We start from the raw sequence: 144179 nt of genomic DNA, 5'->3' as shown, positions 1-144179 counted from the left end.
GAAGAGGTAATTAAGAGGTTAAATGAAATCGCGGCATTTGATGAATATGCAAAGAAGTCAGAGTCACGCGGATTGTTTAATGCCTTCAACCCGCTGAGGGGAGCGCATCTCAGCGTTCCGATATTTCGTAGACGATGTTATGTGCATATATAATAATCATTTTCGTTATCCAACACCTTAAATTAGGTCGAGGGGAGGGGAAGGTATGAAATTGTTTTCGAAAAATCAATTTTTGCACGCCGTTTTGGCTGTAATTCTCTCAAATGGAAACTAATCAATTTACTTAATTACGTGCCCACGTTTATCAGCTTTCAAAAAATGCATTAACGACCCGTGTGGCACGCACGGTTCGCGCGCAGTAAAATAAAAACCGAAAGACGGTTCCCGGAAAAGCGCGATTTCGGCCATTTTGTCGTCCTAGCGACGACACGTGGCGGAACACATTTTACATTTGGGGGGATTTCAGGGGGATACCGGGGGTTTATATGTGTGTACTCCTGGCGGTCACCATCCGTTCATATAAATTCCGTAGGGATGAGTCGCTGGGGTAAGAAACAGCGGTGGAATAGTCACGGAAAGTACCCAAAAAGTAGACTTATATGAAAAATTTTATTTTTTGGGGGGTGTATGTGGGTTTATCGGGGGTTTATAGGTTTGTACATCCAGGGGTCATCAATCGTCCACATCCATTCCGTAGCGATGAGTGGTAAGGATTGGAAAAGCGGCGGAATTGTGACGAAAAGTACCCGAAAAGGCTACTGATATACAAATTTTAATTTTTTAGGGGGTTTCGGGGGGTTTAAAGATGACGATGTTATATGGTCACATCCATTTACTATCATATCTAAGAGAAGTTGCCCCTATGACATCCATATTTCGAGAGTAATACAATAAAAAGTAAATCTCTCCCCGGAAAAAATAGTACTGCCCGCCATTTTTATTTTTTTACGGTTATAAATATTGAATCATTTATTAAATATTTATGTTTTCTGAAATATAATGCATAGCTGTATGTAACTACAAAGTTTGAAAGAAATCGGTTGGGTTAAAATTGACAAAATCTTGTGTTAATCTTATGGAAATCGTAGTTTTCGGTGATTTTCGGAATATTTTAATTTTTTTCTGAGTAACCAAGGACGACGAAAGAAAATTGCTACCTAAATTTCGTAGATGATGTTATAAACATATATAATAATCATTTTCGTTGTCCAACTCACAAAATTAGGCCGACGGTAGTGGAAATTACGGAATATTTTCCGGAAAATCAATTTTTGGACGCCATTTTGAAAGCATTTAAACATGAAAATTATCTTCAAAAATGACATAAGTAGGTGGAAATATTTATTGGCTTTCATAATATACAATAACGGCCCGAGTGACGGAAATGTATCGCCTGTATAAAGATAAAGAGTAAACGGACTCCCGGGAAAAAATGGGAAGTGTCCGCCATTTTTAATTTTTTGCTGGTTTATCGATAGCAAAATTGTAAAAATGTTTAAATTTAAAAAAAAATGCACTCTTTTATGTGTATACTAAGTCTTAACGAAATCAGTCGTGGAAAACTGGACAAAATCTTGTGTTAATCTTTTGGAAATTGTACTTTTTGGCGATTCTCGGCATTATTTAATTTTTTCTCGGCAACCAATGGTGACAAAAAGAAATTGTTGCCTATGTTAAATTACTAATCATATAAGCATATATAATAATGATTTTCGTTGTGCAACACACAAAATTAGGTCGATGGCAGCGAAAAGTATGAAGATGTTTCGGAAAAATCATTTTTTAGACGCCATTTTTGCGGCGTTAGACTTAAAATATAACTAAAAAAAATACACAGGTACGTGATAGCATTTATTGGCTTTCTAAATTGACAACAACAACCTGTGTATCACGCACGATTCGCGCGCAGTAAATTAAAAACCGGAAGACTCCCCGAAAAAAGCCCGATTTCGGCCATTTTGTCGTCCTAGCGACGACTAGTGGAAGAAACTTCCGGTTTTCGGATTTTTCCTCCGAATCATTTTGGATTCCCCACACGCGTGCCAAATTTCAGCACTCCAGCACTTCTAGAAGTGGTCGGTAATTTCTATCAATCAGTCAGTCAGTCACCACAAGGGCTGTATATAGGTGGGACACACCGCGCTGCGCGCGCTCGTTAGGGGGCTACGCCCCCTAAAACCTCCCGCATCCGGCTTCGCCGGCTGCCCCCGCCGGACGGCTCCGCCGTCCCACCCGGGGCTCCTCGGAACGGCTTCGCCGTTCCTCGTCGGGGGTCGGCTTCGCCGCCCAGATATTGAGGCAGCCCTCCGACAGAGACCCGCTAGTTCCTCGGAACGGCTTCGCCGTTCATCGTGTAAGGGCGGCTTCGCCGCCCAAGGGTTACCCGTGTCCCCCCGAGGCGTCGACTCCTGGGAATGGCATCGCCCTTCCTCGTGACGGGGCGGCTTCGCCGCCCAAGGTTTACCGGTGTCCCCCCCGAGCCGTGGCCTCCTCGGAACGGCTGCGCCGTTCCTCGCCTGTGGGCGGCTTCGCCGCCCAGGGGTTACCGCTACCCTCCCCCCTCGTATGGCACCCGTTAGGCTGCTCCACGTGTCGGGGCGGATTCGCCGCCCGAGGGTTCTCGGAGTTTTTCCGCGCCTCCGACTCCTCGGAGTGCGTCCGTCGTTCCTGGAGCGGAAGGAGCTTCGCCGCCAGCGTTTTCACTCCTCACCAAGCAATGCGTACTACCGGCTATCCCCTATCGTTTACGAAGGCTGCCTGGGGATAATGTTGCAGAATGTAGACGCATGCCTGCCGTAATAGTGGCATTTCAGCTTATGACGATGTTTTTAAGGCGGTCCTGGGGGTTTCCAGGGGTTTAAGTGAGTGAATTGACTACGTTCACAATCATCCTTAGGAATTCCTTAGCGATGAGTCATAGGAGAACGGAATTACTGCTAAAACATGCAAAAACAACAAAGGATCATGCTATTTACGGAGAAAAATAATTTTTTAGCTGGCCTTCCAGGGAGCCACGTGAAATTTCGAGGGCTTTTCCTGCATAACATTTGTTTGACGACCTACAATAAAAATTCCAGCGCTCTAGCTTTAGGGGAACAATGAATTTTCACCTATTACTCACATATACATTACAAATTCAATGTTCTCCACATAGCGGTGTGAAGGCGCTGTAATAAGGCATTACTCACGCGAATTTCGTGGCCGTACCTTATGGGGAAGTGGTTTTAAAAAATCGCGTTTAGGTGTCCATGCGCCAACACTAACGAAATTACTCTACTATTTCGTTAAGAAATGTACGTTTAAAGATTTGAAGTTTTATTGCGGATGTTTAAATGGATATGGATAATTGAACATGACATGTAAATATAGCCGACACAATTCCCATTTCGAATCAATAGAAACGATGCAACTGGGATGAATGGTACACGAAATATGCGACTTATTAGGTAATTTTTATTTTTTTGGAGGGGTCACAGGGGGTTTTCGGGGGACTTAAAGTGCTTGTCCCGTATAACGCGGCATCGTTTACCTTCGATAAAAATTTCGGCTCTTTAGCTGTAGCGCAAGCATGGTTTTTCGACGGTGTCGTCCGTTAAAATTAAATATTCTGCGTTCATCGGGTAGCGGCACGTAGGGGCACGAGATAAACGTCACTCACGTTTATTTAATGTCCGTACGTCGTCGGGAAGTGGCAAAAAAAAATTCAGAAAAATTTTAAATCGTGTATTGAGGGAATGCAAACTTCACGGCGGATGTGTTGTAAATTACCAAACGTTGTAGGAGTCGCGATTTCAATGGAAAATCGATAATCGTTAATTTCTCGATATATGTTCGACTTATGGAAAATTAAAGGTAGCCAAAATTGAGTAAAAAATCTAGTATCTTGCATTTAAAGTAATTTGTCCTACGATTATTGCAAATAGATAAAAAAAATTCCGAAGTTCGGCCCATAAGAAAAGCATTGGGAATTTTTAAAAGTTAAAAAAATACTTTATATCAAAATATTGCATAGGCTACCACACTAAAAAATCAACCAAAAAATCTTGTATCTCATACGTTAAGGAATTATTCCTACAACGATTTAAAGTTGGTTTAAAAAAATCCAAAGATAGGTCTTTAAGAAAAGCATTGGAATTTTAAAAAAATTATAAAAAATACTTATTATCAAAATATGGCATACTTTTACACATAAAAAAATCGGCCAAAAAATCTAGTTTCCGTCAGTGAAATTTCATGTTCATGTGAAATTTGCAAGTAGGCAATGAATGGAAAACGTTTTAGTCCCATAAGGCTCCAATTTTAATTCTGATCGGGTTGTATAAATTATAGACACATCGGGTTGTAAATAATATAGATGATACCTCTAGAATAAGGCAGACTGTTCCTTCTGAGTAAACGAGAAGAGGGCATATCAGCATAGATATCGTTATTACGAAGTTCACGGGACCGAAAAACCGGAGGTTCGTAATAACGAAGTTCGTAGGAACGTTTCTTTTCAGAATCGTCGAAAAAAATAGAATATTATGAACGCGATTAAATAACGCGGAAATATATATAAACAGGAAAATTCGTATCAGCTTTTCAACAGAAGAATGCGGCATGACGCAAACGAGGGTTGATATCTTCCCGAATACATTAAGTCCGATGTACGAACTAGATGCGTTCCAAGACCTTGTTCCTAGGTTGATAAACTACACTCCGGCCGCCGAGAGTTGTCCAATAACAGACAAAATGGTCTAGGTCTGGGTAGGGGGCAAGGCTGCAAGGTAAGAAAGAGAAATGCTTACAAAGGGTTCTTTGAAGAAAAGAACCGGAAGGGACGACGAGCGTGAAGGACCTAGAGGAACAATCACTTGTTTTTGTGATTCGAAGAATGGGCTTATTTTGGTGGATCAGGCTTATTTCGGTGCTCCTTAATGCATTTGACGACGTTGTATGACTAGGCGAGGGTGTGAGGTGCGTTTGGGGGACATCGATTGGCTTTAAATCGTGCTGGCGCAGGATTATCCGCCCCTCCTATTGTGCCGTAATCTGACAACTCTCGCCAGCCGGACTGTATGCAAGTTATCGAGGAGTACGGTTATCCTTCAGAATGCAATACTACATTACACGTATGCGCTAACTCACGATTGTGACGAACTGATCTAGTGGAGCGTGAAATGCATCCGGAGCCGATAAAATAGCTCCCCGCGGTGACGAAGAACGGGCGAAACGCTGAACAGTTCCTAAATTCACACCGGATTCAATGATACCTTGTTCAGAATGTGATCACAGTGAGAGTTTCCCAGCGCCACACCGCGTAGTATCGGCCAAATTGAAAGGCGCCAAATTCTAAATTTGAAAATTTTGAATGCTCGTATCTCTGAAAATTCGTAAATCGAATGTGCATAGGAAGAGGACTGACTGCACATCCAATTTACGAACGGTTATGAGTGGGTCACCATGATTTCACAGGAATGAAGCTTGTTACATGACGTTGCGTGTATGGTGAATAAAGAACCATAATTGACGCTCTTAGGCACAGTACACGAGAAGAACTTAAACGTGGCGCGATTATTAAAACTTAAGTGTAGTGAATATCCACCTAAATGCCGTGACTTGTGCGTAGAGCTTCGTAATAAAGTTCATATTGTAACCGCCGGGACCGGGACTGAGATTCGTAAATTCGTAAAAACGAAAATTTCGTAATAACGTTTCTTTTACTATAGCTTGGATAGGCCTTGCCGTCGGGACCAACGATTTGCTTCATAATAACGAGAACTTCGGAACAACGTTGTTCGTATTAACAAGAGTCTACTGTATATACTTGGGCTGTTTAACTCTGTAAGACACAGAAAAAGGAAGGCTATCCTGTGACTCTAACAAGAGGAATTATCACTGCGTCATTCTAAAGACGACGGTGAGAAAGATAATTATTTGTTTTTATTTAAACCTGACGAAAACCAATCCATAATTTGCATTACTGAATATTTTCTGTTACTAAGTAATTATAATATGCAAATGTAGAGCTCTTTGCTGATAGTTACTCTTAGCCTTGTAAATTTTGCAAATTTTTCCTGATTATAGTTGAACCATCCCCCCTGACATCTTCAGAGGACAGCAATGACAAATGTAATGGGTCCAAATGTTTTTGAGGAAGAGCAGAGAACATTGCCACCAGTTCTTCATACAGCCCTACAGTATAGCGGGCTCAAAGAGACCTTATCACTATGAGAATTGTTGCAGTTTCTGATAAATGCTGAGTGAAGGACAGGGAAGCTGTTTATATTTTGATAGCAATTGATGAAGCATTTCATCAGAATAATGATGAGTTTTTCATAAATCGTTCATCTACCTGTCACGGCTGCGAAAATTTAAGGAAAGAGTACGTAGCAATCCTATGCAGAGCATTCGCTAAAGAGGAGCTGGATGCATGCATTCTATGTGTACCAAGAGGCAATTTGACTTAAAAATGGCCCATGCATGTGATTCAACATGGCTATTTTGCCTATGCATGAAGATCCAAGTATGATTTCTGAACTAGAAAACCCAAGTAACCTCCACACACAGCATTTCGTTGCCAAAGGACGTCCGCTGCGCGTCCGGCGCGTCCTCTCACTGTCCGAGGATTTTCAGGGCAGCCTGGGGCAGCCAGAGGACGGCCGGCTCCCGTCCTTGCCATACGTCCGCACCACGGTTCGATCTCGGACGTCCAGCGGGCGTCCATCAATGTCCCGTTTGAACGAAGATTTTAAACAGTACACTGGCAAATTCATATGCAGCGATAAAATTGTATCACATACGCCCAAATTTCCTAAAAACTCGATCGATCCATCCCACAGCCAAACTTGCTCCACTGTGATAATTTTTATGCTACCAGCTAATTAATCTTTAAATGATGTCAAATAATGAAAAAAGCAATATAGCCTGTTAAAACAGTTGGGAGGATTTTAACCAAAATAGAGATTCATTGACATATTTGCATGTTATGTACGCAAATTTTTCAGTTTAATATTGGAGCACATCATCAATAAATCTCTATTATTATATATATGCATTTTTAATCAGTCAGTCTTTAAACTTAATTAAACCAGATATTTGAGTGACTATCAACAATACCATGGCTCAATTTCACTTATTTTCAGATTGTTTCAGGTATTAACATAACTGCACATATGTGGCTTATGAGATATCTTAGCCAAATCCTAAATTATGCATTATCCTCTGACAGAGATCCGCTAGATCCTCGGAACGGCTTCGCCATTCATCGTTGAAGGGCGGCTTCGCCGCCCAAGGTTTACCGGTGTCCCCCCGAGCCGTCGACTCCTCGGAACGGCTGCGCCGTTCATCGCCTGTGGGCGGCTTCGCCGCCCAGGGGTTATCGTCGCCCTCCCCCCTCGTAAGGCACCCGTTCGGCTGCGTCACGTGTCGGGGCGGATTCGCCGCCCGAGGGTTCTCGGAGTTTTTCCGCGCCTCTGACTCCTCGGAGTGCGTCCGTCGTTCCTGGAGCGGGGGGAGCTTCGCCGCCAGCGTTTTCTCTCCTCACCAAGCAATGCGTACTACCGGCTATCCCCAATCGTTTACGAAGGCTGCCGGGGGATAATGTTGCAGAATGTAGACGCATGCTAGCCGTGATTGTGGCATTTTAACTTATGACGATGTTTTAAGGCGGTCCTGGGGGTTTCCAGGGGTTCATTTAAGTGTACTGACTACGGTCACAATCATCCTAAGGAATTCCTTAGCGATGAGTCATAGGAGAACGGAATTACTGCTAAAATATGCGAAAACAACAAAGAAACATCCTATTTACGGAGAAAAATAATTTTTTCGCTTGTCTTCTAGGGAGCCACGTGAAATTTCGAGGGGTTTTCCTGCATAACATTTGTTGTCCTACCTGCAATAAAAATTCCAGCGCTCTGGCTTTAGGGGAACAATGAATTTTGCCCTATTACTCACATATTTATTTATTTATTAAATTATTCAAACACAGCCATAATGGCCTTTACATTGAATACAAAACAAAATCTGCAGCTTTAACAAATATAAACTATAAAAAAACTATAAAAAGGATATAAAAAAGAAAAAAAAGGGATTCAGTAGATGGGTTTTCGAAGTTGCCTCTTGAATAATCTTATGGGCATTGAAAGATCCAGGGTAGGGTGAGTACTCGAAATGGAATTGAAGGAGGTAGGGAGTCTGTAAAAAAGTGATCTCTGAGAGAGAGAAAGACGGAATTTAGGTTGGTGTAGTAGGTGGTTTTTACGGACGGAGCGGGTGGTAATGTGGAGTGAAAAGAAAGGCAGCATATCTGAGGATCGGAACTTGCCATTTAAGGCATTGTAAATGAAGGAAATAGCGTGGAAATTCCTTCGGGAGGATAGTGGGACCAATGATAGGGCAGACATTACTTCAGAGCGAGAAGAATTACGGAGGTGAGGTACACGGTGTCGTACTATTGAAATAAAGAAATTAACTGGGCGTTCAAGAATTTTAAGGTTGGAGGGGCTGGCAGTGGAGTAAATAACGGAGCAGTACTCGAGGATTGGGAGAACGCAACCGGTGAAAATAGCTCTCATGGCGATTGGATCGGTAACAGAAGTGAGTCGATAAAGAACACCCACGACTGACATGGCCTTGGTTTTCATTTTATTTAGGTGCGGAAGAAAAGTTAGTTTGGGGTCGAAAGTAACACCCAGGTCATTGATGGTGGACTCTATCGGAACAATTTCATTAAAAATAGTATATTTATGAGGATTGAGGGTGCGTTTTAAAGAAAAGGGTATGTATTTTGATTTGCTTGTATTAATTTTGAGTTGCCACTGAAGGCACCAGGCCTCGAGGGAATGAAGGGAAGACTGCAAAGACTGAGAGTCAGAAGTATTCTCAACTCTTTTGAATATTTTACAGTCATCTGCAAAGAGGAGAATTCCACATGCGTTAGAAAGTGCACAGCTCGTAATATCGTCAATGAAGAGGGAAAAGAGAAGAGGTCCGAGAACACTGCCTTGGGGGACGCCTGAAAGGATGGGGGTGCTTGGAGAAGACGCTCCGTCAAGAACAACTCGCTGAGTGCGGTCGGTTAGGAAATTCGATAATATAGATAGGAAAGAGCCGTGGATATTGTAGCGTTAAGACAGTTTGTGGATAAGAAGGGTGTGATTGACGGAGTCGAAGGCTTTAGCAAAGTCAATGTAGCAAACGTCTAGCTGAGAAGAGGCTTCGAAAGCAGCGGTGATATGCTGATGTAGGATAGATAGGTTCGTAACAGTGGAGCTAGCAGGAAGGAAGCCATGCTGCTGGGGTGAGATGTAAGCGATAGTAAATGCTAGAAGTCGGTCATGAATAACACGTTCGAATAAAATAGAAAGAATAGGGAGGATAGACACTGGACGATAGTTACTTACATCATCTTTTTTGCCGGATTTTAAAATGGGAGTAACAAGTGCTGTTTTCCAAGCTGAAGGAAATGATCCCGCTGAAAAGAATCGGTTGAATAATTTACAGAGGGGGATGTGGAGAGTATCAGCTGTTCGGTGCAGAAAGAGTGATCCGAGGCCGTCGGCTCCAGTGGCTTTGTTGGGAGGCAAAGATTTAAGGAGGCGTAGAGTCTCCTCAGGCGTAACAGAGATCATAGTAAGTGAGTGAGAGCAAACCGGATAAAGTGTTGGAAGTTCGAATTGCGGAGTGGGAGGGGTGAAGTTTGAGGAAAAGTATTTGTTGAAAGCCGAAGGTCGCTCAACCCCCGAGAAAGACTCTTGGCCTGATTTAACGATGGTTGTTATTCGGGTTGATTCCCGTTTCGAGTTAAATAATGACCAGAATCGTTTAGGATTAGATGCCATGTCATCTGTAATTGATTTGATGCTATTGCTATAATCGCGGCGTAAGAGATTCCGTGACACTCTACGAAGGGAAGAAAATGAGGCATATGTGTGGGGATTGGGAAAAGACTTCCAAAGCTTCCAAGCAGCTCTTTTGTTTTGAAGAACTCGGGAGGTTTCAGCTGTGAGCCACATGGGTCTCTTCTTCGATGTCCCTCGGGAGGGAACCAAGTCATTGGTGACACCGTGTACAAAGTCATAAAACACTTCCATAGCGTCATCCGGGGACCCGCTCTCCAGGAGACCCCAGGGCAGGAGGGAGAGGGTGTAGTTGATGGCTTCCCAGTCTTCCCATTCTTCCAAGATTTCACTGACCGCGCTGGTGGTGAAGTTTGGGCAGAAGTGCGGTGGGGGAGGGACATGGGCAATGAGAACTCGAGCGAGGAGTGGTCGGAGTTGAAAATATTCCTGCATGTGGTGGGAGAGTTTACAATGAATGAGGAAAGGATGAGATCCAAGGTTGCCAAATTTCTGGTGGGGAAAGGGTTACACTGGAAAAGGCCCATGCCGTCTAAGAAATTATCTATAAAAAACGTGCCATTGTTGTCGGCACTGATGCCGCTGGTCTGAGAATTCCATGTGATCGGGAGGTTAAAATCCCCAAGTAGGATCAGGTCGCCAAGGGTGTGAACGCGGAGGACCGACTCAAGGCATGCCTCTAACACTGATACATCACTTGATGGGGGACGATAGAAGCAGCCAATGAAGAGTTTTTTCTTCCGGATTCCAAAACCATCACCAAGCCGAATTTCTACCCACACTATTTCACACTCAGTTTCGAGATCGAAACGTCGAGTGGCCGGGATGGTGGGGTTAATCGCCAAAAGTACACCTCCACCACGAGAGCTCCGATCACGTCGAAATAACTGATGACTGTGTGATAATTCCAATTCAATATCGCCCACTCTACCGCTGAGCCAGGTTTCACACAGGGCTATCACGTCAAAATAGCAGAGGTCGGAATAGTGGGAGGAAAGTATGGAGAGTTTGTTCTGAAGACTCCGAACGTTCTGGTAATATAATTGAAGATCAGGGCCAGGGTTGAGGCTAACGTCCCCGGCTAAGAGAACAAGCAGGGCGAGTAGGTTCCACACAGAGAATGACTTACTCGGGGCAGCCCGACGGGAGCGTCGTCGTCTGGGCGGGCGGCCCAGCGGCTGCCGGCGTAGTTGGAGATGGCGGAAGTTGAAGCCACATGCGTAGAAAGCGTTGAAATGAAAATCACCATATCTGACACAGTTGTTGGAACATCCATTCGTTTCGGAAAAATGCGGGAATGGGCTGCGTACACAAGACGACACACACACTGAGAGCACCACAACAGAGAGAATTACCACTGAAAACACCGCTGTTATATTAGACCTAGGAGTACGTGGGTGGATACCGGCGGCCATCTTGGCCACATATAGATTACAAATTCTGAGTTCTCCACATAGCGGTGCATAGGCGCTGTAATAAGGCATTACTCAAGCGAATTTCGTGGCCGTACCTTATGAGGAAGTGGTTTTAAAAAATCGCGTTTAGGTGTCCATGCGCCAACACTAACGAAATTACTCTACTATTTCGTTAAGAAATGTACATTTAAAGATTTGAAGTTTTATTGCGGATGTTTAAATGGATATGGATAATTGAACATGACATGTAAATATAGCCGACACAATTCCCATTCCGAATCAATAGAAACGATGCAACTGGGATGAATGGTACACGAAATATGCGACTTATTAGGTAATTTTTATTTTTTTGGAGGGGTCACAGGGGGTTTTCGGGGGACTTAAAGTGCTTGTCCCGTATAACGCGGCATCGTTTACCTTCGATAAAAATTTCGGCTCTTTAGCTGTAGTGCAAGCATGGTTTTTCGACGGTGTCACCCGTTAAAATTAAATATTCTGCGTTCATCGGGTAGCGGCACGTAGGGGCACGAGATAGACGTCACTCACGTTTATTTGGTGTCCGTACGTCGTCGGGGAGTGGCAAAAAAAAATTCCGAAAAATTTAAAATCGTGTGTTGAGGGAATGCAAACTTCACGGCGGATGTGTTGTAAATTACCAAACGTTGTAGGAGTCGCAATTTCAATGGAAATACATAATCGTTAATTACTCGAAGTTCGTTGAACTTATGGATATGAAAAGATAGCCAAAAAATTAAAAAAAAATCTAGTATCTTGCATTAACCCATTGGCTTAAAGAGACGGCGATTCGCCGGCCTACGGGACTTTGCCGTGAACTAAAGAGCCGGCGATTCGCCGGTTGAATGCTGCGCTGTCTTTCAACACGCCTAATTAATTAACGGAATAAAATATTTGGATGAAATCTTTACATTTGTATCACGAAAACATTGTTCTTTAGGTCAAATGCATTTGCAGCTATCATTTTACAGTGAATTTACTCTTTACCTCGAAATGTATAACTACCATTTTTTAGGGGTGCGTCTTTCCACCAGTTATCTTTACTTACAGATGAAGGCCCACCCGTTGCCTTTCATAGGCACTTATTATTCACTGTTTATGCAATTGTTTTCAAAGTGATTACCTTTAGTATTTATCGGAGGCGATTTTTTGACTGTCTATTGATCTCTGCTGACGATAAGAAGGACGCATAAACGAGACGACTTCGTTTTCGTGGAATTAGACGCGCCCATTGAAATGACTGACATTTTTCTTCGTGCGTTTATGACAAGACTGACTGACGGCTGTAATGATATTACTTTGTAATGTCTAGTTATCAATTTCACGATTCACTTAGTATTATTGCCTTGCAAGTGAGCAGTTCATTTCGGATTATGAACCTCTCTTTCTCCCGCAGATGGCCGCAGAGGCCCGTTTCCCTTTCAAAATCACCTATCGGTTTACTATCAATGCTGACGTAGTGTTGTGTTTCACTTCCACTACAGGTGCCTAACCTGATCCTTATACAGGTGTTTTATTTCTTTATACTTTGCTCACAATTGTGTTTTGATATCGGATTCATGTCTCTGGCAATATAATACGCAGTTATTTGAGAACCTTCTTTTCTAGGTTGAAAATTGGTGAGAAGCAATTACTTTGTTATCGTTCGCTTTTTCTATCAATTTGCTTCTTACTTAGACATTTGTTGCTCACGTTACATTATCAGAACTAATCACATTGTAAGACATTCTTCTTTTCTCAACGGCTATATAAACCCTGGGTTTGGCATTTAGATGGTCAGTTCGGAAGCACGTAAGGCTTTATTTCGTCGGTATTTGTGCTCCTTGCGAAAATGGCAAGCAGAAAAATGGATTACTGTGAGAGTACCGATATCGAGAATGCTCTTTTTGAGAGTAATAGTATGAGTAGTGGTGATGAAGATTCGTCCGATGAGCGGGAGAGCACCAATGAAACCGCGGACTGTGAGACAGGTAGCGAGGACTCTAGTGAAGAAGAGTATAACCAGTAAAGAAAAAAAGTATTGGAAGACAGCTGAATGTGGAATACATGTAATAACCTCTTGAAAAAGTTTAGTTTTTGTGGTGCACCTGGCATGAACTCGAGAGTGCTTCGGCATTTACCGGAAAATGCCAATGAACCCGATTTTTTTACGCTTTTTTGCAACCTGACTTTTGGGAGTTGATCTGCCAAGAGACTAACAGATTTGCTGAAACTTTTTTGAATGCAGCGATGAATCGCAGAAGTAGTTTGATGGGCGGATGGTTTCCAACCACTGCTGAAGAATTATGAGTATATTTTGCATTGCGTGTTTTGATGGCACAGGTAAAGAAAAATAAAATTCAAAAGTATTGGAGTCTGCGAGCGGTCACTGAAACTCCTTTCTTCGGTAAAGAAATGCCCTATCGACGCTTTCTATTGCTGTATAAATTTTTGCGTTTCACTGATAATTCAACTCTCGATGAAAATGACAGGCTAAGAAAGATTTCCCCCATCAGTCAATACGTGAACAAAATATTTCAGTCTATATATAGCCCTTCACAAAATCATGCTGTCGATGAAAGCCTTATGAAGTTTCGCGGCAGACATAGTTTTAGAAGTATAATCCCAAAAAGAGAGATAGATTTGGGATAAAGTTTTACAACATTTGTGAAAGTTCCTCAGGATATTGTCTCCAGTTTGAAATATAGTGAAAGTCGGTGGGAGTGTGAGCAGTGCTGTGTTGCTCTTCAAATACCCGAATGCATCAAGGATTTTCATACCAAAAAACCATGAAGATATCGAAATTTACCTTAAATCGTATTAGTTTATATTATTGTTCAGAGTACCTACCAACCAGAAAAATACATTTAACATTAAATACGCATAAAAACAAAGTATGATGGCAACTTTCACTCAAGGAACTGATAAGTCAAAATTTTTTTACAGATTTCCTGAAATGAATTCAACGTTTGATTGTTTCCATATCAGTAAATTGATCACTGTTAAAAAGAAATATATATAAAAACACACATATCACTATTACTTTTTCCAATTTTACCTTCGAAATTTCACTTTGTTGCATTATTACAACAATTGTTGTAAAAAGTTGCAATTTTGCTATTGTTAATAATGTCGCTTTGTTAATTCAAAATTCTTGTAACAAAAAATTAAATAACGTTCAAAATTATTTCATTGTCGTTAAGTGAAATTTTCAAGTAAATAGCAACATTATATGCGTAGATAAAAAATATTATTCATTTAAAGAATTTGGCTGAAATAAATCGTAATCCTCGGTAAGGGAAACGCTCAAAAAATACTAAGCCAATGGGTTAAATGAAATTGGTCCTACAATTATTGCAAATTGGTCAAAAAAATTCCCAAAATGATTCCATAAGAAAAGCATTGAAAATTTGAAAAAGTTAAAAAAAATACTTTAAATCAAAATATGGCAAAGAAAAGCACACTAAAAAATCAACCAAAAATCTAGTATCTTAAACGTTAAGGACATATTCCTACAACCATTCCAAGTTGGTTTTAAAAAAATCCAAAGATAGGCCCATAAGAAAAGCATTGGAAATTTAAAAAAATTATAAAAAATACTTATAATCATAATATGGCAAAATGTTTCACATCAAAAAATTGGCCAAAAAATCTAGTTTCCGTCAGTGAAATTTCATGTTCCCGTAACATTTGCAAGTAGGCAATGAACGGAAAAAGTTTTAGTCCCTTAAGGCTCCAATGTTAATTTGGATCGATATATCTCAAAAATCGATCGACTTTTTCGAGTTTTCGGACTTTTCCCCCCAATGAATATTTTTTGTCCACCACCAGTAAAAATTTCGTCTTCCCAGCACGTCCGGAAGTGGTGTGAAAATTCACCGAAAATTCATCTGTTTGGCTAGATACTGTTCACCAGATTTTTTTTTATTTGTATGCCAACAGGAAAAAAGTTGAAAATAATTATTTTTTCATTTCAGCAAACAGCTATCATTAACTAATGATTTAATCCCAATGTTTTAGCATAGGTGAGGTAATTTCAATGAATTTATACCTGATAAGGAGGACATTGAAAAAGTTCAATAAATTCTCATGGTGCGTTTATTACGGTAAAATCAAACCAATTCTAACGTTTGAAAGGAGTGACGGAGGGGGTTGGAGGCCGGGAAATTCGTTTTAGCATACTCGAGCGTTTTAAGGGCAGAGTAGCCATTTTCGGCACCAGTATCCATACAATTCTGTCCCTGTGGTGGGCACCTTAATCGCTAGAATACTATTATAAATAAAGAGGGGTGTTATGGAGGGCCAGAGCATAGTGACAAATGGCAAAAATCGTATATTTTAAATCACATTTTTCGCGATGTTCCACCACCTAAAAGGTTTATTTTTTCAATACGCCAGCCGAAAGGTATTAAAAAACACCTCCAGAAAACGTTTTTTCTTTTTGGCCCTCTCAAACATATATTAATAAAACATGCGTTAGAAATTTTCAAATCAACGCCATATCTTCTTGTCTCGCTGAAAGTTCTTGAAAACAATTTGAAATCAGCTCCATTAAATAAGGTTTCAAATGCCACAAACCGCATTTAAAAATATGCCTTCTTGACCGAGATATTAAAAAAAGAGTGAACGTCGTATTTTCGATCTAGCCGGCCCTGGTGGGCCTCTAGCGGGCTGGAAATGTGGGGAGGTTTGTCCTATTTGATCCCAAATTGCATACCCCAAGTACGGGAAAAATCCGGGAGGGGGGACTTTTCACCCTCTTTATCCGGCTGTGCCCTTTGCTTCCAACTTTCCTCAAATTACTTGTTTGTAGTGCATTAGACATCGAAGACTTCTGGAGAAAGTCTACGGAGGAATATATCCATCATTTTCGAAGGAATAAAAAAATATGTTACCAACGGCAATTTCATTTGATGACTCTAGGTTTTTCACGTTGCGAGATTTTATGTATTATATTGTGAACTCAGCTTGATTACCATTAATACGCCTCATAGCTTTAACTCTTCCTTTGTTTTCCATGTTTAATGCTTACGTATGTTACAGCTTATGCGGATTCACATTTCGAACGAAGAAATATTTTTAATGTTTTAGTAGAAAAATAAATAACGAAGCGGAACGGGGAAAAATCATATTTAATTCATAGGAGGACGCTATACATGAATAATTTCAAGTTGAGAATAAGTTCACCTTTTACTTTTTAAACTATTATAAAGAAAGTAAGCTGTGTATAAAAGTCGACGCTGCTCATAAGAGGAGCATTTTAAAACTTTTCTGGTGCTAAATAAGCGAATGGCATCAGAGGCTGAGTTGATAACTATTAATTCTAGCTTATTCTACAAGTAAGCAGGAGATATTTTCTTGCAACCGGATAATCAAGTAAAGGCCCGGGACAGAATTCACTCGAAATTACTACAACACCTTGCACAAATCTTATAATACCACATTAAGCTTTCACTTACTCCAATCGCCCGATAAACAATATTTTCTACTTGCATGATTCTGAATTTTCACCAGGAACAGATATTTTGAACGGCTCTTTTTACTGAACAGGAACAAAGTGAACGGTTCATCAAATTGAACTGTTAAACCCACCTCTACTCCAGAGGTTAATTAAAGTAAGCAACGTCCTACCCCCAAAAGAACGCCTTCGTGCAGAGAAATTTATTTCTCAATTGTCCCTCTCTCAATACTTTTCAAACCCTATGGTTAGTTTGGATGGGTGAGGGTAGAGCCGACCCTGGACGTTGCCAAAGGCGTGAGCATTTCATTATTGAGGATAGGTGGGCAAGTTTCTTTCCCGAGTGAGCTCGCATCATGTGGATATTTGTTGGGCAGCCGAAAGCCTTGAACCCGCGACCCTTCTTTCAATGCCCAAACGCACTGCACAACAGAAAGTCATGCTTCCTCAACAGCCAAATCTCATCGAATTTTCGCATTCTTTTCCACCTTGATTATGATGCATTACGGAAGTAGAAAATGACACATAATGCAATATTTTGGTAATCGTTTCTCCAAATTTCCTTCCCACTCTTTTCCGTCGTTCTCTGCACGAAGCTATGACGAGAGCCCATCGCTCCCGATGGATCATTCCTTTTACCCAATTGACGAATTGCTTGTAAAAAGCTGAAACTATCACCTTAAAATTTTCAGGTCATGCAGAATAGACACTTGCCAACTTTTGCAAGTATCGAATCTGAAAGTTTATCCCCAAAATTTGCTCTGATTTTTGTATGAGGTACAAGCAAATGTAGACAAAGATCTATTCTTTATACCGTGAACATTTCAAGAAGTTAACGTACGTTTTGAAATAGTAATTGGTGTCCGAAAATGCAAACTGGACTGATGGAGATGGTGTGATGCGTCCCCTTAGCATCAGTCGGGAAGAGGCGCGGGAGAGGTTCCCTCGCCGCGCACGCTGCGTGACACCTGCTCCCCCCTTCTCAGCACCCAGGGTGTTCTCGGAGACATGAACCCCGCCACGCTTTACGTATAGGGAATGGGTGACAAGGGCGGCGTAGCTATGGGAGGGGGGGAGTTTAGAACTCGACTCGAATTCTCCGTGTGGTGTGCTCTTCCATCCAATGCATCCCCTCCTAACAAAGCCGAGTCCTAGTTACGTCGCTGGGTGACAAATGTCTGATATACCTTGGACGAGAAAAACTATTTTACTACATTTGTCGGCAGGAAATAGGGTAGTTTCCTTCATCAAAGAAAACGAAAGGCATTGATTGCGATTCGTTACCCACCATTTGTGTATCCATAATATAGAAATTATTTGATTTTAGAAATCCCAGTTTAGACGAATGTTAACGGTCAATTTCAACCTCATTTGAAAAAGGCCAGATTGGCGCCCATGCGATGCCACTCCACGTGACATTACAGGGACCTAGTTTCTAAACGAGTAGATAGGAGTTTTACATCGTCTAATTTTTCCAATGCATGCATGAGGCACAGAGCTCAGGGAAACATGTCTTATTAATCACCTATTAAAATTGCCTAAGGCCGGAAAGTTTCCTTCGTTTGATAGGGTATTAATAATCCTCATTTAAGCCAAGCGCTACCTGCTAGTAGGTTACTCTACGCTACCGCCATGCTCGTCAGCAAGCAGCCTGCATCGTAGCGGCGTTCATAGCCTTGTACCCAGGTGGCCTCAAACAGCAGCAGCCAGACGTCACACTGGCTTTTTCCAGCATTCATACTTAGCCGTCGCGTTTTCGCGCACTAGAAATTTTTCACTTTTCATTCAATCGCGAAAAATAGATATCGTCATTCAAAAATCTAAAAGCGTGAAATATGTACTTCAGGAGTAATAATCTTTCGATTTAGGCAATAAAAAATAATAGGAAATCACCCTATTTAACAGGCATTATTTCATTCGAGATGGCAATCCATTCGATATCCTCCCACCCACGCCCACCTCCCCCAGGACATTGTCTTGTGCCAACTCACGAAAAGACGGAATCTTCTCCAGTTCCATCTTCCGAGGCGAAACTTCTTCTCGCTACAGCGGAGTTGAAACCTTAATCCAAGAGCTTTGTTGCCTTGAAAGAAGGTGAGCAGTGATGCAGGCCGGTGGAAATGGACAAGAGTCGATGCATGGCTTTATTTAGCTTTGATAATTTTCCACTCTGTCAGAGCGGTAGAAAAGTCCGTATTTGCGACGTCTTAAGATCCTCAGGGTTATTTTCGCCCTTTTTTGTACTTTATCTCACTCCCCACGAGGTTAGCAATTACAGGGTGAGATCCAACTATGTTTAAATAAATTAATATATAAAATGTTCTCTCGGTCTTATGATTAAAATAACGTCCCTTTGTTTCTTGAAATATAACTCTTAAAAAAATCATTATGAGCCATAGCCATTTTCTCAACATCGTCATTGTTAGAGATAAATGTTCATCAAATGACTTGTCCGACGACAAAATCATTGTAAAAACAAATGCAGGTAATGTATTATCCTTTAATTTGCGTGTAGAGCAATTTTTCCATAATAATAGATTTGAAATTCGGCAGGTCGCACGTAGAATGAAGCTCAAAAAAGCAAATAATTCAATAGTTTCCATAGGGCGTCAGAAATCCGTGACTCGGAAGATAAACCCGACCTCTGAAATGATCTTTTACGGCTCGAATTAGGTGTTCATTTTTTTCCCTTAATTGGTGAGAGTAATTATTAGCAGATTTTATAGGTTATATGCCCTGCCTAAATTATTTATTTTCAAGACGACATAACAAATTTCATGGGAATATGCGACCCACTTAGCTCGTGAATGAAAACTAAAAACTCTTGACTCGACGCAAAGCTTTTGAGCAGGCCGCTCATCAGGGCGCGCGCGCGGAGAGTGGGGGCGGAGGCAGGGCGGGGTGCGAGGGGGGTGAGCGGGGGCAGGGGTGGGAGCGGGGGCAGCGGGCACAGAGACGATGAGCCGGCTGCTGGGGTACGGCCTGCCGGGCGCCTTGCTGCTCCTGTTCGGCGCCAAGTGGGCCTGGGCGGCGACAGGCGAGGCCCGAGGGCCGCGGAAGCGTCGCTGCGGCCCGCCTTGTCCCGCCGAGGGCCTGGCCAAGGTGTGCGCGGGTGCGGCGGGTGCGGCCGCCTCGCTTGCCGACGGCTGGGAGCCCGACGCCGCCATAGCCGCCACGCTGCACCTCCTCTTCGCGCTCTCGGGGCTGGCAGACGCAGCGGCGGCGCGGGTGCCGGCGGTGCGACCCGCCGCGCGCCTCGCCTTTCCGCTGGCCTTCGCGGCCGAGGGCGGACTGCTGCCGCTCTTGACCGCGCCGCCGCTCCTCGGGGCCGCGCTCCAGCTCGCCTCGGTGGCCGCGTGGTGCTGCGCCGCGGCCGTCGTGGGACATGCAGCGCGGCCCGCCGCACTCGCCGCTCCCCGCGCCCTCGCCGCACTCGTTCACGGCTCCTGGCTGGTGCACGTGGCGTTGGTGGCGAGCGGCGCGGCGCCGCCGATGCCGCACCCGTGGGCCGCGTGCGCGTTCGCGTGGCACGTGGGTGCCGCGCTCGCCGCGCTCGTGATCCTCGCAGCGGGCCGCCGCTGGTGCTCGAGCGCACCGCCAGCACCACCCGAGTTCGACGCACCGCAACCCGCGCCCTGCCCCTTCTGCGACGGCGTGGGGGGACACCACCACGGGCCGTGTTGAACTGCTCTTGTTGTCTTGTAGTTGGCGTCCGTGTGGACGCCGCTGTAATGTTGGCCGCCCTTCGTGAACAAAGATTTGTACGCATTTGCAGTGTGGCTTTGATTCCGCTCCCCTCGTCCCCTTGGCGACGCATCGATCGTGCAGGGCGGCTAGACGCCAAGTCACGCCCATGCACTGTGAAGGGGGGGTGGGGCGGGGTGCAGAGGTCAGTGGGGCGAGGCCTCCGGTGCGTACGCCCGCCCTACAAGGTGCTGCCCCCCCAATCTCCCCCGTTGGAGTGATCTTGAAATTGACACGGAAATGGGGAATAAACGCATAGGTCCGTCAATTCACGAATATTGATTGTTCATATTAATACAGTCTGAATTAATTTTCCTATTGTTTGGAGATGAATCGATGTGAATTTTGAAATGCTTGAGTGGTTAATGCCGTTTTCGTCGTGGACAGTACGGATTTCCCTGCTTTTCCGTCGTCTGCAATGCGTTTATTCCCCATTCCCAGAGATACTCCTCATCATTGAACTTGGGCCAGATCATGCCAAAATATTCCACGTACGGACGCAGAAGTCAAACATACTGCTCTCCAATTTTATTACTTGGGATAATGTGGATTAAACGAGGAGTAGGTATAAATTTCTCTTTGGGTATTGCTGTGATAAACGGCTAACTGAACTCAATTGCCACAAAATCGTTACAGAAAATGCGTTCAGCAGAATTATTTGATTTTATTGTGATAAAATTTCATAATCACAGATGGAAGCTTAAAATATTTTCCATGCCGAATGCATCTGCCACCTGTTTGTTTTTCAAAGGGTTAAATATTTGCTTTAAATTGTTCTTTTGTGGCTTTTGTCTCTAGGGCTCAAAATAAATGTTTCTGTCCATTACAGCAAGGCATCTACAATGCCCTCCTCGATTTGTTGTGTTCCATCAATTATCAACAGAGACTGTGTCTATTCATTTTTTGTATAGCGCTGTAAAATAATTCCATCCGGTGGAAAATACTCCAAAGTGTAACTGGAGCTTAGAGTCCGTTCATAATTTCACCTCTTCAGAGTTTCTTTATTCGATATTTAGGATTGTAGCCAATGGAAACAAATGAACCACGCCCATCAGGAATAACTTTGAAATGCCATTTCAGAGAACGGGTTTAGCATAGGCCCTGACGCATTTTCCTAAGCGAATGATTCATTTAGTTAAAGCGGGCGGCGGGTCCAGCCACTGCTTCATCTCACCCACATCCCATCGGGTGTTCAGTGAACAGGACAGCTGGGGAATTGCCGAAAGTTTAGTTATCACTGGAAATATGTTATTAGTAATGGAATTTCCGGTTGTATGGGCACTTAAAATATAAAGAGAAAAATGAGCAAGGTGCTCTATGAAATTTCCCTAGTGGTGCTACATTTTACGTATCCGTGATCAAGGGAATTAAGGACAAACTTTTCCAAACACTTATCATTCTTAATGGCTGTGAACGGGGGCGCAGCTAGGAATTGAGGCTGGGGGGGGGGGGGTTTGGTGCAAGTAATACCGGGGAGTGAGGGGGTATAGTATACCCATCAGGATAAGAGGTAAGTGCGAGTTTAATAAATTGCGGAATTTTAAAGATAAATAACAAATATTTCTCGGGTTTGCATCCAGGTTAAAGCTTTTATGCAAGCCGACGTTTCGGAAGACGACTTGTCTTCCATCCTCAAGGCTGTGTTACTTTATCGAAGTTCAAGTGTGAAATTGAACTTCGATAAAGTAACACAGCCTTGAGGATGGAAGACAAGTCGTCTTCCGAAACGTCGGCTTGCATAAAAGCTTTAACCTGGATGCAAACCCGAGAAATATTTGTCAGAAGTATTCACCAGGAAAAACTTAAATCGTTTATTAAAGATAAATGGTTCAAAATGGTGAGTTTTACGGCTTTCTGAGGGATATTTTATTCATCCTTATACCATTCTATTAGTAATATCAATCCAATTAAGTAAAATGGGTTAAACTTAAAAATTTCTGTGAGCTCTGGGGGGGGGGGGTTTATCCCCCAAAACCTACCCCTCGCTGCGCCACTGGCAGCGGATATAAATCAATGGCATATTGAATGCATATGTTAGTGGAAGGGTTATTTATTGGAACTATATTATATAAGAACACAACATTGGAGCGTCATCTGAGGAATTGCGTTTTGATTTTGACGTCCTGATCTGCCCTCGAATAAATTTTAATGCATTAGTCACAAAATGCTTGATTGTGAACATGATTTGGCCACCACCTGCGTTACTCGCCACACTAAAATATTTCATTATAAAATTTTGACCCGATAAATTATTGCATAACTCAATTGGAGCCTGTATTTAAGAAGATCACGTTATTCCACCATAGCTAAATTTGTTCTTTTCAATTTATGCCAAGAATAATATTGAAAAGCATAGTTTGGGTCTGACTTGGCCTTTATGGTAAAAATATTCATACTTTTATGGTGCAAAGACGACAATCATAACTTCTCTCTCAACAACTGCAAACCAAGCGATTCATATTTTGGCGCAATTTTAATGAAGTAATTACGATTGGAACAGTGGCATAAATTGTAGTATCGACTTTATAATCATGGAACCTTTTGGTGCGTTGTTTCATTTTTAAAAATCTTTTTCGGAGGATGTCAGCATCATAGCCATACGAAACTTCTTCATCTTCACCAAAAAAATTCCAGTCTGCGTCGGATAATATAATTCTGTCGGATCTTATAATGTATTTTATTCTGAAATTTTAAATGAAAGTGAGGCTCTGAGCGCTGCAAAACCTTCAGGTGCCGATTTCACACCTCTGCTCTTTGATAGTTTTCAACTGATTAACATTCGAAAATGGAAAAAAAATCTAGACTTTACATTGGTTATTCATAATTGGTTTTGCAATCCGTGTTTTTCCTATGAAATTATACTGACTCCAACTGTGAGACTGAAAAACTGTGATTCATTTCCTGTATCCCAAAAATCTTCTCCATGATTTTAGCATTTGCGGTTGCGGAGCCATCACAGAGAGTAACCGGGTAATTGGAGTTGAATAAGGGAGCTGAGACAGGCCAACCATAATGCGCAGATCGATGGAAAGCAAACCTTTTGCCTCATCTTCATTCTTCCGCAAGCGTTTGAATACAAGTATGCTTTTTAGAAGCTATGCTATTATTGAAAAGAGGGTGATATTTATGAAGCTACTATTGGTGAGGAAACCTATTATTTGGTTCGCGATACGGCCGAAGTTATCATTGTTTATCGCGGTTTTGGCATGAATATAGCAAAAAACGTTTCACCTGTTTTGGTTTTGTCGGGCTAGGAGAACAATGCTCAAGTATGGAGCGATGCAGACGAAGTTCCTTGATAGGTTGTTTTCACCGAAATTATTTTGTGCGTTTACAGTTTCACCTGTACGAGGAGTATTTATGTCTCCGAGTGCATTTCATATCGAAGATTCGCATTATTACATCTTATCGGAGAGTAAATTGAAAAATAATAACTTACCATTTATTGAATGCCATCATCAAAATTGCAATTGACATACCATTTCTAGAATATGCAATTCCGGATCATGGCTTGTAATTATTATAAGCAAAGAGACTTAAAAAACGATTTGCGCCGTCGTTGGAATCGTAATTATTGCATTAAAATTGCGCCAAAATTCTATCTTTCCAAACGGATTATAACTTGAGCAATAGCTAAGGCTGAGCCATTAATGCTTATTACGAAAAATTTTCAACACTGTATAAGAATACAATGATGTCTGAGTACTCATTCACGTACCGCTGCGAACTCCAAACTCTTCCGCTCTGATATTAATTCATCCAGCACGCAGATTAATTCATCCAGACTCCACCTCATGATAACTTTAGATCTAATCCAAGGTAACCGTTGTTCCTAGCAATAACTCTATTCTCAGTCGTTTTCGTTTCTCTTACTCCGTTGCGTTTGATTGACATTTTCGAATTTTGCGGCGCCCGGTTCTGTAGAGTGGTTGACTTGCCTCATGCTTACAGAGACGAGTCGCGAGGGGGTAGTATCACCAAAACCCATCACCAAAACTTTTTCGCGAAAAGTTTTCCCTGGACCTCTCTTCTCGTGCACCTCATGAGTTGCGCTGCGCATGCGCAATTTGAAATAACCAGCTGAAAACGATGTGGTAAACGGGCTTCTCGGGTGACTATGTGAACAGCGTGACGTCAGTGGGGCGGGGTAATGTTGGCACTAACTGCCAAAATGATTGAGTCTATAAAAGGGCGTGCGTTGTGTTTGTTATCGGGAGGGAGCACGTGGTGCAATGTCTAAAGCATTAATCACACGATCTTTTTTTCCGTCCCTCAGAATGACTACTCCAGCGATAGGTTTTCAGGGACCAAAAGAATGATCGCCCGAGCCCTTACTTTCTGAATCTGAATGGTCATTCCCGATGCCTCTTTTTATATCGCTTAATCCATCACTTTCCGTATTTACAACCGTCGCTCAACTAAGCGCTATGCGTAGCGCTACAATCGCAATTGGCGCTCGTTCGTTTTGATTTGCTGAAGCGATGGAAAAAGGGATGGGATTTCCATCAACGCGGAATGCCAACGCGGAAAATGTTCGCATCAAACGGTCATTATTTCCGCCATCATTGGAGCGATCGCGGGAGACGAAGGGATGGAAGGAACGATGGTGCGATTAGGGAGCATGAGCGAGAGGAGTGGAGGAGCGGAGGTGCCGTGTTGCGGCGCTCCCTTGCCGCCCCCCAACGCCGCTCCACGCCCACCCCACCGTATTCTTTAAAGGGAACCTCTTCACCTTGATTTTGAGGTTGAGCGGCTCATTTATTGCTTCATGAAGAAAACCTCAATGGGGAGGAGGTGAACTTTTTCGCCGAGAATGTTCCGCAGAGCAGTGCATATTTGCTAATGCTAATGATTTGCTATTGGAAACATTTTTGAGCGATTTACGATTGATATCACTCCAAATGATATGGGCTCTAATGGATATGCCCACCTTACGTGAGTACTGAAAAGTGGACCTAATAGAAAAAAACGAGATTAACATCAAAATAAAAACCATGGACAAGGTTCTTTAGTCCTTGAAAAACCTAATAAGCTCAAATTGATAATGCTCTTATTAGAGTTAATTTACTCATTCTAAAAAGCGATTTCTCTCAAGCTGTACAGCAAATCATAGGAGTTAGCTGGCACAGTGGAAACGACTCAAAATTATGATGCAAGAAAATCATTGCATTTGCAATTCTAATGTTTTAAATTTTTATTTCAAAAAATGTATTTAGAAAAACATTAAAAGAAATACGAATTACAATGTTTTACTTATGCTACTAAGCGTACTGAAAATTTCTAATTTCTACCACAAAAAGTGAATTGATAACACAGGTCTGTGACATCAAAATTGTTTCAAATTTAATAAGCGATTTTTATAGTGTTTTCAACGCTGATTTCAGGAAAAATAATGAAAAAGTTCAATCACGCAGTTATTTCACAAATTGCTGATCTAGTTTTAGCTTTTTTTTTCGATATTTATACATATATCAGCACTCCAGTGAGTTTGAATTTCGGTTTTTAGGATCTCCGTAAACTTTTATTTAGATATACGTAAATTAAAGAGTAATCAGGAGAAACCAGCCGTATTTTCATGTCAGCATTTGTCCTTGCCGTACTCACTGACTCACTGCGCCCCACACAATGGCTACCAGAGAATGTATAAACTCGCCAGATAGCTTCTGCTACATTTGTGGTAACTATACCGTTAAAATGCAGCCAAGAAATGTTTGTGATTTTGTTGAAAAAGTATATTTCGCCTATTTTGGTATAAAGTTAGGTGATCAAGGTAAGTCTTGGGCCACACACAAAGTTTGCTCAGTGTGTGTTGAAGAACTGAGGCAATAGTTTCGAGGTAAAAAGCAGTCCTTACGTTTTGGAATACCAATAGTTTGGAGGGAGCCCAGAAATCATAGTGATGACTGCTGTTTTTGTACTTGGGATGTACGAGGTTTCAATTTGAGAAACAAAAAGTATATTTCTCACCATAAAATTCAATTAGCCATTCGCCCTGTTCCTCATGGACCTGAAGTACCTATACCCTCGCCTCTAGATTCTTTGGATGATATACATGATGATCACGAGCCATAGGCTCAGCAACGATATAGTGAAGAAGAAAATGATTGCTACGATCCTGGCACAACCGATCCCATTCCATTCTCACAATCTAAACTGAACGATTTAGTTAGAGACGTAGGCTTTTCTAAAGAATAAGCAGAGATTTAAGAATCTAGATTGAAATATAAACATATGTTGGCTCCGGGTACATCCTTTTCTTGGTATCGATCTAGGGGAAAAGAGTTTGTATCTTTCTCCTCTCAAAAAGATGACCTGGTGTTTTGCAGTGATGTTCCTGGATTTATGACGCGTTTCAAATAGATTATGCTCCTGATGAGTGGAGACTATTTATTGATTCTTCAAAAAGAAGCCTTAAAGCAGTACTTCTACTCAATGGCAAAAGGTATGCTTCTATACCAGTTAGACACTCGGTTCACTTAAAAGAATGTTACGAAAACTTTGAAGTGGTTTTAAGCAAACTCTGCTATTCAGACCACAAATTGACACTGTGGTGATTTAAAAGTGATTTCAATGCTTCTTGGCCAACAAAGTGGCTATACAAAGTTCCCTCGCTTTCTCTGTGAATGGGAGACTTTCTCGATGAATGACAGTAGAGACAGAAAGCAATAATACATATAAAAGGTTGGCCCTTGGAGAAAAAGGTTACAGGTAGGGGTTAAAAAGGTTGAGAGGAAAGCCTTGAGGATCTCAAAAAGGTGTTACTTCCACCACTTCACATTAAGTTGGGGCTGATGAAACAATTTGTTAAGGCATTGACAAAAGAAGGGAAGTGCTTGAGATATCTTTGTGGACAGTTTCTTGGTTTATCCGAGGTAAGGGTAAAGGAAGGTATCTTTGTCGGACCAGACATTAGAACACTAATGACAGATCCCAACTTTGTGGCCAAAATGGAAAAAAGGAAAGGCAGTATCAAAATCTTTTAAATTAGTTGTTACTGGTTTCCTGGGAAACAAAAGGGATCCAAACTACAAGACAATTGTCGCAGACATGCTCGACAACTTTAAAAAGGTTGGCTGTAACATGAGCATTAAAGTTCTTTTCTCAACTCACAACTTGGTCATGTAAGTGAAGAGCTGGGTGAAAGATTCCATCAAGTCATCAAAGAAATAGAAAGAAGATATCAAGGAAGATGGTACGTCAACATGACAGCGAACTACAGCTGGATGATAAAAATAGATGATCCTCAACGAGTCCACAACCGGACAAGCAGTAAGAGAAGCTTCGACAGAAAGCGAAAGCGTTATTATATGGACTTAAGAGAAATGGAAGTGTACTGGAAATGCAGTTTATAAAATGATATATAAATAAACTAAAATTTTATAACGTTGGAGAAAATGTGAAAAATTGCTTACATTTTGTCACAATACGCAAACATACTCCGTACTTTGTGAGAAAACCTGACGTGATAGGGAAAAATGGATTGCATTTTTGAAATCAGCGCTGGAAAGTACATAAAAATCAGTTATTAAATTTCAAACAATTTTCAAAAAATATTTTTTTGCAGACCTGTGTAATGATTGAAATGTTCTGTTAAAATTTCAAGATGCTGTAAAATATTATCCCAACGTGAAGACGTAATGAAAATTGGTATTAGCGCTTAAATCAACATTCAAATTCTACGAACGATAGTTAAAAAATAAACATTGATTACATTACGCAAAAAGAGCGAACTTAGGTCATGCAAAAAACTAATTTAAAAACTTAGGCTATTTTCTTAACAACTTCTCCGCGTATTAAACTAAAAATGAAATTATTATTGTAAGCCTTGCATGCTTTGGCGATGATCTCCCGGGCAGAAAATTTTTGGCAGAAATAAAAGTTGATGCGAAACAAATAAACCAATGTCTGTGATTTTAACTTCAAATTTCGACCACTATGTGCATATGCGTTACCGACAGCGCTTTTAAAATTTCTTGAAATAAGTTTTGGAAGAGCGTAAATAGAGGAGTTTTTCTTAGCAGCAATCCTTAGCGCGAATACAATCGTGATAGGTTTATTCTTAAGGGTATGCTTTTTTAAGAGTTCTCTCCCTCATTGTAAGAAACATTGTATCTATTCATGGAGGATTTATTGAGAAAATATCGTTCAAAGTGGAGTTACCGCGTCAACGATCGTACCTATTTTTATAAAAGCCGATCATCAAAATGTAAATGTGAGGATGAATGTCTGAGGAAACGTATAAATAGATTTCCTCTCATTTAGAGTGTAATTAGTGAGAAGCGATTGAGTGGCTGCCGAGATAAAACACTTCAAACTCAGCAATCCCGACGTTTTGCTTGGACCTGAGGATATTGAAGGAGATATAAACAGTTTAAATTGCACCGCAGGGCCGGACTGGGACCTCTATAAGGGCGCTGCCTTCAACTTAAGGAAGGGCGCAATCCGAGGGTAGGGCTGTAGGATATTGTTTTGAAATTCAAAAAGTGAGTAATTGGCTTCCACTTTAGATGGATATTTTCTAAATATTGCATATTTAATACTTTCAAAGATATTTATTATTAATGTTACAAATTACACTACTGCCACTATTTACGATGCTTGAATAATGGAAAAGATAAAACTTGTGAGCAAGATTAAGGTTATAAATGGGTTTTATTTATGTATAAATTTATTCAATCCAAATCATACATGAAACAAGAGACGTATTCAACTGTTTTATGAAATAAAATTAATGCAAAATAAAAATTATCTTTGTACAAATACAAAATAGCCTCTGAAAACTGAAGTTATCACTAATTATTATGAAGGCCACTTTTTTGGAGTCCACTTTTATTATCAGAAGGAAAGTAGGCGCTTCATTTCCTTGCTTTGGAAACAGAGTTCATCCATAATTTTTTCATTGGTTATCTTTGTGACTAATTCTCGTTCCTACTGCATCAAGAGGAGAACTTCCAAATTCTCATTGCTCAATGCTCATGGATGAACAAATTCTCGATTTTATGAGCTTCAGCTTTGAAAATGCACGTTCGCAGATCACTTGGGTCATCGGTATTGTTAAAAGGAACTTGTAAGCCTTATGGAGTTGCGTATACATTAATGAATACATGTTGTACTGATAAAGTATCTTGTATGCTCATTTAACGCAGGCATTTGTTGTTTCTATTACACCAAATTGTTTCTTCATCTTCATCTTCTGATTTAGAACTTAAACTCACGTCAATGTCACTGGAGTCCTCCTGAAAGTGATCTTGTAAATCACATTGAAGCTCTGCCATTGCTCAATAAAAGATTCCAGTACTTCCTGGAGCTTGCCTTTGACAATGTTGGGGATCACAGAGCATATTTTTCCAATGCATTTCCTGGTATTCGCTTTGTTCCTAACTCAGAGAATCTTACAGGATCAAAGAATGAAAGATCTTGATAAACTCGATTTTATTTAGAAAACCTTGCTTCCATACTGGCATTAAATTGGTCAGCAAATACATAAAACACATTAACTTTAAAACTCTCTTCACTGCTGAATGGAGTTTCTACGACCTCATCACTTGTTTCATCTGACATTGTTTTCCGTTTCTTCTGTCTTCTGGCTGGTAATTCACTCTCTATGCTGATGTTGTTGGAATATTGATCCAAAATTGGATTTTCTTCGATTTTATTCATCAGACTTTTTGACATGAACTCGACAAAGTTTTTTGCAGCATGGACGCAATGCCTGAAAACTCTTCTCTTACTCTTTTGAGACTGTCTTGAGCTGATGAAATCAAATTCCAAGCCTGTGCATAATCTAAATTTTTTGTTTGAAGATAGTCTGACATAGGCGTTGTTGATTTGAAAATAATCAAGAACATCATAGCAGTTAGGATTGTTTCAAACGACAAAAACTTTTGAAGAAGACTGTTTGCTTCATTTCTTGTTTTAGAACTGAATTCTTGGGCATTTGCCACGATAGAAAGAGAAATGATCAACTCTATGTACACTGTTTTATGTAGTTTTCCTTCATCTTCCGCCAATTTCATCCAGTTATGGAAATAGCCAAAGACCTTGGAAGTGGCGTCACTCTTTGATCTCCAATTAGTTGCGCCAATAGCACCCAACCTATAACTTGCATGTTGCTCCAAATAAATATCTAGTCTCTTGTGAGATTCCCTTACAAACACTTGAATTTACTGCAGTCAACCAAAAAACGAAATCGAAGCCGTCACAACTTGTGATGTGTCTACCATAACCAAGTTTAAAGAATGGGAATAACACCATACATGAATGTGGTGTGGGGTCTGCTCTTGCAGCCGGGCTGAAACGCCCTTATATTGACCACTCATGTTTGCAGCTCCATCAAATGAGTTGGCAATACAGTTGTTGATGTCAAGTCCTGCTTCCCTTATTACTTCGGTAAATGTCTTGAATAAACTTTCTCCTGTTGACGACGACTGCACGCTCTGCAAGCCAATTATTATTTATTCTACTTCTGTCCTCAACACGTATCGTAAAACAATGGCACATTGGTCGAAACCAGAGATATCTGTAGTTGAGTCCATTAAAACAGAGTAGGTATTTTTGTATGCTAGTGTTAGGTTTTGAATTGACAGGAGCACCTTTTGAAAATACGTACCTTTTCCTTGCGGGCGCAGGAACGCATTTTTCAAAGGGTGCACCGGCCCACGGGCCAAGGAGAATACGGCTTTTCCCGAACGAATGAGTTCGGGAACGGCGATTTTATTTTTGGATTGAATTTTGCTAGGTTATTCTAATAAATTCCTTGTTATAATTAAATTTTATATCTATAGTACAAACAAATATACATGTAGGCGAGAAACGACGGGGATCACCACGTAGCGTATTTAAAGTAAGTTGCGAGCGCAGTAAGGGCAATAGCACGAGGCGCCTTCCTCAGCCCATCCAATTCAGCATTCCCAATCGAGAAATGGACGTGTAACAGTAGTCCATGCATTGGGTTTCTTCTCTTTGCAGACTCAAATGCAACGTTAAAATGTAAATCAAATGCAGGCGTATAACATATTTAAATGTATGTTTCTTAAGTAAAATGTTTTACTATCGCCTGCTTGCATTGTGAATGGGGTGAACATAAAGCTTTAGGATAAAGTAAAGTATCTGGGAGTTACATCGAATTTTTATTTAATAAACATGACTGTAAGCAGTGGCCGAGACGTGAAGGAAAGAGGCGCATTATGGAAAGATCCAAAGAGAAGGACTGAAATTGACTCGGGGAGTTTTTAAAAACAAATTCGCGGAGACTGAAAAAATAAAAAAAGTCGACTATTCGGTCCGCTTCAGTAGAGGAGGAACATTTCATTGAAAATAATAGTTAGCAGTGAAACGTAAGTAGTTTAAAATTTAATTTAATCATTTGAATAAAAAAAGTCTCATGAAAATCCTAAAATAATTTTGTTAAACATTATTAATGATAAAGTCAATCAACAGAGGAACTTTGTGTCAACATTTTTTCTGAGAGAAAACACACAAGATATGACCAAGAAAATAATTTATATTTGAAAAAAAACAATACCACATAAAACTTTTTATGAACCATAATAAATTAATATAAATATATAAAACATAAGAAACATAACGAATAAATTTACCAGCCCACTACCAGTTTTCATCGGATTCCCAGCCGTCAATGTCTTAATCACGAGTTGTCTCCTCCAGTAAAAGTAAGTTTGAAATATTTCTTTCAACATTTCCACGTACACATCTAATGATATAAGAGGATTTGAAGTAAGGAGGAGCCTTAGGAAAAGATCTCCCATTTCAGCTAACAAGCGCAAAAGTTTTCGCGTGTGGTAAAGTCAATAGGAATACGTTAAACAATACACGTACCAACCTGAGCAAGGATTCTCAAGAAGAAATTAATGCATGTCTGCTGGGAAATGTATATCCTTCTCTAACCAGCATCGAAATTATATTTCAAACCTGTCGCTAGTTCTCTTGCGTTATTTCCATTTCTGAAAATACCTATTGAAAAAGTATTTGCTCATGACGTTCTTCCAAATTTCCTTTGACTTCACGTATTTACCCAAGTTCAATTTATGATAAAGATATTTAAGGGCCAATTTACGTTTTGAAGACAACGAATTTCCCCTTCCATTAACAATAACGTCATCTATTTCTTTGCGGGTCACTTTCATCCGCTCCATTGTTTTACAACCGAAAAATCATCAGTCTTATTCATCGGACAAGGAAATTGAAATTACAATAAAATTCCCTGGATAATACACACATAGTCAATGTAATATTTTACGTGGAAAATGTGCATTTTTATCGTTCCGACATATCCTTCACTATAGTGTAGTTCGGCCTCAACGCTGAAATTTCACGCTGCAGGGAAAATAAACCTTGTTTCTTTGCTTCCGTGGCATAAGCAGTGAGATCCTTTCGCACACACAAAGATAAACTGACTAATTCGCTCGGTAAAATCGTGAAAGGTTTTTCAGCAAATTGGGAAGAAACATTTGTGGAAAACCACATGCGAGCTACTTCGTAGAATTCGTTTGCGCGGATGTCGAAAAGAAGCGATCCTCAAAAGTGAAAAACCCCTTCATAGACCGAGGCATTAAAGCAATAAGCGGTATTTCTACAAACGGACGGCTATGTATAGACTAGAGAACTTCTTAAACGCTGGGTAGGAATCATAACACGGAGGTTGTGTTCACGGTCATAATAGGGATGAACGTGGTCGACGGGGTAGTGGCAGCCACCGCTTCTCCCGTACCCTTTCCAGTGTTTGAGCTGAAGGGAGCAATAAAAGGCCTAGGAGAGTACGGCTAGGAAAATATGCGAGTGCATAGTGGCTAGAATTGGGGTTTCCAATAATTAGAATATATTTATTTGCAGCTGCCCGCTTCTCGAGACAAGCTTCTGACTTGCCGGCGCAATCGTTGAGTCCAATATATGTTTTGTGAAGGAAATCGTCGTGAGCCCATTGAAAAATTGGATCAATAAGATATGGAATATGACTAATATGGAATTTTAAATGTACGCAAATGTAAAGTAACTGTGATTTCGTCTCACTTTTAGCTAACTATCTCTGACTATAACTATGTCTGCACAAATGTTCGCATCCAACCAACGCGTCGGGCGGTTGGACATTCACACACATAACTTGATAGGAGAGGCGGGGTGGCTAATAGGGTGGTTTCCTATTATTTTTTTATTGCTTAAATCGAAAGATTATTACTCCTGGAGTACGTATTTCACACTTTTAGATTGTTAAATGACGGTATCTATTTTTTTTGATTAAATGAAAAGTGAAAATTTTCAAGCGCGCGAAAACGCAACGGCTAAGTATGAATGCTGGGAAAACTCCGTGTGACGTCATTCTGGTTCCCGCTGCCGCCAGTGAGGTGACCTTGGGGAAAGGGTTTGAGCGTTGATACTACACAGGATGCTAGCAGGTAGCAGAGTACCCTGATAGATGGTAGCGCTTAGCTTAAATAAGGATTATTAATACCTTATCAAACGAAGAAATCTTTCCGACCTTAGCCAGTTTTAATAGGCGATTAATAAGACATGTTTCCCTGAGCTCTGTGCCTCACGCATGCATTGGTAATCTTAGACGATGTAAAACTCCTATCTACTCGTGTAGAAACTAGGTCCCTGTGACGTAACGTGGAGTGGCACCTCATGGGCGCCAATCTGGCCTTTTTCAAATGAGGATAAAATTGACCATTGCCATTCGTCTAAACCGGTATTTCTAGAACCAAATAATTTGTATATTATGAATACACTAATGGTGGGTAATGAATAGCAATAAATGCATTTCGTTTTCTTTGATGAAGGAAGCCACCCTATTGGTGCAGGATTTTTCATTTGAGAATTATAGTTGACGCTTTCTTTATAATGTGGTGCAAAACACTTGGTGAAGCAAAGTGAAGTACAGTTTTCCTGTACACTATTTAAATAACACGTGAAAAATAGAACATTTTAGTTGTTTGATAAAAAGTAATAATAATTATCATTAGAATTAACACTTTCACTACAACGGATTTTAAAAATGTTAATTTTTACCATGGAATGACTTAAATTTAGGATTTGTAAAACATAATGCAACAGTAGCAAACAGATTCAGTCAATTTTTTTTAGATCATCTTATATTAAATTGACAGGCGTCTCTTGCTTTAAAAAAGGCGTAGAAATAAAATTATTTCAGTATATTGGTCACTATAATTAGAAAGTTATTAGCTATTCTATAATTAGAAAATATAATAGTTTTTTCCAAATTTAAAAATAAAAAAATCAATTTGGCCAGTTTTTTTCGATTTCAGTCCACTGTGCGGCGTTGGTTAATATTATCCGATTTTGAAAGAAAAATTGAATTGGAGGCCCTGATATAAGTTCACAACTTTGCCCGCATAGGGTGAATTTGATCCCGAAAAAAAGCTATTTTTCGGTCCATTCTAGTGTAGAGGGCACTTGAAGTGCAGACACTGTCCGTTGGATGGGACGTTAAGCTGCGGCTGCCCGTGGAAACCATTCCAAGTGAGCCATTGCTCCCGGAGTGCGGTACTTGATTTGTCCTCAGGGCAGGTGCCTTCATGCAGTGGCACACCATTTGGCATCGCTCCCCATGGCACACGCATCTCTTTGAGAACTCCTATCTGACCCATCTCATTTCATGCTATAACGTATTTAATAATAAAACGTTATTGTACTTTTCCACACGAATTTAATTAATACGACCGGTTTCGTCGCAGAGGCGACATCATCAGGTACAGAATCCGTTATAATAACAGTTATTTTCTTCTTGTTTATCTGGTTGCTATTACGTTGGTAGGGGAGGGTTGCGTTGGGGTTGGAGCGTCACTCAGCTTCAGGGGAATCTCCAAGAGCGGGGAATAGTTTACAAAAATATTTTCATTTGCTAAAATTCCATTAAAAAAACGGGGAATTAGAAAAATCGCATTTTGCGAAACATCTATGGGAGAGTGACCACAGGAGCAATTTTGTTCCGGAAATTCTCCACCTTGAGGGAAAGGGAAGAAGGATGGACTGCTTGGAGGAGTTGGAGATAAGGAAGCATATAAAAAATGGAATTTTAGCAAATGAAAATATTTTTGTAAACTATTCCCCGCTCTTGGAGATTCCCCTGAAGCTGAGTGACGCTCCAACCCCAACGCAACCCTCCCCTACCAACGTAATAGCAACCAGATAAACAAGAAGAAAATAACTGTTATTATAACGGATTCTGTACCTAATGATGTCGCCTCTGCGACGAAACCGGTCGTATTAATTAAATTCGTGTGGAAAAGTACAATAACGTTTTATTATTAAGAATGGATTTTCACAAAGTAAATCCAGAAACAATCAAGTCTATAACGTATTGCTAGTTTAAAAAGTAAGAAATTGTATAAGTTATAAGCAAGGAATCGTCTGGAAAACTTCAGGATAATGGGATCGGGTTGGTGTGGTGGCTAGAGTGTTGGCTTCCCACCCGGTGGATTCAGGTTCAAATCCCGGCAGTGGCAGAGAATTTTCAGAGATTGCCCGATCCCTACTTGAGTGTTGTGTGGAGGACATTTCAAGCGCAACACTCCGTCCGTCGGATGGGATGTTAAGCCGTTGTCCCCTTGGCGCCTTTCGTTGAGAGCAGGCCAATGCCGACGCCAGGTTTCTCTCCACCCTTCCTTCCATACTCAGGGCGCAAATGACCTCAGATGTAAGTCGCCTCCTCCAAATACCATACCATACCAATTGCAGGATAAGTGGAGCAGGTCCTTGGTTACATTTGCATGTCACACACATTTCACTTCCGTATTTTCTCAGTTGAAAAAATATTTATATTCAAGGTACAGGGGCACGTGGAGAAAAGCCTACTCTCTCTACCCTGAAAGTTTCATGATGATGACTTCCGTTTTAAAGTCATGAGACGCGAGAAAAAGAGGCTCGAGAAAGAGGAAGGTACGACTTTTCGATAGGGAGTGACGAGTTGTCTGAATTCAGACGCCGGGTTTCCCTCCACCCTCACTGCCATTTCTTATCTCATTGTAAAATCGCCCATAGCTGTCTGTCACCTCCCTCCGACCAGACCTTGGGCGGCTTTTTCCCTCCGATTCCACTCGGCCACTCAGAGGGGAAATTTCAATTTCAGAGATTCCCAACGTATCCCGGTGAAATCAGTATTCCTGTCGCGGACTCAGGAGATGAACTCAATTTATGCCTCGAATTAATGCTCACTGAGGCGTGGGTGGTCTCACGAATGTATGCACCATTCACGCCGTGAAAACCTACAGTGATAGTACGTACTTTCTCCGCCTCTCTCTCACCTCGCGCTGGCAACCTCCGAGTGAACTCACCTCACCGAGCCGAGAGTTTATATTCATCTCTCAGCAATGCAGTCCAAGAAAGTGTGAGGAGAAATCTACTAATTAACAATTCTCTAAGGGCAGGGGCGCAGCCAAAAAGCCCAAGGCTAGGGGGGTTTTAGGCGCAACGAATACTTTGGGATGTAGGGGTATTGCATACCCGCCAGGGTAAGTGGGAGTTGCGAGGGACCTCCTCCAGAAAATTTTAAGGTTAATGGTTCAAAATGGCGAGTTTTACGGAGTTTCTGAGGGATATTTGATTAATCCTAATGTGATGACCGGAATTTGAGCGCAAGATATTTGCGGCAAATTCGGTTACGAAAGTGTTTACTCCCTCGCTAGCAGGTGACTATGCGCGCGAAGCGAGGCGGAAGGGGAGGATGACTCGAGGCTAAGAAAGCGAAAGGCGAAATACGGCACACAAAAATACTCTTGGAGAGGACGGGAAGATGCAACACCATGGAGTTGTCGTAACAAACACTCCACTTCCTAGAGCCCCATATAGTCCTATAGGTCAACTGGGGGGGGAGGATAGGACCTAGGGGGCCAAGATTTTGAATATAAAAACTCTCAAAATCTGAAGGAAGGCAGTTGGTGTTTGGGGAGTGACAACCGGGGTGTGTATCACGAGGGGTCGTCACTTGGTGCAGCAGAGATCGCCCGTCTACTCCGTGCCGTATTGAGATACCCTGTCGGTAACCAGTACTTTCCCGGCATCCCGCGAACATCCAAGGGAAAAGCGAGAGTATCAGCCTTGCCGAACGCCCGACGTCTATCCGCCTCTTCGCGACCTCCGCCTGTTCAAGCCGGTACGCTTCTCGGGAGACCCAAAGGTAAAGTGCCTTTTCCTATCTATAAAAACTACAGCTTGAATCAATTCATTGCTTACGGCACCCTAAGGCAAGGACCCACACGGCGAAGCCGAGTTCGATCCCCGTCGCACAACAGAGCACGGGGCGGACGCTACAAATGGTGGCAGCGGTGTCGATAATTGAAATGCCCGCATGGGGCGTATTCATTTTTTTTTTGAGAGATTGAGGAATTAAAATTTTTTTTCGCTCTTTGAGGCAATCAAAATTTTTACTCAGGAAAGATGTTGTTCGGTCATTCCCATTCCGGGATTGATATTTCGCCTCCGAGTGAGAAGATTACTCTCAAATGCCAGGGCACTGTAAGACCTGAATGGTTTCACTTACAGGAGCCAGAAGCGTGATTTGCATACAAGCTGTACTTTCGGGTCTCTCGTTTCGTGTCCCCATGTTTTTCTTCTTCGTGTAAAAAATTTGTGTTTTCCGATTTGTAAATATACCTTAGCCAGGTAGTTTCGTGGCTCTTTGTCAAAATTTTGCTGTGTGGTCGCTACGGTGGCATCACGAAGAATTGTGGCCCCGCGGGAAGTCATTTAAAAGTAAGCCGTGCCACACAATCCATTTAAAAATGCCGGATCCTCCCACCGTTCCGCCCACCATGGCTCCTGCCAATGTATCCGGGTTTTTATACGCGGTAGAAGTATTTTCAGGGGAGGACGACGAGATAGCCGTCGAGGAATTTTTGACAACTCTTGAAACCGCGGCCACTTTGGGCCAATGGAGTCCTAACCATAGAGTAATGGTATTGAAATTACGTATCAAGGGCAAGGCAAGGCTATTTGTGAATACGCTCGCGCCCGAAGTAGGAAGTAATTGGGAGGCCTTGAAAAACGCGCTAAGGGAAAGATTCTCCGCACGGGAAAACGCAGGGGCTAGGTTGAGGAAATTACTGGACTGCCGACAGGGTCGCGAAACGGTGAGAGAATACGCGGAGCGAATCCGAGCTCTGGGCGAAACTCCGCAAGATTCAGTGACCGACCCGGAGGAACGCCGATGGCGGGCCAAAGTGCGGGAGGAGACGATGTTACAACAATTTTTACAGGGGCTGAGGGAAGGGATCCGGAGATTCGTGTTAATCCGGGAGCCGTCCACTTTTCAAGAGGCAGTGCGCCTCGCGAAAATGGAGGAACAAAATGACGAGCAAGGCAGAAATAGACTATGTTTAGTGGCCGGTCCCACCACGCCATCGGGTGACCGCAATAATCACCCCCCATCACCGCCGCCCTTTTTACCCGCGCCATCACGGCCAATGTGCTACCAGTGTCGACAATACGGGCACTTCGCAAGGGATTGCGTAATAAACCCCATGCGCTGCTTTAATTGCAACGAGATGGGGCATGTGAGGCGCGAGTGTCGAGCAAATAGATTTTCCACTCGGAACTATGCACTGCCTCGGGCGGGAAGCCCTCCTCCCCCCGTCCGATCGCGAGCCCCTCCCCCCAATGCTAACCTTACGGGAGGGACGAAGACGGCGTTCAACCCACGAAGAAACGCTCCGGCGGAGAGAGGACGACGCCCCACCCACCCAAACGGACTTCCCTCCGGGCACCAGTCCCGCCGCGCGGAGGGGACTCGGCGATGGTGAAAGGAAAGCGGGAGAGATTGGCGCCGTCAACCCGCCGAGCAGACACAACGGGTTATGCCGTGTCCGTCGAGGTGGGAGGCAGCCGCGCGACCCTTCTCATCGACACGGGAGCCACGCTGTCCCTCCTCAGAGAAGAAGTCCCCCGCCCCAACCACCCCCTTCACCCCCCCTTGACACAACTTTGCGGAGTCACTGGCCATCACCTAGCCATAACGGGGACGGTGACTCTCCCGGTGAGGTTAGGAAAAGGCACGTTTTTCCATGAATTTCAGGTAGTGGGGTCGGACTTAAGATTACCCGCCGACGGCATTTTAGGATTGGATCTCCTTCGGACAATGGAAGCGAGTCTAAATCTAAAAACAGAAGTGTTGAGAGTGGGTAATGAAGACTTCCCTTTGGAAGCGGTTGTCTTTGGCCGGGACACGGGGGTTCTAGCGCGGGAGGAAGAGAGAGGGAGACGAGAGAAAGGGGAAAATCCTCAGATGGTTAGACTGAAAGAGCGCACGCGGATTTCCCCGCGCAGTGAGGTGGTCACTATGGGGATCCTCGGGAAGAACGGAGGGCAGGGCGAGCAGACATTATTAATGGAACCGGTCGAAGTTCCTATCCATGGGATCATGGTCGGAAGAGGAATTGTGCGCCGATTGGAGGGAAATCAAATCCCGGTGAAATTAATTAATGTCTCGAATGAGGAATTGGAAATTCCCGTAAATATGGTGGTGGGAAACATTACGCGGGAATTTAAAATTCCGGAGGCCGCTCATAAGGAGTTTAGTCGGAGGGAGAATAGCCTTCCCTGTGAATTAGAGACTAAGTGTTTGCAACTACCAGGGGAGGAAGGAAAGAGGTTGCGGGAAGTATTGTTAGAGTATAGCGACATTTTTCACAGGGAAGGGAAACCACTGGGTAAAACGTCGCGAGTGCGCCACGAAATCCACACCGGAAACCATGCCCCCATATTTCGACGACCGTATCGGGTTCCACAGACGCAGCGGGAGACAATGCGCACTCACATCACAGACATGCTCGCACAGGGAATTATTCAGGATTCTACATCCCCCTGGAGTGCGCCGGTGGTGCTAGTCGCGAAAAAATCAGAGAACGGAGAGGAGAAGCTCCGTTTCTGCACAGACTTTCGCGCACTCAATCAGATTACCCGGAGAGACGAATACCCCTTGCCAAATATTCAAGAGACGCTGGACCAACTAGGAGGAGCGAAATATTTTTCCACACTAGATATGGCCAGTGGTTATTGGCAAATAGAAGTTGAGCCAAGAGATAGGGAAAAAACTGCTTTCTCGACCCCCGAGGGGCATTATGAATATCTCAGAATGCCCTTCGGGCTGGCTAATAGTCCAAGCACCTTCCAAAGACTGATGGATTCCGTCCTATCAGGGCTTAAAGGAAGCAAGTGTCTCGTATACCTTGATGATATAATTGTTCATGGTCGAGACACAGGGGAGCATTTGGCTAACCTAAGGGAAGTGTTTGAACGATTGCGGGCCTCGGGTTTGGCGTTACAGCCCGCCAAATGCAAATTTTTGGAAAATTCGGTGAAATATTTGGGGCATATTATTTCATCGAAGGGGGTGGAGCCAGATCCCAATAAAATTAGGGCAATCAGTAATTTTCCCCCTCCACATAATCTACGGACACTCAGAGGATTTTTGGGCTTAGTTGGATATTACCGCCGATTTATTCCGAAGTTCGCCCAAATAGCTAAACCTCTGACGGAACTCACTAAGAAGGGTGTGAAATTTGAATGGACTCAGAAAGCCGTTGCCTCTTTCGCAACATTGAGAGACTTTTTATGTAATGAGCCGGTACTTCGGTACCCAGATTTCAAGAAACCTTTCATACTATACACGGATGCTTCCGGGGAAGCCTTGGGGGCCGTCTTAGCCCAGAAGGATGCCAGTGGGGAGTACGTAGTCGCTTACGCTAGTCGGCAATTAAATAAAGCGGAGCGTAATTACAGCGCTACAGAGAGGGAATGCCTGGGGGTAGTATGGGCGGTAAGGTATATGAGGTGTTACGTGTACGGGAGGGCCTTTACAGTTGTTACGGATCATAGGCCTTTGAAATGGTTATTTTCGCTAAAAGATTCATCGTCACGGTTGACTCGGTGGTCTCTTCTCCTAAGCGAATATGATTTCGAAGTACAACATAGGCCCGGGAAAGTACACCAAAATGCCGACGTTTTGTCTCGTAACCCGGTGGCGGTTATTCAAACACCTTTCGAGCCTGTATGGGATAGACAATTAATACGAGACGAGCAGGCAAGGGATCAATGGTGTGGGAAGGTGTTGGAGCAAATAGAAAAATCCGGGGGAAAAAGTGATTTTTATACCGATCAAGAGGGGATCTTATATCGGAAAGGGAGAAGGGGCGAAGAGCAGTTGGTTGCTCCCAAGAGCATGCGGGAGAGGGTGCTTAGAGCGTTTCATGACTCACCGTGGGCGGGCCATATGGGAATAAAACGCACCCTGGGGACCATTGGGGCCAAATTTTGGTGGCCAAAGATGATAAGTGATGTGATCACCTATTGCACGCATTGCCATTCGTGTCAATTGCGTAAAGACCCGCAGAAACAAAACAGGGCGCCATTACAGTCTTTACCAGAGGTGACTGGCCCCCTGCAGAGGGCAGCAATGGACATCGTGGGACCACTACCAATGACGGATAGAGGGAACCGATACATCCTTACCTTCCAGGACGCCTTTACCAAGTACCCGGAAGCGATAGCCATTCCCGATCAAAAAGCGGAAACGGTAGCTAAGGTATTTGTGGAGTCAATCATTACTCGTCACGGCGTCCCGCGACAATTATTGACGGACCGTGGGGCAAACTTCACCTCCCAACTCATGAGAGAAGTGTGTAAGCTCTTAGGGGTAAAAAAAATTGCAGACAACTGCTTACCATCCCTCCGGAAATGGGCTGATTGAGCGAAGCCATAGGACGTTAATGGACATTTTGTCTCACTTTGTTGACAAATATCAACGAAGTTGGGATACTTGGGTACAGTTCGCCATGTTAGCATATAGGAGCTCCCGACACTCCGTTACCCGCGAAACCCCCTACTTCCTTATGCACGGGCGGCATATTGAACTACCGTTCGACGATATTACATCACCAGCCTCCATTAATTACGCTACGGATAGCAATTACGCAGCCGAACTCCAAGCGCGCTTGAAACTCTCGTTCCAAGCCGTTGCGGAAAGACTAAAAGTCGGACATGCGGCACAGGCGAAGGAGTATAACAAACGTGCTACGGAAGTGTCGTTCCAACAGGGGGACTGGGTGTTCGTGCGAAAAGACGCTACACGGCCAGGGACAACTAGAAAGTTAGATAAACATTGGGAAGGGCCATATGAAATCTTAGAGCAAACCAGTCCGGTGAACTATAGAATTAAAAGTGTACAAGGGCATAAAGGCGCTCAAATAGTGCATGTGAATCGTTTAAAACAGTGCAAACTAAGTGATGCCCCTCGTGCCCCCGCCTCCCCTCCCCTACCAGCCGAAGAAAAAGTGAAAGGACGACGACGGAGGAGGCAAGAGCCCTCCCCTCCCCTCCCGCCATATTGTGTCGTCCCAGGTGTCGAGTGGGACACGGGTCCCCCTTCAAGACCTTCCCCTCCCTCACTACCCACCCTCTCTCCCCCGCCACATCGGTACCCCCTCCGCAGCCGAGGACCGGTCGAGCTGACGAGGGAAGTGTAAACAAAAAGGGGTGACGAAACGCGGGATGACCGCGCGGAACTAATGGTGAAAGATTTTCGGTTGTTTTCGTGTGGGATTTAAACGGTTTTCAGGTGGATAATAAGTCGTGGGCAACTCCAATTCATTCTTTTTTTTATTATTTTTATTTTTTTGGATATATACATATATATATACATATACATTTTTTTTCCCTCCTCCCAATTATGCATACAAGAGACACATAAATTGGGACAATATTGGTTTCTAAAAGGTTGCTGGCTCCCGCCGCTCATCCAGGGTGGGGTGATCGAGGTAGAAGGGCAGCCGCTGTACTTCCGAAGGGCTGCAGGGCCGCAGTAGGACCTTCAGGTCGGGGTCGTCCGATAGGGCATTGATCGAAAAGATGTGGTGTCGCTGAAAACAACCAACCAGCAGAGCGTGCATTTGATAAAGTTGCAGGCGACTATTGTCAATTCCACGTACGCTCTGGCACGAAGAAATGAACTAATCGTCGCGAAGATTAGTAACGTTACTTCGCGGTTGGCCGCAGAGCTGACAAAACGGTACAATGTACTAATCCCCCACCCCAGAGCATTGTTTTACAGAACCAAGTCCACCAATCGGTGGGTATACAGCGTCCCGCGGAGGAGCCACTTCCTACAGAGATGCCCCGGGAGAGAGGAAGCCTTGAACGTCACAGAAGACTTTCTCAGCGGCACCGGGGTGGTGGAGCTGCGACCCGGATGTTCCGGCTACAGCGAGGGACAGGTGCTGACCCCTTTCTTCCACCGGAGCTCAGCCCTCACCACCCGACGGAGGGATATCTACATGCCGGAGATGAAGGACATCTTGCAAGGCCCACTACAGCACTATGTCAACAACCCATCGGCAGAGAAACAACAGAGACTGGAGAACCTCGTCCACCAGTCTCGTCGCATCTTCGGGAGCCAGGGAGGTATTCCGGTGGAGCAGGTCCACGAGATGCTCCAGGAAGCAGAGGCCCTAGAAGAACCGTCATGGGTACCATCTGTGCACACCATCTCCTACCTTGGCCTGATCCTTACGGCAGGAGCCGCCATATGCGCAACGGGGGTCGCGATCTTCCGCCGGTTCCGGAAGCGGTCGATTCAACCCCCGCCTACACCATCGGCACCAGAGGAGATGGAGATGCTACGAGCTCCACAGTAACAAAAAGAAATTTTTGTACAAAAACTTTACAAGCATTGTATTATAAGAATAAAGAGGAAATGGCGGTTAACTGGAGGGTGGGACACTCACGAGAAGCACACACAAAAAAAAAAAAAAAAAAATGGTTTAAAATGTGAGCAGTCTCGTGATAGAGACGGCTCAATTTAGAGACAGCGGGGAGCGGTGTGATGACCGGAATTTGAGCGCAAGATATTTGCGGCAAATTCGGTTACGAAAGTGTTTACTCCCTCGCTAGCAGGTGACTATGCGCGCGAAGCGAGGCGGAAGGGGAGGATGACTCGAGGCTAAGAAAGCGAAAGGCGAAATACGGCACACAAAAATACTCTTGGAGAGGACGGGAAGATGCAACACCATGGAGTTGTCGTAACAAACACTCCACTTCCTAGAGCCCCATATAGTCCTATAGGTCAACTGGGGGGGGAGGATAGGACCTAGGGGGCCAAGATTTTGAATATAAAAACTCTCAAAATCTGAAGGAAGGCAGTTGGTGTTTGGGGAGTGACAACCGGGGTGTGTATCACGAGGGGTCGTCACTTGGTGCAGCAGAGATCGCCCGTCTACTCCGTGCCGTATTGAGATACCCTGTCGGTAACCAGTACTTTCCCGGCATCCCGCGAACATCCAAGGGAAAAGCGAGAGTATCAGCCTTGCCGAACGCCCGACGTCTATCCGCCTCTTCGCGACCTCCGCCTGTTCAAGCCGGTACGCTTCTCGGGAGACCCAAAGGTAAAGTGCCTTTTCCTATCTATAAAAACTACAGCTTGAATCAATTCATTGCTTACGGCACCCTAAGGCAAGGACCCACACGGCGAAGCCGAGTTCGATCCCCGTCGCACAACAGAGCACGGGGCGGACGCTACACTAACACTTTTCTATAAGTAATACTAATCCATTAAGTGAAATGGATTAAACTTAAATATTTCTCTGAGCTCTGGGAGGGGGGAGGGGTTTATCCCCCAAACCCCCCCTCGCTGCGCCACTGCTTAAGAGGACGCATCACTACTATTCTATTACTATTACAACTATTCACCGTTTTTCGTGATGAATCCCTCGTCCTTTTCAAACTATGCTTTCATCCTGAAATTTTCTGGGTATGCCCTTTTGTAAACATTTGCCTGCTGCACAAATTTGAAAAATTTACATCGGTATTTTCTCAGCGATTAAAAATTATATTTGAGGTCTAGGCTTATGCACAAAGGTTAAGAAAAGACTTCGCTGTTACACAAAATAAAATATATTTACGACCGGTTTCGATACAGCGTATCATCATCTGGCAATTACAAGTATCAGTACATCGAATTTATACCCTTGAAGGCGTTAGAGGGGCGGTGGAGTGGAGGTGGAGAAAGGGGGGGGGAATGGGGGAGGGGGTAAGGGAAGGGAAGGTAGGTTTGGGAAGTACGTCGCTGATGGGTCACTGCACGGGGTAGCCGAGGGTTGGTGTATGATGACGAAATACGGGGAGGGGTGTTATGGAGTGGTGAGTGGCATCCGTAATGGTTTCTCAGAAAAAACATTGAAAAGTGGTGAATGGTGAGAATACAATTGCTCGTTAACTAATGTTATGTTGGGTGAAAGTCATTATTAAATTTCCAACTGCTTGAGTGCGTCAAGCCTTGGGCCGTTGTTTTCTTTATGTAGGATTATCGGTTCGAAATCGCTTGTGTGGTTGGAATCCAAGAGGTGTTTGGCAAAGTGTGAGGTTTCTTTGTTGTTAATAAAACATGAACGATGTTCCTTGGCCCGAATGTTGAAATTCCGTCCAGTTTTCCCTATGTAACAGGAATTGCAGTCATTGCATCGGAGTTTATATACTCCGCTGTGTTCTCCGGCACTAATTTTGTCCTTGGCACTGCCCAACAGTGTTTCCAGTGTATTTCTACTGTAGAGGGCAGCCTTCACTTGATCTTTTGGGAGTAATTTTCCGGTTCTGTTGGATATACGACAGAGATAGGGGATTCTACGCCATTTCGTGGCATCATCTTTCCCCCTATCTGTGTAAATAAGGTTGAGTGCGAGTCGTTTTTGTTTTTGGTGGTACAGTTTGTCAATTAGAACTTCGGAGTACCCATTATTGGATGCAATTAGTTTGATTGTGTTTAGCTCCTTCATCCTGTTGTAATTCGAAAATGGAATCATACATAGTCTGTGAAGCATACAATGTATTGCTGATAGTTTGTGAGAGAAGTGGTGTCGTGAATTGTGGTGTATTATTTGGTCAGTGTAACAATTTTTTCTGAAAATCGAGAATTCACATTTTTGGTTTACATTTTGAATGGTTAAATCTAAGTAATTCAACCTTCCTTCACATTCAACTTCACTAGTGATTTTGATGTTTTTGTCCAAAGAATTTAAAAATGACACGAAGTTGTCTAACTGTCTTAGTGAGCCGGTCCGCACACAGAAAATGTCGTCGACGTATCGATACCACCGAAAAATGTTTTTCACAAGGGTGCTATTAGAATTGAAAACACATTCTTCGTAGTTGTCCATATATGTGTCAGCAAGGAGTGGAGACAGCGAGGATCCCATGGCGAGGCCGTCAGGTTGTTCATATATCGTATTGTTGAATCTAGGCTTATGTTGAAATAGGCAATTCTAGCACTGAACATTTCAAGGTGAAAATGTGGTTTTAAACACATAACTCGTTGCGAGAAAGGTAAAATACATCAGGCTTAAAAGGGAGTGATTCATCTATTCAACCTATTGAAAAATGTATCCTTATTATAGTGACGAGCAAGGCCTTGGAAAAGAAGTTTGAAATGAAGAGGCAATACGATGCCTGAGAGCACGTGGGGAGCTGCTGGGAGAAGCTTGGACAGCACCGCCCGATAGCACCAAATGGTTCCCGTGAAGCCACACCCAAAAATAATCCTCGCGATGTGTGGCAGCTCAGGGAAAAGAACTGAACCTCCTTCCCTGAATGTGTGCATGGGCGTACCTAGCCAGGAGCTGGGGGGCAGCTCCCCGCCCCCCCCCCAAATCGCAAAAGTCTTTCAGCAAAATCAGCACTGAATTGAAACGAAAGTATTCAACAATTCATCAAATATTCAACAAATTTCTTTAAACCATCGAAAAATGATATGTATTAGTATAAGATATGTAACTAAAATAAAACTATTTTTCAAATAAATAATCTCATAAAATTATAAAGCGCTGTTATAATTTTCTTAAAATTTTGGTTTCATTCACCTTTTCCATGATAAAATGTCACAACTTGGCTTGTCCCCCCTAGACCATGGCATGACCCCCCCCGAGACCTTGGCTTGCCCCCCTCCTAGTTATGATCCTGGGTACGCCCTTGAATGTGTGATTATTCATCCTATTTTGATATTTATAATATTTTGAAGCCTGCCGCGTGAACGGCGGTGAAATATTCATGAATATACATGAGGAAAGTTTCCCCTGGACCGGGAATCGAAATGGACATGGCAACAGTACTAATTGTTCTCCCAAGGCTCATGGTACTAGATTGGGTTTCTTCTATGTATACAGGAATTATTTCTCAGAATAGTATTTTAAGCAGAACTTTTTTCTCATGGCAATTTATGTAGATAAGAGATTTCCGCGGTGTGCGTTGAACTTGTTTATTTGCGGTCGAAGGCTTCTGTCGCGATAACAGCAGTTTCTTCGACCTGAGCTTCCTCTTCGACCCGAAGACGGTGGCAGTAGTGGCAGCGCAGCTGATGCCATCGCCACAGCAACCTACGCGGAAGTAAGCGGAAACGAAGGTCAATTCATGTAGATTTTGATATTGATTAAGTGAATCTACCAAATGGCTAGAGTGAAAATGTCCGAATACGGAAAAATCTTAATACCAAGCTGGAAAAAAAATTAATGTCTCCGAAAGAGATTTTTTGATTAACTTGGAGGAGGAAAGAAGATGCTAGCTCGCTGTCGGATGGGCTAAGAGTACCCGCGGCTTCTTCTGGGCTGAGCTCTACCCTCACCAATCAAACTCCGTGTAGATGCACTGGGTGAGTGAGCACTAGGCGCGATGTGATACTATTTGGCTGACTTTGGACTCGGAACGCACTGCAAGGCTGTATCACCGTCGAGATGGGAGCATTTCATCGTCCACTTGAGAGTGACCTCACGGCCCCGGCCAACAAGGCCCGCCACTGTTCGCTGACCCCCCCCTCCCCTCCCTCGACCCCTCGTAACCCCACTCCACACTCCAGCCCATCCGCGTCCCTCCGTCCTGCGCTCGCCATTCAAAAGCAATCGCGCTGGCCGCATGGGGCGTCGGAAACTACAGCGAGAGGCGTGTTGTGCATTGGGAGGCTCAACTCATTCGGTGTACATCGGGCAAAGCGCGCTTCCCAGCGTGGTGCTATTTGAGACGCCATCGAATATTACAATCGAGTGATAGGAGGAATAGAATAGGAGCGGTGGCAGGGGGTGGCCCACCCCTAATAATTGAAAGCACCCCTTCCGCACCAGATGACATTGGCGCCGAGCAGCAGTCGCCGGGAAGCCCTCAGCGGCGCACATGGTGTCAGGCTGAGCTAACTGCGTCATGGAGTACGCCACGAGGTATGTAGAATCCAGGGCGCGGGGAAGGTCTCATAGAGAGAAAGGAGTTCCGTTGTGCGTATCATGCGTATCGAGGACAAGCAAAGTTTGTCTTCAATTCAGCGTATTGAATTAGTGCTCAAGTATGTGCTTCGTATGGATGCAATGTGCTCGTTGAAATAATTAATAGCAAATGGGTGTATAAAAAGGGTATTTTATTCACACTTTTACTGTGAAAATGGGTGCGATATTGATGCGGTTCGTGAGTGCGACACGCGGGAGCGGACGTATGGCTTGAACTTCGATGGAGTGGCAGTGGAAGAGACAGTCGCGGGCAGAGGGCATATACCTTTGGGGGAGTGGGGAGAAGGGGGGGAAAGGTAAATCTGAAGTTAAATAATTGTATATAAGGACACTCAGTGGTATTTTACATTGGATATGAATAAGAAATTTGAAATATTATTAAAGATAAACTAGTCTAAGTGCATCTTTAATAATACAAAATACTATACTGTACTATAAGTAATACTAGTGCATGCACAGTACTATTAGATGGAAAGTAAGCACTATGATAGTTCTGTGCGGCCAGCGATCGACAGTTGAAACGCTAAAAAGTTTCATCATTTGTGGAAGCACGGGGACGGCCCTGAAATGCGAACACAGGCATCAGCACTCAATGTGCGATTGCATCAGTTCTCGGAGTAAAGTCCGGTGTTTTATAGTTTTATTTGCAGCCAGAAGCTTAACATTTCTAAATAGAGTACTTTGTTACTCGACCCTTTTTATTAATATCAATTTTTTAATCGGTTATTCAAGAAAAATTTGCTATCTCAGCATACCTATCGAATATCATATTTTGGTGGAGGCGTATCGTATTGAAAGCGTTTGAGGTCTGCTGTCGTCTGCACCCACGCCGCACCCCACGCACGAGGAGGGACGCGCAAATGCCGTGACGCGATTTTTTAATGAGAATTTTGACAATTAGTCATCTCGGACCGCGTCAAAATTTGATAAAAACGCCATCTTCCACGCTCAACGAAACATTTGCAATAATATGTCGATATCTGGCACTTTAATACCTACTCACTTGAAAGTGTATTTAGCATGGACGTACCCAGCGAGGGGTGGGAGGGGTCAGCTTCCCCTCCTTGAAGCATAAATCGCAAAAGTTTTTAAGGAAAATAATGTTTTTTTCAAGCAAATAATTTTAAAAATTAATAAAGAGCTGTTTAAGCTTCCTTAAAATGTTGATTTCATTCACCTTTTCCATGCTTAAATCTTACATACACCTTCAAAAAACATGGCTTACCCCCCCTGGTTTTGATCCTGGGTACGCCCTTGGTATTTAGTTATATATTTAATGTCTTGTTTTGACTTTTTGTGAAGGTCCAAGTAGTCGAAAGCAGTGGCTCAACCGGAAGTAAAAGGGTTGTGTAATTTTGAGCAAATCTCAAGATTTGTCTGAAAAACATTTCCTCGTGTATTCAGTCAAAACACGAAGATCTGTCCATTTTGGTGTAATACAGACTACTTGCGATGATAGTATGTATCTAGGAAAAGATCTTTAATTCAGCAACGGCAGCTCCAAAATCTTTAGCATTATCGTTTTTCCCTCTCCTAGCTGATTGGGTGAAAAGTACACGCAGAAAGCTCAAAGAAAGCAGAGGACAGTACTTTATTTTTATAATCCTGTTATGAATCATTTTGAAAATAACGCAGGTTTCCCAGAAAATGCTTCCCTTGGGCAGCAGTAAATAAACTCACCTTTTCTGCTCCCATATCGTAGGAGGCGCAGTCACCATTTATGTGCACCACCTGTGAAAAATGAAGCACCAACGTGGCTGCGAGACCAAGATTTAAGGCCGATATTTTTGTCCAAATGCAAAACAATGGTTTTTTTCCAAGAAATACGTGTTAAATATCTTGAAAGCCGGTAATTATTTCCATATTGAGTGCGAGTATCGCCATATATCGCAAATTGAATTTCAGGAAAGCATGAAGTTCGATGCTGTTTTCTGGTTTCACCAAAATGCGCATCAGTCCTCCCACAGAAAACGCATCAAAAAAAGCATCGTTCCGCATTCGGCGAAGTGCAGTATCGATTAGGACGGCGTGGATATCGATTAGGATTAGGATGGCGAGCACTGTAATCTGCGTTCGAGGAAGTTCCAATGAGGGAATTTCAATTATGAATAGAATTTTCATGTTCGCGGAAAGCTTAAATAAATGGCCAGCAAATAATTTTCTGATCTTTTCCATCCTCTTCACGCAAAAAACATGTAATCTAACTGCACCCTCTTTTCCATCCCAGGAGAATCGATATTATTTTGAGAATTTTGACTTTTAATTAAGGAATTTAATATTTAATAAAGAAAAATAGGCCGAGAATACTTATATTGGAAAAAAACTATTCTCTGAAAAGCTCTCAATTTATTTAAAACATGTCTCCTTTTAATAACTTATTTATAGAAAAGCTTAGGTAGACACTTTCTCAAAGATCAACTGAAGATTAGCACTTAGAAATTTTCCTATCATAATATTCTAATACCAAAAAAAATGAAAATGTGACTTCTGTGACCATTTATTAAAATACCTCTAAGACTAGTAATTTTGAGAAACAAATGGGGATTGATTTTAAATTCCTGTTGATCTAGTCACCGAATTTGTGCTCTATGAGAACGATGTGAACATAAGATAAATCATAGAAAACAAACTCCAAACATATAGATTCAGGTCATGAGGTTGAGGTTCACCTCTTAAATTCTCATTTGGACAGATACAGGGTGTGTCCTGAAAGTAGTAGGACTGAGTCGAGAACAAAAAATGTATTTCTCATATAGGTACATCGCTTCAAAAATCTTCAAAGTAGCTCCCTTGGGCATCGACACAGCGCTGCCAGCGAGTTTTCCACGCAGCATACGCTTCCTGGAAGGCTGACTCCGGGATGTCCTTTACAGCACGCGTCACGGCCTTTTGGAGAGCTTCCACCGACCCGTGGTGACGCCCTTTCAGGGGGGTCTTGAGCTTGGGGAAGAGACAGAAGTCAGGGGGGACGATATCCGGGCTGTAGGGTGGGATGCCACGCCGTGTTTCGCCAGGTAGTCAACGACAATGAACGCAGTGTGGGCCGGCGCATTGTCATGATGAAGGATCCACGAAGCGGCGATGGCTGGTCGGACGCCGAAGATGCGTTTTCGCAGTCTTTCCAGTACTTGCACGTAAAAAGCTGCATTAACGGTTTGCCCTGGTGGCACAAATTCACTGTGGATGACACCTTTCGAATCGAAGAAGCACATGAGCATGGATTTTTGCTTCGATTTGGACATTTTTTGGGTTTCGGCGATGTCGCTGTGTGCCATTCTGCACTTTGCCGCTTCGTTTCTGGGTCGTATTCAAACGTTGAGCGGTTGATCTGCTCATGGCACTATTCCCGTAAGCTGCCTTGATGAGTTCATGGGTCTCCTTGCCGCTTTTCTCGAGTTTAACGCAGAATTTCACTGCGTAACGCTGCTCCACTAAACTTTCCATGACGCACTGAGACGAGGTCACTTGACAGAGGTGTGGAAGAAATACGATTCACACTCCGCAAAAGCTCAGAGCCGACTGCCGCGCGTTTGTAGCGCTTTGTTAGAGTCCCTTCCACCACCTGCAACCCAGAAAACTCCCGTCTGACCGTCCGCGTGTGTGAGAAAAAATCAGTCCTACTACTTTCAGGACACACCCTGTACTTCCTCAGACGTGGTCTCCCAGAACGCATATATCAATGGACACGGTTTCCGAATAGAACTACCGCTTCGCCGAACAAGGGATGATGCTGTGAATTAGGCGATTTCCACGGAAGGAATGCTAATGATGGACTATTTTCTAGAAAATAGGTATCTCAGAAACGAAGATTTATGCATATCATCCTGAGATGGGCCCCATGCGAAGCATTTATCGTATAGTATTAACGTTGACCAAGTAAACGTCGAAACATAGAATACAATTAAAGTTTTTTTTAGATACTTGCCGACACTGGTGGTTGACAAAGGGAGGAATCGATTTGGCTTGTTGGCTAGAGTACTGTCTTCGCTCCCGGTAGGCCCGGATTCAAGTCTCTACAGTGGAGTTTTCAGGGGTTGTCCGATCCTTGCTTGAGCCCTCTGTCTGTCAGCTGGGACGCTTGGCTGTACCCGGAATGCCTCCTCAGAGAAAGATAATGAGGGAGACAATTTGCTGGCAATTATATGCGCTATAGTTTTGAATTTAGAAACTATATAGTTATAGTTCATAGATACCCTGGTAAAAATCGAACGCTTGCCTGAGCGTAGATGTAGCGTCAACGGAGAGTTCCACACGTTCCGAGTGGCTTCATTGACTCCCGGTTCACTCTCCGAGATTCCTGAACCCCAAACACGCTTCCCTAACTCCTACGGAGCGCACGGAGAGTACCTCTCAGCTCCGTTGACGCTTCCTGTATCTTACGTTGGTCGTCTTGCATTGTTGCTATGAAGTTTTGCTTAAAATAAATAAACATTGATTCGGGCCGGAACGACAAAAGAGAGAATATTGCATTGAATTCAGTGTGTTATTTAACTCTTTTATTTTAATTAAGTTATTACAACTCCCCTAAGAAACCTTAAGTATATACTAGAAGAATGTATTCTTTACAGAACATAAAGGCATTCATATCTTTCCTTGTACATTATAGCTTTCGATCTAATCTTTCCTTCGCCGAGATCCGCCGTATTCATTAACCGCATGATTGAAGGTACACCTTGGCAGTGAAATACTGCACTGACTCTGCATACAATAGTATGCAAACTGCAGAAGAGGACAGGAATTGGGCTATTTCCCTCTTAGTTGGTGTCTTTGGGGAGGAAGACGCAAAAAAGATGAAGGTGTACCCATGGAAAAAAGGATTGATTCCATTCTCTTTGACCTTCTTGACAATTGCCAAAGGTATTTAAATATCCGTGAAATTAACCTCAACTTCAACATATGATATTTTGTTCACTTAGTTCTCAATATTCTCCAATCATATGAAACTGCCAATACATATGATGAAATTTAAATTACCAGCTATGTACAGGGAGAGACTCATTAAGATGGGCAAACATGCAGAGAATGATGTAGCTCTGGATCAGAAAGTGAAGAAGTTGCCCAGTAATTTGTCCGATCGCTTACTTGACCTCAGCGGTCCAAGAGGTATGGCAATGACTTCAGCCATTAAACAGCAGGACCAAGGATATAGCAATGGGTCTAAGCAGAGGTAAATTGTTACTTCTTTCCTTTTTCTGTCGTATAATGGGAGTCCTGCCCCGTATCTTATTTCAATATTCTAAATAGCTTGTTCTTTCTTAAATTAGCAGTGGAGATCCTAACAGAGGCAAGGAGCTCCATGTATTTATTGACGTGGGAATAGATGCATTTGAGAATATTACAGAAATTCCTGAAAATGCAGGTTTGATGGAACCGTATGTACAGTTTTTTTCCATGTGAATTTAAATGTTCATCTACATCTACATCTATATAATACCCCGCAAGCCGCCTAAAAGGCGTGTGGCAGGGGGTGTTAGGACACCAGCCGTTTACAGCTAAAAAAATGAAGTACTCTAACGAGGTTGGTACTAGTGTTTATTAAAGTCCTTTATGGTTCGGGGGAAAACGAATTCCCATATCTCTCCGATCGGCAAAACATCTCTCTTAATTTATCGCTTCTATCGGACCTGGAAATATAGTGTTGCTCTAATATTATGTTCTCTGTGTTGCTCTTAACACTAGAAGGACGGCAGGGGTCATTTGACCCATTTTCAGAATTCAAATTTATTTTTCTCTTATTAAAATATTTTTTTAAATTTTGAAACTTTTTGACTTTGTTCATTTTGGTCTATATTTTGATAAATTAGTGAAAATTCAACTATAATGTTTTGTTTTAAATTTTTATGACGTGTTATACCTAGAAGGACGGCTAGGGGTCATTTGACCCACAACTGGTTTTCGCGCTACTTTCTTGCGCGTGGGCACTTTAGTGCCATGTATATCATATAATCAGCAAGATGCTAGTGTGGTAGATAATTTTCTTCATTTTGAATCTGGAAGTACCCGGTTCAATGCCAGTTTTGTCCCAAGGGCTCCTATCTGTATTCGAAAACCTAGGCATAGCGACTTGTTGTGCAAAATCTTTCGTTATTTTTTGGGCAGCAAAGTAAAATAAAACCTTTTCAATCCTTGAGATGCGTAAATTCATGTAATTATGATATTTTAATTTTGTTTTATTTATTGTTCAATGATTATTGTATAACCCACACCCGAAAATCGTCACGTATCCCAAGCATTGTTTTCCGTCGTCCAAGATTCAGAGCTCTTAGAGACATTATTTTCAATATCGACTCATCAGGTTTACGAATAACTTTCATATTTCTTGCCTGACGGCACTGTCACTTGACCTAGCCCCTTTGCCGTGTGTCCAGCATTAGTGCCGCCTGACCCAGTCGGGGTTTGGGGCGGGTTGACTGCTCGCTGCGTCCTGGGGAAAAATCCAGTCTCTTTTTGAGAGAGCGGAGGAATTGGGTGGACTGTAAAATTCTACTGTAAATCCTACCCTTGGAATCCGCACGTAGGTCGAAGAAGAAGCATTACTGCAAGTTTCTGGAAGATACAAATAAGGATACGGTTGGCGGTTGAGTCCCTGCCTTTCGAACGGCAATTACAGTTACTTCTGAAAATGTTGTCCTTTAGTATGAATTTCTAATGCTCTCCAGCTCTCTATCCCTCCAATGCAACTAGAGAAGATTCTACCATAATGCGCTTTCGTTTGTAGATTTTTACGCATGCATATCAGTAGCGAGTTGAGGAAGAAAGTAAGAAGTCGAAAAATATATCAAGAGAAGAGAATCGTCGCGAATCAAATAGCTGTAGGGAATATTGAAGATCAGTCTGGAAGTGAATCGTTAACATCAGTTCAAGGACATTCTGACCAATCCATCAACATCTGCGTGTGATGGAAGCAACGAAGTTCAAGATAGTGAATCCGATGGCGACTTTGGCGTGATAGCAAATGCACAGCTCTATCCAACAAAATGCAACTGTCCATTTATGACGTAAATTCCAAATAAACCAGACAAATTTGGAATCAAGTACTGGGTTTTGACAGATGTGAAATGAAAATACAGCCTAAACGAATTACCATATTGTGGCAAAGATGATGATTGGCCATCAAATCAAGCGTTGGGGAAATAAATAGTTACTAAAGTGACCGTAACATACAAGAATTCAGAAATAAATGTAACTTTTAACAACTATTTTCCATCCATCCTGCTGGGAGGGAGTCATAAAAAAATGGAAAACTTCTCTTGCATGGACGATCTGAAAAAAACAGGCGTGACGCACAAATATCCATGAACCCTAAAATAGCCATGTAATCCATTCAACGCGAGTGTTCAAAAATACCTTATGCCATACTCTTTCGTAGAATCAGGCAAACTAGAACAATAATGTACTTTCAATCAGCAGCATGATCTCAGACGACACTATTTCCGAAACGAATAAAAGAATACCAGAGACCATCCCATTCCATAATAAAAACAAAGCGGGAGTAGATATGATGGATAGTATGTATCAATTTATTTACACGTCTCCAAATCCAACAGCCATATCTCCACTGGCACAAAAAAGAAAAAGGTGCCAAATACCATCAAATTGAATCATTGCACCAATTTCCTTTCCATTTTCCAAATTCCTTTTCATGTGCAAATGGCTGGTGTCCTAACACCCCCTGCCACACGCTTTTAAGCGGCTTGCGGGTTAGTGTGTAGATTTAGATGTAGATGAATAAATCATCCAATGAACGCATTCAGCGCAAAAAAATATTTTGTGGAAAGAGCGCTGAAAAATATGTCTGTCTGAGATTTACAACAAAGTAATAAGTTTTAAAAATTTTAATTTGTAAACCCAGTACCCCTATTTTTTAAACATGTAACACAACCTTTGTATTGAGTGTATGTATTTTCATTATATGATTTGCAATCGACTACTACATACGGTTTAATTCATGATTCTTTAAAATAATTGTTATTAACTTTTGACGACGGAAATAATATTTAATAACGTTAAATAGTGTTTTTAATGAACTGATTCAACAATTAATACGATTAAACTGAATATTAGTGGAAAATTAGGCGTTTTATTCCAAAATACATTTTAGGGGTCAAATGACCCCTAGCCGTCCTTCTAGGTAGCGCGAAACTCCCGTCCTCCTAGTGTTAAAGATATCCATTCTCAATTGTTCAAGCAATCTAAGCCTAGCGCGCAGCCTCCGAGTCTCCAATGGCTCCCAGCCTAATTCGCTTAACATCTGGGTAACGCTGTCTGTACGCCCGTAGCAGTTTTTGACGAAACGCGCAGCCTTCCTTTGAATTTTATTCAGTTCGCGGATTAAGTCTTTCTGCACCGGATCCCATACGCTCGCTGCATATTCAAGGTGCGGAGGTGTTGTAAATATAGTCTGGTGTATATAGAAAACATGTTATGTAATGTAATAATGTGTGCATAATGTAATGTTGTAATAAATATATTTATTCTGTTTTGATGAGCTAAATGGATATCTTTGAATTGGAAATAATTTAATTCTCCTATTGTATTGGCATATGTATTTAATTTAAGGCCGAACGTAAAAAACTTAAGCTCCAGATTTGCATCCAATTTTTCATATTTTACTTCAATATGAAGAGTAAAACTCGTGTAATCAGGTCAGTATTTTACCATTGAATCTTGCCATCTGCAGATGTGATATACGTAGGTTATTCATTGCACAATCCAGGTAAAGGTTTTTTTATTTGGATTAGGTATTTGGAGTATACATTTCATCCATTCCTTTACCTTATTTGCCCCAATACAGTTGTCCAGGTATGAAGTTATATTTGTGTTGTGCTGGGGCACCACCATTTCCTTTATTGGACTTGTTTGATATTATAATCATTGTCTTGAGATTATGGAAGATTTGAACTGCAAAAACCTTGCTTTCACTGGTAATTCGGTTTTATTTTACAGAAATTTTCATTCGCTATGAGGCCAGGGTATTTTAAAAATATTTTATTAAAATAGAATTAAACTCATATTTGCCTTAAAATTGTCTATTTCCTTAGCACCCTACCTGTAAGGGAAGCAGTAAGGGATAAAAGGTTGATCATTACGTCACGTGTTAGTAATTTTCTTTACATTAATGGCCAATACTTCATGTTAAAAACAAGTTTAAGTTTCAGTTTGACAGAAAAGTGCATATTATTGATGAATGAACGATTTACCTTTATGCTTACTTTTATATTTTGATACTATGCCTTCTCTTTAAGCATTTATGTTTTTGTTTTGCCTTTTATTCGTTTTAGGCCCTCTTATACTTGAATATTTGTTTCATTGTGTTTCGATTTATTTTTTATAAAGACTGCTACACATGCGAGTGCATGACAAAAACTCCGCCTACGCTCCCTCGGCTTCATTCACTCTTCAATCGTCCCCTCTACTCCCCCAGCACTCCCCGCTCACTTCCCATTTACACTGGCTATACTTTCCATCTACTCCCACGCGGGAGTCAAACTAACGTTCCATCGACGCTCCGCTAATGCTCCATCTACGCTACGCTAACCCTCCAGGCGGACGCTTCGTTTACTCTTCGATGTTCCACTTTACGCTTCCCTGACTCTTCATTTTCTCTCCATTGGCGCTTGAAGAACGCTTCATTCACGCTCCGGTCGACTCTTCGTTGACGCTCCCCTTACGCTATATTTTCGCCAGGGTACCGAGTTACATTGAAAAAAAAACGGTAAAATATGTTTTGCTATTTTTTAAATGTCACGAAATTTTGGGTGGAAAATCAGATTCGGATTCATCGGCTGAATAACGATAGAAAGGAGTATGATCACTTCCAATCGTGATAATAAAAGTGGACTGTATACTGTTTAAATCAAAGTCGAGCCGGGCCGATGGCATACCACTCACCGCTGCTGTTGTTCCCGTCGGGGGCGCGACATGGCTCCTTCCCCTGGGGTTGCTCATACGCTTGCGAAGTTCACTGGACGACTGCCTATTCACTCCCATTCTCGGAGTGACAAACCAAAAACAAAACCAAAACGAAAACCCGACAATTCGTGGTATCGCCAACAGGTGGCGAGGCTCGACTTTTTCTGGGAAATTCACAACCAAACATTCCCCCGCCCTTGGAACAACGTTCCAAAGCAAAAAAAACAAAAGTAATTATCAATTAAATTAATATCGAATAGATAAACAATCATATATTACTTCACCTCTCGAATGTGATCATATAGTCCAACTTTAACTAAACCAACCTCAACTTTGGGTAAGGAGAGGGAAGGACAAAACAAAAAGGAAAGGATTGCTTATTCTTCACTCCAAGGGGGCCATCAAGGAGACTTAATAGGAATGGGTAGCCCTCGGAAAGGTTCACAAATACGAAACACTAAATTATCAACTAAAGAACTAAACCTAACATTACAAAAAAAACAAAACGAAATCCTGACCTCAAACGTTAATTACCCGATAGAGGTAATGGACACAAATCTTTTACTGACCGTTTAAACACTCCCTGCTCGGTTTTAACCTCAGCAACCCTAACCAAGCCATCTGTCCCCAAGAAGCAACGGTTTATTCGGCCAAGTCTCCACCTACATGGGCTACGATTCGGTTCCTTCAATATAACTAAGTCACCCTCCTTGATATTGCCACTTTTTGAGGTCCATTTTCCTCTCCGCTGCAGAGTCATTAAGTACTCATTTTGCCATCGCTTCCAGAATGTCCCTACTACTTGTTGCAGCAAACTCCATCGTCTCCCCAATCCACTATTACCATGCTCCAGTTCTTCAGGAAGTGCGTAAATTGGTTCTTGTAGGAGAAAGTGGCCAGGAGTTAAAGCCTCAAAATCGTTAGGACCCGAACTAACCGGAGTAATAGGCCTTGCGTTTAATACAGCTTCTACCTGTACTAACACCGTGTAAAATTCTTCATACGTCAGCACTTGACCGCCGAGTGATGCTCTCAAATGCCTTTTCACCGATTTTACCCCGGCTTCCCATAGTCCTCCCATATGAGGACTGCCCGGTGGTATGAATTTCCATGTGATTCCTCTTCCACCCAGATATCGTTCGGCTCTGTCATTGAAGTCAGTTGATGACGTTACTTTCCTCCAAGTCGCCATCCTTCTCTGTGCCCCTACAAAATTAGTACCATTATCACTATGGATTTCTGTCACAGCGCCTCTACGAGCGATAAACCGCTTTAGCGCGGCTAAGAAGCAGTCTGTGCTTAAATCCGAAACAAGCTCTAAATGTATTGCCTTTGTTGCAAAGCAGACGAACAAGCAAATATATCCATTTAATATCTTAGAATTTCGGATTTTAGCCATTTTTAGAGCAAATGGCCCGCCATAGTCAACACCCGATATGCTGAATGCATTCATTTTTTTCAATCTAGAGGGCGGTAGATTGCCCATGAACTGCTCTTTCGGTTTGGGGTTTGCACGAAAACATTTAATGCAGTGCAATATTCTTCGACGAACAACGTCTCTAGCATTAATGATCCAAAATTTCGACTGGATAAGGCAGTGCAAATGAAGTGACCCAGGGTGTAGGTAGGTCTCATGATAATAATCGATAATCAAAGCCGTTAAATGATGAGAACTTGGAAGCAACATTGGATGCTTCTGGCGGAATGCAATTTTGGCATGCTTCAATCTGCCTCCAACCCTTAAGACACCTTCCTCATCGATGAATGGGTTCAATTTTCTTAAGCGACTTGGCACTTCTTCTTTCCGTAATAAATCTAATTCCTTTTGAAACTCAATTCGCTGCACTAAGATTACCAACCGCACCTCAGCCTGGTCCAACTCTCCAGTAGTGAGATAACCAATATGTTTCTCGTTAGGGTGCTTACAATTATGAATGAATCGCAGCAAATATGCTGCTATCCTCTTCAGTCGTGAAAATGAGGAAAACATCAACAACCAAGTCAGCGTGTTTTCCTCTAGTGCCGTATGGAGATTAATTGTTCGAGCTTCCACTTCAAGGGCATCACGATCCGTTCGGCGAGATAGGCTGGGAGCCCTCGGCCATGCCTCCGATTGTTCACTTAGCCATAACGGGCCCGTCACCCAACCTGCGTCCTCGATCAATTGACGAGGAAGGGCTCCTCTCGATGCTATGTCACTAGGGTTAGAGTCTGATGGAACATACCGAAATTTGTTCGGAGATAATTTCTCTTGCACCATAGTGACTCTGTTTGCGATAAATGATTTCCAGCGGTGAGGAGATGACTTGATCCACTGAAGAGCAACCATTGAATCACTCCATACGACAACATCAGAAATTACGCAGTGAGGGAGCAATATATCTCTTGCGTAATCAATAAGGTTAGTAGCCAAAACCACACCTAATAATTCTAATCGAGGTAATGATATCCGCTTGATCGGTGCCACCTTAGACTTAGCTATCAGTAATGACGTGGCAACCGTCTGGTCGCAATTCACAATTCGTAAATAAACCACCGCCGCATATCCCCTCTCCGAACTATCCGCAAAGGCGTGCAACTGAAGGTCGATTGCCGAGTCTACTTTCAAGCAACGACGTAATTCAAATTTCGAAATGAGTGGTAACTCAAGTCGGAATTGTTTCCATTTGACAACCACTTCTTCAGGAGGAGTGTCATCCCACTCAAGTCCGCAATGCCAAAGGTGCTGGATGAGCCATTTTCCATAAAATGTGACAGGGCTAATAAATCCAAGTGGATCAAATAAGCGAGCGACTTCCGACAATATGGTTCTTTTCGTGATGACACCAAATCCAGCCTCAAACTTATACGAAAATTTATCCTTCCTAGGATTCCATGCCATACCCAAAATTTCAGCGGCAGGTTGGTTTTCATGCTGAAAAGTAAAACACTCTGGCTTCAGAATGCAAAATTCTGAGGGTACATTCTCTAGCAGTTCCAACTGGTTACTCAACCATTTGCGCAACTCAAATCCTCCACGATCTAAAAGCTTCTTTAATTGGCTCTGCAATACTAATGCTTCGTCAATGGTTCGAACTGAAGAAACTATGTCGTCCATGTAAGTATTTTCTCGAAGTATTCGAGATGCAAGTGGAAATTCTGCGCCTTCATCGCATACCAACTGATGAAGTGTCCGAATTGCCAAAAATGGAGCTGATTTCATTCCATAAGTCACAGTGGTCAAGCAGTATTCTTGGAGCTCTTCCTCGGGACTAAATCTCCAAAATATTCGTTGCATATCATAATCGGCCGGGTGTAGCTTAATATTTCTATACATCTGGCGTATATCAGCGATCACCACAACCTCATGCAATCGAAAGCGCATCAAAATGTCGATTAGACCCACTTGTAATTTGGGACCCTTATGCAACACATCATTCAATGATATGCCATTAGTGGTTTTCATAGAACAATCAAAAACCACTCTAAATCGCGATAATTCCGCCTTTGAACGATAAATGCAATGGTGCGGAATGTAATAAGATGTTCTCAATGGGGCACTCGTTGCCACAATCATATGGCCTTGCTCAAAATAATCCTTCATAAATTCGTTATACTTAGAGCGTAAAGCGGAGTTTTTGGTTAATCTGCGTTCTAGCATATAGAACCTTTGCAGCGCGGAACCATGGCTTTGCCCCAATTCAAGGGTAGATGAGATAAAAGGTAAACGAACAACATACTGTTTTAATTCACGAGAGATATTGTTCTTATAATGCTGCTCGCAAGCATCATCTTCTAGACTACACTGATATCTCTTAGGAGGTTCCTCAGACTCCCAGAACTTTCGCAGTAAACCTTCAATATTATCACCAAGTGTTGAGCAGAACACTCGGATTTGATTTGCTTTATTTTCAATTTTCCCCATTAGGCAATGACCAAAAACAGTTGGCAAAATATCTGGTGTCCCTGGAGGACCAATTATCGGCGCGTTAACTACCACGCGCGCAAACCATTCTGCCCCCAATAATACATCTATTTCTTCCTCATCGTAATAGCTCGGGTCCGCAAGTTTCAACCCCTTTATATGAGGCCATGATCTATTAAAGACCGATAATTTTGGGCATTGAGCAATATGAGGAACCACCATAGCTTTGACTTCCAATTTAAACGTGCTATCAGACAAAGGCTTCATTTTCAAACTGACAATTCCAGACGATATCACAGAGTTATTATTTCCGAACCCAAAAATAGGAGTTCTAATTTTATTGGAATTCAACCGTAGCTTTCGAACGCAAGATTCCGTGATAAAGGTTCCCTGACTTGCAGTGTCAAGCAAGAGTTTAATTACGCGGCCATTGCCATCAATATCCAATACGATCGCCCTGGCAGTCGCAAGCATCACGACAGACCCCAACCGATGAGTGCACGTTTGGAAAGAAGACACCTCTCGAACTGGATTTTCTTTCGTCTCATCTGGGTCTGCGCTCACTAATTGAGGGTTTTGCTGCTTCTGCTCTACCGCAGTATTATCTTTATCTAATTTCGAACATGAACCCTCACGATTGGCAAAACAAATTAATTCATTGTGAGGCAATTTACACTTAGGGCATGGCATTTTGAATTCACAATCTTTTAAATAATGGTCTTGGCTGAAGCAAACTAAACAACAGCCTTTAGCCTTAACTAATCTTAGCCGAGATCCCACTGACAATTTCAAAAACTTCCTGCATTTTTCCAAAGAATGCGGCAACGAACAATTTGGGCACGATTTCTGGACCCTTTGTCTATCAGTATTAACAACCATACTAGTAGACTTTCTTAAAGATTGCATTGGCTTGTGGGGCCTTTTATTCAGACCAGTATCTGAATGAAACGATGAGGCTGCTTCCAGAATCTTGGCTTCCTCACTTAAAAAATCAAAAAATGTTTGCAGGGAAGGCTCACCAACGTTGAGCGCTACCTTTTCCCACCGCTCCCGTAACACGGAAATGAGTTTGCGGCGCAACATAAAAAGCATTGGGACCGACCAACTTTCGACATGATGCCCCACCGCGCTTAACGCACCAACATACTCAGTAATTAATGTGCAAAATTTGCGAATAGCTTGACCTTCCCGGGTGATCGGGTTGATATCGAACAAAGCCTCCAGATAGGCATTAGTCAACCTGTTTGAGTCCATATAGCGCGCTTTCAAACTCTCCCACGCGACCGAGTAATTCGCCGAGGACACAGGTAAAGACGAAACATACGAATGAGCTTCCCCCTTAAGAATAGATTTGAGATACAAAAATTTCTGCACGTCACTCAAGGACGGGTTTTCATGAACCGCAGATAGGTATACATCATAAAATGACTGCCATTGCATTAAATCGCCATTAAACGCGACTAAATCGAGCTTAGGAAGAGCTACGGTATGAGTTGAATTACTTTCCCCGGTCGCAAGATGGCCCGTTGACCTTAAGTGTGGCTCTATATCTGGGAAATATGTCAAAAGAATTGCCTTAGTATTAAAAAACATAGCCTCGAACTCCTCCGTAGACTTACGCAATTCCTTGTCCTTTTCGACGGGAGGGGACTGTTTCGCGTACAACGAGGCTAATTTCAAAATACCCTCATTGAATTCCTCCAAAAGACTATCCACGTGGTCCGTCATAGCTCGTAATAAATTCCTCTTTTTTACATCACTCGAATTCTTTTCGAAATCTTTAGCGACATTATCAATACGACCCATCTTCGCTAAGAGAGATGCAATACGAAACTCTACATCGTCGATCGCTGGCATTTTCAACGTTCCCTAATAAAACCAACCAAAAAAGGGAAAACCAAAAGTATTCTAACACCAACACTGATTCTACAACGACAAATCCGGCCCGAAGGACCATATGATCACTTCCGAACGTGATTATTTAAATGTGGACTGTAAATTGTTTAAATCAAAGTCGAGCCGGGCCGATGGCATACCACTCACCGCTGCTGTTGTTCCCGTCGGGGGCGCGACATGGCTCCTTCCCCTGGGGTTGCTCATACGCTTGCGAAGTTCACTGGACGACTGCCTATTCACTCCCATTCTCGGAGTGACAAACCTTAGACCATATAAGAACTAGACCCGCCATTCCCCACCCCTACCCATGTCTCGCCGTGTGGCCAACATTCCCCTCCGCTCCCTTCCTTCCCCACCCACTTTTAAAGGGGCGTGACGTCACGGTTGGGACGCTCATCGTCGTAGCGCATGGCTACGAATGGGGATTCACTGTATCACTGGGGTATTTTGACCATTTTCTTCGCGATTTTTCAATTAAAAGTACTAATATTTATTGCGTTATGTACGAGAAGTATTCTCTCAGCCATGGTTGGATTGAAGAACTTACAATTAATGAACAGTGGCCTTTTTCGGCATTGGCAGCGACGAAAAATTATTGTGGCAGTAAAATGAAGACAAAGCCCTTTGTAAACTTCCGCAGATTTTTTTCTTGTCTCGTTAGCGATCTAGCATCATTCGGAACATTGTTATAAAAACATGAAATCTTGCACAAAAGTTGTAAACGGGGGGAATTTTTGAGAGGAAAAGGGTAATGGTGTAAAGAATTTGCCGGTCGTCCACGAAGTAACGCGGTAACGCCTTCGCATATAGTAATTTTTAAACGGTCAATTATGCGAAGCAAATTGAAATGCGCGCTAGCGCTACTAAAAAGGGATGTCAACAAATCAGCATTCATATTATTAAGGTAAGTAATTTAGTTATTTCATGAATGCATAATTTTTTAAAGCTCTCGTGTTATTTATATTTTGCGATGGTGGAAAAAGGTCTAGCGCCGACTTTGCAAGTGACACCTACGATTTACGTACGCTACGGAAAATCTGGGAATACATAATACTTATTAACAAATTTATAATTAAAAAGGAAGAGAGGATTGGATTAAAATAATTTTAAATATAAATTTTCTTTATAACAATCAAATATATTAAATATATTGAATAACTTCATTAGCATTTTAGCTCTATAAATTAGCATAGCACTTAGCATAGCACTATTGAATATTTTCATGTAATGTTGTACGTATGTACTTACAGAGTTTTCAATTTAATTTTTTTAAACAATTTACGACATAATTTAATTTTTTATATTCTTGTCACAATACTTAAGAAACGAGGATGCGGATTCAACGATCATCTAAGAAATAAATCTCATTTTATTAAAAAATCCAGAAGCGATTACTCTGTCAAATGTGTGAAATGTAACGGATAATTTTCTATTTTTCACGGCAGTATAATATTTCGAAGCACTTGGAGACGCAAGAGCATAAAAGATATTTAAATACTGCTGCATCTTCCTCCAAAATACAGACATTTTTAGTAAAAACAATTTATGGAGACGAAGAAAAGAAACTAGCATTAGGATGTCTTTCCATGCTATTTTTCATAGTCATTCTGGTCATTCCTTCAGATCAAAGGCATGAGTACATCACAAGTTATCAGATCGGTTTTGCAGCGCACATGATACATAACGCCGTTCAAACAGCTGCTGTTTTTTTGCCCGCAGATATGAAAAATATTGTCCCTAAAATATATTTCTATTTTTACATTACACTGTGCGTCTTCAAATGCTGAAAGAATTTTGTGAAACTGCGGAAGTCGCATGTATAAGAAAATGCTTGGTTACTGTAAAACGCGCTAGTTACCTCTTTCGTCAGCTGTAGATAGAATTTTTAAATTATACCACACCATGAATTCCTACTTTCAATATCAGGCTTAATGCCCTACAGTTGTAGAAGATAGTTTTGAAAAATAATCCTCAAATTTAGCTAGAGTTTAAAAACAATCAATCACCTTTTTTTAAAATGCTATTGAAGTTATTGAGGGTGGTAAAATTTTGGTAATCTAGTGAATGAAGTTTAAAATATCTGAATCAAGTCAGAAAGTCAAAGCGGTCGGCTAAAATCTCTATGACCTTTGACCCCCATTACGACTTTCGGAGGTCAAAATAAATCGTTGTACGGATGAATGAACTGCGTAACCGACTTTGGCACCCTTCAAAACCTATGGTTTGACACGTTGGTTGTCATGATGGCCAGACATTTAACTCTATGACCTTTGAGACCTCGGTGGTCAAAAAAATCAACAATACGGATCTATTGACTGAAAAATCGACTTTGGCACCCTTCAAAACATATGGTTCGAAACCTGGGTGTCACGATGGCCGGACGTTTACCTCTATGGTCTTTGACCTCCGTATTAACCTTGGAGGTCGATTATTGAATAATACGGGTATTTGGACAATACCAATGACTTGGGTGCCCTATAAAATCCATGGATCGACACCTTTGTCGGTATGCTACTCTTTTTGCCACCCTTTATGACCTTGACGGTGACCTTACTGGGTCAACGGTTAAATTTTCGTAAATAAAAGTGTTATTTTCGGGTTTCTCTGGTCCAAAAACCTAAGAATTGACATCTTGGTCAATGAAATTCAGACTTTTTCTATCTCGGCTTTTTAAACATTTAAACCCCATAGGGCAAATTCAAATTTGGACCCACATTGTGAGGTCAAAAGATCAAAATTGTAAAATATTGCTTACACTCAAAAAATCTTAGGCCCTCTCCCCATAAGTGTGCCAATTTTCATGAATATTGCTCCATGCAAAGTTATTAAAATTACATTCTTAATAAATGTGTTTAATGCGATCGCTTCGTTTTGATTTATTTAGCTTTTTGCGCAGAGTCAAGGCTATAAAATGCCTTAGTTCATCGTAAAAATATGTTTATTAAGTGTATAATCATTTTGCGTGCCCAATATCGTCACTTTTCAGCGACTTTGCAGCGTATGAGCGTTAAAATATCTCGAGCGCGCATACGGAATATCGTCTGCAGTCCCAACCGTGACGTCACGATCCCTCATCCCACTCACTTCCCCGCCGTGCGATGTTGGCCACAGCGTTCCACCCGAACGGCAGGTCTACTTACTTAAATGGTCTAAGTGACAAACCTTAGACCATATAAGAACTAGACCCGCCATTCCCCACCCCTACCCATGTCTCGCCGTGTGGCCAACATCTCCCCTCCGCTCCCTTCCTTCCCCTCCCACTTTTAAAGCGGCGTGACGTCACGGTTGGGACGCTCATCGTCGTAGCGCATGGCTACGAATGGGGATTCACTGTATCGCTGCGGTATTTTGGCCATTTTCTTCGCGATTTTTCAATTAAAAGTACTAATATTTATTGCGTTATGTACGAGAAGTATTCTCTCAGCCATGGTTGGATTGGTGAACTTACAATTAATGAACAGTGGCATTTTTCGGCATTGGCAGCGACGAAAAAATATTGTGGCAGTAAAATGAAGACAAAGCCCTTTGTAAACTTCCGCAGATTTTTTTCTTATCTCGTTAGCGATCTAGCATCATTCGGAACATCGTTATAAAAACATGAAATCTTGTACAAAAGTTGTAAACGGGAGGAATTTTAGAGAGGAAAAGGGTCATGGTGTAAAGCCGGTCGTCCACGAAGTAACGCGGCAACGCCTTCGCATATAGTAATTTTTAAACGGTCAATTATGCGATGCAAAATGAGCTGCGCGCTAGCGCTACTAAAAAGGGATGTCAACAAATCAGCATTCATATTATTCAGGTAAGTAATTTAGTTATTTCATAAATGCATAATTTTTTACTTACTGTTAGCAGACAGCTCTCGTGTTATATATATTTTGCGATGGTGGAAAAAGGTCTAGCGCCGGCTTTGCAAGTGACACCTACGATTTACGTACGCTACGGAAAATTCTGGGAATAAATAATACCTACTAACATATTTATAATTAGAAAGAAAGAGAGGATTGGATTAAAATAATTTTAAAAATAAATGTGCTTTATAACAATCAATTATATTTAATATATTGAATAACTTATTAAATATTTTTATGTAATTTTGTACGTATGTACTTACAGAGTTTTCAATTAAATTTTTTTAAACAATTTACGACATAATTTAATTTTTTATATTCTTGTCACAATACGTAAGAAAAGAGGATGTGGATTCAAAGATCATCTAAGAAGTGAATCTCATTTTATTAAAAAAATCCAGACGCGATTACTCTGTGAAATTTGTTAAGAATGTGTGAAATGTAACGGATAAATTTCTATTTTTCACGGCAGTATGATATTTCGAAGCACTTGGAGACGCAAGACCATAAAAGATATTTAAATACTGCTCTATCTTCCTCCAAAATACAGAAATTTTAAGTAAAAACAATTTATGAAAACGAAGAAAAGAAACTAGCATTAGCAGAAGGATGTATTTCCATTCTATTTTTTATAGTCATTCCTTCAGATCTAAGGTCTGTACATCACAAGTTATCAAATCGGTTTTGCAGCGCACATGATACATAAGGCCGTTCAAACAGCTGCTGTTTTGTTGCCCGCAGATGTGGAAAATATTGTCATTAAAATATATTTCTATTTCTACATTACACTGTGCGTCTTCAAATGCTGAACGAATTTTGTGAAACTGCGGAAGTCGCATGTACAAGAAAATACTTGGTTACTGTAAAACGCGCTAGTTACCTCTGTCGACAGCTTTAGATAGAATTTTCAAATTATACCACACCATAAATTCCTACTTTCTATATCAGGCTTAATGGCCTAGAATTGTAGAGGAGAGTTTTGAAAAAGAATCCTCAAATTTAGCTAGAGTTTAAAAACAAACAATCATCTTTTTTAAAATGCTATTGAAGTTATTGAGGGAGATAAAATTTTGGTAATCGAAGTAGCGAATGAAGTTTAAAATATCTGAATCAAAAGCGGCCAGAAAGTCAAAGCGGTCGGCTAAAATCTCTATGACCTTTGACCCCCATTATGACTTTCGGAGGTCAAAATAAATTGTTGTACGGATGAATGAACTGCGTAACCGACTTTGGCACCCTTCAAAACCTATGGTTTGACACGTTGGTTGTCATGATGGCCAGACATTTAACTCTATGACCTTTGACCCCCATTGAGACCTCGGTGGTCAACAAATCAGCAGTACGGATCTATTAATTGAAAAATCGTCTTTGGCACCCTTGAAAACACATGGTTCGAAACCTGGGTGTCACGATGGCCGGACGTTTACCTCTATGGCCTTTGACCTCCGTATTAACCTTGGAGGTCAATTAGTGAATAATACGGGTATTTGGACAATACCAATGACTTGGGTGCCCTATAAAATCCATGGATCGACACCTTTGTTAGTATGCTATTCTTTTTGCCACCCTTATGACCTTGACGGTGACCTTACTGGGTCAAAGGTTGAATTTTCGTAAATTAAAGTGTTTTTTTCGGGTTTCTTAAGTCCGAAAACCCAAGAATTGACATTTTTGGTCAATGAAATTTAAACATTTTTCAATCTCAATTTTTTACATTAAAACCACATAAGGCAAATTAAAATTTTTGGTTTGGACCCACATTGTGAGGTCAAAAGGTCAAAATTGTAAAAATGTTGCTTAAACTCAACAAAACTTAGGACCTTTCCCCATAAGTGTGCCAATTTTCATGAATATTGCTCGATGCAAAGTTACTAAAATTACGGGTCAAAAATGACACACGACCGTTGGGACTGTCTTAATATTCATTTTCTAGGAATGTCACCGTTAGGTTAATCTACTATTAATAAGTAATATTTCTAAAATAATTTTGCATTTTTATGGACCCCTCCCTTCATCCTTTGTGAGATATCGTGGGATTTTGCTCCACGCCTTCTTTTTAATCTCACGTAGGATTTTTCAAAATGCGTATTTTTAGTGTAAATACGTTAATCTAGGCTTCATTGTGCTGGGCTTATAAATAAAACGATTTGTTTAATTATTTTTATTGAAGATAACCGAGATCGCAATAAACTGGTTTTTGCGGAAAAAATTACGTGATACTTGCCAGGACCCCTTCTTTTTACCTAGAGGGGGTGAAGCCATGGTCTAGGGGGAGGAAAGCCATGGTCCTGGGGGGGAAGCCATGTTCTAGGAGGGGGGGTAAGCCAAGTTGAGACATTTTACCATGGAAAAGATGAATGAAACCAACATTATAAGAACATTATTACAGCGCTTTATTAGTATATGAGATCATTTCCTTGAAAAAATAGTTTTATTTCAGTTACTTAACTTATACTAATACATATCATTTTTCGTTGGTTTGAAGAAAAATTTGTTGAATACTTTCGTTTCAATTCAGTACTGATTTTACTTAAAGACTTTTGCGATTTTTGCTTCTAGGGAGACAGCTGCTCCCCCTGGCCTTCGCTGGGTACGCCCATGTTTACATATGACATTCTTAATCAATTTATTTAATACGATCGCTTCTCGCTTTATCTTGATTTATTTAGCTTTTTGCGCACAGTCAAGGCTATAAAATGCCTTAGTTCATCGTAAAAATATATTTATTAAGTGTATAATCATTTTTCGTGCCCAATATCGTCACTTTTCAGCGACTTTGCAGCGAATGAGCGTTAAAATATCTCAAGCGCGCATACGGAATATCGTCTGCAGTCCCAACCGTGACGTCACGCTCCCTCATCCCACTCACTTCCCCGCCGTGCGATGTTGGCCACAGCGTTCCGCCCGAATGGCAGGTCTACTTACTTAAATGGTCTAAGTGACAAACCAAAAACAAAACCAAAACGAAAACCCGACAATTCGTGGTATCGCCAACAGGTGGCGAGGCTCGACTTTTTCTGGGAAATTCACAACCAAACAGAGTAGAAATTAAAACTTTCGACCTATTACACTATTTTGAGCACATGTTCCCTGGACTAATTATACAGCATATAGCCATGTTCCCTACTGGCTGCGAAAGCAGAGTAACTTTGGAAAGTATCTCATTAAACTCATCAATGCATAGTGGTGCCTTCAAAAACAATATCAAGCAGTAGGGTAGTTTCCTTCATCAAAGAAAACGAAATGCATTGATTGTGATTCGTTACCCACCATTAGTGTATTCATAATATACTAATTATTTGGTTTTAGAAATCCCGGTTTAGACGAATTTTAACGGTCAATTTTAGCCTCATTTGAAAAAGACCAGATTGGCGCCCATGCGATTCCACTCCACGTGACATCACAGGGACCTAGTTTCTAAACGAGAGGATAGGAGTTTTACATCGTCTGGGATTACCAATGCATGCATGAGGCACAGAGCTCAGGGAAACATCTCTTAATAATCACTTATTAAAATTGTCTAAGGTCGCAAAGTTTTCTTCGTTTGATAAGGTAGTAATAATCCATATTTAAGCCAAGCGCTAATTGCTAGCAGGGTACTATGCTACCTGCTAGCAGCCTGCGTCGCATCAGCGCTCAGAGCCTCGCCTCAAGGTCAACTCACAGGGTGGCAGCGGGAACCAGAAATACGTCACACTGACTTTTCCCATCATTCCTACTTAGCCGTCGCGTTTTCGCGTTCTTGAAAATTTTCACTTTTCGTTTAATGGCGAAAAATAGATATCGTTATTCGAAAATCTTAGAGCGTGAAATGCGTACTCCAGGAGTAATAATCTTTCAATTTAGGCAATTAGAAAATAATAGGAAACCACCCTATTGAAACCATCGCATTTGTACATCATGTTTGATGTCTATTCACGTAATAAAACTGTCGATGAATTGTCCATTGCATCGTTAATGACATTATTTCAACCTTTATAGATGAATATAGAAACTTAAATAACACCCTATCTATAAAATAAAGACAACTTTGGCGACATTGAGAAGAATATTAAATAGGCAATAATAGCATTAGACGCACAAAAAGTTAAAATAGTCGTTTTTTAGGCAGTAACCAACTGCCTTAATTACGCTATCAATGATCCTGACAGATTTATATCACAATAATAATAGTATCCTGATGAGAAGAACAGAGGCGTATTTTACTCTGGCCGAGGGAAGAGTCACGTGACTCCACTGCTTGACGGCAATCGCGAAACAGTTTTAGTGCTGGGACCAATTCTTTGCATCGGCAATGCTTCTAATTTGAACCCACAATCACGTGGTCAAACGCCATGCCCTTTAGACTGCTATGCATGTGCGCATGCGCCCACTCCCCTGGGGGACATTTTAAGGGTGAGAATCGCTAAATGGGGGAGGATCTCCAATCCTCAGCTCACCTCGCACCGGCTGCCGCAGCCCATGGCGCTCACCTCATCAGTGCAAATGCTACCCTTTGGTGTGGGTGGGTGGGGGGCGAGGCAGCATTGGGAGGGAGAGTGGGGCGGATGCGGGGGGCGGTGGAGGGGGTGGGCGAGCAGGGGTCGAAGCAGTGGCGCATGCAGATCCTCATTTCAGGGGTTCCGCCCTAATATTCCCCCTTCACGACTCTACCAAATAATACAACGCTCAAATGCTCAATGGGACTTTGGATGGGGCGTGAATTGGACATTGGAAGCTATAATTTTATTTCTTAAACGTTGATCAGGATATTCAGGCCTCGAGAGGGATTGGGGTGAATTATGTTTTGAAATTGAGAGATTTGTTCGCACTGATTCGCACAGGGAAGGGCGGCGTGCCGTGGGGAGCAAGTTTTGCGATTAGCATACTCATGTGTACATTCTCTGGAATGTTTTGCTGTGAAGGTTGATGTCTCGCAAGGTGAAGTTAGAGTACGGGAGTTAATGTTTCGGAAAAGAAGAAGTTAGTTCGGATATACGAGGACGGAGCTCAGCCCGGACAAACGGTGAGCCATATGGGTGAATTCCTAACATTAAAGGTAGGAGCCCAGATCATTTCCCCGAGCCACCTCGAACTACGAGACCTTACGTTTGGAGGTACCCGAGGGATTTACCCGGAATTTGAAAGTGAGGCCTTTCGATCAGGAGCCAAGCGCTCTTCCAAACATGAATTAATATGTAAACATATGGCAACAGAGTGAAGATGTCGAGCCATCAGAGCCAGATCATCAGTTTGAGGCTTGGAGAAGCGTGCGTGATGCCCTCATGTTGTCTCATTGAGGCATACGCGAACGCAAGGCTCGTCGCCAGAAATTTCCATGGGGGAAGGGAGTGTTGAGGGGGTATGCAGGGTGCCTACATTGATATTTTGTTGTCCATTTGCTCGCGTCGGAAAACCGTACATTTCATTATGTCAGTTACATATTCAGTTTGTCTAATTCTGAAAATTAATTTCATATTTCGTTTTTGACAGGCATTGTAAAGTGTAACTAAATTTAATATTGGAGTATCCGAGGTTTGCGCTGTCCCCGGGATAATGGTGTCCTCTGCTGACGCATCGCGGGTAGTCGCCACAAGGGAGCACATCTCGTGTGGCTGAGCCACCCCCCGGCTGCCCTTGGCGGCTGTCACTCTTGGATAAATGGCTGTCATACGAAAAAGCATATTCTACCGGGTTCTGCGAATGGGTGGAGACTACTTGTAGGGTGGAATTGGGACATGAATGAGGTAATGTTGAAGAGGACTTGCATGGGGGTTGGAGGGTTGGGATAGTGTCCACTGCCATTACCACGTGTCTGCATTGGGGTGACGAGGGAAGTGGTGGGTGTGAATGAGGCAGATGCGGTTGCGAAGGACGGATGACGAGGCAAGCGCCATGGAGTTGGCCGGGAGCAATGGCGCTCGGCGGAACGCTCTCGCAGGTGGAAACTCCAGTCATCTTATCTGCTTGTTTATGACCGAGTCATAAATGTTAAGCGCCTTAAAAGTAGTTTTCGCCAGTTTCGTGTCAGAACATTTCCCTTTTCATGAAAAACTCGGCTTAATTCAGATTTTTTAGTCCCACATACTCATGTAATGAAGGGCTAACTTTTTACTGGAAACTTGATGATTTCACTCAGAAATAAAATCCATCAACTCGCTGATCATAAAAATCTTCACAATGTTACCTCAGTAACCATTTACTGAAGCACATTGTATTTACTACAATATTATATCGGATTATACATTAAACCAAGGCGAAGATAAAATCAATGCGTTGAATAATTAAATTCTGGATAATGCTATCCAGAATTGCTGAAAGCGGGCAATATTGAACTGAGGCTATGGATGTCCTTGGCCTTCAAAAGGCTTTGGCCTCCATGTGGTTTTACACTGAGCGATGATTTGGGATAGCAACTTTCTGGCGAAAATCGCTAATTTGTATGAATTTATTCCATAATTTAAGCATGCGGAATGGAAACTGCAGCGGCCAGAGTATGGAGTCGTGCGTGTCACCCTACCCACGGCCCGCCACATTGTTCGCCTCCGCCGCCGCCATCTTGTTCATCGCGATCGGAGTAACAGGTGAGTGGTGCTAAGCCAGGTGGCTGAGAATGAGAAAGTAGCGTTTGGATTATGCCGTCTGCTCCTTAGCAGATTCCAAACGCTTTCAATGGTGAAAGTAGTCATTTATTTTATATATATTGCCAGTTTTTTTTTACCTCCTTTTCTGAAGCCCGATGTTCATTTTTCTTTTATGTCTCGGCAAAAGGAGTTAAAGTTGACATATTTACTACCATTTCATAGTAAAGAAAAACGGATGGTGCTCATTGCTTGAAAAAAATTTGTCCTGTAAAATGGAGTTGCAGACTCAATTTTAGTTCCTAAGTGGAGTTGTCTTAAGACAATTGTTTCCGTCAAATATTATTTTCGGCGTCGTATTGCAGCTGTTTAGCTTAATGTTACTTCAAGGGAGCACTGTGCGTTTTTTGTTACTTTGTGATTGTCCTAAATATTTCAATTGTCACTGCAATTACAGACAATGGAAGCGCATTGTAATGCTATTGACAAAAAATGCACATCGCTTCCACTTCACAGTTAGGTACTCTATGCCAATGCCTATAAACTGCCAGTACAGTGTGTTTGGCAGTTCCTATATCCTATCCTGTATCCGTATTTGTTTGGACCATTGCCATCCATGCCGCTGCTTTTAATGGTAGATAGACTTCACTCAAATAAATGTACTGTGCAGTATTCACGCAAAGTTTTCAAATAAGTTATCATTTCCGACTCAATCAGTCCCATGATACCGAGATGCAAAAATTCGTTCGGACAATGGATTAAAGTTCGCAGAATACCACAAAAAATTATTAATATCACAATGATTAAATTCAAGGATGTTACGGCAGAAGTTATTTTGGCGGTTGTCAGGGTTGAAATTGGTGAAGAAACTTTATTCAGGAACGAGAATCCAGGTGAATGTTACTGACACAAGTTCTTATTTAAGGCAATTTTTTATTACCACTAGTTATTCAGCGCTAACCTCTGTTTCCGTTTCTCTCAAACATCAATTAACATCGATATGCTAGATAAGATGGAAGCGAACGTCAGAAAGCCTTCCTCTTCTTTTTATCTTCTTAACTTTGCTTCTTTTTTTGGAACATGAGCAGAAGGATATGTCCAGGAACGAATGCTGGTATCACGAACAAGAGAGGAAATACATAATTCTGGATATAGGGATTTCTGTATCCCTCAGTCACGTATGGTAGGTATATTCTGCATCCGAAAATGCGACACCGACGCGCAAGTCGGGAGGATGAAGCGTGAGTAATTGAAAATCCATCACGAAAAAAGGTTTTGAAAAGACAAATGTCACACACTATTGATTGGCCCAACAGTACCGCTATATTTGACTGCCTCTTCTTCCACTTATAATTGGGCTTAAGTAACGGATAATTGCGAACAATATAATGCTACATTTTTACGCCAACAAATTTGACAAAATTGAACTTAAAATGGTCGGAGGCAAACGACGAACTTGATAGCCGCTTTGCTCCGCCATTTTATTCGCCCGTTACTAGTCAAAATACTGCTTTTCGAGAGAAATCAAAATTGTCCTCTTCAAAATCATTGCTCTCAAAACCCCTTCGTAATTTTGACCTCTTTCCAAGGAATGCGTGGCGCACCTTTAACGTGTAAGTTGAGGTGGGAGTCAAGGGCGTAGCCAGGATCAAAACTAGAGGGGGGCAAGCCGTGGTCGTTCAAGTTGTGACACAGAAAAGGTTATGAAACTATAACAGCGCTTTATTATTTTTTAAGTTATTTTCTCGGAAAAAATATTTTTATTTTAATTACATGTTTTATACTAGTATCACTTTTGTTTGGTCCAAAGAAAATTTGTTCAAAAATTTCGTTTTGAAAAAAATTTACTTTTGAGGGGGGGCAGCTGTGCACTGGGTACGCCCATGGTAGGAAGCATTGCTAAGGAGTGGATTGTGAATTGAAATTGGGGGTGGGGGCACCGTGGGTCGACGAAAGGGAACTTAGGTGCCCGTCCCCTCCAATGGGATGCAGCGAATAAGGACACGTCTCAAAAGGGACCCACCACCCAACCAAGAACGGTGAAAATAGCCGTCAATTGTCTACGAATCAGCATAATGGCATACAAAACCGGTTAAAACACACTTAAATAATGATTTATGATGACATGGCTGGTATATTACCTCCAATGATTATCGTATGATTCCCTCGACTTAAAACTGGTATGCTCTTAGTGTTTCCATCGTAAGTTGCATGATTTTTATACAAATATTTTATCAACTCCTTCCACGAATAATCGGAGGCAAAGATGTTGTAATTATGCTCTGTTATAATGAAATAACTTCACTTCGTAATGTTTCACAAAAATATTTGAATCACTGACCTACAATTCAACTTTTTACAAGTTTTTATCAAGGTATCAGTATCTCACCACGAGCCTCCTATACTAAGTGTATTGAGGAGGGGATGTGACTATGCCATATTCTTAATCGAATAGTATCATCAAAAGCATGCAACTACGAGGTAATTTTGTTAAATCATTTATTTTCAATCAATCAGTTTTTAAGCAAAAATGGCACAATATGGCCGACCTCGGTGGTGGCAGGGTAAAGTACTCGGTTGCTAAACAAGAGGTTGCGGGTTTGAGTCCCGCTTGTATAGGTTATTCGTGCATGTGTAATTGTTGAACTATTGAATAAAACCCGATGTAAAAGGTCATCATGAGCTGTGCTGTAAATTTAAATTGCCGCCAAGGTGTATTTTTTATGTATGGGTTTTGTTCCTCTTTTGTGTATGAGTGTCAATTTTTTTTGTACTTCCGGTAGAGCTCTAGTATAATGGCGGTTGAGCTTTATAAACGTGTTATACGCATCTTGAGGATTCCAAGATAATCTCTATTATTTGTTCCAATTTCTCCATATTTCCGGTGCAACCGCGTCGGTTTGTTGGTGATGACAACAGTTTCGCTGGCACTGCTGCCAGCGTCTTCAGGTCGAAGATGATGCCTCTCACTCCACCGCTGCTCCGAAGAACTATACAAGATTCACTTACAGTTGAGCAGCTCATTGAATGCAACCGATTGGGACAAGATTGAGAAGATAACTTATTTCACATCTCAAAACGTGGAAATAACTGCCCGAAAGACGCAGATAAAGAAGTTCGACAAGTTGCACAACAGGCAACACCCTTCCGATCAACATCTTCGGGATAGATCTGTGGTTAACCTGACCGAGAGAGTACTAGACGACGCTACCACCTCAGTGCTATCTAAAGGACATAACTTCGCCATAGCTCCCAGGAATTTACCTATGGAGAGGATCATCACGGAGGTTGAATCTGCCATTAGGAAGCTCCCAAAAGATGACGCCGCTGAAATAAGAGAGGATGTCTCTCACATTCTCCGCACTGCTAGACCACCTAAGCAAAACTTATCCGCTGCAGAGAGGGAAGCTCTGTCAAAACTCAAGAGCGATGAGAGTCTCATCATACTGAGAGCGGATAAAGGCAACGCAACCGTTCTCATGACCAGAAAGGACTACAACGAAAAACTCTCCCAACTTCTGGACGATCCTGCATATCAGCAGCTGAAATCGAACCCTACCACCAGGATAGAGCGACAAGTGAAGGAACTCATCAAGAGGTCATCCATCCCTCAGGAGACGCAGCGGAACCTCATACCACGTGCCGCAAAACCACCAAGATTATATGGTTTACCGAAGATCCACAAGGAAGGAGTTCCACTGCGACCTATAGTGAGTCAAATCGGTGCCCCCACTTACCTCTTATGAAAGTATCTCTCTCAATCATTGCAACAGTTTGTGGGAAAGACTGAGTCCCTTGTGAAGAATTCTGTCCATTTCATTGAAATCCTAAATAGCACCACCATTACGAAGAACGACCTCTTAGTCAGTTTTGACGTCGTTTCGCTGTTCACCCGTGTCCCTGTTAAAGACTCAGTAGATATTATCAAAGAACTCACAAAAGTTGGATTGCCTAAAGATTTCCCGTCATTAGTGCAATATTGTCTTGAGAATTCGTATTTTCTGTGGAACAATAATTACTACGAGCAGATAAAAGGCGCAGCAATGGGTTCGCCTTTGTCACCAGTGATAGCGAACCTGTATATGGAGCAATTTGAGAGAAAGGCACTGGCCTCTGCGAAGCACAAACCATCCCTTTGGATTCGATATGTGGATGATACCTTTATCATCTGGCCCCACGGCAAGGAAAATCTACAGGAATTCCTACTGCACCTGAATTCCCAACACAAGGATATACAATTCACCATGGAGTTAGAGAAAGACGGCCAGCTACCTTTTTTGGACGTATTGGTAAAGAAAAGGAGTGACGGTCACCTCGGGCACTCTGTATATCGGAAAGCCACGCATACGGACCGGTATCTAGACTATGCCTCGCACCACCATCCTGTGCAAAAGGCATCCTTGATAAATACACTTTTTCACCGGGCCCACCGCGTTTCGGATGCTGAGTCGCTGGCAGAAGAAGAGAAACATCTAATTGCAGCATTGAAAAAGAATGGCTACCCGGATTCGGCCCTGAAAAGGACCATTAAAAGAAAACCACTTTCAAGTGAAAAAACGGAAGACGAAAGAGCTTGGGCCGTCATTCCCTACGTCGCAGGGACCACCGAAAGGATTGCCAGGGCCCTGAAAAAGCACGGCATCACCACCAGGTTTAACTGTACGACAAAAATTGGTGACTTGCTGCCCACAGCCAAAGACAGACTACAGCACGACCTTCATGAAGGTGTTTACAAGGTCCCTTGCTCATGTGGAAAAGCATACATCGGTGAGACTTGCCGTTCACTCAAGATACGGATGCAAGAGCACCGAAGGGCAACGAAAAACAGGCAATTCCAGCTGTCTGCCATATCGGAGCACGCCTGGACCCCGGGACATGACATTAAGTTTGACGACGCCAAGATAATAGTGAAAGAAGGCAGATATTTTCCCAGACTCATCCGCGAATCCATTGAGATAGCCCGGACGGACAATTTTAACAGAGACGACGGCTACCATCTGGATGCCCATTAGAGGAGGCTCATTAGGCGGACCAATAGGAGAGCGGCAGCCACAACTGGCGGGACTGACCCCCTATATAAGGAGGACGAAAATCGTGGACCGGCATCATCTTCGACCTGAAGACGCTGGCAGCAGTGCCAGCGAAACTGTTGTCATCACCAACAAACCGACGCGGTTGCACCGGAAATATGGAGAAATTGGAACCTGAACACCGCGGAAATCTACGTAGCCACACTCTATTATTTGTGTTAATCCTTCGTCCTTCGAGAAAGTATTTCAACAAGCTGTTTTCGGTGGTGTAGGAATAAAAATATAATTCCGTTAACTATTCAATATTTCTCAAGAAAGCGAGCGCTCATTGCGAAACTTTAAAATTTTTCAGGGAACCTTATCACAGCCTTGGCTCTTCTTCGGTGCTCTAAACTGCGAGGGCACGCGACCACAGCATTCGTGATAAGCCTCAGTTTCTCCGATCTGCTCTTCTGTGCCACCAATCTTCCCTTGACTGCATCTCGATACATAAACGAGGCCTGGGTTCTGGGAGATACTCTATGCAAGCTATTTCCGTTCTTTTTCTACGGAAACGTTGCTGTCTCACTCATGAATATGGTGGCCATAACCATAAATAGGTAAGTAATTCCGTCATAAAGAACATTTAAACATTTATTGGGCAGGGGGATTAGGATTGCAATGTGTATTAAACTCAATCAGTTGGGCTTTGTCATCAGAAAAGTAAGAATCTAGGATATTGCCTTCAATTGAAGGCTTATCAGTGAATATATTGTCAATAATCGTGGAAGAAGATCGGGTTACTCGAATAGATTGATTTACTATTCGGAAAAATTAAATGTCCTGAATGAATCAAGTAAGTAAAATCCTCATTTGTGTGGAGTTCGAGCTTAAGCCAACATTTTAATCACCACATACAGTTTTGTAGGCTGCATTCTTCATAAAATTTGGGATAGCATGATCTAGCAGATAAAAAAAAAAACAGAAATATCGCCACTTAGGGAGCTATAAACTCATAGGACAGCGATATCACCAACAGATAATTGAGTCCCAAAACATTCAAAGTCAACCTCCTTACTAGGACTATTAAATCTAAAGTTTCGTGCACATATAGTATCTTTCACTACAATCATCACTCCACCATTCTTACACAGTGTTCTGCAGAAAAAGGAGGCAATATTAAAGCCCTCGATGTTGAAGAAGTTCATCAGCAGACTGCATGGGGATCCTTCGCGAATATGTCAGCGGTACAGATGCTTTTTCCCTTGATGAACTTGGGTCGGCCGTCGTCTTATGTGTGTCTTTCGCGTGATAATCAACTCTCAGCATAGTAGAGTATGTTTTTTTGGTGTCACTATTTTCTGATGTTACATTTGAGGAGCTACGATCGTCGAAAGACACAGATTTCACAGTTTTTTCCTTAGTGCCCGACTGAATGCCACTATTGTTTTTTGCATTTGAATCTCATTATCGAGTCACTGTATTTGAATATCTTGAGCTGAGATATCTTGAGGTGAGATAGCTTAGCTGAGATATTGAGTATCACAGCACTGGGAAATCTTACACAGTAGGCCTCCAGTGAGTAATCTTAAGTCTTGTCGTCCCGTCATTAGCTGAGGCAATGTGCTCGTCGCCTTGTAAATTTGGCGTGCAGGTAAAACTTGACAACCATTACACTAATATATGAATTCTCGGCTGGAATTCAAAGCATTTCAGCTAGCCTCATTTAAAGTGGTGCACTGAAAGTGAAATTCAGCCAGGCAATCGAATTTACACGTAATTATTACACTATTTTCGTCAAATTTATTGGAGCACTTAGCGCAACGATCTTCAATAACGCCGGCCATCTTGACTACTTCTATTGAAAACGATATTACTATGTTTGACAGGAAATTTGCATGAATTTGAAGTTTTGGGGTCCCTGTCTTCGAACCCGTGTGCTTCAGGGGATCCATTACCTCCATACATTGTCAGATTCAAAATGGCGGTCGAGGTGGCAGCACAATAACCGAAACCTGAAGCGCCTGAGGCCAACGTTGAAACCCTAACTTTGGTATCACTATGGAAGATATGAAAATGCAATAAAACACTCATTGATATATATTTAATTTCTTCCCGACACTTCTTCTACTTCATGAGTGCTAAACTACGCGGAAATAAAGTTCCAAATCGCAATAAAAAATATGAAAAAAAAACGCTTTCGTCGTGATCAGCCAATCAGAACCATGAAATGATCTCTGATTTTTCCATTTCAATCTTGGCTCGATGCGCTTGAACTATGGGTGAAGGTAGTGGCAGTAAGCAGGCAGTGATACATTTAAAAAAATGCAATTTATTCCCACAAAATGAACTTAAGACAAACCAAAAACCCTCCCAAAAAACGACCACGGCACACGGAAAAAAGGAGAAGGGGTGAAGGGAATAATTTGGAAAGTGGAAAAGAAAGGGCTCCCAAGCTTACGTAGTTTGGCGAATCTGGCGGCGAGGCAGCCCCGGAGCGGCTTTGAGGTGAGAGGGCACAACATGCCACAACGGGCGAATCCCAAAAAAAAGCCCCGAATCTTCTTGCTCTCCCAAATATATAGGGAGCCCGCAATTCCGCAGCGACGGACTGGGACAGTCGACCGGCTAGGGCTAGTCCGAAAACTCGGGCTGCGCCCCGCAGTTAGGTCGAACTTCCACTGCTTACAATGGGCTGTTCTCGATGTAATAGAAGCTTCCCACGGATCGGAGCACGTTGTAGACGGCTCCGATCCGAGGGAAACCGACTGGTACAAAATCCCTGTGGCGAAAAAACGCCCGAGACAAAATCACCGCGGAGACAAAACGCCCGAGGCAAAATCCTCGCGGAGACAAAACGCCCGAGCCAAAATCCCTTCGGCGACAAAACGCCCGAGACAAAATCCCATCGGAGACAAAACGCCCGAGACAAAATCCCCGCGGAGACAAAACGCCCGAGGCAAAATCCTCGCGGAGACAAAACGCCCGAGCCAAAATCCCTTCGGCGACAAAACGCCCGAGACAAAATCCCCGCGGAGACAAAACGCCCGAGACAAAATCCCTGCGGCGAAAAAACGCCCGAGACAAAATACCTGCGGAGATAAAACGCCCGAAACAAAATCCCTGTGACAACAAATCACCCGAGACAATATCCCCGCAGAGACAAAACGCCCAAGACAAAATCCCCGTGGCGAAAAAACCAACAATCAAAATAATCATAGTAAACAAGACATAAACTTTGATTGAGAGGATACTTCGTGATACAATGCCACGAATGTTTATCGATAGTAAAAAGGGCAAAAAGTTTCTCGTTTTAGAGAAGAATGCGAAGTTTACAAGAAAAAAATAATGAAAAAGTGATATGGAGGCGCACCCGATACGGGGGTAAAAAATGAAAAACATTCCATTTCCTTGAATTTGAGTTATGTATTTTTGATTTTTGTTAATGAATTGTTAAATGTTGTAGTAAAATATCTACTTCAGTTATTTATAGATTGTTTTCCTAATTGTATTGAATTTTGTCAGCCGGGGATTTCGTTGCCGCGGGGATTTTGTTGCCGGGTCTTATGTCGTCAGAGGGTTTTGTCGCCGGAGATTCTGCGCCGGGCCTTATGTCAGTAACCCGAACAAATTAGTCTTATTTATAAAGCCGATCTTCAATGCTTACGATAACTCATTAGCAAAGGGAAGGTCGGGGAAAAGGGAGGTCGGTGCAAACCCCCCGATATGCTCAAAAGATAGTCTCAAGTGTTGCCCTCCAAATGAACCCTTCCCAAATATACCCCCCCCTAATAACACCTTTACCTTTTCTTTCTGCAGACTTTCTTATTTATTTTCTAATGAGTAATTCTTTGGTTTACATTGCAGATACATACTGATTGCGTGCCGCAGTTATTACGATAGACTCTATACAAGGAAGTACATTGCGTTAATGTTGGCATTTGCTTGGCTGTTCAGCTTCTCCATGATGGTCCCTCCCCTGGCTGGCTATTGGGGTCAGTTCGGCCTCCATGCTCCCACCTTCTCGTGCACAATCCTGAAGAAGAACGGCCTTTCTCCGAAGAAATTTCTTTTCGTTTTCGGCTTCTTTCTCCCCTGTGTCGTCATCATTACGTCATACACCTGCATATACTGGAAAGTCCGCCAGAGCCGGCTCAATTTGCAAAGTTACAGGTAAGAGTAAAGTATCAAATATGAATATACAATAGATTTATAATTTTAATTGTGTAACAATTTTTATCTCATGATAGTCTTAAGTGTTGCAATAATCGAATTAAATCATTCGTTTTCCAAAATATTATTCCACCTGTTACACGGAGGAAAATAGATTTATTCTCTATTTCTTTCTCTGGTTGCGTCTGCCTTGTTCGTGATCGCTCTGAAGCTTCAAACAATTTAAATACCTCGCGATCAAATTAAACATATTCTTGAATTTTGCCGAAAATCATTTGAATCGCAGATATTAGTGGTTCACTGAACTCTTGTTTTTGCAAAACCAAAGACGGTGATTTTCGGAGACTTTTAAGAAAGAATTCTATTGCATTCAATATCTATGTCTTCTTTCGTTTCTTATCCCTCATTGAATTTAGGGTCATATCCACTAAAAATGATTCTCTGCACGTAAAGGAGTTGTTACCTTTTAGGTATTCACGGGGTTCACCTAACAGTTTTACGGACAACTCTCAGTTCTTTCATTATCGGTATCACTAGTTAAATCATCGATCTCACATTATTGATTGATTGTTAAAATGATAGATTTTATCTTACCATTTGGAGAGACACCACCAAATAAGTTTCAGACGAGGAATACCAGTGCTTGAATGGTTTTAGCAGGGGCGGATGCAACATTAAATTTGAGGTGAGGATCATGGCCTGGAACCGAAGAAAATGGTCCCCACCCCACGAGAGGTGCCTGGTTCTCCCGTGTGTATGTTTCAAATACCTGTTTTTGACGCATCTTGGAGCCTAAAATTTAATTTTTATTCTTAACGACAGATGGCATTGAACAATTTTAGACAAATGAGGCTACAAAAACTATTAAACCAATAAAAATTCAGAATTTTTTATACAATTTGGAGGAGAGTCATGACCTCTGTGACACCTGCCCCCTAAATCCACCCTTTGGTTTTAGTGTGATCCGGAAAAATACTCAAGGGACACTGTGGCACTTACTAGTAGTAGAAGTAGAAGAAGCTTACTAAAGAAGTAGAAGTAACTTAGTGGTAGAAGTTTTTTCTCAAGCGAGCAGCATCTGGAACAGTACAGAATAAAGGAGTATAGTCACTGTTCGACTGCCCCATTGTATATGCTGCGCATAAAAGAATAGCAGCATTCGAAACCAGTTTCGTCGGCGGATGCTGGAAATCAAAGGGACCGTTCGAGTGGAAGCGAGGATTACAGAGGTATACATCAATATCTACGACGAACCTTGCAACCCAACACCAGGGTGAGTGGCACGGGGTGATTCCGCACCAGGCATGCAGCATTCATCCTAGCCTTAATCAGACACGCCCTCGCTTGCCAGACACAGGCCAAACAGACAGAACAACGATACATGGTCAGACCAGAAACTAGGAGAGTGATAAGGACACGATTATGCTACCGTGCAAATAAAACTATTTGTTAGTTATATAAAACGAAAAGTTAGCTTTGTAAGCTATTCATGCATGCGTTATAACATGCCAAGAAATGCCTATATAAATGCTAATGTATAAATAAGAATTAATAAAAGTGAACTCCGTTGCTCTTGGGAGAAATATTTTCACCACAGACCATGAATCCCTCGAGTGCTCCTTGGCCCTTCCACTATCCCCCAGCCGCCGTGATTCCTCGGTCACAACTCCTGCCAGGGTTTTCAGATGTTGGAACAATGCGGACTGGCCTGCCATTAAGCGCGTACTCTCTCTTCTTCCTTGGGACCTCGTGGAGTGCGGGTCCCCTGGCGAGGCTCTTCAACTCTTTTATGACCTTCTTCATGCCGTTCTCGCGGATTTCGTCCCTTTGCGGCGAGTGTCGAAGAAGCGGCCCAACTGGTTAACCCAAGAAACCTCTTTAGCGCTAAAAAAACAAACGAGCCGCTTGGAAACTATGTAAGCGTCACCCCAGTCCCTCGACCCGTGAGTCTTTTCCAAATCTCTGACGACACACCAGCTATCTTCTTCGCCGTGACTACGCTAACTATGTGAAAGAGATTTTGGACGATATTAATGTTAATTCTAAAAGGTTTTGGTCCCTCGTTAACGCGAAAAGAAGAACAGATCGCATCCCTAACACACTATCTGCTGGTGGTGCATCGTATACAGGTGACACTAGGCCTTCAGCATTCAACAATTACTTTTATTCCAATTTCACCCATTCTCTTCCGAACTTCTATCTCTCTCCTGTCCAGCCTATTTCCACTCATTCCCTCGTATCCATCTCCACCACTCCTCCAGAAGTGTTATCTTATTTGTCTTGTTTGCCCACGGTGAAATCAACTGGTTCCGATGACATTAGTTCATTATTTCTCAGTCGTACATCTACCGGTCTTTGCATTCCAATTGCAACAATCTTCAACCGGTTCTTTTCATCTGGAATTTTTCCTACTCAGTGGAAAAAATCAAATGTAACCCTCATTTTGAAACCCGGCTCTAGGGACATAGTTGAGAACTATCGACCCATTTCAATAGTACCATTTTCATCTATTATCCTTGAACGTGTTATCCATAACCGCATTATTCATTTCACTCTCCCTTACATATCGCCTTCGCATCATGGCTTTCTTCCTGGTGGGTCCTGCCTCACTAATCTCTCTATACTGCACCACCATATCATTCCTGCTTTCGAAAACAGGTCCCAGCTGGATGTCTGTTACATTGACTTTTCTAAAGCTTTTGATTCCGTCAATCATACCCTCCTTATCCACAAACTCCAGTCGCGTTATAATATCCATGGCACTCTCTTATGTTACTAATTATAGTCACTAATTTCCTGACTCCCCGCAGCCAAAGAGTTCTAATAGAAGGCATTTCGTCGAATTACTTACCCGATTCTTCTGGCGTGCCTCAAGGCAGTGTATTAGGCCCACTTCTGTTTACTCTCTACGTTGACGACATTGTTGAATACATTCTTCCCTCTAGTTGTGGTGTTCTCCTCTATGCCGACGATTGTAAAATATTTAAAAGGGTTAACACCGCGGCTGATTCCCTGGTTTTACAAACTGCTCTTCAAGCGGTTGAGAAATGGTTCAATCAATGGCAGCTGTGTGTGAATCCTGGAAAATCCACTGCGATGTCTTTCTCGCTGAAGAATAGCACTATCACCTCCACTTATACTTTAAATAATAAACCCATTCCCTCTGTCATTTCCCACTCCGATTTAGGCGTCACTTTTGACGAAAAATTAACCTTTTACGAACATATAAAACCATTGTTTTCAAGGCTACGGCAGTAATTGGGACCCTATATCGTCTGAGCGAGATATCCGAATCGAGTGCCTTACAATCAGTCTTCATTGGATGTGTGCAACCCATCCTTCAATATTGCTCCCCCATTTGGTCAACTGCTTCTCCCACCACACTAAAACTAATCAACCGTCCACTCAATGTCTTCTTAGCAATAGTTCGACATCGCATACCTCACCTCAGATTCTCTTCACGTGCCGAAATACTTCATTCACTAGGATTATTACACCCCACCCACCGCCGATTGACATCAGGCATCAAATTTCTTTATCGCATCATGAATGGGTCATTCAGATGCAGTGATCTCCGAACATTCTTTTCACTACGCATTCCAGCTCGCAAAACCCGCAATACTGAAGCTCTACATCAGCCCAATTTCCGTCTGCCAATATCTCATACATCCCTCTTTTACCGCTTACCTTCTATTTTCAATTCAATCTCCAATACTTATTTCTTCTCTTGACATCTTTGCTCCCCGCACCAGTTTTAATAACCAATTGAAAAGACTTTCTTTTTGACACCGGCCTTTTGTATGTATTGTATATGTTGAAAATGGTTGTTATTTATCACATTATTCTTATGCACGTTTATTAATTATATTTACATAATTTATTTTTTTTATAAACCCAATGTAAAGGCCTTAGTGCTGTTTTTGTTGTGATATAAATAAATGCTTTTAAATATACTTGCTAAAGCTTGCTTGCTTTAAAGATACTTGAGAATGAATATTTTTCATGTGATAGACGTGAGGGGGGATAGGTCTATAGTTACTGGGATCTTCTTTATCACCACTCCTAAATAAACGGGTAACGTTCTCCATTTCTCAATCTTGAGGGACACGATGCCCCGCGAGAGATTTTTCAAATATGAATGCCAAAAACGGTGTTATTTCAGTTCCCAGCTCGTTATAAACTGTGGCGGGAAATCGGTTGGGATGAATTGGCGCGGAATTGGGGCGTTTGGGGAGTATTGGAGGAGGGAGTGTTTGGGTGAGACTCACCTCATCGTGGAGCAGATTCACTCGCGTCAGTGGTGAGGAGAAAGCGGGAGAGGGTGATCGTCATGATTCGTCGTTATTTGGGGTGGCACTGGTGGAGAGAGGGAAGTACTGCACGGTGAAGGGTGGGTGCGTTATATAATTAAGAATATGACAATCCATGGGGGACATAATGAAAAGAAAAAGATCCTCAAGGAATAAGAGGGAAATAGAGACACAAGGAGAAAATCCGGGGGAAAAGGGATTTTCTCCTTGTGTCTCTATTTCCCTCTTCAAGTCAGGTCAAATTAGCCCAAAAAATAGGGGTACCCTTGCATAAATTGCCAACAAGCTGAAAATTTGCATGAACCTTAAGGATACAAATCTGATGAAATCCTGAAAGTCCCCATCGATCCCGTGTGTGCAAAAATTTTATTCAAGGTCAAAGGTCACAAAAATGAGTTTTTTTGCATTTTTTGGCCAAACGGTTAGTTTTATGATAAAAATTGCTCAGGCCAAAATTGTAGATCAGAATATTATCTACAAAATTGCCATTTCTATTTTTTCTCTAAGGTTTACCGTTTCTGAGAAAAAGCCATTCTAATGTAGGCTGGAGCTGTATACTCCGTAATATTCATGACTATATTGTTGCGCTTTCCGAACATTTTTTTGTTATTGAGTAATTTTAGGTAGCCGCGAAGGATAACCTGTTTGAGGCTACCATCCAAAATAATAATATTTATGCTTTACATATAGTGTAGCTCATTTTGTGTTACCTTGATAATCTATGCAACCAAAACTTAAGTGCGTACATGAAAAAAAACAACTAAAGTACTATTTATAATTCATTTACAACAATATTTTATAACAATATTTGTTCTACACTTTCTTTAGTGAGAAGCCAAGAATGTACATTTTGCAAAAACTTTTTTAAAGACTTTGAAATAAAACAAGACTGAGGTAACAAATTAAAAACCTTTGGTCCTACGTACAAAAAATATCTTTTAAACAAAGTCAAATTTGGTTGTGGTAAGGGCACACTTATTTTACGCAGGGTAAAGGAGAAGGCAGGGACTGAAATATTTTAGAGTTGCCACTTCTAGCATAAAAACATCGTAGGATCTTATAAATATATAGATGCCTCAACGGAAGCAAACGCAAATGAAGAAAAGTGGGAAGGGTCTTTCAAATCTGTCCTTTTTCAAAATAATACGTACAATTCTTTTTTGTAAAAAAGCAGCAGGTTTTAAGGAGTTTAGATATGCGCCACCCCAACAAAAAATGCCATAGCTTAGCCTAGTATTTACTAAGGCGTTATAAATTGTCTTTAGAAAGCTTTCAGGACATTTATTTCTAATGGAAGAAAAATTTGCCAGTGTGTGACGCATAACATTTGTGAGACTGTTGATATGTTGATTCCACTTTAAGGAATCGTCAATTGTTACTCCTAAGTACTTAATACTAGAAACCCGTTCAATGGGTAAACAGCTATTGCATAAAGTTATAGGACAATTTTCTTCATGATAATGTAAAACCCAATCAAATTTGTACCTGTTACATAAGTTATAACATATATACTTCGTTTTAGCTACACTCATATTCAATTTGTTGGAGGCAAACCAACGTCGCAAATTGATCAGATCTGACTGTATATCATATTTTACATCTATCCAGTTTAAACCTGAATAATTTAAGGCGACATCATCAGCAAATGCTGTCACATGACCTCTAAAATTGAAATTACATAGATCGTTTTTATAAACAAGAAATAGGATTGGACCCAAGACAGAGCCTTCAGGCACTCCAGAAGTTATCATACGATAATTACTATAAACATCACCAATTTTTACACTCTGCATTCTCGATGACAGGTAACTGTTAAACCATTTCAGTGGTATTCCACGAATTCCGGTCCTCTGAAGCTTAAAGAGCAGAATCTTGAGATCGATGGAATCAAAAGCCTTGCTAATGTCAATGAATAAGCTGCCAGTGCGTCGATTTGAGTTTATGGCTCTGTTAACATGAGTGAAATAATTTTCTAGAGCATCTTCTGTGCCCTTTCCACTTAAAAACCCGAATTGGTTTTTGCTGAAGAAGCCTTTTTTGTCTAGGAATTTAATTGATCTCGACTTGACTAGCTTCTATATCATTTTGGAAAATATCGATAACTATGAAATTGGACGATAGTTGAGTATACTTGATCGATCCCCTTTTTTATATAAGGGCGTGACCTTCGCCTTTTTCAACTCGTCTGGAAAAACACCACTGGTAAAACTTAGGTTAAATATATGTGAAAGAATGGGAGCTAAGTCATCAATTACTAGTTTCAAAATTTCACTGTTTATGTTGTCGTAACCTTTGCTGGAAGGAAAGGATCTCACTAATTTAGTTTTTTCAGCGGGGTCAACTGGTTCCAGATACATTGATTCGAAGCTATGTGAATAACCGCAACACTCAGCGGCGAATTCATCAATACCACTATCATTACTATTATTATTGCCATCAAAGGAAGAAACAAAATAGTCGTTAAATGCCGTAGCTATTTTAGACCGAGTAGAAGTGATACTACCGTCTATTTCCTGACAGATTTCAATTGGGCTGTGTGGTATGCGACCGGTTATTTCTTTAAATATTTTCCATTGCATTTTAGAGTTTCCATTTGCTCCTTGGAATATTTTTAAATAGTTGTTATTGGAGGCAATCCTGAGTTCCTTTTTTAAATTATTTCTACAGTTTGTAAATTCCTTTGCTAAACTTTCGTTCAGTGGATGACGTCTATATTTTTTTAGTAAATAATTTTTCCTTTCAATAAGGTTTAGTAGATGACTAGTTATCCATGGTTTTAATTTTTTGCGTGTGTCATAAGTATTGGATTTAATTCTCGATGCAGATAGCGCACCTATTAGAAAATCATGAAATAACGAAGAAGCCTTTGATGCGTCTACTTCGTTTACAACTGGACCCCAATCTACTTCGGCTACTTTGATTTTAAAATATTCATAATCTATCTTAGTTTTGATAGGTGCAGTCGTTAATTTTTCTTTACATAATGGCTCTTTCACGCTAATACAACAGCTAATCAAGGAGTGATCGGTTATTACTTCATGAAGCACTTCTGTATGGAGGTTATGAGAGCATATTTTATATAACCTAGCAAACAAGTGATCAATATAGGTAGCGGAGCTTGCTGTTACCCTGGTTGGCGAGTCAATTAGACACGCTAATCCCATGGAGCTCATTAAGTTTAAATAATAATCAGAATCATTAGAAGGTACCATAATATTTATGTTCACGTCACCAATGACAATAATATTACCTTTTAAACTATACATTAGCGGTTCAAATTCAGTTAAAAATTGTGAGACCGGAAAATTTTGATCTTTATAAAGAGCAACTAACTGTAACTCAAAATTTTCAAGTTTGAGGGCCACCTGAACAAAATCAGCAGTGACAGCTTGAACAACAGTAGAGTAGCAATCTATTTTACTTTGCACATAAACAATAATACCTCTAGCTCGACTACTATTACTACATTGGGCAAAGTATTTATAACCTTATAATTTGTAATAGTTAAGTTCATGTTCACAAACCCATATTTCACTTAATATGATTATAGTCGGTAAATAAGAAAGGCTATGTAGATACGTTTCAAATAAATCAAAGTTTGTTCTGAGACTACGGATATTTTGGTGTATAATACTTAATGCACTTCTGTGAAACGTCTTACTATTAGTACAATCTGACATTCTTAATTTTATAAAAAAATTATATCGTTCAAACTCGTCAAAACAAACACTGGTTCTTTCTCAGCTTTTCGCATTAGAACTTTACCTCCACGTATCCACAAGTATTTATAGCCTTTCTCATTTTAGCAGCTCTTGCAGCATGCAGCACTTTTCTCCTCCCAGGATAAAGGGCCTCGTTTATGTAGGGAGGGGTGGGTGACACATCGAGGTTCAGGTGCCGCGTAGAGAAGTCCCTATTCACTCTTCTTTTTGCCAGTAGATCTTCTTTGATGTGTTGACGGAGGAACTTGACGTGGATACCACTATGCCCACTTTCCGACTTGGGTTTGAAGCGGTAACAACTCTCAATGTCGTGCGCTTTGACTGTAACCCCCAACTCGGCTCCGATATTACAAATTATGCTCGGAAGGTCTTCGTTTTTTTGAAGTGGGTAACCGTGAATCTCAACTGAATTTACTAAACTGCATTGTTCAAGGTCATCAGAGTGTTTTGCAAGAAGCGCAATTTGCTTCTTCAGCGATCGATTTTCACTTTCTAATGAGTTCATTCTAGCATAGCACTCGTCGAATCTCTTACTGTGAGCCTCAAGCACCGAAGATAAATCGTCCAGCCGATCATATAATTTGTTGATCGAGTCTCCAAGATTAGCCTCTGTTGACTTCAGATCAGCTTTGATTTCTTTAAAAAGATCTAAAACTGAATCCGTTGGAGAACTCGTGGACGCACTTTTACTCGGCGCACTAGTAGAGTCACTGTTCATGCTGAATCTGCGAACCACGGTGCACTCAATGCATCGCCAAAGTTGCTTGCTGGCTTTAATTGCTTCAATTTCCTGTTTAGTTACAGGAATATCTAAACAGTTTCCATGGAATTTGTTTCCACAATCGGAGCACTCCAACACTGTGTTTCGCACTAACTTTCTGCAATTGTTTCAGGAACTCATTCCGGTAACACGCTTTCACGAGCCAGTAAGTACAGAAAACACTTAGCAAAGCATAACCTTAAGTCGAGGGGCAGAGCAAGACGTCCGAACTCGACGGAGGCCTGAACTGAACTGGGGCCGTATTCTGTAACTCCAAACCTATCGGTGCGGCACCGATTCGTCGGGTGCGACGTCACACCGACTCCCGGTAAGAAGTCGTGCGATTCTGTACGAACCCGGTCGGTGCAGCACCGACGAGAGGACGGGAGATCGTCGGTAGCCGTACCGACAGCAAAGAGGTGTCGGTGCGGCCACCGACTAGTGGGTTTCATGAATTCCCCGGTGCGCATTGTACGTTTTATTTTGTTTTTACCTCATCACCGAGTAAATAATGAGGTTTTCTCCAATGTTATCTTTTTCTGCCCCTTCGAATACGCCTCTATAATTCACTGTGTCATCATCTATATTAATTACCTTGACAGAAATATAAGATAATGGTTAATAAAAATGAGGTTTGCTAACATATAATGACTTTCTCTCATTTATGTTACCGCACTTTCACTCGCTTGTAATAGGCTTTATTTCTCTCTATCATCATTTATTTGCTCCTTTGACATAAAAAAGATATTTTTGATTAAATATGAGTTTTGCCGCAATGTTATCACTTTATATCACTCTGAATAGGCGACTGTTATTTCACTCAATCATCAATTTGGCGTTTCTCTCGGCATAGAAATAAGATCTTTTTATTTAAGTATGAAGTTTGCCACAACGGTATCAGTTTCTTTCATTTGTAACAGGCAACTATATTTCATTTCATCGTCAGCCATTGATTCCCTTGACGATAAAAGAAGATATTTGTTAATAAGTATGAGGCTTACCGCAATATTATCATTTTCTCTCACTTGGAATGCGCAACTTATATGTACATATGTATTTCACCCAATCACAATTTATTTACTTCCTCGTCATTACACTTCTTTTAATTGCACCCAGCTCCATATTTTTATAACAATTTCCTAACTTGTTCCTCTAATGTTACATTTGCATTTTAATCCTACGTTCACGTTCCATGGTATGCTATTTTCGTCTGCTACGGTGCCAATGGCATAACCTTCCGTTGATAACATTTATACGGAACTTACTTAATGACAACTATATTACCAAATCATGAATAAATAGCATTATACGGAACCAATATTTAAAAAAAGAAACTACGATCTCAAGGATAGTTTCAATAATTCATTCCAGCAACAACAATCTCCATCACATACAAACTTTATTGTGATGTTGTAATATTGTTACCTTCGATTCTGTAGGTACAGCATTACTACCACACATTATATAAGCATTGTTAACAACTTATCCAATATCGTTTATCTTAATCTAGCAATAAGTCGTAATTTCCGCAAATAAAAAGATTGAGAATGACGACAACAAACTGTGCCAATGAGTCTTCACTTGTTTTTACCCTTCTTTCATTGGTGGAGACACGTGAAACTTCGGATATATTCGGATTTTCCCTGTTTGGGAAGGAAGGGGAACCGTACCGACTGGTAGTATACCGACGACCTTACAGAATCGCTGAAAGTGTCGTCGGTTTACAACACCGGTGCGGCACCGACGAAATACAGAATACGGCCCCAGGACGCGTAAAACGCATATTGGTTACTAGCTCTCACCTGTCCATCCGCCAACAATCGGGACAGAGGGTTTATTTTTAAATACTCCCTCTTATTGAAAACATGTGGTATTTGCTATAAGTATAAGTTAAAGTATGTGCTATATATAGTACTTAGTATTTCGGGCATGGCTTCATCTGTAAAATAACCTATGCCTACAAGTAAAATTACTACTGCTTATCGTGGCTGAAAGACGTTGATTGATGCAAGTGCTGAAAGAAGTAATAAATTTATTAACTACCAAAAAAGCCAAAAATCAGTGGCAGAACATGAGCAATGTTGTAAAAACTACACTTGGAGTAGTACTATTGCTTCAGTGGAAAGACATGAAGCGGATCAAGCCAGTGCATCGAAAGTAAGTCCTCCTCGTACAATAATGTACGTAAATGACTCAGCTTTTTGTTTTAAAAATCAGTCCTTCTTTTACGGCGATGAACGGAATGAAGAATAGAAAGGAAACGAGGTGTGAGGTATTGGCTTAGAATTTGTAAAGTTACTACACTTTCATTCAAAGAATCTGTTCTGTATATAGCTCATAATAATTCGTTCTGATAATAATTAAAAAAATATTATCGCTCGCATAAGGTTTAAACATAATTCAGTAGCTGCTGAAGCTAGTTATAATTTAATTTAATTTCGTCTTTATTTGTCTAGCGAATTTAGGACAACATTGTCCTCTCTTACAATTAACTTGATTAACAATCACAAACATCCATGCCCTGGATGGTGGTCAATCCACCCAGGCGGGATTCGAACCCGCGACTTGTAGGTTAACAGTAGGGGACTTTACCCCGACGCCACCGAGGCTGGCAGGTTGACCGGCATAGTCATGGTTGCAGTTTTTCTTTTTTAAAACCACCCATTGGAAGTAAACCTGGTCGTCACCGAGATGAAGCATTGAATCTGGCAATGGAAGAAATATTTGCCTACATCGAGAGTAGGTAGTGACGACTTTCAGTCTACACTGGAAGAATTAGGTACAAACTGTTTGCAAAAATTCATATCTTGATAATAGAAGTGTTCAACTGCGATTGATATTAAATATGGTAATAAGGTTATTATCACTGAGAAACCCGGAAAATTAGCATTTAAATGCTTAATTGATAATCATAATGATCCATTAAATCAAGAAAAGAAGAGTGACTAAAGATCCTGGAAGCTGCGGCAGCAATCATGCGAGATGATATTCAATCGTTAGCCATTGGTAATTCTCATAATCCTCCACCAAGTCGCATGTTAATAGATATTAAAATATATTCTGTGGTCATTGACACATGTTTTAGAGCAAATTATTTTAAGAGATAAACGTTTAAATTTAGAACTTATGAGATCAGTATGGGCAAATTTGTCCTATTATTATGACTGATGTTAGACCTTGGTCTTTCAAGTCCCAGCTAAAATTGGGTATTGCAGTCTTTTTCATCGGCAGTTTACCTCAAAACAACTCATACAAATTTTTAATACTCCATTCGCTCATAGAATTCGCTTCCTCCTTTCAGTCTATGGATCTCCAAAAAAATAACGTGCACTTATCCTTTGCTAAACAATCACGTAATAAAAAACGTGTGCAATTTGCTTGCCTTCCATCAACCTCAGCTTCCGCTCAGCGATATTTCTATCGATTGTATCAAGAGGTTCAAGTGTGACTTGACAATACACTGGATCCAGAAGAATGGGCGTACCCAGCGAGGGGCAGCTGCTTCCCCTAGAATAAAAAATCGCAAATGTATTTAAGGAAAATAACATTTTTTAAACAAATAGTTTTTAAAGATAATAAGGAGCTGTTACAGTTTCCATAAAATTTTGATTCCATTCACCTTTTCCTTGCTTAAATCTTACCTACAACTTGAACAACCATGGCTTGCCCCCCACCCCTAGTTTTGATCCTGAGTACGCCCTTGTCCAGAAGAATGGGGTTGGAAGTTAATTCACAATGTACTGGAGCCAATCCATACTCTACGCCCGTCTCCTTAACGCCTTTATTAATTTTTTTCCAACTGCAAGGAAGGGTGTAGTTCAAAATTTAGTTGCAAAAAGTGGGCTTATTTTGTTCAACGGCAAGCTTCGGTCGTCAAGCCCAGTCGTGATCAAACGTTGAACTTTCAACAGAAGAAGTACCGGCATCAACAACGAAACAGATAATGTATCGCTGTTACAATAAGTTACATCGACTCGCGGAAATGTAGAGGAAGAAGAAGATAAGAGTGGAAGAAGAAATAAATGAGGAGAAGCTCAATGAGACCTGATTTACGAGTAAAACAGACCGTGGAGTAGACCTTCTGGGGAAACTACGCTTAAAAAATGCGCCTCGTGCACTACCACATAGGTGCCGAGGAAACGTGTGCATATTATGGGGAATACTAAACCCTCTGTCCCGATTGTTGGCGGATGGACAGGTGAGAGCTAGTAACCAATATACGAGTTACGCGTTACGCCAATAATGTTCGGAGAGCGCAACAATATAGTCATGAATATTACGGAGTATACAGCTCCAGCCTACATTAGAATGGCTTTTTCTCAGAAACGGTAAACCTTAGAGAAAAAATAGAAATGGCAGTTTTGTAGATAATTTTCTGATTTACAATTTTGACCAGAGCAATTTTTATCATAAAACTAACAGTTTGGCCAAAACATGCAATAAACTCATTTTTGTGACCTTTGACCTTGAATAAAATTTTTGCACGCACGGGATCGATGGGGACTTTTCAGAATTTCCTCAGATTTGTATCCTTAAGTTTCATGCAAATTTTCAGCTTGTTGGCAATTAATGCAAGGGTCAATGTCTATTTTGACCGGGCTATATCGAAACATGAGAAATAGTTTGGAGACGGGGGTAGTGACGATTCTAACAATAAGATGTAAGTTTTATGACTATTCGCTTCATCATGCCTCAACCAATGAAATGGCTTGGAAAAGCGAGAAATGGAGATGTCGTATCTCAGGACGGCAGTGCCATGAAATCATTCAACGGCGTGCGATATTATTTCGTACTGACAAAATTCTTTTCTTTCAGTACGAATGGCGCGGTGACATGTTCTCAGCAGAATAATCAGCGTCGGGAAGACATAAGGTTGACCAGAATGATGACGATTATCTTCTCCTGCTTTCTCCTCTGCTTCTTACCACTGATGCTCGTGAATGTGGTCGACGATGAGGTAAGTCTGACCCTAAAAACCATCTGATACTGACAACTATCACGTGAAAAAGTGTAGAATAATTCCTTTTTTATAAAATAAAAAATTCGTTGCGTCGGAAATTATTTGATTAAACTAATTGACTATCCACTGTGAACCGAAACGTTATGTGTACTTGAGTAAATAACTAATGGCTAAAAAAGATAATCAGAAAGACATACCATTATATTTATTGTTTAATAATTCATTTTTATTGGCTAAATTTTGATTTTATAAACGCACTACTAATACTTATACAGCATGCGTAAAAGCACTGGTTTTTACGATGTCAAATAGGAAAAAAGTTCCACATAAAAATTTCTCGGAAACAAGCAACCTAGTTAACATTAAAGTTGTATTTTTTAAAGATTTTTTCTATTAACAGCTATTTGCATCGTTAACAGGAAAAATCTACAATTTAGATTTGTACAGAGCGCCTTAAACAACATGTAAAGTTGCAGGATTTAAGACATAGTATTGCCATTATCCTGGCCTCCAATCAATTGCCAATGTTTCTCCATCATTTTCAACAAAAGCATTTAATTTTTATCGAATGATATTTGAGCCAACCGACAGCATAATTATGGAGTAGGAGCAGTAACGAAGAGTGGCTTGAGGTGATACCAAGAGTTGAAGTCAATCATATTTTTGTTCGGCGGATACTGGGTATGGTATAGAATTTGGAGGAGGCGACTAACACCAGTGGCCATTTTCGCCATGAGGGGAGGAAGGTTGAAGAGAAACCCGGTGTCGCCAAGTAGGCTGGGATCGATGAAAAAGAAAGACAGAATTATGAAATGGTGTTTTTTCGCCACAACAGATGTCTATTACATAAATCGTAAATCCGTTGTTGCCTGGGGAAAGCCCAGCGACCGTGACAAACCTTCCGAAGGAGCGGCATTTTTCAGTCCTCCTGGCAAATGTTATAGAATAAGTTACCACTGACGCTATGAGGTTGTTTTTATTTTATGAATTATTATACCTGTTTCTCATGTCCTAGGCCGTGCAAGATTGTCGTGCTAAATAGAGCATTTCCGGAATCACGAAATATTTGTAATCTCGTGAATCTAAGAATATGAAATGGAAATTTTCACTCATGTCATTTTTCAACTTCCACTACTCCGCTCCTACGTCCATGTCATTCTCCACATGAAAATACAACCTGCTCCTCCAACATTATTCTCAGCCACCAAATAATTACATTTATCTTCTTTATTCCTCTAAAAAAATTATCTTTCACTGAAATTAAATTTTGACATGATTTATTGATGGTTTTAACTCATCGTGCACTACTTGCTTTGCCAGCGGATAACAGCGGATAACCGTAATATTTAGCCCATATTTTATTCAAATTATAGACCTCTTTGCGATCACATTTCTTGGTATATTCGTGTATGTTTTAGTTAAATATTTTTGTTACTTGTATTTTTACGCACGATATGACATCTACATATGAATTTATATGAAAGGAATTACCAAGCGTCAAATATTTCCATTAGTCTAGTTACAAGTATTTGGTAACATTCCATCTTTCGCCCATATTTCCACGCTTTTTGATACTCGTGTTGGTATATAATGATTTTTTGATACCCCTTATTCCTCGGTAGGTGAGTATTATTCACTGGTTATTGAATGGGAAGTTTCGATAAGCGGATGGTTGTGCATATTTATCCAGTATTAGACTTTTAATTTAAGTATACCGGGACTAGCCACGGTGATAACTTTACGGGAGTCACCCGCGAGTCACCCGCACCCGCATGGTATAGTCCACAAATTTCCACTGGGAAGAATGACGTCTCGGTAGCTTAACTGGCTAAAGCACTCGGCCGGAAATCCAGGGATCCGGGTTCAAATCCCGGTCAAGGCGAATGATTTTTTCTCTGTGGAATTTTCGCACAGTATTAGACTAGTCATTTATCCTCTCGGAGCTAATGGATTTTTCAGGGGCTTTAAGTGTAGCTAAATACAACACTTACAATGGGGAACTTGCATGAATTTTTTTTATTTCATAGGCGGACAGAAAATTATTTTCTGAATACAACAAAGGAGACCGCATGTAAATCTGAGTTTTCCTTCGCGAGATATTTAATGATAAATATAACGAATTTTAAAGCGCGGGAAAAACTCCCTCACCCCCCAAGCCACTGCCGACGAAGCCTCGATGACGTCAAAGGTGCCTAAACATCACGCGAAGCTATTGTTGTGATTGTTTGTAATAGTTGCCAGCAGTTGTGAGAGCTTCGTTTGTTAGACGTGTTGATTATTTTATATTTAAAGATAAATATCCGACGATAGAGGCTTGGAAGCCCACGTATTTTGCATTATTTATAATATTAATATCTGAGTAAGGGCATAAAATATAAAACTGGAGCAGTTAAACCAAAAATTTGATAATACCTAAATAACATCGTTGTAGGAGTCTGAGCCACGGCCATTGGAAGGGGGATACGTTAATTGTAAGTTGATGTTATCGACGGCATATCATTCATTTAAGTATGTAATTAGAACGATTTTGATGTTTACTAATGTCCGCTTAGCTTTTATATACAATAACTTCATCCGTTTATTTGTAGGTACCGGAGAATTCGTCGTTTAGGACTGTCTGTGCTTGTATTATGGGGTGAATTCCAGTCAATGCAACTTTTGCTCGCTGATTTGAAACATCTAGGAACATTTTTGTGCCAAAATAGTGTTATTTTCAACGTGATATCTCCCGTTAAGCTACTGCTAATAATCACAGTGACAGTGGTTGTAATGCACAAAGTTTGACAAGGTTGAAAAATATCGGCCAAGAGTTATCAGTGTTCCATCGTGATTGAATTGTAAAAAGTGCTATTACGCTATCGATAAATGTCTAACAGTAGTGTAAAAATTGTCAGTGCCGTGCTAATCTCCGTTGTTCACTGTAGATATGACATTTCACGATCACGCTATTGAAATAAAAACTGTGTGTGAAGTTTGTTATTCCATTATTTCAACGAATAGTAGTGAGAAATGTCACCTGTGTCACTTGTCTGGGCTAATTTAAGGGTTTAAATCAGTGAATAAATAGTTGTATTCATCATAACGAGTTCTGTTATTGTAAGTTGTACGTGATGAATATAATAATGTGATAGTGACATCCAGTTTTTGATAAGAGTATTTGCCTGTTTCCCACTATATTTTTATGGTATATGCTAGTATATTGTTTATGGATTTACCTATATTATTGAAATAGGTTGTAGCTTGAGTGTGTGTTGGCAGCGGAACCGATTCGCGATCTCACATGTGGATTGTGTGCAGACTGTTTTGCTGTGAATTCGTACCGTAGGACGGATAGGACTACCTTCTCCGTTAATCCGGCGTTGCCAAATTCAACAGCACAGCTTACTCTAATGTCAACAGCACAGCTTACGATCGTTATCCTCCAGTATTACAAGTTTCTTTTACAACTCGATTTTCCGCCGACGTATAGCAATAATTTGTCTTAACAAATTCCATGAGGGTCGTGGCATCAATTTTTGGTGTCCTAAAAAAAGGCTGGTGTCCTAACACCCCATGCCACACGCCTTTTAGGCGGCTTGCGGGGTATTATGTAGACGTAGATGAATTTCAGGTGTACTATTCGAACAAGTGGCAACGTTATCATCCATTTTTCTGATAACTAAAACATACGAAGTGAAACGCTTGTACTTCATCATCCCGATGCCGCATTATTAATATCCCAAGTAATAATCTAGGCACAATAGCAATAGGAAAACTTGCCCCAGAATAACAGAACAAAATAAAGTGACGATGAGCGGCTAAATACTCCCTCAAAACAAATTTTACACCATGCGCTCAGCGTATTTCCCTGCTCCCTACGGTTGTTTAGGCACCTATGACGTCACGCCTGGCCTCGGCAACGCTCGGGTGTCTTCGCGCAGTGGTCGGCTCAGAGAAATTTTTCTCGATTTTAAATGCAATTTTTTTATTTCTTTTGATGTTGAATGGAGAAACTGAAGGTATTTTTGCGAGCTAATGTATCCATTTGACTTATTCAAAATAGTTTTTAGAGCAATCTACGACCCATGCAAGTTCCTCATTAGTTTTTAATTGCTATAGTAGGGAAATGCTGTACCAGATCAGCTAGGACTATGGCTCTATGCATCATAGATATAGATATGCATTAGTTCTTTTCAAATACTTAATTTAGACCATTTTTAAGAAACGGTATTGCTAGAACTAAGAGCTAAAAGAAGAAATGTCGATGATCTTACATTATTTGATTTGCTGTAATTGATATTCCTTTCTGCTTTGAAAGATAACAATGCAACAGATAATGCTTGAATTAATTAACTCCAGTCCCTTTTCCTTTCTTAATCCAACTTTAAGCATCGATAGGAAGGCCAAAACCGCATAAACTGATCAAATGGAGCAAAAATTATGGACAAATTTATCATTAAAGCTTGGAATTTTTACATGCAAAACAAGACTTTAAAGTGCTATCTTAATGCTGAAATAGCATAAAATCCTAGAATGAAACACTTTAAAAGAGGGAAAATAGAAATTTATTTGCTTCATGATTGTTAAAACACTCATGTCGCAATGACTACCGATATTATTACATCTTATATGCCTCATGACGAAGAGGATAAAGTAGGATAATTTGCAATAAAAACGATGGCATCGCGATACAACCGTGGAGAATTCTCTAGTTTGAATAGCAATTGACCATACAGTAGCAATAGATCTTACAATTAAAATAGACCGCATGATAGGTCATGGATTTATCATCCGCTTGCAAAAAAATGAAGTGCATTAAGTCAAAACCATCAACAAATCATGCTGAAAATTACTCATTTAGCACGACTATCTTGTACGCCTTAGGATGTGAGAAACTGGTATCAATTCTCATAAAACGCAAAATAATCCTCATCGAGCTCTTTTTTCTGTTTCACAAGAGTTCTCTGCCTCATACAACGCAGTTTATTTTGGATTAATGGCTGTAAACTGTTGAAATGTTTCTGCGAAATATTCAAATAAACGACATCATTAGCATATTTTCCATTGATTCGGCACAATATCCGGAATATTACATCACTACATGACCTATAAAGAACAATTAATACCGAAACAGCTGAAAAATGGAACATTAGATGAGAAAGTTTCCGTCATTACACGAGAAAGGGAAGGGAGTCACGGGTTCCATACTCCCAACGCGCGTAGCTCAGCCCCGAACAAATTCATTTAAAAAAATTAGAGTAACTTTCTGCATCGCGAGCGGATTTGTGATTTTTCTTCAGGTATGTCTTCAAAAACTTTTTTAAATTCCCTTATATGGATTTTCCGACGTGCATGCACTTGAAAGGCTACTTTTATTCCACTTAATGTCAAAAATCGCGTAAAATCAGCGTCCTCACCCTCTACGTAATCACACCCAAAATCAGTTACAAATCTTTGAAAATAATTTAAAATTAATGAAATTATCATATTAATAGATGATAACATTTTTATCTCATTGAAATATTCCTATAGCGTTATCAGGAACGTAATCTGTGAGACTTTCCAATAGGAAATCGCCGTTCCTGAGAAAGTCTGCCATGTTTGCATGTCAGAACCTATGCTACAACGAATTCAAATGGTAATTGAAATTAAATCCATTGTTTGCCAACCATAAGTGAATATTGTTGCAAAGTTTCAGATGGGTGTGTAGAAAAACGATATTTCATAGTTTTGTCAACTTTTTTCGATCTCAGCACACTGTTCGTCGATATTAGGCTGCCCTTAACGAAAGACGCCAAGGGGACCACGGCCTAACGTCCCAACCGACGAACGAAAATTCGCTCTTCAAGTGCCCTCGGCAAAGCATGCGATTACGGATTAGATTCGTCTTTGCCACGGATTTGAGCCCGGGCCCAAGGGGTGGAAAGCCAAAACTCCAGCCAATCATCATGCAACCCAACCCAACCGACTAGATTCCGCCCAGTCATATTGAATTTTTGCGCCAAATTTATGTGACTGTTATTTTAATTGAGGAGTGACAAGATGATGTACCCTTGCTGTGCACACTACCTATCCAGGGGAAATCCTCCGGACCATATTATATTCATTCCGTGGCTCTCCTTTCCTCTTCGGACAGTAAAGGACAGGTTTCGTTAATAGTAGCTCGCTCAGCCCCAATGACGGTTTCCGGAACTTTCTTGGCCCTTTGCGCGTACCCCTCACTTTCCAAATATGGAGCAGTCCCTTGAGAGTAGAGCAGGGTGCGGAGACCAACGGCTTGCGTCCGGGTCTTCCGGAGCGTAACCACGCAGCGTCGAACGACTCGATTCCACTGGTGAAGACATTTCTCCAAAAGCGCGTCAGAGTAAATGAGAATAGAGCTCTCGAGGTGGCAGCGAAGTAGCGCAAATCTGCAGGCAACACTTAAACCCGTAATTTCAATATTTTAAGGAAAATGGAAAAGCGTTCTATGAGAACAAGTGTATGAACCATGAAGTCAGCAGCACATGAAAGGTGGGCGACAATTTTTTGTTTCCAGATTAACTAAAACTGAGAAAATGGCTGGATCGGAGAGATCTTCACATCACTTACAAGGGAAATACACGACCTTCGGGTTGCCGATTGAGCTCAAATTTTCTGATTCGATAGATCAAGGCTATCAATTCAATATGCCGAAGCAAGACGACGCACCTCTAGTAATTTTTGGAGAAAAAAGGAATTAAAAATCGTAAAAAATGGATCTACGTTATACATACGGTATTTCCTGTCGTTATATAGCATTGTTCCAGTGGTTACGGTGGTCGACTTCTGAAGTAAGGATGGCGAGTTCGATCTTCACGCGCGGAACTTTTTTTATTTTCAATAAAACAATACAACTACGATGATTGGTTCACGAAATGTGCGACGTATTAGGTATTTTTAATTTTTTGGGGGGTTCCAAGGGGTTAAGGGGGGGGTTTACGTGCTTTTCCCTTGTTATGTATAATACCCCGCCCTCACTAAAAATGCCGGCCCTGTAGCCTCATATCTGGTCGGTGGCAGTGCCGCATCGTCGCTTGCTCTTCCGTATTTGGGAGCGAAAGAAATCTATGAGACGATGATGCTATATTATGATTCATATTTTGAGCACTAATTTTGTACCGTGATCTGGGGACAAATAATCTCGAGGAGACATCCACCCATCATTTTGCTCTTTTTTAGTTCTCGCTTCAAACGTCATGTGTTCATCTCAAAATTTTCAGCTTCATGAAAAAGAACTATTTCAATATTTTACGTGCATCTCGAGCGTAAAATGTTTACAACTGTGAAAATACTTATGTTCAAATTTCAAATTTAAGATGCAGATAAATTTTGAAATGGATCCATCTTATGCACCTCGAAATTTTTAAGATGGCTACCTAAGTTACAAACGTGTTATTTAATGCGAGATTTTAAATGTAAATCCTGAGGAAACAGAGAGATATGTGTAGATGCAGTTTGGCGCAGAAGACGCAGTGTATAAAAAATTGCTGCCAGTCCGATTTGCTAACCACCATGCGGGTTGATATTGCGGGTATTTGCGGACGATAATGCGTCTGGTTCGTTTTTATAAACACTCAACGTTTCCCCTCTTGTGTTGGAAACCTCACAGGAGGGAGATTTCTCTCAGCTTAGGCATGATGTAATGAAGAGGAATAGATGCATGTTGCCCCATTTCGATCCTAATACAATCTTGGACGAAAGAGATCGCTTGATGGTAAGCATTCGGGCTGGGTTAGGCAGGTGCGAGGCCCCCTCATAGGTATACAACATGGAGATGCATTGAGTGCAAGGGTGGAGGTATAACTAACCAGCGACCAACGTGCTGTCGAAGCAGACATGAGCACTCGAATTCGGAAACGAAGAACTCGGGACAAATAGTCACATCATTATTTTTATTATTTCAATTTTCCGTTTTATAAAATAAAATATTGATTTAGACGCGCATTTTAACTGGATTTAACAAAGGTGTTACGAAATATATACCCGCTTTGAGGGCGTCCGAGGGAAGCACTCAATTTGAAAAATCATAATACGGAGAGAGTATTTTTTAGAATCAAAATAGTAAAAATTAGGTACAAATATTTTAACAAATTCTCAATGTTTCAATGATTAATCTTTCATAAAGAAAGACATGCTTTCAATTTTATATAATGCCGGAAAAACATGGTCGCCGCGTCATAGATTTTCGTTCATTGTAGCGTCATAATCCGGTTCATCAAAGCGTTACAATCGAGAATGTGCTCATAAATTCAGTAATTGAATTTAAACGATCAGATTGATGTGTATGGGTATTTTCGGCGGACAATTCTCTTTGGCCATTGGTAAACAATCGTTGCTGCTCTTGACTTTCCCCGCTCTCAGCTGCTCGTGGCCGTCGAGTAACCCTGAGAAACGCGTCCACATTGCGACGCAATGCATTGTCCAAGAGTATCGCCCTTCGCCTGCCGCAAGCGCTCATTTCGGCATCATAAAAGTCAGCCCGTGGAGCATTTCACGGAAATTGGGGCAACACAAGAATACATAATGGAATAAACTAGTCTATTATTTAAATTTATTATTCATGAATTATTCATAAATTATTCATCGCGATGCATAAGTTCCAAGAAGGTATACATTCTCAAAACGTTAGCTAAGATTTTTGCATATTTTAAGGGTGCTAGGAATCAACAAATGTTTATAAATAAAAAAATAATTTTAAAATATGAAATGGGGCATATAACCAATTGGATTCAACTTTAATTCCAGGTTAAATATCCTACAGTCCACGTTTTGGCTTCAGTTCTCGCCTGGGCATCAAGTGTTGTTAACCCCTTCATATATGCTGGCAGCAACAGACAATACCGAGCTGCTTACCGGGAACTTTTCCTTGGACCACCCAAAATAATTCAAATCCACAAGAGTAGTGCAACGCAGTCTGGATCGGGAAGGACAACGGTCACGGAAATGAGACAGTGCAGTGCCGTGAAATCTCATCAAAATGCCCCCTTTCAGTGATGGAAAAGGACATCAACAAAAATAATTGCCGGAACAAAAACATGAGCCCATCAAAGAAGCAATTAGTGATTTTTATCACCTCTTTCAACTGCTTCTGTATGCGATATACCAACATTTTGGCAGAAATTCCCGCAGTGATCTTATGCATGATGAAGAAAAAAGTTTTCTCTCCCGTCTTAATTCCTCAGGAAAGAGTGCTGAACTTATATCCAGGTACACTGCATTATGCAGACACTGAAACCTCCATCATAGTGAAATGTTTCTTTGTAGAACAGTTTTTATTTTTAATAACACATGTTTAGGCTTAAACGTGGATGCATCGCTCTACATTCAAGGCCTAGGGAACTTTGAAACATGACTGAGACTGCAATTTGTATTTAAAGAGACCAATGGGATGGAACTTACCTAAATGTTATGCTCAAACTTAATTTTTTTATTTAATGGATTTCATGTTAATATTTAGCTAATTAAGGCATTCCTGGTTAATCTAGAATGGCATTTGAAATCAACAATTTATTGCCGATCGTTACTTGGTTAATGTGAGATCAGAGAGCAATAATTAGCGGTGTAACTTAGCCAAATAGTAAAAATCTGCGGTCATAAGTATTAGGATTCTGGTTGTTTTCATTTCAAAATGCATTCATTATGGATAAAATCTATGTTTAGTCAGAAATATTAAATAGCTAAAAATTTAAGTGTGTATATAAAATTACTAGTGTCAGGTAAACTCATCCCCAAGCAAGTACTGCACCATTTGAGTAATGCTGTGCCTGGTAAAAGCAGGATAATAGTCTTGTAGAAGAATATCATGCCTTGGTGATATCACGTTCAATGTATTAATATTCATTATATATTTAATGAATTACGTGTTATTTTTAACTAAATCATTAACATTCAATAGATAGTAGATAATCGATTAATAGCTGACAAGAATTTTCAATAGGCAAGCATTCCATAGTGGTTTGTAGTTGGTCCACCTGCTATGAAGGTACAGAATATTCCATTAACTGTGTAATTTTTGGCTTCTAATTTTTTAGCAGTAGAACCTACATAATACTACCAAATTTAGGAAAACTTTTGGAGGTGGTTGTATGTTTCCTTTTTTGTTTGAAGGGTCATTTCATTGCAATTCAACCTAAAAAATGAGATTTTGGCACCCATGAACTCAGATTTTGACGAAAATTTGTACATTTCATTCCTTCGTTGTAAATTTAGGCTCCGTGGCGCAATTGGCTAGCACGTTCGCCTTTTAACCGAAAGGTTGGCGGATCAAGAATGTTTCGAGTGCGAGGCTTAAATTGCTCGTGAAATGATGAATGGAAATCATTCAGAGCGACGCTGAGAACATTTCATTAGAACCTCACTATATTTTCAGCTCTGACTGAAAGGATGAACTAAGGAGATATTTTGGCGAACATATATGTATCTATGGGAATGCGATTTTACAATAGGGGTTTAATAAATGCCAGGCGGAACTTCGATAGAGTATTCTTTTTTATTTGTTAATTATATATTATTTTTATTATTCACTTCTGTTCATTATTCCTAATGGTGGTTTGACTCAGTGCATTGCATGGTCCGTAGCGGAAGGATTTCTGCAGACCGCAAAAAGGAACGCCTTGTCACGCGATGAGAAAGAGACATCCAGGAAGTAGAGGCTGCCGTTGATTTCTTTCTCAAAAGTGCATTTAATATTCTGGCACAGATAATGAAAGAAGGGAGTCTAAGAAAATGTCTATCTCTCTGTACCGCCAAAAGCGCAAAATCATCGTAACCAACAATACCAACATTTCAAATTATTGGTGCCGCAGAAAAGTTTTGGCTCACTGGTCTAGCCATAGAAACCAATGCTATGGTGTGATGGAAAAATTGATTTATCGAGCCATCGAATTTTCATCGAAATTTAAAGCTCGATTTTTCAACAAAGCCAAATGTGAGTCAAAAGATCAATTAATCGAGAAATCGACGGTTATTTTTTGGAAAATAAATTTGCCCAAAAACTTATTTATTACTAATTTAAAAAAACACTCAAAATAAATATAAAAGTCACAAAAAATATATTTAAAAATCTGCTGAGAATACATGACTGGATAATAATTAAATGATTTCATTTATTTTCGTGAGCAGCAGGCCCATGAGAAAATAACTGTCCATCACGTTTAGCAATGTTAGAATCGATAGATGCATAAAATAAAAGTAAAAAAGGATACTAATTCAACCAAAAATAGGGAAAACCCGAAGTTGGAAGTCGTGTGACGAGTCATCACTAATGAAAGAAGGGTAGAAACAAGTGAAGACTCATTGGTACGCAGTTTTTTGTCGTTGTTATCATAAATACTCTACACTCTATGGTTGTTATAAATCTTTTTATTTGCAGAAATTACGAATTGTTGTTAGATTAAGATAATCGATATTGGGTAACGTGTTAACAATGCTTATTTAATGTGTGGTAGTAGTGCTGTACCTACAGAATCGAAGGAAACAATACTACAACATCGTAATATACTTTGCATGTGATGGAGATTGTTGTTGCTGGAATGAATTACTGAAATTATCCTTGAGATCGTATTTTCTTTTTGATTGGGAAATATATTGGTACCGTATATTGCTATTTATTCATGATTTGGTAATATAGTTGTCATCAAGCAAGTTCCGTCTAAATGTTATCAACGGAAGGTTATGCCATTGGCACCGTAGCACACGAAAATAACATACCATGGAACGTGAACGTAGGATTCAAAAGCAAATGTAAATGCCATATTAGAGGGACAAGTAAAGAAATTGTTATAAAAATATGGAGCTGGGTGTAATTAAAAGAAGTGCAATGACGAGGAAGTTGAAATATGAATGAAATATGAAGTTGAAGTATGAAATTGTGATTGGGTGAAATACATATTTGTAAGTTGCGCATTCGAAGTGAAAGAAAATGATAATATTGCCGCTAACCTCATACTTATTAACAAATATCTTCTTTTATCGTCAAGGGAATCAATACTATAGCTGACGATAAAATGAAATATATATAGTTGTCTATTACAAATGAAAGAAAGTGATACCCTGACAAAAATAAACTCCACCATGGTGGGTACAGGAAGGGTACAGGAAGGGTGGCATCCTTCATGGTGGGTAGTTACCCTTGCACAACCCACGCCCTACCCACCATTAAGGGTAAGGGAAGGAGAGAAAAATCCTTCGTGTACCCTTCCTTGGAACTCCTTCCCTTACCATCCGTGTACCCTTCCTCTACCCACCATTAAGGGTAAGGGAAGGAGAGAAAAATCCTTCGTGTACCCTTCCTTGGAACTCCTTCCCTTACCATCCGTGTACCCTTCCTCTACCCACCATTAAGGGTAAGGGAAGGAGAGAAAAATCCTTCGTGTACCCTTCCTTGGAACTCCTTCCCTTACCATCCGTCAACCCTTCCTCTACCCACCATTAAGGGTAAGGGAAGGAGAGAAAAATCCTTCGTTTACCCTTCCTTGGGACTTAGCATTTATAACTGAAGAAAACATATCCTGAAAGAGTCTCCTTAGCTACTTTCACCTGCTAAAGAGTATTGAGTTCCGTACAAGAACGTAAGCAGTCTTTGAAAGTAAAGATAGACGGGCTACACAACTAATCTTTGAAATTTCCTTAAGGAAAACAATAATATACATATTCAGTGGCGTATCCAGGGGTGGGGTCCGGAGGTTTCGGACCCTCCGCCCCTCCGAAGTATAAAAAAACAATCATTTTCCTTCATAATAGAAATCAAAATATTGAAAAATAATGAATTTAAAAAATATTTCTTTGACTATTGAAGTTTTTTCGATTATGAAAAGTGTTTGAATAAGTTGAATTCCAATACTTACTATCCTGTTTTTCAAAAATTTTCCCACCTGGTTTTGGACCCCCCCCAAACGAAATTCCTGACTACGCCACTGTACACAATAGTTTCTGTTATTGTGTGAAAAAAGCTCATTTAGAAGTTCTTCCATTCACGTTTTAGGATATAACCTATTTGTGTGGCTGACAATGAGACATCGCTAGAGTGATGTTATTATGATAGAGAGTGTATTAGAATGCCGATATTATTTTCTGAAACGAAATTGGTGTGGTAGAAAAAAGTCACAGCTTTCTTCCACATAGGCCCGGGTGCGATTCTCATCTTAAGATTTTGTAGCTTAAGTTCCGTTGAGAAGCCATCTCTGTCAAGTACCTCGATAGCCGAGGTTATTACATCACTCGTTCATGATCCTCTAATGTGTAGGTCCTGGGTTCAAGACCATGTGCAGGCTAATTTTTTTTCTGCCCTATAACTTTAGAAATCACTGTTGCAACTCATCCCCATTCGTTTAATTTAGTTTATTAGCAATTTTTTAAATTTTTATGTAAATTTATGGCTTTTTAGTTTTTATTTTATCCTACCCTTCCTGTACCCTTCATTGAGGCTGGCCAAACCCTTCCCGTACCCTCCAGGAAGGAGAGGGCGTACCCACCAATGTTCTAAAATACCCTTCGTGTACCCTTGCTGAAGGGTACAGGAAGGGTATTTATACACCTATCCTTCCTGTACCCTCAATGGAGGGTAAACCTCTCCTTAATGGAGGAGTTTATTTTTATCAGGGTAACATTGCGGAAAACCTCATATTTAATTATAATTATCATATTTTTACCCCTAGGGAATCAACAACTGATTGTACAGTGAAATGTAGTTGCCTGTTCAGAGTGAGAGAATGTCATCACGGGAAACCTCATATTTAAATAAAAATATCCTATTTCTATGTCGAGAGAAACGCCAAATGATGATTGAGTGAAATATAGTTGCCTATTTAGAGTCAGATAAGTGATAAAATTGCGGCAAAACTCACATTTAATCAAAAATATCTTTTTTGTCAAGGGAGTAATTAAATGATGATAAAGTGAAATAAATCCTATTCCAAGCGAGTGAAAGTGATAACATAAATGAGAGAAAGTCATAACATGGTGGAAAGCCTCATGTTTATTAACCAATATTTCATGTCAAGGCAATCAATAGTTGATGACAGTGAATAATAGTGGCCTTTTCAAAGGGGGAGAAAGAAATAACATTGCGGCAAACTTAAGTCGGTGATGAGGGGAAAACAAAATAAAACGTACAGTGCGAATGGGAGAATTAATGAAACCCATTAGTCGGTGGCCATTAGGGTTATGACATTTTTGTAACCCCATGTTCCTGTGCTATAAATTGATGAATTTTTGTTCAAAACTAAAGAAAAAGACATTATTTCTATTTTCTTTTTAAAAAAGGTCACCCCCAACCCAAAAAACTTCTTTTACCATATTAACTTATAAGGTGAAAAATACATTTTGTAGAAGTTTTTTATTTGGATTACCTATTAAATTATAATGATGCAATTTTATAGCACCTATGTATTAACACACATCTGTGCAATGGCGTAGCAAGGGGGGGAGGTCCGGGGGGCCGGGACCAACCCCCACCACCGAAATATAAAACACAATTACTTATCTTCATAAAAGATCGAAATTGAGGCAGTTAGCAACAAAATATTGATAAATCATGAATTTACAAAAGAGTTCTTTGACAAATGAAATTATTTTGGTTATAAAAAGTGTTAAAAGTAGTTTATAACCCTCTGCATAGAACCCCGTTTTTCACAAATTGTCGGAGGTTAATCTACAAGTTTTGAGTTGCGAGGTCTTTTTTTCTGGTAAAAGAATAAATGACAAAATAACTAGTGTTGCTCGGAAATTCCACCTGGCATTACTTAAATTAGGTATTTTCTGAAAATTTACTTTTGGAAATCTTCCATTTTCTTAAAAAAAAACTGAAAACTCGAGTAAAATTAAATAGAAATTTCATATCATCACGTCATCCTGCTGATTTAGTAATCTTTTTTTGGATTTTTCTTGGATTTCATTTTTAGCTGTTCATAATTATATACAAGTTCCAGAATAAATGGATATTCAATGATGGGATATGTCTCTTTTTCTTCAATTTCATTGTCCATTACTAAGCGAAGAACTCCATCAAGAACATGGTACTGACGGGCAATGAATTGTGGCTTTTCTAGTTTCTTGCCATCGAAGTCTGAATGACTAATAACAACGCCATTCTTTCTTCCAGGATTCACATTTGTAGTGTTAGCAACAATCATCTTTACACTTTTCCATAAATTTTTCCATTTGTCTCGATTCTAATTTCCATTATTTTTTTAGTTTAAAAATGTTTCTAATTGTAGCGTTTTCTTCATTTCTTCTTTTATTGTAAAGGCTTCTTTAATAGTGGATCTGTAAATACCCAATTGTGAAGGCGTATCCATATTAATCCCATCCTGAAATAGCTGTTTACAAACTACTGATGCTTTGCTGGTTGATAAATTTAAATATATTACTAACTTTGTTGCAGTTTTGGTTTGCTCTACTTCATACATGTGCTTGTTGATTCTTCTTCTTCGGACTGTTTATAATCTCTCTCAGCCTCTGATACACAAGTTTGCATTATTGTTGCCGTTGCTGTTGAGGAAGTAGATTCCAAAGGCATTTTTCTTCTTTTGGATGGATGGATAGATTCATTACTTGCTGCCTTTTCAGTAGAATACCCTACTTTTCCTTTACTCTCAATCTGTGGATTATATAACTTTCTAACCTCACAGCACAACCACATTATTATCTTTTGTTATGTCGTATACTTCACTCAAAGAATAGTGTTTTCCTCGCTTTATACATTCATCATAGATTTTAGCACATGTTCTAGTTTTGATTGTCCTACTTGATTTGATAAAGTTAGGAAATTTAATTTCTTTCGCCGCAAACTTGTAACTTCTTTCGTAATCTCTTTTACTTGTTCCTTCCTTCCTTTGATCGATGTTCCAAGGGTTAGATGAGGCCATAAACTTGGATTTTCAGTGGTACCCTGCTGTATTTTCCAGTGACTGTTCTTCTAGTGGAACAGTTCTTCTTTTCCTATGTGAGTCTTGAAATTGAATAAGATTCTTCTCCCTGATCTTCTTGTTCCCTTCATTGGTAGTTCCACTTACCTTATGAGACATTACGATTTCAAATTGCCGTTGGAGACTTGGAACAATTTAATAAGAAATTAACAATAAGAAATAATAAGAAGATCACAAACGCATACAGTTAAATAATAAAAAAATGGAGAATTTTCTATAACTTTCTGGACACTTATATTAAGTAATATAAAATACACTACTATTCCATAGAGTTCCATCATACAGATTGAGATCTTTGAAGAACGTTTGACAAGACTCTAGAAAGAACAGGAATGAACCCTTTATATGGCTGAAATTCTAATTAGCAATTTCTTGTTGGGGGTGACTTTTTTATAAAATAGAACAAAACTAAGACTTCTGACGTTATTTTTGGGCAAAAGTTCATCATTTTGTGGCACAGGAAATCAAATTTTGTACAAAAAGTCAAAAAGTCATAACCCTAGTGGCCATACCCAGACGGCACAGGAAGTTTTCGTACCTGAATACGAGGGTGGACCATCAAGATACAAAAATCGCGCTTAGGAAGTTACTAAAAAGGTTTTGTTTCTTTATTTCCTTTAATGACGAAAAAAGATGCAAGAGGACTGGCAAATTCATATGCATCGATAAAATTGTATCTCATCGATAAAACTGTATTCGGTCTGGGACTATTTTCTTTCGCGGGTGGTGCCATCGTGCCATATCCTCCTAGAAAGATCACATGCCTTCACAAGCCGGCACAAGCCGTTGGAGATCGCATCGTTTACGTCACGTCTCACCACATTTCAGGGATTTTTGTGGTTAAGTTTGTGAAAAATAGAGTGCCTGGTAATGGTGAAGTTTCCCTTATTCTTTAATTTCATTCACTGGGCTTCAGAAACGTGTTTGTGAGATATTTTTGTTAAAAGTGCCTTTCGTGTGTGTATTGTCGGGATGTAATGGAAACTCCGGGACATGGTTCAAGTTTTTAGCTTTCCAAAAGATCCTGAGTTGAAGAAGAAGTGCATTTGGGCGATAAGAAGAAAACATTTCACCCCTACGAAAAACTGTGAGGTATGTACTCTTTCTCGCTGTAATTATTTGGATGTAATTTTAAGTTAGAAGTGGCTTCGGGATGTTGATGCATCAACATCCCGAACTATTCAGTACTGAAGTACTATAGTACTATTCAGTACTAAAAATGGTGATTCAAAATATTGTAGCAGCAATTCGTTTGAAAATTCTTGCATTTTAGTTGTCTTTTTTGTATTAATTCATTCGGTAAACGTGTGGTTAAAGGAGAAACTAGGAATAAGCTGCCAAGTCTATAGGATATAGGAAATATTGCTTCTTAGCTTGCCCTATGGTGTATTATACGTCGGCTTTCATCATTTCAAATTATCTTATGCTATAGTTTAAAACAATAAAAATATCAGGCATACAAATATTTACTATATTTACGAGCCTAGTAATTTGATTTCTCATGGAGAAATACCAAAAATTGGAAATGATTTGACCTAATAAGTTACATGGTATTTTATTATTTATTAATTTTAGGTGTGTGAGCTTCACATCGCACCTTGTGATATCAGAAAATAATCTGTGGCCTTGGACGAGAAGACGAGGAGAAAATTCTTGCTGAATTGAAGGTGCCCAGATTGGAGGAAGGTACCATTGCTTCACTGTTACCTGTCGCCAAGAAGACAGACATTGTGGCAAAAGTGACATATTTGTGGATGTGGATTTGATTTGGGCAAGTTGATGCTGTGATAGTGGACGTTCATCGGAGAAAGTATTGCAGCTAGTTTTTATGTATCGACCAGTCGATCCTCTTTTAAATAATTTTTTATTCGAAAGAGAATAAGAGTAATTGTTTCGCTAAATAAGATGTGGGATAGAAGAGAAAATTGGAAATATTATTGTGGTTGACAATAGAAAATACATAATATATGTATTGTATTTCTGTGGGTTTTTTATTTCCTGCCTCTTTAAAATTTCTTGTGGTGGTGACTTCATGCAAAGTAAGTATAAAATCGGAGGTGTGATCTAAGAGATACCATGTTTTATTTTACAAGTGTTTATGCTGGTGATTTGGCAGGACCTTCATATTTTTAATAGGTTGATACATTTACTGCAGTGACCTAGAGACTTTTACTCATCCCAAATAATTTTTCAAATACTTAAGCGCCTGATATGGGTAAGTTTTAGTAGCTGAGACTGAACTATACGTTAATTTTTGCTTGCATTTTGATGAATTCGATCATTCTAATAGCAGATGTGTCAGCAATCCAGTTTCATCGGCAATTTTTATTTACAAATTTTATTTCGTCAGGCTTTAGGGTAAGCTTTTTAATGCTCGTGGGCTATGTGATGTCTTATTTAGTGTCAAAATTAATAAGAATTTACTCTTATTAACATCTCAAGGTTTCCATGTAAGTACGAGCCACTTAAGAATGCTGGAGATGCGTGAATTAGCCTTGAGAATCTCATTTTTCGCCGTTATTTAAGTGGCCGAGTAAGTTTTGTAAGTTCTCAATAGGTAAATAGTACTGTATCATGGTAATTAGAATTCATGATATAGTATTATTTACCTATCGAGAACTTACAATTCATAATGATTCATAACATTCTCATCGATTGAGATTAGCCTGAGTGCTGTGTTCCTGCGCGCTTCGTATCCTATCGTACGTGCTTCGTAGCGGACATTCACATGCTGCGTACGCGCTTCGTCGACAGGCCGCGAATGGAAAGTATCCATTGACGAAAAGCGACGAAGCGGCATAGTATCCCCGTAGTCAATGGGTACTATGTACATACGAATTAGATACGGAGGGTTCTGTGCCGTCTGGGTATCGATACCTTTTTGGTGTCGGTACGGCTACCGACCATCTCCCGTTTTCATGTCGGTGCCGATCCGATCGGGTTCGTACAGAATCGCGCGACTGCTTACCGGGAGACGGTGTGACGTCCCACCCGACGAATCGGTGCCGCACCGATCGGTTTGGAGACATGAACAAAATACGGCCCCTGGTCGGCGTAGGCGTTGGCCACGCGGACCCGCTCCTCAAACACCGCCCACGGATCTTGTTCCTCGTCGTCATCAGGCTCATAGGCGTCGTTGGAGAGGAGGCCAGGATTGCTACCTGCGTGCGTGTCACGGTCAGCAGCTGCACGGGTTTCATTAACGAACTCGTGGATTTCATGACCCACGATAATAAATCTCATATAACTTCACCAAATACGGGTGAAACGAAGGTACAGAATTAAACAATAGGTATTACCATCCGAAAGGTTTTGTCACAGACTTACTCCCAACGCGCGAGAGAGTCCCCGTGCGTCACTCAGCGGACTCTTGCGCGTAGAGTATATCTGTGAAAAACTTCTTATGTTGATAGTATGCTAAAATTGGACATAACTTACCCGGTTTTCTCTTGGCAGCGTTGACATGGAGCGAACTTCCAAAAGCCACTGCTTTGAATCTTGGATCAAGTTAACAGAATGCGTCTAGAATCCAGCGAATTCCCTGTCCGTCCAATCGTCCGTGCGGGTTTTCACCCCGTGCTTGCCAACCGGCGTTACTGCATCCAAGTCTTGCTCACGTGTTTTCTGCGAATGTTTTGAAACTTGTTAACATAAAATAAAATCGTATTCCATTATTATAATGAGATTCCAAATTCATTATAGCTCACCTCCTTCGTGCAGGCTACCGGAGTGATTAATTTTCTAACGGACGCATTGCTGTCAGTAGAAATCTCGGCTGTTGCGCGGACCAATTGTCCAAGAAATTTTTTGACTTCGGTTAACCAGCGGCCAGAACGGAAATGTATCGTATGTTCGAAAAAACCATGTGAAATTCGGGGTTGTCATTATGAGCAGGATTTTACTTAAGATTCACCATGTAGAAGCTTCATTAAAAGCGTAGTATAACTCACCCAGCGGTATTATCTACTTTTTCTCTACGTTTATGTAAAAAATTTCTGAAAACAAGCTCCGCCATTTTTATATATCTATGGTTAATAATAAAATAGAATCTTTAAAAACCCTCCAAATGTAAGAAAAATAAGTGTTTATTAACATCTCAGCCAGCACAAGATATTGAGTTTACGTGCAATTGGTGTAAACTTATGAAATCGCATGCACACGCAAAAATAATCTCTCGGGAGTAGTTAATTGTTACTAAAGGAGGTAAGCATTTCGCTATTTCGAATATATAAACGCGCATGTTTTAAGTTCACATGAACGTTTTAGTAAGTTGATTTCATGATGCACACGTAAACGATTTTACGAAGTTCTTACTTCGCGCTTTCGAGCGAGAGCAGAAAAGAAAAACAAGTTTTATACCTTATAAAAAGTTGATATTGTCCTTATTTGAACAAAAAAATCTTTCACTGGAAAGCTTCCGTGAATGTTTCAAGTGCATCACCGTATTTAATTAGAGTGAAATTTATCTTATTGTATAGAAATTGTTTCATTTAAAAAGAGTCCCATTTGCTTTCCACGTTTGATACGAAACATTATGGTAAATGTGCTTGTGATAATGTGAAAATATCCTTGTCCAATTTCCAATAAAAATATTTATCTTAATAAGTTCTCTTGATATAGCTCATCCTTAAGAATTTCATATATTTTAAAAATAGTTAAGTGTATGTTTGAAGCATGTTTGCGTACTTATGTGTTAGTTATGTGTATGTTTGATATCATTACTTTGTGAGTGTTAACTTGTCTTTATATAAAATGAAAATATTTCGCTTCGATGGTTCATTACAGACATGAAAAAAGAACTACTATTATTAAATGGAGTTGAATTTCCTCATTTTTTCCCAGAAATTCTTTCTTCAGTGGTTCGCTATATTCTGACGTCATGGCCACCTCCCTTCTTTCCCTCAAACATTTCTTCCATTTCGTCTTTTAGATTGTGCACTTTGCTTCACTACGATTCAATCTATCAATGCCAACGTGGAAGTTGTCCTTCATTTTCCTCATATGAACTTTCATGTTGTATTCTGAAATTGGGAGAAGTTTTGGGTTGAGCTGTGCAGCTTCGTTTTTATGAAACGTCAATATTAACGGTAAGTACTATTTATCGTCGTATCTTGCTTTATAAAGTTGATTTTTGTGAAGGGAACGGCCATTGTGGTTTTGGTTATGGACTGTCCAAGTGATATAAAATGATCAGCCCTCAAGCAACAAAATAGACAAAAACGTCAAAATTTTATATTCACTGATTAAAAATAAAAAATTTCTCCCACTAAAACCGACTCATAATGCTCCGCGCTCTGCGATATTATTGATTTCGGACTTTCCTTCAATCTATCCATTAAATTCACTCCTTCAAACGTATATTCTTTTTAGATCGGATCACCTACCGCTAAAGTTTTCATTTCCCTTATCAAATAAGGTAGTTTTGCCGTCAGAGTTCACAGTCGCAGACTGGGACATTTTTGATATCTTTTTTTTAATGATTCCCTTTCCTCTATTCCTTCAATTTCAAATCCCAACCCTGCATTAATCAATCAGCAAGCGGAAACTGTCACCACCGCACTTCACTCGCGGCGGCGCCTCTTGCCTTTTTCCTTCTTGTCCTCCCCCTCCCCGGGTGATCGGGCGTATCAGCACGATTGCTGGGTCCCGGCCCCGGTGTGTTGTATCCTCGAAGGGCTCCCCTGAGCCCCCATTCCTATTATCTGGGAAAACCATGTTGCAAATCTCATTCTCGAAAATCCAACTGAATGCCAGCGAAGTCCACCTGGCGAACTATCAAAGCATTAAAAAATTGGGAGAAAATTTATTTCACCCGCTTAATTTCAATTCTACTATAATTTTTGTTCCCGCTTAAAAAGTCGAAATCCTAGCTGATCATCTGAAAAACACTATGTCCCTTGACTCTTCTTATTCACCAGTTGAACCTACAATTCATTCATTCTTTGAAAATCTCTCACCTGTTTCCGTTGTCATGCCTATCGCAAATTAAGCTGATGTTTGCAACATTTTAAATTTTATTTCTCTCAAAAAAGCTCCCGGCTTGGATAATATTTCTACCACTCAGTTGAAATATGCCTGACAATCGTCAAACTTTCTTTTTCTTAGTTTCGATCTTTTCAATCACAGCTATTCCTTTTCGTATCTTCCTAGTGCTTGGAAACAAGCAAAAGTCATTCGTCTTCCCAAACTTGGCAAAGACCCTAAAATTCCTGGAATCTCTCGCCAAATTTCTTTACCTTCAAAGCTGTCTAAAATCCTTGTAATTCTTGTTCTTCACCGGCTTCAATCATTTTCTTCTAACAACAATATCATCCGGCCTGGGGCCGTATTCTGTATTTCGTCGGTACCGCACCGATCGGTTTCCCTTTCAAGCCCACCGACTGGACATCATTCCGTACCGACAACGGTTTCCGTACCGACGACGGTCTTCCAGCGATTCTGTAAGGTCGTCGGTTTCAAACCAGTCGGTACGGTTCCCCTTCCTTCCCAAACAGGGAAAATCCGAATATATCCGAAGTTAGAAGTCATCTAACGTGTTACCACCAATGAAAGAAGGGTAAAAACAAGTGAAGACTCATTGGCACATTTTGTTGTCGTCATTCTCAATCTTTTTTTGCGGAAAATACGACTTACTGCTAGATTAAGATAATCGATATTGAATAAGTTGTTAAAAATGCTTATATAATGTGTGGTAGTAATGCTGTATCTACAGAATCGAAGAAAACAATATTACAACATCACAATAAAGTTTGTCAATTATCATTCCTTTCTGCCGAGGCAATGTGCTCTGCGCAATTCGAAATGGGCAATTATTTTCTCCTAGCAAGCAAACTATAATAAGGATTGCAAGTGCCGCTGAGCGATACTTTACACACATGCGAGGATTGTCCAAGATATTTTTGTCGTAAAAGTAAGCACTGAAAATTTCCTTTTTAGAAAATAATCCAAGGTTATTATCACAGGAAACAAGGAAAAGTAGTCCGTCATTAACAATCCCTAACATGGCCCAGAAGTCACGCTCATGCATTCAGAAATTGATATTTCGGCAACGATTCTTTTTTTAGTTAGATAATTGATCTAGAAGCTATTACTGAATTATATTTCAAATTTAATGCTTAATGAAAACGTAAAAGCTATTTCGTCTTAACAGAAGGACATATTTTTACGGATAAAGCTATACCAAATACCAATTAAGGGCATATATCTGTATTTCAAGACTTTCGAGAGTCTCGTGGAGGTGGTATCGTCTCGTCTCGCATTCTACTTAACGGTCTCGTCTCGAGTCTCGTCTCAAAAACGAGACGAGACGAGAAAGTCTCGAGTCTCGCGGTAGCACTAAATGCCCCCTTCGTAAGAGTTTAAAAAAAATTGCATGCCCAGAAATGGATTTTTACGTTACTCTGGCTCTTAAAAACTAGATAAAAGTCAATGAAAAATAGCATCTTTGGAAATAAATACTATGAAAAGTGATTTTCACGGCTTATAAAATTTAAAAATTTATTATGGCTCTATTATATATTTAGAGAATTTTTTCCTTGAAAATGCATTGAAATCTAATAAGGCTCTTAAATAGCCTTGTAGAATCAAAAAAGAAAACCCCTTCATAAAAGCATCTGGTTCTCGGTAATCTTCTGACACCTTTATTTATTTTATATATAATCATTTGACTTTTCATTGTAAATGAAAGCAACTAATGTAACCGTAGAATTCATATTCGTAAAAAACTCAGGTTCAAGCATGCTCATTTTGAGTCTTTTTTTATTACCCCTTTCAAATACGCTTCACGATGGACGCGAGCGTTGTGCGGGACCCCTATGCACTAGGGCGGATCGGAAAAATCGATTTTTTTCAAATCCATCTGGCTAGAGATGGGTCAAAAAGAACCGAACTGCCAAAACGAACTGTTCACTGAAATGAACCGGTTCGAAAATGAACCGTTCTCTAAAACACCCTGTTCACTGTTCATGTCGGCACTGCACAATTGCGGCATACTCGGTACAGTAGGTATGATCATCAAGAGGCATTTTGAACTGCAGCTTACTCGAGCAAGTGCGTTGTGGGTACAACAGATGGCGGTTACGACGGAGGCCATCCAAGGCCGCCGAAGTGCGTCGTAGACGACCGAGCCCCTCCCCTTCTTTCTCTACTATTCCCCTCCGTCGACGAAAACGAACAGTTCGCCACTGAACAGTTCGTTCTAACTAATATTTGAACTGATATTTAAAATATCAGTTCATTCGAACCGTTCGTTCTAACTAATATTTGAACTGATATTTAAAATATCAGTTCATTCGAACCGTTCGACATAACTAATATTTGAACTTATATTTAAAATATCAGTTCTTTCAAACCGTTCGAAATATTAGATTAAATATTAGTTTCCTCGGGGCGTTCAGTTGGGATATCGCGTTCATTTTGATTTCGTTTTTTGAACATTTGTGGATTTGTGGATGCATCTCCAAAAATATTGTTTAAAACGCGATTCATGAACTTAGAAAACGATTGAACTCATGATTGTGGAACATTTTTTTCGGCCCCTTTACCAAGATGATCTTTGGACTTAGTTTTTGGCGCCTACGATGAAATTTTTTAATGTGGATGCATCTCCAAAAATATTGTTTAAAACGCGATTCATGAACTTAGGAAACGATTGAACTCATGATTGTGGAACATTTTTTTGGTCCCTTTACCAAGATGATCTTTGGACTTAGTTTTTGGCGCCTACGATGAAATTTTTTAATGTGGATGCATCTCCAAAAATATTGTTTAAAACGCGATTCTTGCTCGAAATTACCATAACACTCTCCACAAACCTTACGATACCACACTAAGCTTTCATGTACTCTAAACGCATGATAAACAATATTTTCTACCGAATGACCCTACCTGTTCACTATGAACCGATATTTTGAACTGTTCTTTTTACTGAACAGGATCAAAGTGAACGGTTCATAAAAATGAACAGTTTAACCCACCTCTACATCTGGCCCACTGAAAAAAAGTTGTGGGACCGATCAAAAATAAGGCCTGAAAAATTTGAGACCTGTAGGTGAACCCCTGACCCTCGCTCAAATGCAATTTAGGGGGGGAAGGTCGAAATTCGAAAAATATAGTATTTTATGGTCATTGCCTATAGATTTTGCCGAGTTACTGCCCTTTAGGGCAAAAATTTCATGCATTTTGACGTATCTGCCACCGTTTAGCCACAAATTGCCTAATTTGAGCCCGCGTCCGCGAAGAAAATATTCCAACGCCCACGCAGCGTCGCGGATACAAGAGCCGCAGGCCGATCCCCTCCCCTCCCCGCTCGCTTCTACTCCTCCCACGCCTCCAATACAGCAAAATTCATCCCGCGTTTGCTGCTAGGAGGTCGTTTATCTTTGATGATATAAATCGGAAGATGGTAGAAGGTAATAAAGGAAGCTTAGTGAGACGACTTGTCCCTTATTAGGGGCCTCCTCGGGGTTAAACAAATCGATGTTACTAACTTTTAGAGAAGTGATGAAATAGTTTTAGATCCGAGAACGCAGGAAAGGAGCCTTCGGTCCATGAAAAGGCCTCTCGAGTGGCTATAAAAGTGCGCGAACTATGGTGACGCTTCCCTTCCATTATGTGTGTGACTAAATGGATTTAGCGGTACAATAGGAAGTACTAAAACTTACGGAAAATGCGAATAGGCCAAAAGTAGAATTTTGCTGAAGTACAAAACTCAAGCACTTTTGAAAGAACATTTGAAATTATGCGATATTTCTGCGTGTAGGAGCATAAGGTGCCCCCCAATGAAGAAGTATGTTGAGAGTCCAGCGGACGAAACTAAAGATGATGGCTGCTGGATTGAGTCCTAAAGAAACTCGACAACTGAGGATAAAAAAGGGAATCGTCGGAGAGCGTTGGGTCGACCTCGTCAATTCTTGTGTGAGAAAACAGTATCAAAAATTTTCTTCATCAATTCATCCGAAGAAAATTAAACTGAAGAGAAATCATCCGATTTTTATCTCTACGTTCCTCATCAAATAAAAATTCAGGACTAAACTCAAACTGGAACTTCTGCGTGGAAAATGCGTCTGCCAAATGTGATTGAGGTATATGCAAGAACAAAGAAACAGCAATGATCGTCCCCGCAACTTTAGTTGACGCAAAAATCATAACTTCGTAAGAAACATCCAAGGTAGTTTGCAAGTATTACTTTCGTAGAGAGAAAAAGATGCTAATTATTGTGAATACGAAAAGAGAGGTATCAAAGGGTGTCATAAAAGGGCTACATTTTTATGGAGTGAAAGACTATACTTTTGTCTGATGAAAAAAGGTAAGAGCACTTATCAATCCAAGTTTAGAGGGGAATGTGTGATGTTAGTTGAAGAAACAGGGTCCCACTTTTGGGTTTGCCTCCCCCGTCGGAGGATTAGCAGAAGTTATGAAATCTGCGATTCTCTATTCCTTTCCGAGTGAAAATTAGATACACAAAAATAAAAAGGATTTGAATGCGATGGTGAATACCGCCCAAAAAGGAGGCATCATCCCTATGCTACAAGCATAATTCCAACATCCCTTGCTATGTGAGTAAACTCCTCTCGGGATTCCCACCGGGTTAATTTGTCCAAAATGGCAAACGTTTCAAGCTCCGACTCGGGGCTCATCATCAGGGATAAATTTCGTTGAATCCCGAAAAGAGTTTACCCACATCATTCGCCGGGAAAGCATCAAATCATATTTCATCCCTTTCAGAGGTCTATTTGCTAATTGCACTAAGTTGACTTAGATTTGCAACATAAACATTGGTAGGGCAATCTAAGGACCGAATTTGCGTTGTTGCAAGTATGCGTTTGGCGGCCGATCCGAGATTTTTTAAAGTGCTGGATTTTAATATCAACTTTAAGGACCACTCGCTGATGACATATTGGAGAGAGACCACAGTACCTCCGGCTACATCTGACCATAGTGCTGTGGATTTTCAAAAATCTATTGATGAACGTTCAAATTTGAAGTTAAATATTTCTTTTTATTATACATACGGACGACAGATTCGTGAAGAAATCCACCAAAACTTTGTTGACAACAGCGAAAGACGAGGAATGACACTGACATAAGAAATACAGACTGGAAAGCAGGTAATTGAAAAATTCTTTCGTAATTGTTCCTCCACAGACGATACTGAAGCATTAAATATTTAGACTAACGAAGTAAGACGCACTTGGTGTGAATTTTGGTGCATTTGGCGCGTGGGAGAGGCTTGCGGGGAGGGGACGCGAGCGGCTTTTGCCCAAAATCCATTTAATCACATCTGTCGGACAAAGCCGAAATTGGAGCGCATATCCGAAGTAAGCACACCTTTATAGCCACTCGAGAGGCCTTTTCATGGACCGTAGGCTCCTTTCCTGCGTTCTCGGATCTAAAACTATTTCATCACTTCTCTAAAAGTTGGTAACATCGATTTGTTTAATCCCGAGGAGGCCCCTAATAAGGGACAAGTCGTCTCACTAAGCTTCCTTTATTACCTTCTACCATCTTCCGATTTATATCATCAAAGATAAACGACCTCCTAGCAGCAAACGCGGGATGAATTTTGCTGTATTGGAGGCGTGGGAGGAGTAGAAGCGAGCGGGGAGGGGAGGGGATCGGCCTGCGGCTCTTGTATCCGCGACGCTGCGTGGGCGTTGGAATATTTTCTTCGCGGACGCGGGCTCAAATTAGGCAATTTGTGGCTAAACGGTGGCAGATACGTCAAAATGCATGAAATTTTTGCCCTAAAGGGCAGTAACTCGGCAAAATCTATAGGCAATGACCATAAAATACTATATTTTTCGAATTTCGACCTTCCCCCCCTAAATTGCATTTGAGCGAGGGTCAGGGGTTCACCTACAGGTCTCAAATTTTTCAGGCCTTATTTTTGATCGGTCCCACAACTTTTTTTCAGTGGGCCAGATGGATTTGAAAAAAATCGATTTTTCCGATCCGCCCTACTATGCACTCCTAAGCCCCATGTGCTCCATCGGCGGCATGGCCAGACCGCCTCTGGTCTTTGCGAAGTTGCGTGTAAACCGTAACTTCGTGGCAATCATACCAGAGGGCGGTGGAGTATATGTCGAGGGGAAAGAAAAAGAAAACATGAACCAGAGAACCGGCAGCAATTGCCAGACTGAGATTTTCAGCTGCATTCTGAATGTGTACCCATATATTGGTGGTAATAAAGAAATGTATTTTTAATTCAACGCCTTGTAAGTTCAATTTTTTTCGATTAGCTTTTATAGCCTTAAATTTCTATTATATCATTTTAATTTTGGGAGAAGGGATTGTATTAAAAACTTTAAATGCTTTTGGTGTGACATTCCTTGGATTTACTGTTGCCTTCTATTGCCCTTTCCCATAAGACATAGTTCCGCACCTTGCTTTGATTATTCTTTCCCATCCTTCTTGCTTTGCCCAAATACTTGTTTCTTGGGAAATTTGTTCCTTAAATTTTCTTTTAGTGATGTTTCCCGTCACGGGATTCGGTGTATGATGATCATCTGTGTCTTCCACAGAAGTGTCATCATCCATCCGCCATAATAGTGAACACTGATCCAGTGAGAAAATTTGGGTCGTATTGGGTCGGCATATTTATCGATAAAAATGGAAAAGGGGAATTTTTCGATAGCTATGGAATACCGCCATCCGTAAAAGAACACATAGCCTTCCTAAACAGGGCGTGCCTTTCTTGGCGGTACAACACTAAGAAACTTCAGGGGTAGACGTCTTCCACATGTGGTAATTATGCTTCTGCATTCCTTGCCTTTCGATGCAGACACCTTCCTCGAGCCACATTTAAAACAATATTTTATGCGAAAAATTCTTAAAAAGACAATAAAATTATTCCAAATCTTTACGATAAATTATTCGGGAGGTGCTGCAAATCATGCATTGTGAGCAATATCGTTTAAGGCAAACGGGAAAATCAAATATAATAGGTAGAGAAACAAGTTAGATCCCACCAAGTCGCCATCTTGTCCGCCTCTTTCGCCATTCCTCTCACCCCCATCCACCGCTTTGGAAAGCATTTAAAATCGCCCCACCTGAAGCTGGCCAGCATATCACATCGGCAGCCAAGGATATGAAAGGAGACTCTCGGACCCCAAGGAGAACATGCGGAAGGACCGTCGCCAGGCCAGTCACGACCCGGCCATATTCACCCCGACCGCCGACCACAGGGAAATATCGACGCCCTGCGTACGAACCATTCGTCAACTGCAGGAAGAGGACACATCTACGACCCAGTCTTTGAAACCTTTCAAAGAATCTCACCTTGTTCCCCTTGCCATCCTTGAGTGATATTCAAAGTGACATCCAGTAACACGACAAGAATTACAGTAGGAGTTGATGTGAGAAATAGCTGTCTCTTTTTCATCACTATTGGCAAAATCGGTGGATCATATATTAAACTGGAATACGCGGATTGGTGCGAACTAGTGAAGAGTGAAAAAATGATCGCATCATATTTTTACAAAGACATCGTACCACATAACACCCACATTGAAAATTCAAAACGATATACCTACGGCGTGAAGTCAGTGGTACTGAAGGAAGTGAATCATAAAAGTTATCCACTCCGTGTATATCGAGCTGAAACTTCATGGTACGGTCTTTGAACTACGCTGAATGCCTTCGACTCCGTTGTGAGGAGCGAAGCGTGTTGTCTTCATACGAGCAGAAAGCGGTGAATCTCTACGTGAATTCAGTGCTCCGCGCGTATCAGGACGAGCAAGAAGTAGGTGAAATTCGGGAGAGCGTTGCATGGGAAAAAATGTCCCGTCATCGGATAGACTTATCGGAGCTTATCAATGGAATCAATCGGACCTCTTGGAAGAAATCAGTTCAGCTCTACGCACGCGTGACGGAAAGCAATTCCTCCAGAAGAAATGTAGCTCAGACATTCTAATTAAGTGGACAAAGCAATCTACGCGAAATGGGTTAAAAGACAATATGCATACCCATTTAATAAGTGCTAATTAATAATTGAAAACTTCTGACAGTTATAATATACTGTTGATTAATTTACCCCGCGTATTTGTCTGCGAAAATAAATAGCTGAAAACCATCTAATGCATTTCATTGTATCATCGTCAACGTGTCTAACCTATAAAATCATTCCATCCTGAATCCAGCTTGCCCCTTTAGCATCAACTGCTGATTTAGTAATTAACATTTTGATATAAAACGTTTAATAGCAATACGGGAGGAACCATGACTCTGAAGCATCTGGTTTCTCATACCACGGTGTCCTCATCTTCTTTCTCATGAGATGAGATGGTGTTTCCGGCTACCACCAGGGAGGCCCGCGTTCGAGACCACTACAAGACAAAATTCTTCAGCCTCCACATTCTAATACTACATGCGACAATAGCGGAAAGCGGTAACGTCGCGGGACATAAGGGGAAACTGGGCTACGAGTTGCAATTGACCTAATTATAACCGTCATGGTGATGTAGGGGGAGGCAAAAACAAGCGAAAAGATGACCAAGTGAAAGGGTGCCTTCAACTGTCTCACTGCCAACGGTCAATCACCTGGGGCGGGGAGAGGACCCAAACTGTTGCAAGGCTAAGGGAGGGAGTGGGAAAGTGCCCCCAACTGCTCCGACTAATAATGCTGGCGCTTATTTTTAAAAAATGATCCGATTTAAAAATTCGTGGTCTCAATATATGCGAATTGGTAAGAAAAAAAATATAAAAAAGTTCCAGGTTTGTTCGACGTCGGATAGCCGTGCCTGAGGCGCATGTAGGCACCCATTGGACCTCAGTGCAGGCATTTTGAATGTTGAGTTTTTCGACCCAAATAAATCGTATTCTAGGATAATCATGATATTTAAAAGTCTTTGGGCAAAGACTACAACCATTTATTGGTATCTTGATTCCTTAACGCCGAAACGCTGTCACAAAGGCGCACGCCCTCCCCGCCTCCTTACCACCAACCACGCCGCGCGTTTCCTGATGCGCGCGACACTTCTCAGTCCCGTGGATTTTCCCTCCTTCCTCTTGCTTGCTAGCAGAGTGGATGTAGAGTGAGTAATAATGAGAACCCTAGGGCAATATGACTCATTTGTCCATGCAATTTTATAAAAGGTACACTTCAAGCGAAAAGAAGGGGGAAAACTTGGGGTTTCCTCAGGTAAGTACGTTGAAACAACTGCATGAGATGTCGTTACTTTTCATACATAACAAAAAAAGTTGACTTTTTTCATCGGAAAAGAAGAAAAACTCACGCTCTATCGCTCGTTTTCTTCCGCTGAACGCACTCCTGTGCTGAACTCTTGCGATAACGCAAATGAAACTGATTGACTACCATAGTGGCATCATCCCAGCATTTTGAGAAATATTTCGGAAATGAAATCTTGCCCCACATTACCATACGTTACGCTGAATGCCTCGCGGCTGAGCTTTAAGCCACCGAGTGCGTCCACCGGGTTGCGGATGGTGGGTCAACCTCCAGATATAGAGGTTAGCTGCGATATAAGCAAGTTTACTTGTCGAATAAGCAGTCGTGGACAAAAAGCGGCGGTTATCCGAGGTGGTATGGGTCTATCCCTGGGTGAGATAGGCCATCCAAATGATACACTAAACCTGTGAAGATACCGTGACTTGGCGATGAGAGGCCGCCAACAATTATGCCTCACATCACCCGGAGGAGAGGGCAGCAGCTCTTCTTCATATGAGTGAAGGTGGAGATCACGATGGTCAGTACAGCGACACTCATTGCACTTCAGGCGTGGTAACATTTACTTTAACGGCTGTAGTACTGCGATGTGGAAGGCAAGGGGAAACCACCACATTATTATCCCGAGGAGGCGCAGCTACTCCAACTTTAAATTGTCTGACATGATGAAATTCTCCCAGGTAAAAAATTCCGGAGGTAAACTAGTCCCCCATTCGGATCTCCGGGCGGAGACTACCCGAGAGGGTACATCGGTCAATTGTGATAAAGTTATGAGGATAGGTACATGGAACGTGAGATCACTCAGGACTTGCGGTAAGCTAGAAAACCTTAAAGTGGAAATGGAAAGACTGAATATCGACGTGCTAGGAATCAGCGAAATGAAATGGCCTGAGGAGGGAGACTTTTGGAGTGGAAGCTATAGGATTATACACACAGGATCCCTGAACCGTAATGCTGGGGTTGGGATAATGCTCAGAAAGAGTGCCGGAATGCGTGTGAAAAGCTTCCTACAGTACAATGAAAGGATAGTTATGGTGAAGATAGAGACTAAGCCGGTAGATACCGTAGTGGTACAGGTCTACATGCCCACGACAGACTACGAGGATGAAGAAGTTGAAGACGTCTACGATGATATAAAGGAAGTAATCAATAAGGTAAGGGGTGAAGAAAACCTGATTGTTTTAGGTGATTGGAACGCTGTCGTCGGCGAAGGCCAGGATGGAAGAATAACAGGAAAATATGGATTAGGAAATAGAAATGAAAGAGGAGAAAGGCTGTTAGAGTTATGCACAGAACACAAATTAGTGGTTGCCAACACTCTATTTAAGAATCACATGCGAAGAAGATACACATGGAAAATGCCAGGAGACAAAAGAAGATTTCAACCAGACTATATTTTAGTGAAGCAGAGGTTTAGAAACCAGATAAAGGACTGTAAAAGCTACCCGGGGGCATATATCGACAGTGATCATAATCTAGTGATGATGAAATGCCATCTGAAATTCAAGAAATTGAAGAAATCAGCAAAGAACACCAGGCAATTAGAGAAACTTAAGGAGCCAAAAAATCAACAGGCCTTTCAAGAAGTAGTGGAGCGCAAGATAGGACTAGATCAGTCTGAAACCTCAGTTGAGAATAACTGGACTACCATAAAAAGTGGATTTCAGGAGGCCGCTAGAGAAGTTCTAGGGATAAGAAAATGTGTTAAGAAAAAGCCATGGATCACGGATGAAATCCTAGACCTCATTGAAGAAAGGAGAAAGTATAAGAATACGAATACTGAGGAAGGACAGGCTTGCTACAAGAGAATAAGGAAAGAGATTTGCCGCAAAGCGAGGATAGCCAGAGAAGCGTGGATGAGGAACATATGTGAGGACGTACAAAATAACCTCGTAAAAGGGAAAGAGGAAGCGGCCTATAGAAAAGTGAGGAGCCATTTCAAGGAACGAAACACAAAATGTAATAGCATAAGGGGCAGGAATGGAAACATTCTCATTGAAAATGAAGACAAAGCCGAGAGATGGAAGGAATACCTGGAGGAATTATACAACGGGAGCAAACTTAGCTCAAAAGTTCTCGAAGAGGAAAGTGAAGTTGAAAAGGATAACATTGGAGCAAGCATCTTAAGATCGGAATTTGACGCTGCAGTAAGAGACCTGCGAAAGAATAAGGCCCCAGGAATAGATGACATTCCAGCAGAGTTAATAAAAAATGCAGGAGAAAAGGTCTTAACTCAACTATATAAGGAGAGAAGCCGGAACCGGGGTTTTTAAGGGGCTCCGCCGCTTAAAAACCCCGGTTCCGGCTTCGCCGTCCACATTTGTGATCGTTCGAAGAATTTTAGTTTGAATAATCTAACCTCAGCTAGGGGCCGGCTTCGCTGGCCAAGGGGTAGGGAAGCGCCCTACTCATTCCTCGGAACGGCTTCGCCGTTCCTCGTTGAAATGCGGCTTCGCCGCCCAGGGGTTGAGTGTGCCCCCCCGGGGCTACCCCGCTTAATACTCGGAACGGCTTCGCCGGAGACGGTCACCAATCTTCCACAGTGATTATATAGCGATGATTGTAAAGGGTTGTGCAATGCGGCGTAATAGTTGCGACAACTACGCATAAAAGAAGACTTAATGGGAAGTATTTCATTTTTTGCAGGGGGTTCCAACGGAATACCGGGGTTTTATACTTGTGTTAAACCAGTGGTCACAAATCGTTCTCATAAATTCCGTGCTGATAAGTCCTAGGGGTCCGAAATAGAGGCGGAATTCTGACGATTCTTTTACCCGGATAGGCGATTTATTAGAAATTTTTTGGGAGTTTATTAGATTATATGGGGTTGAGTGTGCCCCCCCGGGGCTACCCCGCTTAATACTCGGAACGGCTTCGCCGGAGACGGTCACCAATCTTCCACAGTGATTATATAGCGATGATTGTAAAGGGTTGTGCAATGCGGCGTAATAGTTGCGACAACTACGCATAAAAGAAGACTTAATGGGAAGTATTTCATTTTTTGCAGGGGGTTCCAACGGAATACCGGGGTTTTATACTTGTGTTAAACCAGTGGTCACAAATCGTTCTCATAAATTCCGTGCTGATAAGTCCTAGGGGTCCGAAATAGAGGCGGAATTCTGACGATTCTTTTCCCCGGAGAGGCGATTTATTAGAAATTTTTTGGGAGGTTTCACGGGGTTATGGGGGGTTTTAATAAGTAGTAGTGGCACCGGCTAAATTGTGACGAAAAGTACTCGGAAAGGCGAATTTAAAAATTTTATTTTTTTTCGGCGAGGTTCCAGGAGGTGATCGGGGGTTTTCTGGTATTTTTTCCCGAATGGTTTACGGTGGCCTGCCTTCACCAAACATTCTTGATCTAGAGCTCAGAGGGGACGGGTAGTGCGGCGTAATGTTTGCGAGAAGTTCCCGAATAGGAGACTTAGTGGCTCATTTTACATTTTGGCGGATTTCAGGAGATACCGGGGGTTTATATATGTGTACACCTGGCGGTCACCATCCGTTCACATAAATTCCGTGGGGATAAGTCGTTGGGGTAAGAACCAGCGGTGGAATAGTCACGAAAAGTACCCAAAAAGGTAGAATTATATGCAAAATTTTATTTCTTGGGGGTCGTATGTGGGTTTACCGGGGGTTTATAGGTTTTTACAGCCATCAATCGTCCACATCAATTCCGTAGCGATGAGTGGTAAGGCTTGGAAATGCGGCGGAATTGTGACGAAAAGTACCCGAAAAGGCTACTTATATGCAAATTTTAATTTTTTAGGGGTTTTCAGGGGGTTTAAAAATGACGATGTTATATGTTCACATCCATTTACTATCATATATAAGAGAAGGTGCCCCTATGACATCCATATTTCAAGAGTAAAACAATAAAAAGTAAATCTCTCCCCGGAAAATATTAGTAGTGCCCGCCATTTTTATTTTTTCGCGGCTATATTGATTAAATTTTTTATTAAATATTTAAGTTTTCTGAAAGATAATGCATAGTTGTATGTTACTACAAAGTTTGAAAGAAATCGGTGAGATATAAATTGACAAAATCCTATGTTAATATTTTGGAAAACGTAATTTTCGGTGATTTTCGGAATATTTTAATTTTTTCTGAGTAACCAAGGACGACGAAAGAAAACTGTTACCTACATTTCGTAGACGATGTTATGAACATATATAATAATCGTTTTCGTTGTCCAACTCATAAAATGAGGCCGACGGCAGTGGAAAATATTAAATATTTTCCAAGAAATAGATTTTTGGACGCCGTTTTGAAAGCGTTTTAGTTGGAAATTAACTTCAAAGATTACATAAGTAGGTGGCGACATTTATTGGCTTTCATAATATAGGACAACGGTCCGTGTGACGGAAATTTATCGCATGTATAACGATAAATAGTAAACGAACTCCCGGGAAAAAATGGGAAGTGTCCGCCATTTTTTATTTTTTGCTGATTTATCGATGGCAATATTGTAAAAATGTTTAAATTTTCTGAAACAAAATGCATAGTTTTATGTAAATACTAAGTCTAAACAAAATCGGTCGTGTAAAACTGGACGAAATCTTGTGTTAATCTTTTGGAAATTGTACTTTTTGGTGATTTTTGGCATATTTTAATTTTTTTCTCGGCAACCAATCGTGACAAAACAAATTGTTGCCAAGGTTAAATGGAGAATCATGTAAGCATATATTATAATCATTTTCGTTGTGCAACACCCAAAATTAGGTCGATGGCAGCGGAAAGTATGAAAATGTCCAAAAAAAACATTTTTTGGACGCCATTTTTGCGAAGTTAAACTTAATAATTAACTTAAAAAATACATATATACGTGGCAGCATTTATTCGCTTTCTAAATGTACAACAACTATTCGTGTAGCATGTACCGTTCGCGCTCAGTAGAATAAAAACCGAAAGACGGTCCCCGGAAAAAGGGCGATTTCGACCATTTTGTCGTTCTAGCGACGACACGTGGCGGAAACTTCCGGTTTTCGGATTTTTCCTCCAAATCATTTCGGGTCTCACGCACGTGTGCCAAATTTCAGCTCTCCAGCATGTCTAGAAGTGGTCTAGAATTTGTACCCATTAGTGAGTGACATACCCAAAAAGAAGAGAGCTGAGAAGTGCGAAGAATTTAGGACCATAAGCCTGACGACTCATGCGTCGACGATTCTGACAAGAATCATTTACAGGAGAATTGAACGAAGAGCAGAAGAATTCCTGGATGAGGACCAATTCGGATTTAGGAAAAGCAGGGGCACAAGGGAAGCAATTTTGGCTCTTAGGATGATCATAGAGAAGAGAATGGAGAAAAACAAACCAACCTTCATAGCATTTGTCGATTTAGAGAAGGCATTTGATAACGTGGAATGGAATTCAATGCTTAGAATTTTGAAAGAAATCGGCGTACTCTACAATGATCGTAGAATTATTCATAGTTTGTATAAAAACCAAGTAGCTGTGATCAAATGTGGACCAAGTGGTGCAGAAGCGAGAATAAGAAAAGGGGTGAGACAAGGTTGTGCGCTTTCCCCCTTAATTTTTAATGCTTACATAGAGAAAGCCATCAACGAAATCAAGCAGAAAGCTTCGGGTGTCGATATCCACGGAGAAAAAATTAGTATGCTGCGATTTGCTGACGACATAGCAGTCATAGCCGAGACAGAGAAGGATTTGAAGAAGACGTTGACAAACATGGAAAGGACAATGGCCAGATATCAGCTGAAAATCAACAAAAAGAAGACTAAGATATTAGTTTGCAGCAAAAGAGAGGAGGCTAAAACAAACATCAACCTAGGAAAGCATAAGCTTGAAGAGGTGAACGAGTTCTCTTACCTGGGAAGCCGAATTACTAGCGATGGACGGAGCAAGAAAGAAATACACAGTAGAATAGCGCAGGCGAAGAGGGCTTTCTACAAAAAGAAGAATCTTCTTACAGCTGAAAATACCAGCATAGAAGTAAGGAAACAATTCATCAGATGCTACATATGGAGTATGTTTCTCTATGGAAGCGAGGCTTGGACGTTGACAGCAGCAGAGAAGTCAAGAGTGGAAGCATTCGAAATGTGGTGCTACCGAAGAATGATGAAGATAAAATGGATTGACCGTGTGAGTAACCATGAAGTGCTAAGGAGAGTAGGAGAAAAGAGAAGCCTCCTAAAAACATTAAGCAGAAGAAGGGACAACTTAGTTGGCCACATTTTGAGGCACGATGGTCTGATGAAGACAATCGTTGAAGGACAAGTGGAAGGGAAAAAGGGCAAGGGACGGCCCCGAATGAGTTATATAGGACAGGTTATAAAGGATGTAAAAGAGAATAAATATGTAACAATGAAGAGATTAGCGGATAGGAGAGAGAAATGGAGAGCTGCGTCAAACCAATCTTTGGATTGTTGACTGTTGATGATGATGACGCGGTATGCATTATTAATGCATTAAAAAACAGACATACGTAAAGAGACTATCCTCAGTTTAAGTTTGAAATAATATTTAATTTATCAGCTGGGCGTGAACATAAAACATGCTTGATATTAGCAATGACATTCTTTTCTTTGGTGACATTAAAGAGATTGGGATAGAAAAACAACATTGATAAGTGTAGTCCCAGTCAACGAAGATAACATGGCCATGATTTTGCTGCATTTTGGTTCACCTGTGGCAGTTGCTCATCATATGATGGCCACATTATGGGAAGCCAAAATCCGGGGCAAGCACGCCAGCCTAAGAACTGTCGAATTTAAGGCACACAAGCATGTTCTAAAGGCCGTTTTACACGGGGCACGGATTTGCGCAGGTTAGAGCTGCATTAATTTCTAATATGGCGTGACATTGCGCGAATGCATGAACAAAATTAGAACATGGGCTATTTTGCCGTCTCGCATCCACGCATTCTCGCATGTGTTCTAGAAATTCACCGCTTTACACGACGCAATTTTGATTGCGCCTTCGCACGTACGTCCCCAGTAAACACAAAATGCTGCAGATGCGCATCAGATGCGCTTCGCGGCAGCGCTGCAGCTGCGGCGAAGGCGCTGCGGCAGCGAAGAAGCGCTGCACAAGCATGTCATAAGCGCTGCACAAGCATATCATAAGCGCTGCAGAAGCATGCCAGGAGCGCTGCGCTAATGTGCCAAGATCGCTTCAAACGCATGTCCGAATCGCTGAAAATACATTCCTACGTCCGGCCGTCGAGAGTTGTCCGATGACAGTTCAAAAGGAGGGACGGAGAACCCTGCGCCTGCACGGTTTGCAGCCAATTGCTGTCCCCCAAACGCACCTCATACCCTCGCCCAGTCATACAACGTTGTCTCATGGATATGAAGCACTAAAACAAGCCTGAGCCACCCAAAACAAGCCCTTTCTGCGAATCGCCAAAACAAAGGAATCTTCCTTTGGGTCCTTCACGCTCGTCGTCCCTTCTGGTTCCTTTCTTAAGGGGACCCTTTTGTTTACGTGTGGTGTGGGCGTTTCCATTTCTTACCTGGCAACCTTGCCCCCTACTCCTTCTAGCTGTCATCGGACAACTCTCGGCGGCCGGACTGTGCCAATACTATCGCCGCAAAAAACGTAGAACGCTGAACTTTAGGCATTTGTATGAAATTCTGCCGAAGCTCCACAGGGTCGTTTCAGATATCGTCGCACTCGTTGTACTAATGATCCATTGTTGCAGTCAAATAAACAATGAGTTGAACGATATCTGACACGACTGTCGAGCTTCGGCAGAATTTATACAAATGCTTAAAGTTCAGCGTTCTACCATTTTTGCGCCGATAATAGCAATCTGCAGTACTTATCACACAGTCGCGAATAAACAGGGATCCGGCCCGAAGGACCATTTGTTCAGTGGGCCAATGGTTTATTCGCCATCTTTCTGCCTTAACTTCAAGGCAGAAAGATGGCGAATAAACGGAATACAGTGAGAGTTGAACGATGTTCAGTGCAGTGCCAGCCTCAGCTGCGCCGATTCCTGACAGAGGAATCTGCGTTCGCTGGCGGGGTAAATGAAGAAGCTGTGCTAAGGCCTCGGTAATGAAGGATACTACGGAGCCGTTGTCTAACAGCGCCCGAGCTTTTACTTGGACCCCTCGAGGACCCGTGACCAGTACCTGAGCCGTAGCAAGAATTACGGAGTGGATTGGAGCAGCCACGTTGGCCGTGAGTGTGTTTACTGCTATGCCATTTGCCTCAACAGGAGACTTTAATTGAGGTTCAGCCTCAGTATCTTTAGCAGCACACACATTGTTGCCAACCGTTACTGTATGTAACAAAGAATGATGTCGTCCACGACAAGTGACACAGCGCTTAACAGACTTACACTCCTTGAAGCGATGACGACCCAGACAGTTGAAGCAGAGGTGCAATTTTCGAGCCTCATCTCTTCGTTCAACAGGAGTCTTTTCTAGGAAACCGGAGCAGACGGCTATATAGTGGTCCATTGAGCATATAGGGCAATTACGGGCGCTTGTGGAAGATAGTCGCTTAGTCTCAACGTGAAAAGACTTCGCCCCAGACGAGGAAAATTTGGGCGTCGTGTTACTTCCTTTGTCCCAACTCGTAAGAGGAGCTATCATCTCTAAGGCACGGATACGACCCTCGAGAAACTCTACGAGCTCCCTAAAACTGGGAAATAAGTTTGGATTCGCTTCACTATTTGGTGTGAGATTACTCAACCGGTCCTTGGTGGTCAGGTGCGACTCCCATGACTTTCGCGATTCTTTATCCAAACGCTGAGCCGTGATGAAGACAAGCCAGTCGTCCCATGTTGCCACTGGACGACCCAGGTTCTCTAGCGCTCGAACCACCTGAATCGTTCGGTCAACTAACGTCCGCATTCCAATGCTGACTCCTTCATCATCTTTGGCAAATTCATTAGAGTGGACAGATGAGTGTGCAAGCACAGTCGTGGATTACTGTACCTGGCTTTCAGGGCCTCCCAGGTCGGTTTGTAGTTGGCGTCCGTAACAGAGATGTTTTTTACAAACTCCGCTGCAGAATCCTTTAGGCACATCTTTAAATATTGCAACTTTGTAGCAGGAGAAAATCGATGCTCTCCGTCCACTATTGCTGTAAATAGATCGCAGAACGATTCCCAATCCGCAAATGTACCCGAAAAGCTCGGCAACGTTGTTCTCGGAAGCTGGATGGGAAGTTGGAAATTAGCGTGATCGGCCTGATCAGCTCCACCTTGTCCAGATGAGGTCGTAGGTACATCAGGTAACTGGGCGAGCATGGCTTTTAGTTCAGCGCACGTATCATAATAAATCTCCTCCGTCTTCTCATATTGTCCATCCACTAAATAACGCTCCTTCGACACGTCTTCCCGCGTCACCAGCTCAAAGTGCGTGGAAGTGTAATCGTTCCAATACTGCTTCAGTGAGTCGATTTTACTCTGAATGGCTTCCTTAGTGATATTTGCAGCGCCCTTCTTCTTTAAATTCGGCACTAACCTAGTAATTGCACGATCCCGTTGTTCCTGCTGCGCAATCAGTTGCTTCGTCGTCATAGACATAATGTTTACTAGGATCCTAACGGGTAGCCGGTATTAAAGTAATGCTCAAAACGAAGACGTGGGAAAGTAAACTATTAAAGTACTTTGCGCCTAAAAGTGCGCAAAACAGACGAGTAACAGCCCCGTAAGAAACTTCGCAAACCAGGGCGAGCAGCGCACAGCTGATTTCGCGAGAGGAGGGAGGATAGGGAGTCAGTGGGAGAAGAGAGGGGAGAGACAGACAGCGAGGTGAGGGGAAGTATAGCACGCTCATTCGCGGGGAAAGAGGAGTAGAGGCTTTTGCGAGAGGAGGGAGGATAGGGAGCCAGTGGGAGGGGTGAGATACACAGTAGGGTGGGCCGAAAAAAGGTTTTTTTCCTGATCAAATTTGCCCTATGCGGGAAAGTTGCGAAATGATATAAGGATCTCGCATACAAATTTTTTTTCAAATCGGATAATATTAACCACTGCCGCCCGAGCTCTAAAGTTTAAAATTTTGCGAAAAATCAGGCTGATTTCAGAATCAAATGGCTATGATGACGAATTTTATGAAAATATGGGATAATGGGTAATATTGAAGAGTGGCTACATGTTTATAGTTTATGAAAATGAAATTTGAAGTTTATTTTACAAAATCTATGGTTAAAACAATGTCTATGAATTAACAACAAAATTATAGTATAGACCACCCGCACAACACAACTCATTTTTGCCTACGTTTCTAAAATTCCATTTTGGGGGCTAAATTGCAGGTAAAATACTATTTATTACGATTGAATTTAATTTTTTAGCAAATAAGTCATCATATGGTAGTAAATAATCCCACAAAAAGTAATAATAAGGTAAATTATTTTAAATTAACATCAATCATAATGACGAATAACGTACCTGTGGAGCTATTTTCAACAAGAAATTCAGCCAAGGCTGAGAAGGAACAGAACCTGAGCACACAGCATTTCACTAAGTAGCTCTCTGCTAGTTTCGCGAAGAAACTACCCAGAACTCACCACGAGAAAGAGGCTACCATCGAGTTCCACCCGTGTCCCCCCAGCCAACATTTCAAAGGACACGATTGTGTAAGCACATCAATTACTCTGACAAAATTTTATTGTTATTTTTTTCGAATTTCGGCTGAATTTCTCTGTCTCTTATGCACGATAATTCCCATCCATGCCTGCGTTCCGTACTGCACAGGGATTTTGATGCCAACATTATCATTTGAGCCATCCTTTCAACTGCTTGTGTGTGGCAGGGAAAAGGTACTTCTAATACAGATCTTTCCGTAACAAGGTCTTCCAAGTCTTTCTCTGTCATCCCAGCTACTATTGGTGGTTGATCTACCCCAATTGCTTCCCAGTCCACCAAGTCGATATGATTTTGAGCATCGAAGTTTAGCTTTGGAAAATTCGAATTTCCTCAATTCCCCCCTAAGTTGAGCAGAGTTTCTCTCGATTTCAATGTTTTTTTGATGGCCTTTGCACGAATTTGTATGCGCTCATCGGCTTTTGACGGTGCTGAACCGAAGTTCATTACAATGAAGCAGGCAAACAAACCAATGCAAAGGCCTTCTTAGGGCCATTTCCATTCTCCTGATTACTCCGGCATGGCTTTCGGTGTTAACCGCAGTTACATCGCACACAATTGCTTGTAGTCCATTGATAATGACGATTTCCTCCGCTAGAAAATTCATGATGGAATCTTAGAGGCCAATAGCTTTGCTGACACATGTGGTGACATGCCCTAAGTAGCGTGAACCGGGCTCTTTAACGAGAGTTACATGCTCCTTCACTATTGTTTTTCGCTTTGATGGACTATAAACGAAAGCAGAGTCTTTCCTCTCGTCGAAGTAAAGCGCTTGCAGTTTAACAGTTCCCTCATTCCTCCGAAGAGACGTGCGCAATCTTTCCCTTTCCCTTCTAACTTTGTTCTTGTCAACAACAAGTACATCGACTTCTTGAGTAACCAACCCGCTATGTGTTAGGCGCGCAGATGCAAGTGGTGCAGAGGCACTGTTTGATATGCAGAATTATTTACAGGCTGAGGCAAATCTTGGTAATTTCAAATTACTTACACTAACCGTTTTTCCATGAAATCCTCTCCTTCACTTGCATAACATAACTCTTCGTTCAATGTCATTTCATCACCTGAGTCTTCCGAACTGAAGTGTAATGACAAAATAGGGTGGAGCATTCCTTTTTTCCTTCTAACCTGCAAAGCCTCCTGTTCCTATTTTTGGTCTCCTGCACATCGATGGTGCCCATAATCCTGTTGATGTGCTTACACAATCGTGTCCTTTGAAATGTTGGCTGGGGGGACACGGGTGGAACTCGATGGTAGCCTCTTTCTCGTGGTGAGTTCTGGGTAGTTTCTTCGCGAAACTAGCAGAGAGCTACTTAGTGAAATGCTGTGTGCTCAGGTTCTGTTCTTTCTCAGCCTTGGCTGAATTTCTTGTTGAAAATAGCTCCACAGGTACGTTATTCGTCATTATGATTGATGCTAATTTAAAATAATTTACCTTATTATTACTTTTTGTGGGATTATTTACTACCATATGATGACTTATTTGCTAAAAAATTAAATTCAATCGTAATAAATAGTATTTTACCTGCAATTTAGCCCCCAAAATGGAATTTTAGAAACGTAGGCAAAAATGAGTTGTGTTGTGCGGGTGGTCTATACTATAATTTTGTTGTTAATTCATAGACATTGTTTTAACCATAGATTTTGTAAAATAAACTTCAAATTTCATTTTCATAAACTATAAACATGTAGCCACTCTTCAATATTACCCATTATCCCATATTTTCATAAAATTCGTCATCATAGCCATTTGATTCTGAAATCAGCCTGATTTTTCGCAAAATTTTAAACTTTAGAGCTCGGGCGGCAGTGGTTAATATTATCCGATTTGAAAAAAAATTTGTATGCGAGATCCTTATATCATTTCGCAACTTTCCCGCATAGGGCAAATTTGATCATGAAAAAAAACCTTTTTTCGGCCCACCCTAATACACAGTCCACCATCCAAAAGTTTGGGTATGGGGTAAGTCACTGCGGCGTGACGGAGCGACGGCACGAAGTTCACAGGCACCTCCCCGGTCGAATGGCAATGTAATGCTCACTGTAATTCACAATTGTTCCTCTGCAATTGTAGCCTCATGCAGTACTTATCACACAGTCGCGAATAAACAGGGATCCGGCCCGAAGGACCATTTGTTCAGTGGGCCAATGGTTTATTCGCCATCTTTCTGCCTTGAAGTTAAGGCATTAGTACTACCGCGGCTCACGAATCAACTGCCTACAAGAGAGATAATTGAGACAGATTTGTCTTTGTTCTCCAATCTGCAGATGGCTGACCCACTATTTTATAAGCCTGAGAACATCGACCTCATCCTTGGTGTAGATGTCTACGGATTATTACTACGCCAAGGCCTGCAAAGATTCCCTCACCGACAGATCATCGCTCAGAACACTGCTCTTGGATGGGTCATCTCGGGACCAACTGTAGGGAGCGAGTCACGGCGGGCGGGATCCACTCCAAGACGGTCTCTCGTCTCATTGCATTGCGAGGCTGTACAGAATCTGCTGGATGATCTTCAGCGATTTTGGGAAGTAGAAGAAGTTCCTCCCTCCACGAGAACTTTGCGCCCCGAGGATGAGCGATGTGAGCAGCACTTCAAGGATACTCACTCTCGTGGGTCGGACGGGAGATACATCGTTCAGCTTCCAATCGTATCAGAGCTTCCTGTAACTGTAGACGAAACTCGTCGAACGTCTCTCAGTTCACTTGCGTCGACTGAGCAACGATTCGTTCGGGAGCCCGAGATAGCCGCTGCCTACCGAGACTTCATGAAGGTTTATGAGGAACTTGGACACATGGTAAAGGTTCCAACTTCCGATTCTCAAATAAAGCGGGCCTGGTACCTACCTCATCATGCTGTCGTTCATACCCCATCGTTGAAGCTTCGAGTTGTGTTTGATGCCTCTCGCCGTACTTCACAGCACTACTGTCTGAACGATTTTCTTCTATCTGGTCCTCCTCTGCAAAGGGACCTCGGGCTGGTGCTAGTCAAATGGCGACGTCACCGCTTCGTATTTACCGCTGATATTGTAAAGATGTTTCGTCAGATATGGGTACATCCTGCTGACCAGGACCTGCAAAGAATTGTCTGGCGACCGCATCCTAACACCCCAGCGGTGGAGTACCGGCTCACCACGGTCACATATGGCACAGCCTGCGCACCATTTTTGGCGATGCGTTCCCTTCTTCAACTCGCCGAAGATGAGGAGCACCGGTTTCCTCTCGGAGCTGCCTGCCTTCGCGAGGATTCATACGTCGATGACATCTTCTCGGGAGCAGATGAATTACTCATGGCTCAAAGGATCGCTACGCAACTAGTGAAACTGCTGGCCTGTGCAGGAATAGAACTCGAAAAATGGGCTGTCAACCATCCAGCTCTTATGCAACGACGTGCCTCACAACGTCGTGAATGTGAGCAGGAAAAATTTATTGACTCAAAGGAGCCTATAAAAACTCTTGGCCTTATATGGGAGCCAACAGCTGACCTGTTTGGATTTAACCTGCGAGTAACAGAAATCCACACTATGGCTCTCACTAAAAGGACGGTGCTCTCCAAGATGACGCGTCTCTTTGACCCACTAGGCTGGGTCGCTCCAGTCACTGTCGTCGCAAAAATACTCATGCAAGATATGTGGATTTTAAAGATAGGTTGGGATACACCATTACCTACGGATATTAAGGTTCGATGGACTAACTATTTCAATGCAATTCCTAGACTTTCGAAGCTGCGAATTGATCGTTGGCTGCAAACGACGCCGACCTCAAGATGCGAGCTTCACGGCTTTGCAGACGCTTCGGAGAGAGCATACGCTGCAGCAATTTATCTACGTGTACTTGACGACGCAAATCAATGTCGAGTATTTCTTCTCGCCGCAAAATCCAAGGTTACCCCAGTTAAAACTATAACAATACCGAAGTTGGAGCTTTGCGGAGCCGCACTCCTTGTTCGTTTGGTCAATCATTTGCAGAAAATAAAAGCATTCTCGTCGCTACCAGTCTTCGCGTGGTCGGACAGCCAGGTAACTCTCGCCTGGCTGCGAAAGCATCCTAGTTATTGGAAAACCTTCATTGCAAATAGGGTGTCATTTATTTGTAAGTGATATATTTACAAAATATATCACTTACAATTAGACCTTGTTTAGATTCATCCCGAGTTTCTTACAGTCGTCCTATAGTTTCCACTAAATTAAATGCATGGATGACTAATAGCACAGCTACTTAGTTTGTAGTTAAATTAGTTTATAGTTAAGTAGGTTAGCAAAGTTTGGCAGAAAAAATATATTGAACGCTATAAAGTTACGTCGGAATTGTAATTTTTTAATCCCTAAGACTTATCTTTACTGACATAATAGATCATTTATTTATTTAGGACCTAAAACTTTTAATTATTAACCTAGTTCCATTAAACAGATAAAGAGTATAAAAACTTTTTGTAAAAAGGCTAAACATTGGTGGTTATCATAACATTAATGTTCTTTTTTGATGCGTGTGTGAATATACATATCGAAAGAAATTACACGGTGTAGTCCGATTTCAAAAAATTAATAATTTACGTGAAAACTATTAAACATACATGCGTGTTGCAAAATCCCCCGGTCACACGTACAATTCCTAGTTATATTTATTGCTAAGAACCCTACTTTAGTGCACTGATTTAGGAACGGAACCAAACGGAACGTGTGGACTTTCAACAAATTCAGCCGTAGCCTACGTTATCAAAACAAC

The 144179-nt window shown here is 41.2% G+C and overlaps 2 protein-coding genes across 2 annotated transcripts; both read left to right on the top strand.

Annotated features, from left to right (window-relative positions):
- Positions 1-48272: 48272 nt before the first annotated feature.
- Positions 48273-108264, top strand: LOC124171018 (protein trapped in endoderm-1). Its single transcript, XM_046550151.1, has 6 exons — positions 48273-48667; positions 74735-74853; positions 80233-80479; positions 83727-84032; positions 97640-97781; positions 106530-108264. The coding sequence occupies exons 1-6, from the start codon at positions 48651-48653 to the stop codon at positions 106776-106778; spliced, it is 1080 nt and encodes a 359-aa protein (XP_046406107.1). The 5' UTR covers positions 48273-48650; the 3' UTR covers positions 106779-108264.
- Positions 108265-141721: 33457 nt separating this feature from the next.
- Positions 141722-143554, top strand: LOC124171265. The gene has a single exon (XM_046550406.1). It carries the CDS (start codon positions 141722-141724, stop codon positions 143552-143554), a length of 1833 nt encoding a protein of 610 aa, XP_046406362.1.
- The last annotated feature ends 625 nt before the right edge of the window (positions 143555-144179 follow it).

Source organism: Ischnura elegans, chromosome X (assembly GCF_921293095.1).
Source record: "Ischnura elegans chromosome X, ioIscEleg1.1, whole genome shotgun sequence".
Taxonomy (NCBI): domain Eukaryota; kingdom Metazoa; phylum Arthropoda; class Insecta; order Odonata; family Coenagrionidae; genus Ischnura; species Ischnura elegans.
This window is presented reverse-complemented; position numbering and strand designations above follow the sequence as displayed.

Excerpts from the sequence above, each read along its gene's own strand:
- LOC124171018 (XM_046550151.1), top strand. Across the intron at positions 84,033-97,639 it reads CTCAATTTGCAAAGTTACAG|TACGAATGGCGCGGTGACAT; the intron begins GTAAGAGTAAAG and ends CTTTTCTTTCAG. Across the intron at positions 97,782-106,529 it reads TGAATGTGGTCGACGATGAG|GTTAAATATCCTACAGTCCA; the intron begins GTAAGTCTGACC and ends CTTTAATTCCAG.
- LOC124171265 (XM_046550406.1), top strand. The coding sequence starts at position 141,722 with ATGGCTGACCCACTATTTTATAAGCCTGAGAACATCGACCTCATCCTT.